This window comes from Melanerpes formicivorus, unplaced genomic scaffold (assembly GCF_026170545.1).
Source record: "Melanerpes formicivorus ecotype bairdi unplaced genomic scaffold, bMelFor1.0.p_v2 SCAF_89, whole genome shotgun sequence".
NCBI classification, from domain to species: Eukaryota; Metazoa; Chordata; class Aves; order Piciformes; family Picidae; genus Melanerpes; species Melanerpes formicivorus.
This window is the reverse complement of record NW_027142441.1, coordinates 900,008-1,038,690: the sequence shown is the minus strand read 5'-3', so window position 1 is coordinate 1,038,690 and position 138,683 is coordinate 900,008. Positions and strand designations below refer to the sequence as shown.

Here is a 138,683-nt window from a genome sequence, read left to right as displayed (position 1 = left end):
ACTGTGAGACTGTGAGACTGTGATACTGTGATCTCAGCCCTCCCACTGCCACTGCAGTTAAAGAAGGAGGCTGTAGCTGTGTGTGAGCTCTTGATCACAGCAGCAGCTCCTTGGAAGCCATGGAGGGCTTCATTCTCAACACTTAACCTCCCACAGCCTTACCACAGCCACTGCTACAAGAAGCAAGCAACGACCACAGGGTTTCTCAGGCAGTGATCATGGAATCAAAACTCTTTGGGTTGGAAAAGCCCTCAGTGAGCACCCAGTCCAACCAGCAACCCATGGCCACCAAACCCTGGCCCCAAGAGCCATGGCCACAGCTCTCTGGAACACCTCCAGGGCTGGGGACTCCACCACCTCCCTGGGCAGCCTCTGCCAAGCCCTGACCACTACTGCAGTACACAGAAACCTGGGAGGAGAAGTTGGCTTCCAGTGGGAGACAGAGCAGAGGTCTGACTGCAGGGAGCAGACCTTTGGGTTTTAACAGGCAGTAAATGGAATTGATCTCCTTTGCATTCTCTCTTTGTTGTCAAAGGAGCAGATGCTCACAGGCTGTCCTGTCCTAAAATCACATCACACAGAGTCACAGAATGCCAGGTTGGAAGGGACCAGAACTGGACACAAGATTGCAGCTGTGGCCTCAGCAGGGCAGGGTAGAGGGGCAGGAGAACCTCTCTGACCTACTGCACACAGCCCTTCTAATCCAGCCCAGGATGACCTTGGCCTTATTGGCCACCACAGTACATTGCTGGCTCATGGTCAAACTTCCATCTCCCAGGTTCAGAGCTCCTGGTCCTCAGACTCTGAGCAGCAGCACCTGCTTGTGTCAATTGTATGCAGAAATGGTTTTTATCCAACTGATGTCTCTCAGCTCAACAGGAATGTCACAGAGTCACAGAGTGCAGCTTGGAAGCGACCCCAGGGAGCACCTGCTCCAACCTCTGCAGCTCACAGCAGAGCTGAAAGGAGCTGGCCCAGCACCCTGCCAAGCTGAGCCTTCCAACTGCCCCATGGAGGGGACTCCCCTGCTGCCCTTGGGAGATGATTCCACTCTCTGACTGCTCTCAGGGGCAAACATTTTCTCCTGTAGCCCCATGGGAATGTCCCCAGCAGTGCCTTGTCCCCATCCCCCCTTGTCTTTCCCATGGGGCTCCTTGGACACAGGGAGTCTCCATCCTCCTGGCAGCCTCCCTTTAGCTGCTGCTCCATGCTCCAAGGCTCTGCCCTGAGCCTTCTCTTCTGCAGGCTGAACACACTCAGCTCTCAGCCTTGCCTCACACAGCAGGGCTGCCAGGCCTCTCAGCACTCTCCTGGCCCTTCTCTGGACACTTTCCAGCCTGCCCACATCTATTCTGTACAGCAGGGACCAAACCTGCGAAGGTCTGCCCTGAGCCTTCAAACTGTCCCACGGAGGAGACTCCTTTGCTGCCCTCGGGAGATGACAGGTTGCCCAGGGAGGAGGTGGAAGCCCCATCCCTGGACTTTTTTTAAGACCAGGCTGGATGTGGCTCTGAGCAACCTGATAGAATAGAATAGAATAGAATAGAATAGAATAGAATAGAATAGAATAGAATAGAATAGAATAGAATAGACCAGGTTGGAAGAGACCTTCAAGATCATCGTGTCCAACCTATCATCCAACACCACCTAATCAACTAACCCATGGCAGCAAGCACCCCATCAAGTCTCCTCCTGAACACCTCCAGCGATGGTGACTCCACCACCTCCCTGGGCAGCACATCCCAATGGGCAATCACTCTCTCTGTGTAAAACTTCCTCCTGACCTCCAGCCTGAACCTCCCCTGGCGCAGCTTGAGACTGTGTCCTCTTGTTCTGGTGCTGCTTGCCTGGCAGAAGAGACCAACCCCCACCTGGCTACAAACTCCCTTCAGGGAGTTGGAGAGAGCAAGAAGGTCTCCCCTGAGCCTCATCTTCTCCAGGCTAAGCAACCCCAGCTCCCTCAGCCTCTCCTCACAGGGCTGTGTTCCAAACCCCTCACCAACTTTGTTGCCCTTCTCTGGACACCTTCCAGCATCTCAACCTCCTTCCTGAGGGGCCCAGAACTGGACACAGGACTCAAGGTGTGGCCTAACCAGTGCAGTGTACAGGGGCAGAATGACCTCCCTGCTCCTGCTGGCCACACTCTTCCTGATGCAGGCCAGGATGCCATTGGCCTTCTTGGCTGCCTGGGCACACTGCTGGCTCATGTTCAGCCTACCATCGACCAGGACCGCCAGGTCCCTCTCTGCCTGGCTGCTCTCAGCCACTCTGCCCCCAGCCTGTAGCACTGCCTGGGGTTGTTGTGGCCAATGTGCAGAACCTGGCACTTGGATGTGTTCAGTCTCCTGCCCTTGGATTCTGGGTGTCCCTGCCCATGCCAGGGGGGTGGAACTAGATGATCCTTGGGGTCCCTTCCTACCCTGACAATTCTGTGATTCTGTGAATCCAATCCCTGACTGCTCTGAGGGGCAAACATTTCCTCCTGCAGCCCAATTGCCTGGAGAAAGAAAAGACCTCCAGGCTCACCCAGCCCGACAGGGAGAACTTAGGTGGCAGCAGGTGGCAGAGAGGGACCTGGGGGTACTGGTCGATGGTAGGCTGAACATGAGCCAGCAGTGTGCCCAGGGGGCCAAGAGGGCCAGTGGCATCCTGGCCTGCATCAGGAAGAGTGTGGCCAGCAGGAGCAGGGAGGTCATTCTGCCCCTGTACACTGCACTGGTTAGGCCACACCTCGAGTACTGTGTCCAGTTCTGGGCCCCTCAGTTTAGGAAGGAGGTTGACTTGCTGGAACGAGTTCAGAGAAGGGCAACAAAGCTGGGGAGGGGTCTGGAGCACAGCCCTGTGAGGAGAGGCTGAGGGAGCTGGGGTTGCTCAGCCTGGAGAAGAGGAGACTCAGGGGTGACCTTATCACTCTCTACAACTACCTGAAGGGAGGTTGTAGACAGGCAGAGGTTGGTCTCTTCTCCCAGGCACCCAGTACCAGAACAAGAGGACACAGTCTCAGGCTGCGCCAGGGGAGGTTGAGGTTGGATGGTAGGAAGAAGTTCTATACAGAAAGAGTGATTGCCCATTGGAATGGGCTGCCTGGGGAGGTGGTGGAGTCACCATCACTGGAGGTGTTCAGGAAGAGACTTGATGGGGTGCTTGGTGCCATGGGTTAGCTGTTTGGGTGGGTTGGATTGGTTGATGGGTTGGACACGATGATCTTGAAGGTCTCTTCCAACCTGGTTTGGTTTATTCTAATAAAGGTCATAGTATCATAGTATCATATCATAGTATCAGTCAGGGTTGGAAGGGACCACAAGGATCAGCTAGTTCCAACCCCCCTGCCATGGGCAGGGACACCCCACACTAGATCAGCCTGGCCACAGCCTCATCCAGCCTGGGCTTAAACACCTCCAGGGACAGGGCCCCAACCACCTCCCTGGACAACCCATTCCAGGGCTTCACCACTCTCATGGGGAAGAACTTCCTCCTCCCCTCCAGCCTCAATCTCCCCACCTCCAGCTTCATTCCATTCCCCCTAGTCCTAGCACTGCCTGAGATCCTGAGCAGTCCCTCCCCAGCCTTCTTGGAGCCCCCTGCAGATCCTGGAAGGCCACAATGAGGTCACCTGGGAGCCTTCTCTTCTCCAGCCTGAACAGCCCCAACTTCTTCAGTCTGTCCTCACAGGAGAGGTGCTCCAGCCCTCTGCTCATCCTCCTGGCCCTTCTCTGGACACATTCCAGCACCTCCACATCCCTCCTCTAATAGGGGCTCCAGAACTGGACACAGTACTCCAGGCAAGAGAGGGAGCAGGACAGGTGCGCGCAGCCTCAGCCCGGCAGCACTGTGCCGCCCCAGCTCCGCTGCCCCAGCCGCAACCCCGGGAGGAAGCGGCGCACAAACGGAGGAAGCAGGATTGGGGCTGAGCGGGGCTGAGCCGCTGCGCTCCCCCCGCCGATGCCTGCCGCAGATAAAAACCTGGGAAAAGGCCTGGGGCTCCTACCCTGCATTGTTGCTGCCCGGGGATGGAGGTTGTCTGTCTGAACCGGGTCCATATTTCACCGCTCCGGGCCGGGCGCCGCCAGCGCCTTCGGGGGACGCAGCCGGGGCCGGGGCCGCTGCTGTTTACACGAACAGGTTCGGGAGGCTTTGCCAAAGCATTCTTCGCTCGCAAAGCCGTGGGGCCGGCCCGGCCCTCCCTGCCTTTTTCCCCCCTGCCATTGCTATTGTGTCTGCTGCGTTTACGGAAGGAGGAAATGGTAAATTACCAGGGGGAAAAAAAAGGACAAAATAGGATTTCTCTTGCCAGGACCTGGAGCTTTGAACTTGGATGCATCTGGGTGGAGGCAATGCCAGGCACAAATGCAGGCTGGGCAGGGACTGGCTGGAAAGCAGCCCTGAGGAGAGAGCCTTGGGGGTGCTGGGGGAGGAGAAGCTCACCAGGAGCTCTCAGTGTGCACTTGCAGCCCAGAAAGCCAACCAGAGCCTGGGCTGCAGCAGGAGAAGTGTGGCCAGCAGGGCAAGGGAGGTGATTCTCCCCCTCTGCTCAGCTCTGGGGAGACCCCACCTGGAGTCCTGCTTCCAGGTCTGGAGCCCCTATGGCAAGAGGGATCTGGAGGTGCTGGAAGGTGTCCAGAGCAGGGCCAGGAGGATGAGCAGAGGGCTGGAGCACCTCTCCTGTGAGGACAGACTGAAGGAGTTGGGGCTGTTCAGGCTGGAGAAGAGAAGGCTCCCAGGTGACCTCATTGTGGCCTTCCAGGATCTGAAGAGGGCTCCAAGAAGGCTGGGGAGGGACTGCTCAGGATCTCAGGCAGTGCTAGGACTAGGGGGAATGGAATGAAGCTGGAGGTGGGGAGATTGAGGCTGGAGGGGAGGAGGAAGTTCTTCCCCATGAGAGTGGTGAAGCCCTGGAATGGGTTGTGCAGGGAGGTGGTTGGGGCCCTGTCCCTGGAGGTGTTTAAGCCCAGGCTGGATGAGGCTGTGGCCAGGCTGATCTAGTGTGGGGTGTCCCTGCCCATGGCAGGGGGGTTGGAACTGGCTGATCCTTGTGGTCCCTTCCAACCCTGACTGATACTAGGATACTATGACACTATGATGTTAACAGAGCAGGCAGGAGCAGGGCTGCTGTGTCGAGTAGGGTTGCTCCTGCTGGAGGGCTCACTGGAGCTGGGAGTTGGGGCATGGCTTTCCAGGCACACTGGGCAGGGAGCTGAGCTGCACCAGGATGAAGCACTGACACTGAGCGCAGGGTGCTGGGGATGTGCTCTTAGCTGCTCTGCCCCAGGATGTGTCACTGCATGGAAGGGGCTGGAGCAGGGCCAGAGAAGGGCAGCCAAGCTGGGGAAGGGTCTGGAGAAGAGGGCTGGGGAGGAGCAGCTGAGGGAGCTGGGGATGTTGAGTGTGGAGAAGAGGAGGCTGAGGGAGACCTCATTGCTCTCTGCAGCTCCCTGAGAGGATGTTGAAGCCAGGTGGGGCTTGGGCTCTTTTCCCAAGTAACTATCAATAAGACAGGAGGAATTGGCCTGGAGTTGTGCCAGGGGAGGCTTAGGTTGGAGAGGAGGCAAAATGTCTTTGCTGCCAGAGTGGTCAGGGCTTGGCAGAGGCTGCCCAGGGAGGTGGTGGAGTCCTCAGCCCTGGAGGTGTTCCAGAGAGCTGCAGCCATGGCTCTTGGGGCCAGGGTTTGGTGGCCATGGTGGGGCCGGGTTGCTGGTTGGACTGGGTGATCTTAAAGGTCTCTTCCAACCAGAACAATTCTGTGACTCTGTGTCTGTACAGTGGTGTGTGGCAGGCTGCTTTGAAAGGTGACTCCAGCTCAGCCCTCTTCAAATCCCCATCCAGCTCAGTGCTGCCATCTGAAACACTTCAGTAACCATCCCTTGTTGCCCCAAAGGAAGCAATGAAGTGGAATTAAGCTGTCCCCAGCCTGAGAAGTGGTTGTGACATAATGAATAGTCCATCACCAGGAAGTGGTGGTGTGGAGCAGGCAAATCTCTGAAGCCTCAACAAGCTGTGGGGTTGGCATCTGTATCAAAAGGAGGTTAATGCTTCCTTTCTAAAGCCACTTCCCAACTAATTGTCCAGGCTCTGCATGGGAACTGGAAATGGCAGTCCAAAAGACTTCCTCTTGCAAGACTCTTCACAACAGAGTGCTTGTAGCCTGTCACTGCAGGCCCTGTTCTGCACTTCCCTCCTGCAAGAATATGCAGCCACAGTCTCTGTTCTGTGTTGGAACAGCTTCATCTGGGCAGGTTTTCAGCCTGGGCTAAGTTGTGGGACTAGGCTTGGTTTGGGGTCAGAGGAAGAGAGACAACAGAAGCAGTGCTTGTGCTCAGGGCCAGTGCTACAGACAGCCATAGAATGGTTTGGGGTGGAAAACCTTCTGAGAACCTCCACTCCAACCATCAACCCAGCACCACCATGGCCATCAAACCACATCCCCAAGTGCCATGGCCACAGGTCTCTTCAACACCTTCAGGGATGGGGACTCCACCATCTCCCTGGACAGCCTCTTCCAGTCCCTGACCAACCCGGAGAGGAGAGGAGAGGAGAGGAGAGGAGAGGAGAGGAGAGGAGAGGAGAGGAGAGGAGAGGAGAGGAGAGGAGAGGAGAGGAGAGGAGAGGAGAGGAGAGGAGAGGAGAGGAGAGGAGAGGAGAGGAGAGGAGAGGAGAGGAGAGGAGAGGAGAGGAGAGGAGAGGAGAGGAGAGGAGAGGAGAGGAGAGGAGAGGAGAGGAGAGGAGAGGAGAGGAGAGGAGAGGAGAGGAGAGGAGAGGAGAGGAGAGGAGAGGAGAGGAGAGGAGAGGAGAGGAGAGGAGAGGAGAGGAGAGGAGAGGAGAGGAGAGGAGAGGAGAGGAGAGGAGAGGAGAGGAGAGGAGAGGAGAGGAGAGGAGAGGATTAACCAGGTTGGAAGAGACCTTTGAGATCATCAATCCAACCTATCAGCCAACAGCATGTGATCAACTAAACCATGGCACCAAGTGCCTCATCCTGGCCCTTCCTAAACACCTCCAGGGATGATGACTCCACCACCTCTCTGGGCAGCACATCCCAAGGGCCAATCTCTCTTGCTGGGAAGAATTTCTTCCTCACCTCCAGCCTAAACCTCCCCTGGCACAGCTTCAGACTGTGTCCTCTTGTTCTGCTGCTGCTTGCCTGGGAGAAGAGACCAACCCCCACCTGGCTACAACCTCCCTTCAGGGAGTTGCAGAGAGCAATGAGGTCTCCCCTGAGCCTCCTCCTCTCCAGGCTAAGCAACCCCAGCTCCCTCAGCCTCTCCTCACAGGGCTGTGCTCCAGACCCCTCCCCAGCTTTCTTGCCCTTCTCTGGACACCTTCCAGCAGCTCAACGTCTTTCCTAACCTGAGGAGCCCAGAGCTGGACACAGGACTCAAGGTGTGGCCTCAGCAGTGCTGAGCACAGGGCACAAGGACTTCCCTGCTCCTGCTGGCCACAGTCTTCCTGATGCAGGCCAGGATACCATTGGCCTTCTTGGCCCCCTGGGCACACTGCTGGCTCATGTTCAGCTGCTGTCACGCACTACCCCCAGGTCCCTCTCTGCCTGGCTGCTCTCAGCCACTCTGACCCCAGCCTGTAGCTCTGCCTGGGGTTGCTGTGGCCAAAGTGCAGCCCCTGGCACTTGGACTTGTTGAATGCTATCCTGTTGGCCTCTGCCCATCTGTCCAGCCTGGCAAGGTCCCTCTGCAGAGCTCTCCTAGCCTCTAACAGATCAACTGTTGCCCCCAGCTTGGTGTCATCTGCAAGCTTACTGCTGATGGACTCAATGCCCTCCTCCAGATCACCAATAAAGATTTGTTGCAGTTTAAATTCCTTGTGGACCTATTGCCTACAAGGAATCTGAAACAGGGAAGAGAGAGAATAAACCAAGGAATTCCCACAGGTAGTAGCTTGAAAATGTCTTCCCCTGTTCCTTCTTGACTCCTGTAGGATGTAAACCTGAGAGCAAAATGAAGGAGCACAGACAATGTTTCACCTCCCTGGTTTCTGCTTTCAAAATGGCATTTCTCTTCCCATAGGTAAACCAACAATGAGAACAGCTCACAGAATGCAGCATGGTGGGAATTTGAAGGGACCTGTGGAGGTTATCAGGAGGGAGGGGACAGGCTCTGGTCACTTGGACCCTGGGATAGGACAAGGAGCGATGGATGTAAGCTGCAGCACAGGAGGTTCCACCTCAACACAAGAGGGAGGTGGTTGGGGCCCTGTCCCTGGAGGTGTTTAAGCCCAGGCTGGATGAGGCTCTGGGCAGCCTGATCTAGTGTGGGGTGTCCCTGCCCATGGCAGGGGGGTTGGAACTGGATGATCCTTGTGGTCCCTTCCAACCCTGACTGATTCTATGAATTGCTTTACTGTAAGGGTCCCAGAGCCCTGGAGCAGGCTGCCCAGAGAGGTTGTGGAGTCTCCTTCTCTGGAGCCTTTCCAGCCCCATCTGGATGTGTTCCTCTGTGACCTGAGCTAGATTGTATGGTCCTGCTCTGGCAGGGGGGTTGGACTCAATGATCTCTTTGGGTCTCTTCCAACCCCTGACACCCTGTGAGCTGTGAATGCTCAATACCCCAGAGATCTGCTTTTCCCCTGTGCCCCCCAGGCATGCCTCTGAGCCAACATCATTGCAGGGCAGCAGTGGCATTGCCCCTCCTGCCCTGCTCTCTGCCAGCTCACTCCAAGAGGGGAAGGAATTCCAGTATGAACTTGTTGTGGATGAGGCCTCAGAGACCTTCCATGCCAGGACCATGATGTATGATGATGGAATCACAGAAAGGCCTGGGCTGGGAGAGCTTTAGAGATCATCTGATGCAACCTCCCTGCCAGGAGGAAAACTACTTGGAAAAGTGCTTACTGATTGACTCTCAACACAGTGAAACTCTGCAGTCAGCAGCAGACAGACTCCAAAGACACATTTTTAGTGCTAGAGTGGTTTGGGTTGGAAGGGAACTTAAAGACCATCCTGTTCCACCCCCCTGCCATGGGCAGGGGACACCTCCCACCAGCACAGCTTGCTCAAGGCCTCATCCAGCCTGGCCCTGAACACCTCCAGGGAGGAGGCAGCCACAGCCTCCCTGGACAATCCACTCCAGAGTCTTGCCACCTTCTTAGTGAAGAATTTCTACCTATGATTTACCTACTGAAACTATCCTTTAGTGTATGCTTGGAAAATCAAAGGCATCTGATGAGTTTAAAGATGTATTTGATTCCTTTCAAGGTTTGGGTAGCCCAGGTGGATCAAGCAGGTGTTGGAGCAGCTCTGCTATGAGGCCAGGCTGAGGGAGCTGGGGGTGTTCAGCCTGGAGAGGAAAAGGCTCCAGGGAGACCTAATTGTGACCTCCCAGGATATGAAGGGGGCTACAAGAAAGCTGGGGAGAGACTGGGGAAGCCTGGGGAAGAGGAGGCTCCAGGGAGACCTAATAGCAGCCTGCCAGCACCTGAAGGGGCTACAGGAGGGCTGCAGAGGGTCTGTTCCCAAAGGCCTGCAGGGACAGGCCCAGGGGCAATGGCTTCAAAGCAGAGCAGAGCAGGTTGAGATTGGCTGTGAGGAGCAAGCTCTGCACCAGGAGGCTGCTGGAACACTGCAGCAGGTTGCCCAGGGAGGTGGTTGAGGCTCCATCCCTGGAGATCTTCAAGGTGAGGCTGGACAGGGCTCTGGGAACCTGATCCAGTGGAGGATGTCCCTGCTGAGTGCAGGGCTTGGACTGGATTTGCTTTGGAGCTCCCTTCCAACCTAGAGCATTCTGTGGTTCTGTGATTCTGTTTCATCTGCTGAGACAAACCTTCACAGGGGGAGGGATTAAAGAAACCTGTGAGAATACCTCTTTGCCACCAGAGCTTCCACAGAGGACTGAGCCCAGCAGATTCTGTCTGTGTTCCCCAGCAAAAGCCACTGGAGGCCATGCACATCGTAGCTGTGGTTTACCTCAGCCCCTAAACCAAATTGTCCTTCACATCTCCCTCTACATTCCTCCCTAAGGAGGCCATTTCTGCATGCCCATGGCATGGGGGCAGGAGTTGATCTGTTAGAGGGCTGGAGAGCTCTGCACAGGGACCTTGCCAGGCTGGACAGATGGGCAGAGGCCAAGGGCAGGAGATTGAACACATCTAAGTGCCAGGGGCTGCACTTTGGCCACAGCAATCCCAGGCAGAGCTACAGGCTGGGGCAGAGTGGCTGAGAGCTGCCAAACAGAGAGGGACCTGGGGGTGCTGATTGACAGCTGCCTAAACATGAGGCAGCAGTGTGCCCAGGGGGCCAAGAAGGCCAAGGGCATCCTGGCCTGCATCAAGAAGAGTGTGGCCAGCAGGAGCAGGGAAGTCCTTGTGCCCTGTGCTCAGCACTGCTGAGGCCACACCTGGAGTCCTGTGTCCAGTTCTGGGCTCCTCAGTTCAAGAAGGACATTGAGAGACTTGAAGGTGTCCAGAGAAGGGCAACAAAACTGGGGAGGGGTCTGGAGCACAGCCCTGTGAGGAGAGGCTGAGGGAGCTGGGGTTGCTTAGCCTGGAGAAGAGGAGGCTCAGGGGAGACCTCATTGCTCTCTACAACTACCTGAAGGGAGGCTGGAGCCAGCTGGGGGCTGGTCTCTTCTCCCAGGCAACCAGCACCAGGACAAGAGGACACAGTCTCAAGCTGTGCCAGGGGAGGTTCAGGCTGGAGGTGAGGAGAAAGTTCTTCCCAGAAAGAGAGATTGGCCATTGGGATGTGCTGCCCAGGGAGGAGGTGGAGTCCCCATCCCTGGAGGTGTTTAGGAAGAACCTGGATGAGGCACTTGGTGCCATGGTGCAGTTGATCAGATGGTGCTGGCTGATAGGTTGGGCTTGATGATCTTCGAGTTCTTTTCCAACCAGGTTATTTCTGTTCTATTCTATTCTATCTAGCTCAGAGGGATGTATCTGACAGCCCTTAAGATGAACCCCTAAGTCACAATTTTCTTGCCCAGGAATGCAGAAGCAGCCCAGCAGAAGCTAAAAGCTCCAGGCCCCAACTCAGCTCTGTGGAGAGGATTTTCCTGTCCAGCTTTCTTTGAGAAGGGATTCAATGAGTTAAGGAAGGTCTGCCAGGGCAAGTCTGCAATCCAGAGTGCCAAAGCTGGACTCTCTTCCTGGGTATGAGAACTATTTGCATGCAGGCATGCAAACTGTCTCCCCAAGGAGTCTCAGGTGGCACTTGGGGCATCCAGGAACCTCTAAAGAACGTCTGCTATGGCATTTGATCCCCTCTGAGATAACCTCTGCTACCTCCAGCAGGGAAGACCACAGGGGGTATTTAAATACCACCCACTTAAGCCTGCTTGGCTCCACTGGCCCAGAGAGGTCCTGAATGAAACATGAAATCTTTCACATAGTTGCTGCTGAGGTGCTGGGAAGGAGCCCCTGAGGGCCTCTGCTTTTCATGTGCTGTCTGCAAACCACCAGCAAGCTCCATGCCAATCCCCACAGGCTCTGATGGCTCTCATCTGACTGGACACCCCTCTCCCCCTGCTTGATCCTCCTGCACTCCCCCAGACCTCGAGAGGCATCAGTCTAGCACACAATTTTCCACCTAATTTCCCTGAGATTTTAATTAGCAGCCAGCCCAACCAGCAGAGGGTTGGGGCAGCACCCAACCCACTTGGGGATTCACCACCTGCCCTGCCCAAAATCCCTGAGCAAAGCCACAATGGTCCACAGGGCTGGGGAGGTTCTGCTCCCCCTCTGCTCTGCCCTGCTCAGACCACACCTGCAGCACTGTGTCCCCTTGTATAGCTTGTTCATAATAAACTGTGGAGGTTGGTTGCCAGTGAACTGCACAGGTTATTTACTGACTAATGGGACAGCAATGTGCCCTGGGGGCCAAGAGAGCCAATGGGGTCCTGGGGCGCAGCAAGCAAAGTGTGGCCAGCAGGGCTGGGGAGGTTCTGCTCCCCCTCTGCTCTGCCCTGCTCAGACCACACCTGCAGCACTGTGTCCAGTGCTGGGCTCCCCAGCTCCAGACAGACAGAGACCTGCTGCAGAGAGGCCAAGGGAGAGCCAGGAGGATGCTTAGGGGACTTGAGCATCTCCCCTGGGAAGAGAGACTGAGAGCCCTGGGGCTGTTGAGTCTGGAGAGGAGAAGGCTGAGAGGGATCTGATCAATGTCTCTCAATAGCTGAGGGGGTGGGGGGCAAGGGGAGGGGGCCAAGCTCTTGTGAGTGGTGCACAGCAGTAAGCTAAGGAGCAGTGGAGACAAACTTGAAGAGAGAAGGTTTCAGCTGAAGAGGAGAAGAAAGTTCTGTCCAGTGCCAGAGCCCTGGAGCAGGCTGCCCAGAGAGGTTGTGGAGTCTCCTTCTGTGGAGCCTTTCCAAAGCCACCTGGATGCCTTCCTGTGCAGCCTGCCCTGGGTGATGCTGCTCTGGCAGGGGGCTTGGACTGGATGATCCCTTCCAAGCTCTGACATTCTGTGATAGGCTTCACAAAGAGAAGGGGGAGGGCAGCAGCAAGCATGGGATTGCTCTCACCTCTAGCATGCAGGGATGCCTGCTGCAGCCAGCTCCAAACAGAACTGCTGCAGCAAACTGCAGCCTCTCAGAGGCTCAGCCTGTAGCTTGGGCTCCATCCCCTGCATTTTCCCAGAGATGAGCCTGACAGCAGCTTGATTTGTTAAGCTCTCTGTGGGAAAAAATCATGTAAATGTCATGGCCACAGGAGGAAGAGACAAATGAATGCACCCCAGACAACTTGTTTCTGGCATTATTTTGCTCTGTGGGGCTTGCCTTGCAAGCTCCATAGTGCAGCTTTCACAGGCAGTGCCATTAAAGACAAAAACCCAGGGAGAGAGTGCTGGAAAGCTTCATGAGCAGTCATCAGGTCCCAACAGCTTAGATCCACAGCACAGCCTTCGGTTGTCCTAATCTGCCTGAGCACTTGGTGACACAGCAGAAAGCCATTGTCCATGCCCAGCCACGGGAGGGAGGGGAGACAAATCTTTACTGAGCCCATTTCAAAGCTATTTGTTAGACAGCAAATGAAAGATGAAAGTTGGGAAAGCACAGATCAATCACAGAAGAAAAATGCCTTTTATTCTTGGAGGACTCCACTGCTCTTGTTCTCCTTGGCTCCCCTCTCCAGCCCCACATCTGGTCCTACTTACTCTGCTCCCATTTTCTCCCTGGGAAGCATCAGGCAGTCCTGACTGCAGGCACAAGTAGCTGTTCCAAGTGTCTTCGAGGGAATACATTCTTGGTCATGCCTGAGCTCTGCTGGTGTCCTTGCTTTCCATGCAAGGCCAAGCCCACACGTGTCCCAGGCCCCAGCTCGGCAAAAGGCTTCAGCAGAGACCTCCCTGCGCAGAGAGGCTCAAACCCCCAGACCTCTGCCCTGCAGTTCATGTGGAGAACTCCTTCCACTGAAGCTGGGAGTGCAGTGATTGCCACTGTCCTCCCCTTTACTGGCTGCTGGAGAGGCCCAAAGAGTGCTGGGGAATGGAGTTAAACCCAGCTGGGGGCCAGGCACAAGTGGTGTGCCCCAGGGCTCAGTGCTGGGGGCAGTTCTCTCTATCAATGATGTGGGTGAGGGGAGTGAGGCTCCCTCAGTCAGTCTGCAGCTGACACCAAGCTGGGAGGCAGTGTGGAGCTGCTGGAGGGCAGGAAGGCTCTGCAGAGGGAGCTGGCCAGGCTGGCTCCAGGGCTGAGCTCAGCTGTGTGAGGTTCAACAAGGCCAAGTGCTGAGTCCTGCACCTGGGTCACAACAGCCCCAGGAGTGCTCCAGGCTTGGGGCAGAGTGGCTGCAAACTGCCCAGCAGAGAAGGAGCTGGGGGTGCTGGTTGGCAGCAGCTGAAGAGGAGCCAGGGGGTGCCCAGGTGGGCAAGAAGGCCACCAGCAGCCTGGGCTGGAGCAGCAATGGTGTGGGCAGCAGGAGCAGGGCAGGGATTATCCTCCTGTGCTGGGCACTGGGGAGGCCACAGCTTGAGTGCTGGGTTCAGCTTTGGGCCTCTCACTCCAAGGAGGACATTGAGAGGCTGGAGCAGGGCCAGAGAAGGGCAACCAAGGTGGGGAAGAGTCTGGAGAAGAGGGCTGGGGAGGAGCAGCTGAGGGAGCTGGGGGTGTTGAGTGTGGAGAAGAGGAGGCTGAGGGAGACCTCATTGCTCTCTGCAGCTCCTGAGAGGAGGCTGCAGGGAGGTGGGGGTTGGGCTCTGCTCCCTGGTCTCAGGTGATAGAAGGAGAGGAAATGGCCTGGAGTTGTGCCAGGGGAGGGTTGGGTTGGAGAGGAGGAAGACTTTCATTTGCTGCAAGAGTGGTCAGGGCTTGGCAGAGGCTGCCCAGGGAGGTGGTGGAGTCCCCATCCCTGGAGGTGTTGCAGAGAGCTGTGGCCATGGCCCCTGGGGCCAGGGTTTGGTGGCCATGGTGGGGCTGGGTGGATGTTGGACTGGGTGAGCTTGGAGAGCCTTTCCAACCCAAACAATTCTGTGATTCTATCTCCTGCCAGGACTCTGTGTATCCCTTGAGACCCAGTGAGCCCCTGGGGCACTCATGTGGGACAGGAAAACCTCTTTCTTACTCCTTCACTGGGCTGTCCCCGGGGCAGGCTTCTGCCCCTCAATTTTCTTGGTGGCTCAGATGTCCTTTACAGACAAAGCTCAGAACAGCCACTCTGGTGGAGGGTAAAAACCACCCCAAAACACTGCAATGACAGTGTTTGCCTTCTGCTTGTGGGTAAGGGGCTGTGACCCAGAGGAAGAGCAGAGAACTGGCATGGGTGGAGGAACAGCAGGAGCTAACGGCCATGCTGCTTGACAGCTGGATGCAACAGCCTTGGAGGTCTTCTATGACTCCATGACCATAGGAGCAGCAGTTTGCTACCCAAAATAATGACTTAATGGGCAGTGTCTGTCCTAATGAATTGCAATCAACCTCTGCCGGCTACTGGGCAGGTTTGCACTCTGCCAGCAGTGGCTTGGGCTCAGTGTGCAGTGCAGCAGCTGCAGGTAGGAAACCAACACTCAGAAAGCCAAAGCTGTGCATCATTTTCCTCCAGTCCTGGCTCACAGGTGAGGACACAGTCTCAAGCTGTGCCAGGGGAGGTTTAGGCTGGAGGTGAGGAGAAAGTGCTTCCCAGAGAGAGTTGTTAGCCATTGGGATGTGCTGCCCAGGGAGGTGGTGGAGTCCCCATCCCTGGAGGTGTTCAGGAGGGGATTGGATGTGGCACTTGGTGCCATGGTTTAGTCATGAGGTCTGTGGTGCCAGGTTGGACTGGGTGATCTTTGAGGTCTCTTCCAACCTTGGTGGTTCTGTGATACTGTGATAAGGTGTCAATCATCTCACTGGGCTGATAACTCACATCAAGTTAGTTGTATGAATTGCCTCTTCCTGGCTTCTTCACTGCTCCTACCTGACTGCTTTTGCTTGGCTGCCTCTGACCTTGGCTGTGTTCCTCTTGTGGCTAAGTCCTAACAAACTACTCTCTGCCTTTCTCTTTCTCTTTTCCCTTGTACAGGGGGAGGGAAGGAGGTGGAGGGGGGGAAGCTATTGGTAGCTCCTGGTTTTCTCCAGGGAGGGTCTTGTGTTGTTTATAAATTGTGAACATTGTACCTTTTGTACATATTCCTTGCATTCATACTCCTGGGTTGAAGTTTTGATTGTAAATAGAGCTTCATGGGATCCCAGGATGTTGGGGGCTGGAAGGGACATCTGGAGATCACTGAGTCCACCGCCCCCGCCAGAGCAGGACCATAGAACCCAGCACAGGTCACACAGGAACACATCCAGACAGGGCTGGGAAGGCTCCAGAGAAGGAGACTCCACAACCTCTCTGGGCAGCCTGCTCCAGGGCTCTGGGACCCTCACAGTCAAGAAGTTCCTCCTCATGGTGAGGTGGAACCTCCTGTGCTGCAGTTTCCATCCATTGCCTCTTTTTCCATCCCAGGGAGCAACTGAGCAGAGCCTGTCCCTGTCCCCTCCCTCTCGACCCCCAGCCCTAAGCTATTGACAAGCATTGATCAGATCCCTCTCAGTCTTCTCCTCTCCACACTAACCACCCCCAGGTCCCTCAGCCTCTCCTCCCCAGGCAGTGCTGCAGTCCCTTCAGCATCCTTGCAGCCCTCCCTTGGACTCTCCCCAGCAGATCCCTGTCCCTCCTGAGCTGGGGAGCCCCGAACTTCATTTGCTTCTATCTGAGCTAGAGTGGCAATTTTATTATGTGTGTGGGGGTTAATTCTCTCAGATTAGCTGGGGGTAATCTCAACCCACCACAAGATCAGAGAACAGGATATTTCCCACTCACAAAACACACTCACACAAGCTGCAGGACTGCTCAAGGCAGGCAGCTCTGGGGTCAGAGTGGCTGAGAGCAGCCAGGCAGAAAGGGACCTGGGGGTCTTGGGTTACAGCAGCCTGAACATGAGCCAGCAGTGTGCCCAGAGGGGCAAGAAAGCCAAGGGTATCCTGGCCTGCATCAGGAAGAGTGTGGCCAGCAGGAGCAGGGAAGTCCTTGTGCCCTGTGCTCAGCACTGCTGAGGCCACACCTTGAGTCCTGTGTCCAGTTCTGGGCTCCTCAGGTTAGGAAAGATGTTGAGCTGCTGGAAGGTGTCCAGAGAAGGGCAACAAAGCTGGGGAGGGGTCTGGAGCACAGCCCTGTGAGGAGAGGCTGAGGGAGCTGGGGTTGCTTAGCCTGGAGAAGAGGAGGCTCAGGGGAGACCTTCTTGCTCTCTCCAACTCCCTGAAGGGAGGTTGTAGCCAGGTGGGGGTTGGGCTCTTCTCCCAGGCACCCAGCACCAGAACAAGAGGACACAGTCTCAAGCTGTGCCAGGGGAGGTTTAGGCTGGAGGTGAGGAGAAAGTCCTCCCCAGCAAGAGAGATTGGCCATTGGGATGTGCTGCCCAGGGAGGTGGTGGAGTCCCCATCCCTGGAGGTGTTCCAGAGGGGATTGGATGTGGCCCTAGGTGCCATGGTTGAGTTGTTCAGATGGTGCTGGCTGATAGGTTGGACTTGCTGATCTCTGAGGCCTTTTCCAACCTGGTTAATTCTATTCTCTTCTGATTCTTGATTTAGTGTCACTTGAACTTTCTATGTTGCTTTTTATCTAATCAATACATGACAGTGCTTTGCACTCAGAGCTAACACCAGTTGGGTTCTTCACACAGGGCAGCCCAGTGTGCAAGCTGCCAGCCCCTCTCCTCTCCCTGCTGCTTTGATCTTCAGTTGCTTTAACATTTTTCCCCTGTGATGAACACCAGAGGTTGCCAGGAAGTATTTGCAAGCTCAGCAGCAAAGCAGAGGGGATGGAGGATGTGCTGCTCAGAATGGACCCTGGCAAATGATCTGGTCTGCAGCCACTCCCTCCTGCTGGCTTCACTGACACAGGGGAAAAGGAAGCAAACCAAGTGTGAGGGCAGCAGCTGTCAGCCACCCCTGTCTGCAGGACTTCTGCTGCAGGCTTGCAAGGCTGCAAAGCATCACCTTGGAAGGGATTCTGCAGAACTCAGAGTTAGTGCTGAGGGAGCTGGCTGCTGGAGCTGCCAGGCCTCCCTCCATGGCCTCTGGGAAGTCCTGGCAGGCAGCAGTGCCTGGTGACTGGGAAAGGGAAACACTGCAGCCATTGGTGAAAAGGGTAGAGAGGAGCCTGGGGTCACTGACCTGGCAGCCTCACCTCTGTGCCTGGGAAGAGCATGGCACAGATCCTCCTAGCAGCTCTGAGAGGGCTCTTGCAGGACAGGGAGGGGATTGGAGGCAGCCAGCATGGCCTCACCAAGGGCAAGTCCTGCCAGGCCTGCCTGGGGGCTGCTGTGATGGAGTGACTGTGGCAGTGGACAAGGGGAGAGCTCTGGGTGTCCTCTGCCTGGAGGCCTCTGACACTGTTCCCCACAGCCTCCTGCTCCCTAAATCACAGAGATGTGGGTTGGATGTGTTGGGTGGTGACATCCAGAGGGAAGTGGTCAGTGGCTCAGTGTCCAGGCTGAGGCTGGTGATGAGCAGTGTCCCTCAGGGGTCCATGCTGGGACCAGTGCTGCTCAAGAATGGTTGGACTCAATGACCTTAGAGGTCTTGTCCACCCAAAGCTGTTCTCTGATTTTATGATTCTAAGATCTTCATCAATGACTCTGAAAGTGGGATGGAGAGATCCTCAGCAAGTCTGAGGGTGACACCAAGGTGAGTGGTGTGGTTGACATGCCTGAGGGACGGGATCCATCCAGAGGCACCTGGGCAAGCTGGAGGAGGGGATCTGTATGAGCGGATCTGTATGAGCCTCATGAAGTTCAACAAGGCCAAAGCAAGGTGCTGCACAGGGGTCAGGGCAATGGCAAGCAGAGATCCAGGCTGGGGGATGAAGGACTGGAAGGGCTTGGGGGTGCTGGTGGGTGAAAAGCTGGACGTGAGCTGGCACTGCGCACCCACAGCCCTGGGCTGATCCCCAGCAGTGTGGGCAGCAGGGGCAGGGAGGGGCTTCTGCCCCTCTGCTCTGCTGAGACCTCCCCTGCAGTGCTGGGGCCAGCTCTGGAGTCCTCAGCACAAGCAGGACCTGGACCTATTGGAGTGGGTCCAGAGGAGGCCACAGCAATGACCTGAGGCAGGGAGCACCTTTCCCACAAGACAGGCCACAAGCCAGGGCTGTTCAGCCTGGAGAAAAGGAGGTCCCAGGGAGACTTCCTGGTGGCCTTTCAGTCCTTAAAGGGGCTGAGAAGAAAGCTGGGGACAGAGTCTTGAGCAGGACCTGCAGTGACAGGCCCAGGGGTGAGTGGTTTAAACAAGGAGGGACATTTAGACTAGAGACAAGGAACACATGTTTTTTATGCTGAGGGCGGTGAGAGCCTGGCCCAGCTTGCCCAGAGAGGTGGAAGCTGCCCCATGCCTGGCAGCATTCCAGGGCAGGTTGTCTGGGGCTCTGAGCACCCTGCTCTAGCTGCAGATGTCTCTGATGACTGCAGGGGGCACGGACTGATGGACCTTTCAGAGTCCCCTCCGACCCAAGCCACCTGTGCTTCCCTGGTTTGCTGGCAGCTCACCTCATTAACTGGCATCATGGACTTACAAAATTCACCACTGCCAGAATTACCACAAGAACAGCCAGAGGGGCACCCAAACCTGAGGCTGGGATGCTCTGGGGGGAGTGCAAGGGTCAGAGGAGGCTGAGGAGACACCCCCTGGCTCTCTGCAGCTCCCTGAGAGGAGGCTGTGCAGAGGTTGGTGCTGGTCTCTTCTCACAGGCAATTAGCCCCAGAACAAGAGGGAAGGGCCTCAAGCTGTGACTTGGGAGGGTCACACTGGACATAGGAAACATTTTTCCCATCAAAAGTGGTCAGACACTGGAGCTGCTGCCCAGGGAGGTGGTGGAGTCACAGCCCTGGAGGTGTTTAAGGGTGGTTTGGATGTGATGCTTGGGGCTATGGTTCAGGGGTGACCCTTGCAGAGTAGGGTTCAGGGTTGGACTTGGTGATCCTGAGACGCTTTTCTTCCTGGGATTCTGTGATTCATAGATTCATGGAATCACAGAATGGTTTGGGTTGAAAGGGACCTCAAAGCTCATCCAGTTCCAACCCCCTGCCATGGGCAGGGACACCTCCCACCAGCCCAGCTTGCTCAAGGCCTCATCCAGCCTGGCCTTGAACACCTCCAGGGAAGGGAACATCCACAGCCTCCCTGGGCAGCCTGTGCCAGTGTCTCACCACCCTCACTGTGAGGAGTTTCTTCCTCATCTCCAGTCTCAATCTCCCCTACTGGTTACAGGACCACCTGTCCTGTGTCCTACAGGCAGACAAACAGCTCACAGGTTGCACATGCTGGGGACAGGCAACTCCTGCACACCTCAGACACACTGGGCGCCCTCCTGCAAAGGGAAGAAGACTCAAAACCCTCCTGGCTGCACTGCTGTGTGCCCTGCTCTGGGTGCCCCTGCACCAGCAGTGGGGCTGGGCAGGCTGCTGGCCGGAGATCCCTTGCCAGCCCTCACAGGCAGCGTCTCCGCGATGCCCCCCGGCCACAGAGGCAGGCAGTGGACATGGTGGAGGGCTGGCAAGGGACCCCCAGCCAGCAGCCTGCCCAGTTCTGGGCTCCTCAGGTTAGGAAAGATGTTGAGATGCTGGAAGGTGTCCAGAGAAGGGCAAGAAAGCTGGGGAGGGGTCTGGAGCACAGTCCTGTGAGGAGAGGCTGAGGGAGCTGGGGTTGCTTAGCCTGGAGAAGAGGAGGCTCAGGGGAGACCTCATTGCTCTCTGCAACTCCCTGAAGGGAGGCTGTAGCCAGGTGGGGGTTGGTCTGTTCTGCCAGGCAAGCAGCAGCAGAACAAGAGGACACAGTCTGAAGCTGTGCCAGGGGAGGTTTAGGCTGGAGGTTAGGAAGAAATTCTACACAGAGAGAGAGACTGGCCATTGGGATGTGCTGCCCAGGGAGGTGGTGGAGTCACCATTATTGGAAGTGTTCAGGAGGAGACTTGATGGGGTGCTTGGTGCCATGGGTTAGTTGCTTAGGTGGTGTTGGATGATAGGTTGGACTTGATGATCTTGAAGGTCTCTTCCAACCTGGTCTGATCTATTCTATTCTATTCTATTCTATTCTATTCTATTCTATTCCATTCCATTCCATTCCATTCCATTCCATTCCATTCCATTCCATTCCATTCCATTCCATTCCATTCCATTCCATTCCATTCCATTCCATTCCATTCTTCTATTCTGGGGCTCGGCACTAGGTGGCAGTGGAAGCCCTGCGGTTTTGCAGGCTCCGTTAGGGTTTTTCCCGTGCTCTCGGCGCCATCTGCTGGCAGCGCGGAGCCGGCGGCGGAACCCTGGCACCAGCCCCGCCCGGCGCAGGCTTTGCGGCGAGCGCCGGATCGCAGCGCACGGCGCCGCCGGAGATCAAGTGCAGGGTCCTGCAGCTGGGTGGAGGCAACCCCAGGCACAAATGCAGGCTGGGCAGGGACTGGCTGGAAAGCAGCCCTGAGGAGAGAGCCTTGGGGGTGCTGGGGGAGGAGAAGCTCACCAGGAGCTCTCAGTGTGCACTTGCAGCCCAGAAAGCCAACCAGAGCCTGGGCTGCAGCAGGAGAAGTGTGGCCAGCAGGGCAAGGGAGGTGATTCTCCCCCTCTGCTCAGCTCTGGGGAGACCCCACCTGGAGTCCTGCCTCCAGGTCTGGAGCCCCTATGACAAGAGGGATGTGGAGGGGCTGGAAGGTGTCCAGAGCAGGGCCAGGAGGATGATCAGAGGGCTGGAGCACCTCTCCTGTGAGGACAGACTGAAGGAGTTGGGGCTGTTCAGTCTGGAGAAGAGAAGGCTGCCAGGTGACCTCATTGTGGCCTTCCAGGATCTGAAGGGGGCTCCAAGAAATGGGCAGATTGGATATTAAGAACAAGATCTAAGCTGGTGACACAGAGTGAGAAGGGACTGGTAGGGAGAGGAGTTCTCACTGCCTGTCTGTTGTGGTTGCAGTCTCCCTTCTCAGGACAAACACTGCCACTTTGCTCAGCATCATCAAGAGTTGCAAAGAAACAATGGACAGGAGAGGGCTGGAAATCCCAAGTCTGCTCTTAGGATGGGGACTCTCTTGTGGAGTGGAAATAGCCCTTGAGGCTGTTCAGTCTGGAGAGGAGAAGGCTCCCAGGAGACCTCATTGTGGCCTTCCAGGATCTGCAGGGGGCTCCAAGAAAGCTGGGGAGGGGACTTCTGAGGGTGTCAGGGAGGGATAGCACTGGGAGGGATGGAGCAAAACTAGAAGTGGGGAGATTGAGATTGGCTGTGAGGAAGAAGTTGTTGCCCATGAGGGTGGTGAGAGCCTGGCCCAGGCTGCCCAGGGAGGTGGTGGAAGCCTCCTGCCTGGAGGTGTTTGCAGCCAGGCTGGATGTGGCTGTGAGCAGCCTGCTGTGGTGTGAGGTGTCCCTGCCCATGGCAGGGGGTTGGAACTAGCTGAGCCTTGGGGTCTCTTCCAGCCCTGACAGTTCTGTGATGCTATGAAACTTGCTGCTCAGAGGAGCAGAGGATTCAGCCACAAAGCACCTGGGGAAGCTGAGCAGCTGCACCTCTGTGTGCTTCATCCTGCCCAGTCCTGATGTCTGCAGGGGCTGCTCCTGGGCAGGGCACTGCCCTGTGCCAGGATGGTTTCAGTTGCTTTTTGTTCACCAGAAGCTGCAGACCCCTACAGTGCTGTAGGAATAAGAAGAGTTTGAAGTAGCCAAGGACAAGCCAAGGGGTTTAAAGTCTCACTCTGAGTTAAGAAAATAAACATGGCTTTATCATTCTGGTGTTCAGAGTGATGCTGGGGATCCATTTCTGTCCTTCTGTGAGCAGGAGGAGCAGCTTTGGCTCTGGGAGCCGGTGGGTTGAAAATTCCACACCCCCCCACACACCCCAACATTAACTTTGCCAAGCCAGCTCAGCTGGGAGCAAAGGGAGCTGCATTTACAAGCACAACTACAGCCTACAGGGGAATGGAAGCAGTATGTACAAAACAGACAGCAGTTATAACATTCACTGGTGTTTGCAAGTCATGAACAGCACAAGAACCCCCCTGGACAAACCAGGGGAGCCAGTAACAACTTCCACCCCCTGCTCCCTGCCCTGTGGTACAGATAGCATCAGAGAATCAATAAGGCTGGAAAGACTTCAAGGATCATCAAGTCCAACCTATCACCCAACACCTCCTGACAACCAAACCATGGCACCAAGTGCCACATCCAATCTCCTCTTGAACACCTCCAGGGATGGGGACTCCACCACCTCCCTGGGCAGCACATCCCAATGGCCAATCTCTCTTGCTGGGAAGAACTTTCTCCTCACCTCCAGCCTAAACCTCCCCTGGCACAGCTTGAGACTGTGTCCTCTTGTTCTGGTGCTGGCTGCCTGGGAGAAGAGCCCAACCCCCACCTGGCTACAACCTCCCTTCAGGGAGTTGCAGAGAGCAAGAAGGTCTCCCCTGAGCCTCTTCTCCAGGCTAAGCAACCCCAGCTCCCTCAGCCTCTCCTCACAGGGCTGTGCTCCAGACCCCTCCCCAGCTTTCTTGCCCTTCTCTGGACACCTTCAAGTCTCTCAATGTCCTTCTGAAACTGAGGAGCCCAGAACTGGACACAGGACTCAAGGTGTGGCCTCAGCAGTGCTGAGCACAGGGCACAATGACCTCCCTGCTCCTGCTGGCCACACTCTTCCTGATGCAGGCCAGGATGCCCTTGGCCTTCTTGGCCACCTGGGCACACTGCAGGCTCATGTTCAGGCAGCTGTCAATCAGCACCCCCAGGTCCCTCTCTGTTTGGCTGCTCTCAGCCACTCTGCCCCCAGCCTGTAGCTCTGCCTGGGGTTGCTGTGGCCAAAGTGCAGCCCCTGGCACTGGGATTTGTTGAATGCCATCCTGAATTGCTGCACAGGATGCCTCAAGGTGAAACAGGTCACAGGTCTCTCTGGTTCCCCCCAGCCCAAAGCATTGGAGGATTCTCTTTTTGATTTGATCCCTCCTGCTGACTATTTTGCCTGGAGAAGCTGCCCCCCACCCCCCCCAGGATCCTACCGAGCAGGACCTAGGCAGGGCAGCTCTGCAGGCTGCCAGCCCGAGCAGGCCAGCCAGGGGATTTCAGCAAGGAGGGCAAAGCTGTTGCCCTACCTAACCATGACTCCTCTGGCACACGGCAGGCAGGCAGGATTTGCATTGGAAATCCATACAGCTGTTTGGAAAGGGGAACGTTGCCCTCAGGGCCACATCCACTCCCTAACACCCAGGCTTAGCGTCTCCCTCATGCCTGGCCAAGATCCTCCTCCTCATGAGGAAGAATCCTCCCCCTGAGGCACCTAAGCAGCAGTGGAGCAATCCAAGGAGGCTGCTTCATTAAATTAAATGTCCCCGTGGGAGGAGACAGTTCAGGGGGGTAATTGCCCTCTCTCTTTCTTTGTTTTAAGTTCTTTTGGTTTTCCTCTCCAAGTGAAGCTCTCTTCTCAGAGCAGAGCTGCTGCTTTCCATGGGGCACAGTTCCCCTGAGCCCTGGCTCTGTGCTTCCTTTTTGAGTCAAGCAGGCACAAACAAAACCCCCAACAGACCTCCAAAGTCTCTCCCTTCAGGTCTGGTTACTCCAAGGTCATCAGCAGGACCCTGCAAGGTGGATCTGTGTTCCAAGCAGGGCTCCCCTGGGGAGGGACTTGTGAGGGTGTCAGGGAGGGATAGGACTGAGGGGGATGGAGCAAAACTAGAAGTGGGGAGATTGAGATTGGTGTTAGCAGCTACAAAGCCCAGCCAGCTCCAGGTGGGTGACAGCCCTGAGGGTCACTGACACCCTGGGGAGGGCACTGAGCTGGCAGAGTCAGACCAAAGTGCACACTACATGGTCTAGATCTTGAAGGTTCTGCCCCAATCTGCACCCAGTTCTGGTGCAGTTCTTCTGGAGAGAAGAACTAAAAGGTAAATCAAGGCAAAGCAGATTCAGCTGGGCCAGCTGTGGGAGTCTTTGCCTTGAAGTGAATAGATAGGAATTTGGGCTTGTTCTGCTGGAAGAGAAATTCATTTCAGAAGCAAATCTGAAATGTTTGGTGTCTGAGCAGCCAGGGCTGCCTCCCTAAAATGCAGAGGAGGCTTCTTTGCCACTGGAGCCTCAGCTTTTCCAGACAAAATATTCAGCAGGAACTGAATCAGATCAAAGACAGAATCACAGAATTGTACAGTGGTTTGGCTTCCTAAGGACCTTAAACATCATCTAGGTCCAACCCCTCCACCATGACAAACTCCCCAGGAGCCAGCACTGGTCCCTGGCAGCCCAGAGCCAGCTGAGTGCTGAGCTGCAGCCAGAGCAGGGAGAGCAGCAGCACAGGGAGGGGATTCTGCCCCTCTGCTCTGCTCTGCTCAGCCCCCACCTGCAGCACTGCCTCCAGCTCTGGGGCCCCCAGCACAAGAAGGACCTGGAGCTGCTGGAGAGGCTCCAGAGGAGGCCATGAAATGATCAGAGCTCTCAGTGTGCACTTGCAGACCGCAAAGCCAACCAGATCCTGGGCTGCAGCAGGAGAAGTGTGGCCAGCAGGGCAAGGGAGGTGATTCTCCCCCTCTGCTCAGCTCTGGGGAGACCCCACCTGGAGTCCTGCCTCCAGTTCTGGAGCCCCTATGACAAGAGGGATCTGGAGGTGCTGGAAGGTGTCCAGAGCAGGGCCAGGAGGATGAGCAGAGGGCTGGAGCACCTCTCCTGTGAGGACAGACTGAAGGAGTTGGGGCTGTTCAGGCTGCAGAAGAGAAGGCTCCCAGGTGACCTCATTGTGGCCTTCCAGGATCTGAAGGGGGCTACAGGAAGGCTGGGGAGGGACTGCTGAGGATCTCAGGCAGTGATAGGACTAGGGGGAATGGAATGAAGCTGGAGGTGGGGAGATTGAGGCTGGAGGGGAGGAGGAAGTTCTTCCCCATGAGAGTGGTGAAGCCCTGGAATGGGTTGTCCAGGGAGGTGGTTGGGGCCCTGTCCCTGGAGGTGTTTAAGCCCAGGCTGGATGAGGCTCTGGGCAGGCTGATCTAGTGTGGGGTGTCCCTGCCCATGGCAGGGGGGTTGGAACTGGATGATCCTTGTGGTCCCTTCCCACCCTGACTGATACTGTGATACTATGATACTATGATCTTTAAGGTCCTTTCCAACCCAAACCACTCTACGATTTGATGATGCCTTCCACCAGCCCAGCTTGCTCAGGGCCTCAGCCAACCTGGCTTCCAACACTTCCAGCCTGGGAGCCTCCCAGCTGCTGTGGCAACCTCTTCAGAGAAGTTTTCTTTGGGTTTTATAGCCAGCATTTCTCTACTGCAGTCAGCTGCAGCCTCCCCTTGCCTGTACCATTCCTTCCATGCTGACCAGAGGACCACACATCCAAACCACCCTTGGGGAAGCTCCACTGAAGTCTGCATCTTTGCAGGGTGAGAGCTTAACTTGGTGGATCTGCCAAGGACTCCAACTTTGTCCTGTTCTCTGGCCAGCTGCAAATGGTATAAAGCACTCATGGTCTGAGAAAGGACTTTCAAAGCAGTGACATGGGGCTGGGTGCTTAACACCACTTAGAGACAGCACCATAAACATTCTTGGGTCATGGAATCACAGGATCACAGTAGATTAGAGGTTGGAAAGGACCCCCAGAGGTCACCCAGTCCAAGCCCCCTGCCAGAGCAGCATCACCCAGGGCAGGCTGCACAGGAAGGCATCCAGGTGGCTTTGGAAAGGCTCCAGAGAAGGAGACTCCACAACCTCTCTGGGCAGCCTGCTCCAGGGCTCTGGCACTGGACAGAACTTTCTCCTCCTCTTCAGCTGAAACCTTCTCTCTTCAAGTTTGTCTCCACTGCTCCTTGGCTTATTGCTGTGCACCACCCACAAGAGCTTGGCCCCCTCCCCTTGCCCCCCAGCCCTCAGCTATTGAGAGACATTGATCAGATCCCTCTCAGCCTTCTCCTCCCCAGACTCAACAGCCCCAGGGCTCTCAGTCTCTCTTCCCAGGGGAGATGTTCAAGTCCCCTAAGCATCCTCCTGGCTCTCCCTTGGCCTCTCTCCAGCAGGTCTCTGTCTGTCTGGAGCTGGGGAGCCCAGCACTGGACACAGTGCTGCAGGTGTGGTCTGAGCAGGGCAGAGCAGAGGGGGAGCAGAACCTCCCCAGCCCTGCTGGCCACACTTTGCTTGCTGCACCCCAGGACCCCATTGGCTCTCTTGGCCCCCAGGGCACACTGCTGTCCCATGCAGACCTTGCTGCCCACCAGCACTCCAAGGTCTTTCTCCATGGAGCTGCTCTCCAGCAGGGCAGCCTCTAACCTGTCCTGGTGCCTGCTGCTGCTCCTCCCCAGCTGCAGGACCTTTAAAAACTGTTCTGCTAACCTCCTAGAAGAAAAATTCAAGGGAATTTGAGACATTCAAGGTCAAACTTGACAAGGCCCTGAGCAGCCTGATCTAGCTGGAGGTGTCTGTGCTTACTGCAGGGGTGTTGGGCAGGATGAGCCTCGAAGGTCCCTTCCAACTTGATGCATTCTGTAACTCTGAAATTCAGTGTAGGAACTCAAGGCCAAGCTGTGTCAACCTTCTTGCTCTCTCCAACTCCCTCAAGGGAGGTTGTAGCCAGGTGGGGGTTGGTCTCTTCTCCCAGGGGTCTGGGGAAGAGGGCTGGGGAGGAGCAGCTGAGGGAGCTGGGGGTGTTGAGTGTGGAGAAGAGGAGGCTGAGGGAGACCTCATTGCTCTCTGCAGCTCCCTGAGAGGAGGCTGCAGGGAGGTGGGGGTTGGGCTCTGCTCCCTAGGCTCAGGGGATAGAAGGAGAGGAAATGGCCTGGAGTTGTGCCAGGGGAGGCTTAGGTTGGAGAGAAGGCAAAATGTCTTTGGTGCAAGAGTGGTCAGGGCTTGGCAGAGGCTGCCCAGGGAGGTGGTGGAGTCCCCATCCCTGAGGTGTTGCAGAGAGCTGTGGCCATGGCCCTTGGGGCCAGGGTTTGGTGGCCATGGTGGGGCTGGGTTGATGTTGGACTGGGTGAGCTTGGAGAGCTTTCCCAACCCAAACCATTCTATGATTCTATAAGAAGAAAACCACACTGCTGAGCTGAGATCGATTTTCATTGCTCCAGATGAAATTCCCATCACTCTGCTTCCACAAAGGCATCTGCTGGAGCAGAGGCTTGAGAAGGCTGAGGAGAGATCTTGTCAGTGTTTGTAGGTTTAGCCTGGAGAGGAGGAGGCTCAGGGGAGACCTCATTGCTCTCTGCAGCTACCTGAAGGGAGGTTGTAGCCAGGTGGGGGTTGGGCTCTTCTCCCAGGCAAGCAGCAGCAGAACAAGAGGACACAGTCTCAAGCTGTGCCAGGGCAGGTTTAGGCTGGAGGGGAGGAGAAAGTTCTTCCCAGCAAGAGAGCTTGGCCATTGGGATGTGCTGCCCAGGGAGGTGGTGGAGTCCCCATCCCTGGAGGTGTTTAAGAGGAGATTGGATGTGGCACTTGGAGCCATGGTTTGGCTGTCAGGAGGTGTTGGGTGAGAGGTTGGACTTGATGATCTCTGAGGTTATTTCCAACCTCACTGATTCTATGATTATGATTTTATAATTCTATGATCCCAGGCTTTTACTGGTGATGCCAGCAGCAAAGAGAAGCAGGAGGTCACATCATGATACCCCTTCCTGGCCTCAGCAATGGGACTTGGGTCTCTGATCACCATGGGTATGGACACCACCAGGGTCACTGCTTGCACTTCAGGCTCAGCTCCCAGCTCATGCTTCAGCTCCCCCTTGGTTTGTAAATAATTTGAATCAGAGGATTGTCAGGGTTGGAAGGGACCTCGAGGATCATCCTGGAAGAAGGAAGGGGCAGGGTAGAGGTCAGAGCTCTGTTTGGAGGCTGCAGCAACCTCCCCTGCTCGCCCTGCACAGAGCAGCTGCTAGTGTGGGGTAAGGTCACTGGTGTGCAGCAGGCTGTGAAGTACTGGCTGAGGAGAGAATTAACCCCAGAGAAGTAAACACAATGATGAAGTCCTTGGCTCCCCAGCTGGGCTGAGGCCAAGCAGCCTCACTCCATGCCCTCTTCCACACACAGAAGCCCCTTCAACCTCCTTGGCCACACAGATTCTCCTCTGTGGGAGACTCAGTATCACAGTCTCACAGGATAACTAAGGTTGGAAAGGACCTCGAGGATCATTGAGTCCAACCTGGCACCACAGACCCCATGACTAAACCATGGCACCAAGTGCCACATCCAATCCCCTCTTGAACACCTCCAGGGATGGGGACTCCACCACCTCCCTGGGCAGCACATTCCAATGGCTAACAACTCTCTCAGGGAAGAACTTTCTCCTCACCTCCAGCCTAAACCTCCCCTGGCACAGCTTCAGACTGTGTCCTCTTGTTCTGGTGCTGCTTGCCTGGGAGAAGAGACCAACCCCCACCTGGCTACAACCTCCCTTCAGGGAGATGCAGAGAGCAAGAAGGTCTCCCCTGAGCCTCCTCTTCTCCAGGCTAAGCAACCCCAGCTCCCTCAGCCTCTCCTCACAGGGCTGTGCTCCAGACCCCTCCCCAGCTTTCTTGCCCTTCTCTGGACACCTTCAAGTCTCTCAATGTCCTTCTTAAACTGAGGAGCCCAGAACTGGACACAGGACTCAAGGTGTGGCCTCAGCAGTGCTGAGCACAGGGCACAAGGACTTCCCTGCTCCTGCTGGCCACACTCTTCCTGCTGCAGGCCAGGATGCCCTTGGCCTTCTTGGCCCCCTGGGCACACTGCTGGCTCCTGTTCAGGCAGCTGTCAATCAGCACCCCCAGGTCCCTCTCTGTTTGGCAGCTCTCAGCCACTCTGACCCCAGCCTGTAGCTCTGCCTGGGGTTGCTGTGGCCGAAGTGCAGCCCCTGGCACTTGGACTTGTTGAATGCCATCCTGTTGGCCTCTGCCCATCTGTCCAGCCTGGCAAGGTCCCTCTGCAGAGCCCTGCTGCCCTCTAACTGACCAACATCTGCTCCCAGCTTGGTGTCATCTGCAAATGTGCTGATGACTGACTCAATGCCCTCATCCAGATCATCAATGAAGATGTTAAAGAGCACAGGGCCCAGCACTGATCCCTGGGGCACACCACTGGTGCCTGGCTGCCAGCTGGCTGTGGCACCATTCACCACCACTCTCTGGGCTCAGCCTCCAGCCAGTTCCTAACCCAGCTCAGAGAGCTGCTGTCCCAGCCAGGGGCTGACAGCTTGGCCAGGAGTTTGCTGGGGGGGATGGTGTCAAAGGCCTTGCTGCAGTCCAGCAGCTTTGGCCTCTCCAGGACAGGAAAACCTCTCCTTAGAAGGAGAAGAAGTTCATCTTCTCAAAAGCCTTCCCAACCCTGCTGATGAGGACTCCCAGGCTGCTGCAGTGTGATGACTGCAGGAGATAGGTCTGCAGTGCTGAGGAATGCAGCCCCAGCCCCTGCCAGCACAGACATGTCACTGATGCTACTAAAACAAAACTGGAGCTGAAATCTGTTTCAAGTCTTTACTTGCAGGCAATGGAAAGTTTGCTGGCAGCTGTTGTCATCATTAGCCTCGTGGCCATGCATTTTTTTTTCCCCCCCCTTTCCCCTCCAGTGTCTTGTGTCTTAATGCTTGTTAAGCTGGGAGGGGACCTGGGGTGATGTGCCAGCAGCCAGACAATAAAGTGTTCTCTCCTCCTGTTGGAACAGAGTGGGGAGTGTGGGGTTATGGATCGTGGCAGCCACACACAGCACAATGAAACACACAGCAGGAAGAGGCAAATGGAGGCTCCACTCAGCACACTGCAGGCTGCCCAAGGCTTGGAAATGCAGCTGGCAAAGTCCCCTCAGGTCTCACCAGTAACTGTTTTGTGCTCCTGGGCATTGTGATAGACTCACAGAGTTGTCAGAGCTGCAATGATAGCGCCATGTTTATTTTCTTAACTCAGAGTGAGACATTAAACCCCTTGGATTGCCCTTGGCTACTTCAAACTCTTCTTATTCCTACAGCACTGTAGGGGTCTGCAGCTTCTGGTGGAGTTGGGGCTGTTCAGTCTGCAGAAGAGGAGGCTCCCAGGTGACCTCATTGTGGCCTTCCAGGATCTGAAGGGGGCTCCAAGAAGGCTGGGGAGGGACTGCTCAGGATCTCAGGCAGTGCTAGGACTAGGGGGAATGGAATGAAGCTGGAGGTGGGGATATTGAAGCTGGAGTTGGGGGATATTGAGGCTGGAGGTGGGGAGGAAGTTCTTCCCCATGAGAGTGGGTGAAGCCCTGGAATGGGTTGTGCAGGGAGGTGGCTGGGGCCCTGTCCCTGGAGGTGTTTAAGCCCAGGCTGGATGAGGCTCTGGCCAGGCTGATCTAGTGTGGGGGTGTCCCTGCCCATGGCAGGGGGGTTGGAACTGGCTGATCCTTGTGGTCCCTTCCAACCCTGAATGATACTATGATACTATGAACAAAAAGCAACTGAAAACCATCCTGGCACAGGGCAGTGCCCTGCCCAGGAGCAGCCCCTGCAGACATCAGGGACTGGGCAGGATGGAGCACACAGAGGTGCAGCTGCTCAGCTTCCCCAGGTGCTTTGTGGCTGAATCCTCTGCTCCTCTGAGCAGCAAGTTTCATAGAATCACAGAACTGTCAGGGCTGGAAGGGACCTCAAGGCTCAGCCAGTCCCAACCCCCCCTGCCATGGGCAGGGACACCTCACACCACAGCAGGTTGCTCACAGCCACATCCAGCCTGGCTGCAAACACCTCCAGGCAGGAGGCTTCCACCACCTCCCTGGGCAACCTGTGCCAGGCTCTCACCACCCTCCTGGGCAAACAACTTCTTCCTCACAGCCAATGTCACTTCTTCTCCCCACTTCTAGTTTTGCTCCATCCCCCCCAGTCCTATCCCTCCCTGACACCCTCACAAGTCCCTCCCCAGCTTTCTTGGAGCCCCCTGCAGATCCTGCAAGGCCACAATGAGGTCTCCTGGGAGCCTTCTCCTCTCCAGCCTGCACAACCCCAACTCTCTCAGGCTGTCTCCAGAGCAGAGCAGCTCCAGCCCTCTGCTCCTCCTCCTGGCCCTTCTCTGGACACCTTCCAGCCCCCTCCAGATCCTTCCTGGCACAGAGGCTCCAGAACTGGCCCCAGAGCTGCAGCTGTGGTCTCAGCAGAGTGGAGCAGAGGGGCAGAATCCCCTCCCTGGCCCTGCTGGCCACACTTCTCTTGCTGCAGCCCAGGCTCTGCTTGGCTCTCTGGGCTGCAAGTGCTCCCTGCTGGCTCCTGCTGAGCTTCTCCTCCCCCAGCACCCCCAAGGCCTTTTCTCCAGGGCTGCTCTCCAGCCAGTCCCTGCCCAGCCTATAGCAGTGCTTGGGATTGCCCTGCCCCAGCTGCAGGACCTTGCCCTTGGTCTTGTTGAACCTCCTGAGGTTGTCCTGTGCCCAGCTCTGCAGCCTGTCCAGGTCCCTCTGGATGGATCCCTTCCCTCCAGCAGTCAGCAGCACCACACAGCTTGGTGTCAGCAGCAAACCCTGCTGGGTTTGGTTACTGTGCTTGAGGTCGGCCTCATGAGGTTAGCAGCATCCCCCTCCAGGGTCTCCATCTTCACAGGCTTTGAGCTGGATTCCTAACACTGCACTTGAGCAGCAGGGGACAGCTGGGCTCTGGAGAACAGCCTCTGCTCCCTGCCTGGCTCTGGGTGAAAGCAGGGAAATTCATCACCTGCTTGGATGCTGTCTTATGGCTGTGCCTGGTCCCTGTGCAGTGCTGGGATGGGTGGTGGTGTAGCCACTGAAGGTGGATCAGAGACATCACCTTTGTCCTGTGAATGCACAGACAGCTGTGTCTCAAAGCATGCCAGGAAGCCCAGGAAAGCTCAGAACCCTTGAACAGTCTGGGTTGGAACGGACCTCAAAGCTCATCCAGTTCTGCCCCCCCCGCCATGGGCAGGGACACCTCCCACCAGCACAGCTTGCTCAAGGCCTCATCCAGCCTGGCCTGGAACACCTCCAGGCAGGAGGCAGCCACAGCCTCCCTGGGCAACCTGTGCCAGAGTCTCACCACCCTCATTGCAAAGAATTCCTCCCCTCATCCCCACTCCCAGTCTCCCCCTCTTCTGGCTTTAATCCACTGACCCTCACCCAAGCCCTTGTCCAAAGTCCCTCCCCAGCTCTCTTTAGCTCCCCTTCAAGTACTGGAAGGCTGCACTGAGGTCTCCCTGGAGCCTTCTCTTCTCCACCACCATCATACACCAGGTCCAGCACAGGCTAATCAGTTTAAGGTAATTAGCAAAGCAAGCAGGCACCCTCAGCAGGGAGCAGAGGAGGAGAAGCCTCAGCAAGGAGCAGCTTGTCCTGCCCTTTGATTGTGGTTTTCCTGCTTCACTCCAGCTGCCAGAGCCCTTGAAGTTCCACGGGGCAAGCATGGCATGGGCCTGGCATTGCCTGAGCAGCAGGAGGAAATTCAGCTCGCAAAGAAGCCTCTTTAAGTTGCTTTGTTTTTCAATTGCTTTGTAACAAAAGAAAATCCATCATCCCAAGGAGCAAACTTTCTCTCCTGAGTGCTGTGGGAGCTTGGCTGCACTCTGGAAGGCTTTGCCACTCTCTTCTTGCCTTCACAGCACAGGCAGTTCCCACCCCCCCTCTCTCCTCTTAGCAAACCTGTGACAGCATTGTACATCCAGCCTCAGCGGAATGGAATGGAATGGAATGGAATGGAATGGAATGGAATGGAATGGAATGGAATGGAATGGAATGGAATGGAATGGGATAGACTAGGATAGGATAGACTAGACTAGACTAGACTAGACTAGACTAGACTAGACTAGAATAGAATAGAATAGAATAGAATAGAATAGAATAGAATAGTATAGGTTGGAAGTGAGAAAACTAAAGGAACAGCCAGAACCCAAATGTCCTTTGCTGTCCTTTCATAGAATCAGAGAATTGTCAGAGCTGGAAGGGACCTCAAGGCTCAGCCAGCTCCAACCCCCCTGCCATGGGCAGGGACACCTCACACTCCAGCAGGTTGCTCACAGCCACCTCCAGCCTGGCTGCAAACACCTCCAGGCAGGAGGCTTCCACCACCTCCCTGGGCAACCTGTGCCAGGCTCTCACCACCCTCATGGGCAACAACTTCTTCCTAAGGTCATAGAATCATAGAATCAGTAAAGTTGGAAGAGACCTCAAAGATCATCAAGTCCAAGCTGTCACCCAGCACCTCCTGACAACTAAACCAGGGCTCCAAGTGCCACGTCCAATCCCCTCTGGAACACCTCCAGGGATGGGGACTCCACCACCTCCCTGGGCAGCACATCCCAATGGCCAATTACTCTTTCTGGGAAGAGCTTTCTCCTCCCCTCCAGCCTAAACCTCCCCTGGCACAGCTTGAGACTGTGTCCTCTTGTTCTGCTGCTGCTTGCCTGGCAGAAGAGACCAACCCCCACCTGGCTACAACCTCCCTTCAGGGAGTTGCAGAGAGCAAGAAGGTCTCCCCTGAGCCTCCTCTTCTCCAGGCTAAGCAACCCCAGCTCCCTCAGCCTCTCCTCACAGGGCTGTGCTCCAGACCCCTCCCCAGCCTTGTTGCCCTTCTCTGGACACCTTCAAGTCTCTCAATGTCCTTCTTAAACTGAGAGGCCCAGAACTGGACACAGGACTCAAGGTGTGGCCTCAGCAGTGCTGAGCACAGGGCACAAGGACTTCCCTGCTCCTGCTGGCCACACTCTTCCTGATGCAGGTAAAGGCTGCTCAGAATGCTGCCACATTCTCAGGGGCAAAACCTCACAGAAAGCCCAGCCCCAAGGGCTGTCCCATCACTGATATTATGTCCTTTTGCTATTGAAGTGGCCCTAAAGCTCAGGCTGGTTTGCTCTGATTCTAGAGCACCAGAGAAGAGAAGACTGAGAGGGATCTGATCAATGTCTATCAATATCTGAGGGCTGGGGGTCAGGAGGGAGGGGTCAGGGACAGGCTCTGCTCAGTTGCACCATGGGATGGGAAAAGAGGCAATGGATGGAAACTGCAGCACAGGAGGTTCCATGTCACCATGAGGAGGAACTTCTTGACTGTGAGGGTCACAGAGCCCTGGAGCAGGCTGCCCAGAGAGCCACAAGGATGATGAAGGCAGTGGAGCATCTTCTGTACAGGGAGAAACTGAGGGAGCTGAGGGCTCTGGAGCTTGGAGAAGAGGTGACTGAGAGGTGACCTCATCAGGGTGATGCCCAGAGGCTGGAGCCAGGCTCTGCTGGGGGATGCCCAATGCCAGCACAAGGGGCAGTGGTGGAAGCTGAGGCAGAGGAAGTGCCATGGAAACAGGAGGAAGGATTTTTCCCCTGTGAGGTGCCAGAGCCCTGGAGCAGTCTGCCCAGGGGGGTTGTGGAGTCTCCCTCTCTGGAGATATTCAACCCCCACCTGGCTGTGTTCCTGTGTGAGCTGCCCTGGGTGATGCTGCTCTGGCTGGGGGTTGGGCTGGGTGAGCTCTGGAGATCCCTTCCAGCCTCTCACACTCTGTGATCCTGTGAGAGGTTGTGGAGTCTCCTTCCCTGGAGACCTTCAAGCCCCATCTGGATGTGTTCCTGTGCCACCTGTGCTGGGTTCTCTGCTCCTGCTGTGGCAGGGGGGTTGGACTCCATGATCTCCAGAGGTCCCTTCCAAGCCCTGCCATCCTGTGAGCTGTGATCCCGTAGGCAGCAGCAGCAGTAGCAGCAGCAGATGGATTTCAAGCATAAATCACTGCTGAAAGACAATGAACAAAGGGCCATGCAGAAGGGAGGAAGGAACTGGGAGCCAAATCCTCTCAGGTCCCATGCCAGGGGAGATGACACCAGCTGAGGCTGTTCACTTGTCCCAACAAGGCCCTGCAGCCATCTGCCCACATACTTCTGTCTTTCAGGTGCTGCCACAGCAAGTCCTTCATTCTTTGGACAAACACCCACCTGAGCCACTGTGTGTGGGGGGGGGGATGGGATTGGGTTGGTTGGCTGCCTGTGTAATTCAGAGCATCATTCATCTGATACAGAGAGCACAGCTTGAAAGGCTTCGGCTGAGCACAAGATCGAGTGTCAGCCTCAGCCTGGGGGCACAGAGAGTGCAGAGAGCACAGACAAAAGGGCCACATTCACCCTGCTTTACCTCTCCCAGCCTCCTCCACAGTGGCCACAAGGGCATGGCTCTGGAGGGCACTCAGAGGAAAAGCTGAACCAGAGCACAGATGTGGACAAAGCTGCTCAGGTGAAATCCTCCTCCTGATTTCCTGAGCAGGCTGCTGGTGTGACCTTGTCCTGTGCTGGTGTGCCCTTGTCCTGTCCAGGTGTGAGGAACAGATTGGGACCCTGGGCTCAGCCCTGGGGAGGCCACAGCTTGAGTGCTGGGTTCAGTTTCAGCCTCTCACTCCCAGAAGGACACTGAGAGGCTGGAGCAGGTCCAGAGAAGGGCAACCAAGCTGGGGAAGGGTCTGGAGAAGAGGGCTGGGGAGGAGCAGCTGAGGGAGCTGGGGGTGTTGAGTGTGGAGAAGAGGAGGCTGAGGGAGACCTCATTGCTCTCTGCAGCTCCCTGAGAGGAGGCTGCAGGGAGGTGGGGGTTGGGCTCTGCTCCCTAGGCTCAGGTGATAGAAGGAGAGGAAATGGCCTGGAGTTGTGCCAGGGGAAGGTTAGGTTGGAGAGAAGGCAAAATGTCTTTGCTGCAAGAGTGGTCAGGGCTTGGCAGAGGCTGCCCAGGGAGGTGGTGGAGTCCCCATCCCTGGAGGTGTTGCAGAGAGCTCTGGCCATGGCCCTTGGGGCCAGGGTTTGGTGGCCATGGTGGGGTTGGGTTGATGTTGGACTGGGTGAGCTTGGAGAGCCTTTCCAACCCAAACCATTCTATGAGTCTATAAGAAGAAAACCACACTGCTGAGCTGAGATCGATTTTCATTGCTCCAGATGAAATTCCCATCACTCTGCTTCCACAAAGGCATCTGCTGGAGCAGGGGCTTGAGAAGGCTGAGGAGAGATCTTGTCAGTGTTTGTAGGTTTAGCCTGGAGAGGAGGAGGCTCAGGGGAGACCTTCTTGCTCTCTGCAACTCCCTGAAGGGAGGTTGTAGCCAGGTGGGGGTTGGGCTCTTCTGCCAGGCAAGCAGCACCAGAACAAGAGGACACAGTCTCAAGCTGTGCCAGGGGAGGTTTAGGCTGGAGGGGAGGAGAAAGTTCTTCCCAGCAAGAGAGATTGGCCATTGGGATGTGCTGCCCAGGGAGGTGGTGGAGTCCCCATCCCTGGAGGTGTTCAAGAGTAGCTTGGATGTGGCACTTGGAGCCATGGTTTGGATGTCAGGAGGTGTTAGGGATTGGATCATAGGTTGGACTTGATCTCTGAGGACTTTTCCAACCTGCTTGATTCTGTGATTCTGTGATGTCTGGGGGGTGAAGGCCAAGAGGAAGGGGCCAGGCTCCTTTCTGTGGTGTCCTGTGGTGGGACAAGGGCCAAGGGGTATAAGCTGGAACCCAGGAAGTTCCACCTCAACATGAGCAAACACTTCCTTACTGTGAGGTGCCAGAGCCCTGGAGCAGGCTGCCCAGGGGGGTTGTGGAGTCTCCCTCTCTGGAGATATTCAAGCCCCACCTGGATCAGTTCCTGTGTGCCCTGCCCTGGGTGATGCTGCTCTGGCAGGGGGCTTGGCCTGGATGCTCTCCAGAGGTCCCTTCCAACCCTTCCCATCCTGTGACTCTGTGATTCCAGAGTACCCATGACAGAAAAAGCCACAGCTTCTTTCTGTCACTGCCCCTGGGTGACAGGGAGCAGAGCTCCTGGAGCTCAGCCACTGCTGAGTGCTTTGTATTTCCTCCCAGGGAAGCTCCCCACACCCCAGCAGGGCTCAGCCCATGCCAGGCTGCCTGCAACACCTGACAATGGTTCCCTGTGAGTGGCACATTCCAGTGGGCACATCCCCTCTGCATTCATCCCTCCACTGCTTGCTTACAGACAGGAGGCAGGGAGGATGGGGAGAAAACCCCAAGCTGTCACTGGGCAGTAAGTCTGGAAGTCTGAAACCAGCACCACTGCCACTGGGCTGTCCCAGGGCTGCCCAGCAGGGGAGGAAGGTTGGATCTTGGCAGCCTGAAACAGAGGGTAAAGTAAGTCACATGTGCTGACAGGACTGCAGAGCCCAGGCTTTAACCCCTGCTGCTGCAGCAAAGGAAGTGGAAATGAGGACTGTTCCTGCAAGGAGGGTGGAATCCTCCCTCCCCTCAGCTCTCACCTCTAAAGAACCACAGAATTATTACTGTTGAGGCTGGGACAGACCTCTGAGATCATCAGGCCCAGCCTATGACCCCACATCACCACCCTGACCACTGAGTGCCCCATCCAACCTTGCCTTGAACGCCTCCAGGGACCCCACCACCTCCCTGGGCAGTCCATCCCAGTGTCCTACTCCCCTTTCCCTGGGGAATTGCTTCCTAACCCCCAACCTCACCCTCCCCTGGCACTTCTCAGGCCATGCCCTTTGCTCTTGTCACAAGTTGCCTGGGAGCAGAGCCTGGCCCCCACCTTGCTACAGGTAGTTGCAGAGTGTGGTAAGGACCCCCCTGAGCCTCCTCTCCTCCAGGCTGAACACCCCCAGCTCCCTCAGCCTCTCCCCATCAGACTTTCCCCCCAGTCCCTTTCCCAGCCTCATTGCCCTCCTCTGCTCCAGCACCTCGAGGTCTGTCTTGCAGGGAGGGTTCCTGGGCTGCACACAGTGCTGGGGTGAGGCCTCCCCAGTGCCAAGCACAGGGGCAGAATTCCACCCCTGGTGCTGCTGGCCACACTGTTGCTGATACAGGCCAGGATGCCACTGGCCTTCCATGCCAGCTGGGCACCCTGCTGGCTCCAGCCACCTCTTTTCTTGGACTTCTACTGAGGAGAAGCCACATTATGACCTGAAATTGTGCCAGGGGAGGGTTAGGCTGGAGAGGAGGCAAAATGTCTTTCCTGCAAGAGTGGTCAGGGCTTGGCAGAGGCTGCCCAGGGAGGTGGTGGAGTCCCCAGCCCTGGAGGTGTTCAGCAAATGTATGATCCTGGCACTTGGGGCCATGGTTTGGTGGCCATGGTGGGGTTGGGTTGCTGGTTGGACTCCATAGAATCACACTGCTGTCAGGGTTGGAAGGGACCTCAAGGATCATCCAGTCCCAACCCCCCTGCCCTGGGCATCTTGAGGGCTTTGCCAACCCAAACCCTTCTGTGATTCTGTAAGAAGGAAACCACCACAGTGCTGATTTGAGATCCATTTGCATGGCTCCAGGTCAAACCCCAACCATTCTACTTTCAAACAGCACCTGCTAAAGTGGGATGTATCTCCTACAGAGGAAAGCACTGGGAGAGCCTGCACCAGGGGTGGTAGGAGAGTCATGGAATCATGGAGTGCTCTGGGCTGGAAGAGACCTCCACAGCCCACCCAGTCCAAGCCCCTGCACTCAGCAGGGACATTCTCCACTGGATCAGGTTGCCCAGAGCCCTGTCCAGCCTCACCTGGAATAGCTCCAGGGATGGAGCCTCAACCACCTCCCTGGGCCACTTGCTGCAGTGTTCCAGCAGCCTCCTGCTGCAGAACTTGCTCCTCACAGCCAATCTCAATCTGCTCTGCTCTCATTTCAAACCATTGCTCCTTGTCCTGTCCAGAGAAGGGCAGGACCACCTCTCCACCACCTCTCTTGGCAGCCTGCTCCAGGGCTCTGCCTCCCTCACAGTAGAGAAGTTCCTCCTCATGTTAGATGGAGCTTCCTATGGTCAAGTTTACAGCCATTCCCTCCTGCTCTGTCAGTGGGCAGCACTGAGGAGAGTCTGGCCTCATCCTCCTGACCCCCACCCCTCAGATCTTTGTAAGCATTGATCAGATCCCCCTCAGCCTCCTCTTCTCCAGGCTAACCACTCCCAGCTCTCAGCCTCTCCTCCCATGTGAGAGCTGTTCCAGTGCCCTCAGCATCTCAGTGGCCCTGAGCTGGACTCTCTCCAGTAGCTCTTTGTCCTTCTTGAGCAGAGGTATCCAGAACTGCCCTCCAGGTGAGGCCTCAGCAGTGCAGTGTGGAGGGAGAGGAAAACTCTCTTGACCTCGTGGCCCTTCTCTGGACACCTTCCAGCCCCTCCAGATCCTTCCTGGCACAGAGGCTCCAGAGCTGGCCCCAGAGCTGCAGCTGTGGTCTCAGCAGAGTGGAGCAGAGGGGCAGAATCCCCTCCCTTGCCCTGCTGGCCACACTTCTCTTGCTGCAGCCCAGGCTCTGCTTGGCTCTCTGGGCTGCAAGAGCTCCCTGCTGGCTCCTGCTGAGCTTCTCCTCCCCCAGCACCCCCAAGGCCTTTTCCTCAGGGCTGCTCTCCAGCCAGTCCCTGCCCAGCCTGGATCAGAGCCTGGGATTGCCCTGCCCCAGCTGCAGGACCCTGCCCTTGGTCTCGTTGACCCTCCTGAGGTTGTCCTGGGCCCAGCTCTGCAGCCTGTCCAGCTCCCTCTGGATGGATCCCTTCCCTCCAGCAGTCAGCAGCACCACACAGCTTGGTGTCAGCAGCAAACCTGCTGGGTTTGGTTACTGTGCATGTCCCAAAGCTTGATCCCTTTCCTGTGCTGGCAAGCTCTGAGCATGCATCCCCTCAGCTATGCTACCACTGATGGCTTTCACAGGATCACAGGATGGAGGAGGTTGGAAATGACCTCTAAAGATCATTGAGTCCAAGCCCCTGCTAAATAAGGGTGACACAGAGCAAATCACACAGGAACACATCCAGACAGGGCTGGAAAGGCTGCAGAGAAGGAGACTTCACAACCTCTCTGGGTAGCCTGCTCCAGGGCTCTGGGACCCTCACAGTCAAGAGGCTCTGAGGAGACTTGATGGGGTGCTTGGTGCCATGGGTTACCATGGTGGTGTTGGATTGGTTGATAGGTTGGATTTGATGATCTTGAAGGTCTCTTCCAACCTGGTCTTTTCTATCCTATTCTATTCTATTCTATCCTATTCTATTCTATTCTATTCTATTCTATTCTATTCTATTCTATTCTATTCCATTCCATTCCATTCCATTCCATCCCATCCCATTCTATCTTCTTCTCCTAACCCTCTCCAAGGGGATCAGCTGCAGTGCTTCATGATAGAGGCAGCAGCCAAGATGACAATCCAGTGACCAGGGACATCAACACTTGAGTCTCTGCTAGTCTTCCCAGAAATGAGCAGCACCCAGGCAGTGCCTGGATCAGAGAGTGCTGCAAAGGCCTACTGGTAAGCAGGACTTCCTTGCACCTGCCAGACAGGAGGCTTCTGGCCATTTCTGCAGCCTCCCCCCAGGGCACCCACTGCACTCTGATGCTCTCAGGAGCTTCTGCTGCTTTCTGTTTGTGTTTCCTCTCCTTGGCCCCTCCTCTCTGAGAGAGATGTTGGCCTTTCCTGAGAAGTCATTCTTCTCTTACACTTCCTCATGACATTCTTACAGCATCATAGCACACAGGGAAAGTTCTCCACACCCAGGAGGCCACAAAGCTGACCTCCCTCCTTGGGGTGCTGGGGGAGGAGCAGCTCGACATGAGCCAGCACCCAGTGCTGCCAGCCCTGTCCTGGGCTGATCCCCAGCAGTGTGGGCAGCAGGGGCAGGGAGGGGATTCTGCCCCTCTGCTCTGCTCTGCTCTGAGACCCCCCCTGCAGTGCTGGGGCCAGCTCTGGAGCCACCAGCATGAGAAGGATGTGGAACTGTTAGAAGAGGTCTAAAGGAGGCCACAGAGATGATCAGAGGGCTGAAGCACCTCTGCTATGAAGACAGCTTGAGAGAGTTGGGGCTGCTCAGCCTGGAGAAGAGAAGGCTCCAAGGAGACCTCAGAGCAGCCTGCCAGTACCTGAGGGGAGCAACAGGAGAGCTGGAGAAGGACAAAGGCTGGGAGTGACAGGATGGGAGCTGATGTCTTCAAACTGGAAGAAGCTGGATTTAGATGAGACATTAGGCAGCAACTCCTGCTCATGAGGGTGGTGAGGCACTGGCACAGGTTGCCCAGGGCAGCTGTAGAGGCTCCAAGCCTGGAAGTGTTGAAAGCCAGGTCTTGAGCAAGCTGGGCTGGTGGGAGGTGTCCCTGCCCATGGCAGGGGGTTGGGACTGGGTGACCTTTAAGGTCCTTTCCATCCAAACCCAGTCTATGATTATGTGATAGATATCTGTACACAAACTAGTGAGATGCCTACCTGCTGACATGGGAGTGCACAGGGATGGTCAGGGAGCTCACAGCCTCCTCCACCTCAGATCTGCACTGGGCTAAGTACATTGCTTAGCTCCCCATTGCCAGCTTCCCTTAATGAACTTCACACTGACAATAAGGACATCAAAGCAGCTTGACTTCAGCTGCAGCAAATAAGAGCAAGTGGCACAGCTCAGCTGCTGCTTGAAGTGGACTTACCTCAGAAAGGGGCAGTCCCTGAGTGGTTTGATGCCAGCTGAGAGGGTCCACAGAGCACAGCCCTGGTGGGAGGTGTCCCTGCCCATGGCAGGGGGTTGGAACTGGTTAGCCTTGAAGGTCCCTTCCAACTCAGCCCATTCTCTGACCTGGACCACCTGTGGACAACAGCCTGGAGACCTGAGGAGAGAGGCAGTCTGACACCAAGGCCCCAGGGCACTTTGCCCTCCCAGCAGCAGAGGCAGGCTCCCCCATCAGCCTCGCTGCAGCACTGAGCACAGAGATAGCTCTCTTGCAATCTTCTTTGACACCTTGCCAGGGCCCAGCCCTGCTGTCTCAGCTGAGCTAAATGAGAAATTGTTGTCATCAGCAAATTAGTTGCAACAAATTCTGCTCTTGCTCAGAAAAGCTTCCAAAAAATCCTCCTGCTTCAGGTTACCTCCTTTGGCTCACTGGGAGGCTTCCTTCTCCAGCTTGCCTCAAGGTCAGGAATTAACTGCTGCTACCTCCTGGGCCTATCCAGGGCAGCATTTGGTCTATTTTCCAGCAGAGCCTTCCTGACCCAGCAGCTGCTGTGTGCTCAGAGTGCTGCCCAGCCAGGCAGGAGCACAGAGCCAGCTGGCCCTGGCAGGGGGCTGGGGGGCTCAGGGCTTATCTGGAGGTGCTGGGGAGAGCACCGAGCAGCTCGGGGTAGCTGTGGGGAGGTATGTTGTAAACTCTCTCTAATGAACACTTGTAGACATGAATGTTTGTGCATACCTGCACCAGGAGGGCAAGTCAAAGCCTGCACCAGGGGGGTTGTCTCACTCTTGAGAAGTGCACCTCCCCAGGCCTCTTCTGGAGAAGATTTTCTGTGATCACAGAAGGGTGGAAGAGACCTCAAAGATCATTGAGTCCAAGCTGTCACCACAGACCTCATGACTAAACCATGGCACCAAGTGCCACATTCAATCCCCTCTTGAACACCTCCAGGGATGGGGACTCCACCACCTCCCTGGGCAGCACATCCCAATGGCTAACAACTCTCTCTGGGAAGAACTTTCTCCTCACCTCCAGCCTAAACCTCCCCTGGCACAGCTTGAGACTGTGTCCTCTTGTTCTGCTGCTGGGTGCCTGGGAGAAGAGCCCAACCCCCACCTGGCTACAACCTCCCTTCAGGGAGTTGGAGAGAGCAAGAAGGTCTCCCCTGAGCCTCCTCTTCTCCAGGCTAAGCAACCCCAGCTCCCTCAGCCTCTCCTCACAGGGCTGTGCTCCAGACCCCTCCCCAGCTTTCTTGCCCTTCTCTGGACACCTTCCAGCAGCTCAACCTCTTTCCTAACCTGAGGAGCCCAGAACTGGACACAGATCCTTGCATGAATTGGAAGAGGTCACTGATGTGACTGCTCCTGACTGGAGCTGCAGGTGACAAACAACTTGTGACTTCTTAACTCACAGAGTCACAGAACTGTCAGGCTTGGAAGGGACCTCAAGGATCATCCAGTTCCAACCCCCCTGCCATAGGCAGGGACACCTTGGGGAAGCATTTAGTAGCAAGCTTGGTTTGAAAGAGCACTGATCTGTAGGGTCCCTTTATTGCTAATGAGACCTGAAACCTGAGGGGATGCAGCACTCCATCCAACCATCCTGCCCTCTCTAGGAGGAAAAGCAAAGGCAAGCTGAGAGGGCAGAAATGGCTTCTGTGCTATAGGTGTTCTAAAAGATGACAAGGATCAGAGAATCACAGAATTGCTTGGGTTGGAAAAGTCCTCCAGGATCATCCAGTCCAACCAGCAACCCAACCCCACCATGGCCACCAAACCATGACCCCAAGTGCCATGGCCATAGGTTTCTGGAATAGATCTGCTTGGAGCAGACCTCCCAGCTCATCCAGTCCAACCTCCACCCAGCCCTGCAGGCTCAGCACCAAACCATGTCCCTGAGCCCCAGGGCCACAGCTGCTGGAACACCCCCAGGGATGGGGACTGCAGCCCTGCCCTGGGCAGCCTCTGCCATAGAATCATAGAATCAATAAAGTTGGAAAAGAGCTCACAGATCATCAAGTCCAAGCTGTCACCCAACACCTCCTGACAACCAAGCCATGGCACCAAGTGCCACATCCAATCCCCTCTGGAACACCTCCAGGGATGGGGACTCCACCACCTCCCTGGGCAGCCTTTGCCAGTCCCTGACCACTCTTGCAGCAAAGACATTTTGCCTCCTCTCCAACCTAAGCCTCCCCTGGCACAACTCCAGGCCATTTCTTCTCCTTCTATCCCCTGAGCCTAGGGAGCAGAGCCCAACCCCCACCTCCCTGCAGCCTCCTCTCAGGGAGCTGCAGAGAGCAATGAGGTCTCCCTCAGCCTCCTCTTCTCCACACTCAACACCCCCAGCTCCCTCAGCTGCTCCTCCCCAGCCCTCTTCTCCAGACCCTTCCCCACCTTTGCTGCCTTTCTCTGGACCTGCTCCAGCCTCTCAATGTCCTTCTGGGAGTGAGGGACCCAAAACTGAACCCAGCACTCAAGCTGTGGCCTCCCCAGGGCAGAGCCCAGGGTTGCCCTCCTGAGGTCCAAGGCTGAGCCCACTGAAGGGATGTTTCCCCAATCCATGCTATCAGTTCCCTGTTCTGTAACCTTGCTTTTTCACTTCTAAAATTTACATTCCTGTAACTTGTGGACATGAATATAAAACATTAAGTTCTCAGCCCTGCCAGTGACCTTGTACAAGAAGTCCCTGCCAGTGAGAAGCCCCTGCTGGCTCTGTAAGGTGTGCACATGGTGAGTTTCCTTTGGAGGAGCAAGAGGCTGAAGAAGTGTTCAAAGTCTTCGTTGAGCTATCAAGTCCAAGGGAGGAGGCAGTGAAGATCTCTTCCATCCCCACACTTTCCAGACTCCATTAAACAGTCAGTGGCAGCCCAGTGCCTGCTAAGAGCCCCCCAGCAGGTTCACCAGACAGCTCCCTGCTGGCTCTGGGGATGAGGTGTCCAGAGAGCCAGCACTTATTCTGTCCATGTAAGAGTGCTCAAAGCTCACTCCTCAGCCCTGCCAGTGGCACAAGGAGCTCAGGATGCAGGATGTAAAGTCTCAGGCAGTCTCATGAGGAGGTGTCAGGGAAGTGTTGGTCTTCTCTCAGTGGAGTCCTGTCACAGGACAAGAGGCAGTGGACACAAACTGGATGCCAAGCTCCACCTCAACATAAGGGAAAACTTTCTTGCTGTGGGGGTGCTGGAGGCCTGGAGTAGGCTGCCCAGGGAGGCTGTGGAGTCTCCTTCCCTGGAGGCTTCCAAAACCCACCTGGATGTGATCCTGGGCAATGTGATGCAGGTGACCCTGCTTTAACAGAGAGGTTGGCTTAGGTAGAGGTTGGTTGGACTGGATGACCTCTGGAGGTCCCTTCCAACCCCTACCATTCTATGATCCTATGACCTTTCATGAGAGCAGCTGCCATGGCTGGAAGGAGCAGAGCATGTCTGAAGTGCTCCAGTCCTCCTGGAGTTAGGAACCGGCTGGAGGCTGAGCCCAGAGAGTGGTGGTGAATGGTGCCACAGCCAGCTGGCAGCCAGGCACCAGTGGTGTGCCCCAGGGAGCAGTGCTGGGCCCTGTGCTCTTTAACATCTTCATTGATGATCTGGATGAGGGCATTGAGTCCATCAGCAGTGAATTTGCAGATGACACCAAGTTAGGAGCAGATGTTGGTCAGTTAGAGGGCTGAAGGGCTCTGCAGAGGGACCTTGACCAACTGGGCAGATGGGCAGAGGCCAACAGGATGGCATTCAACAAGTCCAAGTGCCAGGAGCTGCACTTTGGCCACAGCAACCCCAGGCAGAGCTACAGGCTGGGGTCAGAGTGGCTGAGAGCTGCCAAACAGAGAGGGACCTGGGGGTGCTGATTGACAGCTGCCTGAACATGAGCCAGCAGTGTGCCCAGGGGGCCAAGAAGGCCAAGGGCATCCTGGCCTGCAGCAGGAAGAGTGTGGCCAGCAGGAGCAGGGAAGTCCTTGTGCCCTGTGCTCAGCACTGCTGAGGCCACACCTTGAGTCCTGTGTCCAGTTCTGGGCTCCTCAGGTTAGAAAGGACATTGAGAGACTTGAAGGTGTCCAGAGAAGGGCAAGAAAGCTGGGGAGGGGTCTGGAGCACAGCCCTGTGAGGAGAGGCTGAGGGAGCTGGGCTTGCTTAGCCTGGAGAAGAGGAGGCTCAGGGGAGACCTTCTTGCTCTCTGCAACTCCCTGAAGGGAGGTTGTAGCCAGGTGGGGGTTGGTCTCTTCTCCCAGGCAAGCAGCAGCAGAACAAGAGGACACAGTCTCAAGCTGTGCCAGGGGAGGTTTAGGCTGGAGGTGAGGAGAAAGTTCTTCCCAGAGAGAGTTGTTAGCCACTGGGATGTGCTGCCCAGGGAGGTGGTGGAGTCCCCATCCCTGGAGGTGTTCAAGAGGGGATTGGATGTGGCACTTAGTGCCATGGTTTAGTCATGAGGTCTCTGGTGCCAAGTTGGACCTGGTGATCTTTGAGGTCTCTTCCAACCTTGGTGATCCTGTGAGACTGATCCTGTGGTACTGTGAGTCAGTTGTGCCCACAGCAGCTCTGCCACGCCACAGCCCAGCAGCTATTTTGGGTGGCAGTTTACCTCTGTCAGGCAGCTCTGTGATACTCACACAAATAAATTGGAGGCAGGCAGCACATTCCTTGGCCAGAGATTTACTTTGGGGCTGCAGTGCTTTTGGAAAAGGCTTTGGAGTCTTCAGTAACTTCAGTTTTCCATGGCACCAAGTGGGTGGCACATCCAGAGCCCAGTGCCTCCATCCCCTTTGGCACTGGTGCCCAACTATTCAGTCTAAGCTCCTGACTCACCAAACCCACTTCCTGCAGTGGGCTGTTTGCAAATCCCTTATCCAGGTACTGACCAAGCCCAGCCCTGCTGAGCTGGGTGAAATCATAGCCCAAGGTGATGTGACTGCAAGCACAAACAGCGTGCAGCTGTCACTTCAGCTGGAGCAGGAATCCAGCTGCCTTGCTCTGAAAGCAGCCTTCCTCCTGGGGCTGTCAGGAGATGCAGTCGTACAGGGAGGGGTCACAGGCCTGCAGCAAAACAAGCTGAGAGGACTCAGATCTCATCATTTCTCCTTTTACTTATATGAGTGACAAAAAAGCTCCCAGGGTTGGACACCAGCAGTCAGAGCTGATGGCAGCTTGCTGCTCTGGCCACCAGCTGTTCAGCAGCTCTGGTGAAAAGGTCTTTTTAGCTCTTCTTGAGAAAGGAGGTCTTCAGAAACCACAGAACCACAGAATAGATCTGGGTGGAAGAGAGCTCCAAGCTCAGCCAGTCCAACCTCCACCCAGCCCTGCAGGCTCAGCACCAAACCATGTCCCTAAGCCCCAGGGCCACAGGTGGCTTTGGAAAGGCTCCAGAGAAGGAGACTCCACAACCTCTCTGGGCAGCCTGCTCCAGGGCTCTGGCACTGGACAGAACTTTCTCCTCCTCTTCAGCTGAAACCTTCTCTCTTCAAGTTTGTCTCCACTGCTCCTTGGCTTATTGCTGTGCACCACCCACAAGAGCTTGGCCCCCTCCCCTTGCCCCCCACCCCTCAGCTATTGATAGACATTGATCAGATCCCTCTCAGCCTTCTCCTCTCCAGACTCAACAGCCCCACGGCTCTCAGTCTCTCTTCCCAGGGGAGATGCTCAAGTCCCCTAAGCATCCTCCTGGCTCTCCCTTGGCCTCTCTGCAGCAGGTCTCTGTCTGTCTGGAGCTGGGGAGCCCAGCACTGGACACAGTGCTGCAGGTGTGGTCTGAGCAGGGCAGAGCAGAGGGGGAGCAGAACCTCCCCAGCCCTGCTGGCCACACTTTGCTTGCTGCGCCCCAGGACCCCATTGGCTGTCTTGGCCCCCAGGGCACATTGCTGTCCCATTAATTAGCAAACAACCTGTACAGTTCATTGGTAAATAATCTATACAGTTTATTAATGATCTATACAATTCATTAGGTAGCAAATCATCTGTCCAGTTTATTAATAAATAATCTCTACAATTTATTAGTTAGCAAATTGTCTGTCCAGGTTGTTAGTAAATCATCTATACAGTTGATTAGTAAATCATCTGTGCAGTTTATTAGCTACTAAATGATCTGTACTGAAGAATAGAATAGAATAGAATAGAATAGAATAGAATAGAATAGAATAGAATAGAATAGAATAGAATAGAATAGAATGGACCAAGTTGGAAGAGACCTTCAAGATCATCAAGTCCAACCCATCAACCAATCCAACACCACCTAAACAACTAACCCATGGCACCAAGCACCCCATCAAGTCTCCTCCTGAACACCTCCAGGGATGGTGACTCCACCACCTCCCTGGGCAGCACATTCCAATGGGCAATCACTCTCTCTGTATAGAACTTCCTCCTCACCTCCAGCCTAAACCTCCCCTGGTGCAGCCTGAGACTGTGTCCTCCTGTTCTGCTGCTGCTTGCCTGGGAGAAGAGACCAACCCCCACCTGGCTACAACCTCCCTTCAGGGAGTTGGAGAGAGCAAGAAGGTCTCCCCTGAGCCTCCTCTTCTGCAGGCTAAGCAACCCCAGCTCCCTCAGCCTCTCCTCACAGGGCTGTGCTCCAGACCCCTCCCCAGCTTTCTTGCCCTTCTCTGGACACCTTCGAGCAGCTCAACCTCCTTCCTAAACTGAGGAGCCCAGAACTGGACACAGGACTCAAGGTGTGGCCTCAGCAGTGCTGAGCACAGGGCACAAGGACTTCCCTGCTCCTGCTGGCCACACTCTTCCTGCTGCAGGCCAGGATGCCCTTGGCCTTCTTGGCCCCCTGGGCACACTGCAGGCTCATGTTCAGCCTACCATCAACCAGCACCCCCAGGTCCCTCTCTGGCAGCTCTCAGCCACTCTGCCCCCAGCCTGTAGCACTGCCTGGGGTTGCTGTGGCCAATGTTTACTAGTAAATAATCTTGACTGTTAATTAGTTAGTAAATAATCTGTGCAGTTAATCAGGAAATCATCTGTCCAGTTTATTAATTAGTAAACAGTCTGTACAGGTTATTAGTAAATAATCTGTCCAGTTTATTAGCTAATAAATAATCTCTAGTGTTTACTTGTAAATAAGGTCTACAGATTATTAGCTAGGAAATAATCTGTGCAGTTAATTAGGAAGTCATCTGTGCAGTTTATTAGTTAGTAAATAATTTGTTCAGGTTATTAGTAAATAATCTGTACAGTTAATTAGGAAATCATCTCTGCAGCTTATTAGTTAGTAAATAATCTGTGCAGTTAATTAGTAAATCATCTGTATAGTTTATTAGTAAATAATCTGTTCAGGTTATTAGGAAATCATCTGTGCAGTTTATTAATAAATAATCTGTTCAGGTTATTAGGAAATCATCTGTGCAGTTTATTAGTTAGTAAATAATCTGTACATTTAATTAGGAAATCATCTGTGCAGTTTATTAGCTAGCAAATCATCTGCACAGGTCATTTTCAAAAGGTGTTTCCTCCCCTGCTTCTCCTTGTCCCCAGGCCGGGCAGGACCTCCGGCCCAGGGCATCTGCAGGCAGGAGGAGAGCAAATTCAGGAGCTGTTGCTCCACCTCAGCAGGATGTCTCATCCCCCCCACCCCGCAGTGAATTGTTTGGCTGGAGGCTACATCATTCTCCGGGAGCAGCAGGCTGGGAGCGGAGCGAGGCGTGGATCCCTGCCGGTGCAGGAAGCCTCCCCGCGCCCGGCTGAGCCGCAGCATGTTGGGCTGGCCTTTGATGCCGACTGGTTGGGCAGGTTCCTGGGCGCCCCGGGAACCGGTCTGACGAGCCTGTTAATGCCAACAAATTCTGGTATGATTCCATGCTCTCCAGAATGCAGAAACCTGCCCAGCCAGTTAAATGAAAGGCATATTAGGTTATCCATTGCACATTGTATATATCTTAGGTGCAGCAGATCTCCTCTCGGCACTCTCTGCTTGTGGTCCACGGTGGCTTCCTCATCCTACTTACACTTGAGGTTTATAGCTGGAGGGGAAGTCAATAGTAAATATTTATCACCCCGAGCCGGGACAGAGCTTTGCACAATTCAAACAGAAGGGTGAGTGTGGAAAGTCTTTCTTTAACGTTAATTTAAGATAAAGCTTAAGCAAAAGGGGACAAAAAAAAGAGGGGGGGGGGGGGGGGGGGGAGGGGGGAGAAGATCTCTTGATGCTTCATGGCTCTCTCCTTGACGTGGCTGAGTGCTGCCAGGCTCCGTGGCACCTGGGCACAGGATTGTTGTGAGTGCAGCTCAACATCCTCTGTGTCTGCAGGAGCACTGACTGGAAAGACAGCTCCGTGAGCTAAGCACGGGAGGGAGAGAGAGAAACTGCACTGCCACTGGCTTGGTGTTTGGAGCAGGTCACTGCAGCATAGCCTGGTGGGCTTGCACTGCAGCATTGCCTGGTGGGCTTGCACTGCAGCATAGCCTGGTGGGCTTGCACTGCAGCATTGCCTGGTGGGCTTGCACTGCAGCATTGCCTGGTGGGCTTGCACTGCAGCATAGCCTAGGGATCTTCACTGCAGCATTGCCTGGTGGGCTTGCACTGCAGCATTGCCTGGTGGGCTTGCACTGCAGCATTGCCTGGTGGGCTTGCACTGCAGCATTGCCTGGTGGGCTTGCACTGCAGCACAGCCTGGTGGGCTTGCACTGAAACATTGCCTGGTGGGCTTGCACTGCAACACTGCCTGGTGGGCTTGCACTGCAGCATAGCCTGGTGGGCTTGCACTGCAACACTGCCTGGTGGGCTTGCACTGCAGCATAGCCTGGTGGGCTTGCACTGCAGCATTGCCTGGTGGGCTTGCACTGCAGCATAGCCTGGGGATCTTCACTGCAGCATTGCCTGGTGGGCTTGCACTGCAGCATAGCCTGGGGATCTTCACTGCAGCATTGCCTGGTGGTCTTGCACTGAAACATTGCCTGGAGGTCTCCACTGCAGTATTGCCTTTTGGTCTTCACTGCAGCATTGCCTGGGGATCTTCATTGCACTATTGCCTTTTGGTCTTCACTGCAGTATAGATTGGTGGTCTTTCACTGCAGCACTGCCTGGTAGTCTTTCACTGCATTATTGCCTGGTGGTCTTCACTTCAGTATAGCCTGGTAGTGTTCTCTGCAGTACTGCCTGGTGGTCTTTCCCTACATCATTGTCAGGTGGTCTTCACTGCAGCATTGCCTTTTGGTCTTCATTCCAGTATTGCCTTTTGGTCTTCACTGCAGCATTGCCTGGTGCTCTTCACTTCAGTATAGCCTGGTAGTGTTCTCTGCAATATTGCCTGGTGGTCTTTCACTGCAGCATTGTCTTTTGGTCTTTCAGTGCAGTATAGCCTGGTGGTCTTGCACTGCAGCACTGCCTGGTGGTCTTCTCTTTTCTAGAGTGTTTTTGTAAGCCCTGGCTCACAGCAGCAGTGCTGGGAGCACACAGCAGCGGTGCTGGAAGCACACAGCAGCGGTGCTGGGAGCACACAGCAGCGGTGCTGGGAGCACACAGCAGCGGTGCTGGGAGCAGGGCACGGTGCCATCCCAGTGAGATGTGTGCTGTCTGATTCTTGCCAGACTAACTTGTTTTGTTGTTCACTTTTATGGAGTGAGTTAAGTAAACCTAGATTTACAAACTCAGAACTGGCTTCACGGTGAGACAGGAAATGCACTTGTCATTCTTGCCGCTTGCTTCCTAAATGCTACTTAGAAGGCTGCCTGGGTAGGCTGAGTAACGGGGTGGTGGCACCGGCAACAGCTTTCAGGTCCTAAGGATAAGCAGCAGGAAGCCCTCAAAGCTGTGCCTCGCGCCTGCGACTGAATCCATTCAGAAGGTTCTGTGTCAAAGCAGTAAATTAAACAGTGTGAAAACAAAAGCTGTGGAATCTGGTAACTGATTAACCACCGCAGCACAGAAGTACTCGCTGAGCTGAATAGAAAGGAATGAAGACAGGTTTTGTCATGCCTGTTAGGACAAAATAACTCTTTTAACTGAGGCAAATGTGACTCTTCTCACCACCTGTCTTTAACTGCCTGGCTGAAAACTGTCACCCAGCTGCTTGCACCTCCCTGCAAACCAGCAATGTGTCTGTCCTGAAGAGAAATTAGTACATGAAGTGAAAAAATAAACGAGGATGATGATGATGATAATGAATTAATCAGAGACTGCAGTGGATTTCAACCACTAGACGCAGAGATACCTTGAGAGGATTCTCTAAGGCTTTGCAGCAGACACAGCGCAGGAAGCTGCAGCGATTGCAAATGTTCACTGCCAGCTGCTTCCAGGCTGCTGCAAACTACCTGAGCGTTGGTGCCCTCCTGTAGAGTGCCACTGAGCGGCTTAACACTGCTTCTGAGCGGCTTAACAGCTTCAAGGCACAGCAGGTTGAAGTGACCTAATCAGCAAGAGTGTATCTGGGGGGGTAAAAATTTTTTCTCCTTCAAAGTTTTTCTCCCTCAAAGTTTTCCTTCCTCAAAGTTTTTCTTCCTCAGAGTTTTCCTTCCTCACAGTTTTCCTTCCTCAAAGTTTTTCTTCCTCAGAGTTTTTCTTCCTCAGAGTTTTCCTTCCTCAAAGTGTTTCTCCTTCAAAGTTTTTTCTCCCTCAAAGTTTTTCTCCTTCAAAGTTTTCCTTCCTCAAAGTTTTCCTTCCTCAAAGTGTTTCTCCTTCAAAGTTTTTCTTCCTCAAATTTTTCCTTCCTCAAAGTTTTTCTCCTTCAAAGTTTTTCTCCTTCAAAGTTTTTCTTCCTCAAATTTTTCCTTCCTCAACATTTTTCTCCTTCAAGGTTTTTTTTCCTCAAAGTTTTTGTCCTTCAAAGTTTTTCCTCCTTCAAAGGTTTCCTTCCTCAAAGTTATTCTTCCTCAAAGTTATTCTTCCTCAAAGTTTCTCCTTCAAAGTTTTTCTCCTTCCTCAGTTTTCCTTCCTCAGTTTTCCTTCCTCAAAGTTTTTCTTCCTCAAAGTTTTTCTCCTTCAAAGTTTTATTTCCTCAAACTTTTCCTTCCTCAAAGATTTTCTTCCTCAACATTTTTCTCCTTCAAAATTTTTCCTCCTTCAAAGTTTCTCTTCTCTAAAATTTTTCTCCTTCAAAGTTTTCTTCCCTCAAAGTTTTTCTTTCTCCAAGTTTTCCTCCTTCAAAGTTTTTCTCCTTCAAAGTTTTTATTCCTCAAAGTTTTTCTTCCTCAACATTTTTCTCCTTCAAAGTTTTTCCTCCTTCAACGTTTCTCTTCCCCAAAGTTTTTCTCCTTCAAAGTTTTCCTCCCTCAAAGTTTTCCTTCCTCAAAGTTTTTCTCCTTCAAAGTTTTTCCTCCTTCAAAGTTTTCTTTCCTCAAAGTTTTCCTTCCTCAAAGTTTTCCTTCCTCAAAGTTTTCCTTCCTCAAAGTTTTCCTTCCTCAAAGTTTTTCTCCTTCAAAGTTTTCCTTCCTCAAAGATTTTCTTCCTCCAAGTTTTCCTCCTTCAAAGTTTTTCCTCCTTCAGAGTTTTTCTTCCTCAAAGTTTTTCTCCTTCAAAGTTTTATTTCTTCAAAGTTTTTCTCCTTCAAAGTTTTCCTTCCTCAAAGTTTTCCTTCCTCAAAGTTTTTCTCCTTCAAAGTTTTCCTCCCTCAAAGTTTGTCTTCCTCAAAGTTTTTCCTTCAAAGTTTTTCTTCCTCAAAGTTTTTCTTCCTCAAAGTTTTTCTCCTTCAAAGTTTTTCCTCCCTCAAAGTTTGTCTTCCTCAAAGTTTTTCTTCCTCAAAGTTTTCCTTCCTCAAAGTTTTCCCTCCTCAAAGTTATTCCTCTTCTTCAAAGACAGCAAAGAAAGAAGGGAAAGTTTTGTACTTCGCAGGAGGTAATAATATTAATCAGGAAAAAAAAAGATGGGGGAAAGGGTTAATTTTTCTCATCTCTGTTGACTTTGCTATCAAATATGGGAGGAAAAGGAATAAATCATTTTTAAAAGTAGCTAAAAAAAAAACAAAATAAATAAAATAATAATAAATAATAATAGTAATAGCCTACAGGAAGGCTGGGGAGGGACTGCTCAGGATCTCAGGCAGTGATAGGACTAGGGGGAATGGAATGAAGCTGGAGGTGGGGAGATTCAGGCTGGAGGGGAGGAGGAAGTTCTTCCCCATGAGAGTGGTGAAGCCCTGGAATGGGTTGTGCAGGGAGGTGGTTGGGGCCCTGTCCCTGGAGGTGTTTAAGCCCAGGCTGGATGAGGCTCTGGCCAGGCTGATCTAGTGTGGGGTGTCCCTGCCCATGGCAGGGGGGTTGGAACTGGATGATCCTTGTGGTCCCTTCCAACCCTGACTGATACTGTGATACTATGAATAATAATAATAACAATAATAATCAAAGATAAATGAATAAATAAATTAAAATAAATAGCTTTAAAATTAAATAGCTATAAAAAAAGCTTTAAAAAGGAATATATCATTAAAATTAGCTAAAAAAAAAAAAGGCTTTAAAAAAGTTATAAATGGCTTTAAAGTAGCTGAGAAAAAATGGCTTAAAAAAGGAATAAATCATTTTAAATGGTTTTAAAATGGCTTTGAAAAGGAATAAATCATTAAAATACAATTAGCTAAAAAAATAGCTTAAAAAAGGAATAAATCATTGAAAAGTAAATAGCTAGAGAATAGCTTGAAAAAGGAATAAATTGTTTAAAAACCTAAAATAAATATATAGCTCTTAGAAAGAATAAATCATTAAAACTAGCTCAAAAGAGGAATAAATCATTTTTTAAACAGCTAAAAAATAGTTTAAGAGGAATAAATCATTTCAAAACCTAAAATAAAGAGATGAAAGAAGAATAAATCGTTAAAAATAGCTTTAAAATAGCTTTTAAAAGGGAATAAATAGTTAAAAATAGCTTTAAAATAGCTTTTAAAAGGGAATAAATAGTTAAAGATAGCTTTAAAATAGCTTTTAAAAGGGAATAAATCATTTAAAGTAGCTTTAAAACAGCTTGAAATAGGAATAAATCATTTTAAAAGTCTAAAAGAAGGAAGTAGCTTAAAAAAAGTAATAAATCATTAAAAATAGCTTCAAAATAGCTTAAAGGGGGGAATAAACCTTTAAAAATGGCTTTAAAATATCTTTTAAAATGCATAAATCATTTTTTAAAGCTAAAAAAACAGTTTTAAAGGGAATAAGTTTTCAAAACTAAAGAAATGGCTTTAAAAATATCACTAAAACTGGGTTTTAAAAGGAATAAGTCATTTAAAATAGCTAAAAGTAGCTTTTAGAGGAAGAAATCATTGAAAAGCTAAAAGAAACAGGTAGCTTAAAAAAGAAGAAATCATTAAAATAGCTTCAAAATAGCTTAAAAATGGAATAAATCATTAAAAAGAGCTTAAAAAGAGCTTAAAAATAGCTTAAAAATAGAATAAATCATTAAAAATAGTTTAAAATTAGCTTAAAAAGGAATAAATAACTAAGAAACTAAAATAAAATAACAGCTAAAAAAAAGAAGAAATCATTAAAATAGCTTCAAAATGGCTTTAAAAAAGGAATAAAAGATTAAAAATAGCTTAAAAATAGCTTTAAAAGGAAGAAATCATTAAGAAACTAAAATAAATAAGCAGCTAAAAAGAAGAAATCATTAAAATAGCTTCAAAATAGCTTTAAAAAAGGAAGAAATCATAAAAATAGCTTCAAAATAGCTTTAAAAAAGGAAGAAATCATTAAAAAACTAAAATAAAGCAATAGCTTAAAAAAGAAGAAATCATTAAAATAGCTTAAAAAAGGAAGAAATATTTTTAAATAGCTAAAAAATAGCTTAAAAAGGAATAAATCATTAACAATCTAAAATAAGTAAATGGCTAAGAAAGAATAAATCATTGAAATAGCTTCAAAGTAGCTTAAAAAAGGGAATAAATTGTTAAAAACAGCTTCAAAATAGCTTCAAAAAAGGAAGAAATCATTAAAATAGCTTCAAAATCGCTTAAAAGGAATAAATCATTAAGAAACTAAAATAGATAAACAGCTAAAAAAAAGAAATCATTAAAATAGCTTCAAAATAGTTTTAAAAAAAGGAATAAATCATTACAAATAGCTAAAAAGTTAGCTTAAAAAGGACTAAATCATTAAAAATAGCTTAAAAATAGCTTTAAAAGGAGTAAATAATTAAGAAACTAAAATAAATAAGCAGCTAAAAAAAAGAAGAAATCATTAAAATAGCTTTAAAATACCTTTTAAAAAGGACAAAATCATTCAAAATAGCTTAATTAAAAAGGAATCAATTATTAAAATAGCTTCAAAATAGCTTTAAAAGGAGGAAATCATTAAGAAACTAAAATAAATAAACAGCTAAAAAAGAGAAATCATTAAAAATAGTTAAAAAATAGCTTTAAAAGGAGCAAATCATTAACAATCTAAAATAAGCAAATGGCTAAAACAAAAGAATAAATCATTAAAATAGCTTCAAAGTAGCTGCAAAAGGGAATGAATCATTAAGAAACTACAATAAATAAACAGCTAAAAATAAAAGAAGCCATTAAAATAGCTTAAAATAGCTTTAAAAAAGGAATAAATCACTGGAAATAGCTTTAAAAAAGGAATAAATCATTAAAAATAGCTTCAAAATAGCTTTAAAAGGAATAAATCATCAAGAAACTAAAATAAACAGCTAAAAAAAGAAGAAATCATTAGAATAGAATAGAATAGAATAGAATAGAATAGAATAGAATAGAATAGAATAGAATAGAATAGACCAGACCAGGTTGGAAGAGACCTTCAAGATCATCAAGTCCAACCCTTCAACCAATCCAACACCACCTAAACAACTAACCCATGGCACCAAGCACCCCAGCAAGCCTCCTCCTGAACACCTCCAGGGATGGGGACTCCACCACCTCCCTGGGCAGCACATCCCAATGGCCAATCACTCTCTCTGTGTAGAACTTCTTCCTGACATCCAACCTAAACCTCCCCTGATGCAGCCTGAGACTGTGTGCTCTTGTTCTGGTATTGACTGCTTGGGAGAAGAGACCAACATCCACCTGGCTACAACCTCCTTCAGGGAGTTGGAGAGAGCAAGAAGGTCTCCCCTGAGCCTCCTCTTCTCCAGGCTAAGCAACCCCAGCTCCCTCAGCCTCTCCTCACAGGGCTGTGCTCCAGACCCCTCCCCAGCTTTCTTGCCCTTCTCTGGACACCTTCCAGCAAGTCAACCTCCTTCCTAACCTGAGGGGCCCAGAACTGGACACAGGACTCGAGGTGAAAGCAAACTTAAAAACAGCTTAAAAACAGCTTTAAAAGAAAGAATAAATCATTAAAAATAGCTTTAAAATAGCTTAAAAAGGGTTAAATCATTACAAATCTAAATTAAGTTAATGGCTAAAAAGAGAATAAATCATTAAAATAGCTTCAAAGTAGCTTAAAAGAGCTACTTTAAAATAGCTTAAAAATCGCTTTTAAAGGAATAAATCCTTAAAAATAGCTTTAAAATGGCTTTTAAAAAGGAAGAAATCCTTAAAAATAGCTAAAAAATAGCTTACAAAAGAAGAAATCATTAAAAATCTAGAATAAGTAAATGGCTAAAAAAGGAATAAATCATTCAAATAGCTTCAAAGTAGCTTAAAAAAAGGAATAAATCCTTAAAAATAGCTTTAAAATAGCTTTAAAAAAGGAATAAATGCTTTAAAATAGCTTTAAAATAGCTTTAAAAAAGGAATAAATCATTAAAAATAGCTTAAAAATCACTTTTAAAGGAATAAATCCTTAAAAATGGCTTTAAAATTCCTTTAAAAAAGGAATAAATCCTTTAAAATAGCTAAAAAATAGCTTAAAAAGGAAGAAATCATTAAAAATCTAGAATAAGTTAATGGCTAAAAAAGGAATAAATCATTCAAATAGCTTCAAAGTACTTTAAAAAAAGGAATAAAGCATTAAAAAGAGCTTTAAAATAGCTTTAAAAAGGAATAAATCATTAAAAATAGCATCAAAATAGCTTTAAAAAGGAATAAATCGTTAAAAATAGCTTTAAAATAGCTTTAAAAAAGGAATAAATCATTAAAAATAGCTAAAAATAGCTTTAAAAGGAATAAATCCTGTCCTCATAGGAGAGGTGCTCCAGCCCTCTGATCATCCTCGTGGCCCTGGAATATTGCATCCAGTTCTGGGCCTCTCAATTCAAGAAGGACCTCAGGGAACTGCCTGAAAGAGTCCAGTGCAGACCCCCAAAGATACTGAAAGGAGTGGAACATCTCCTTTGTGAGGAAAGGCTGAGGGACCTGGGGCTCTTTAGCTTGGAGAAGAGACCAAGAAGTGGCCTCATTAATCTTTATGAACATGTGAAGGAGTAAAGGGCAAGTGTCAGAAGGACAGAGTCAGGCTCTGCTCAGTGATATCCAATGACAGGGCCCCTCAGTTTAAGAAGGACATCGAAACACTTGAAGGTGTCCAGAGAAGGGCAAGAAAGCTGGGGAGGGGTCTGGGGCACAGCCCTGTGAGGAGAGGCTGAGGGAGCTGGGGTTGCTTAGCCTGGAGAAGAGGAGGCTCAGGGGAGACCTTCTTGCTCTCTGCAACTCCCTGAAGGGAGGTTGTAGCCAGGTGGGGGTTGGGCTCTTCTCCCAGGCAAGCAGCACCAGAACAACAGGGCACAGTCTCAAGCTGTGCCAGGGAAGGTTTAGGCTGGAGGTGAGGAGAAAGTTCTTCCCAGAGAGAGTTGTTAGCCATTGGGATGTGCTGCCCAGGGAGGTGGTGGAGTCCCCATCCCTGGAGGTGTTCAAGAGGGGATTGGATGTGGCACTTGGTGCCATGGTCTAGTCATGGGTCTGTGTTGATAGGTTGGACTTGATGATCCTCGAGGTCCTTTCCAACCCTAGTTATACTGGGGGGGAAAAAAAATCATTTTAAAATGGCTTTTAAAATAGCCTTAAAAAAGGGAAAGCATCCTTAAAAATAGCTCAAAGGCCATAAATAGCTTTTCAAAAGGACTAAATCCTTTACAAGTGGCCAAAATAAATAAGCTTTAAATGAGATGAAGAAAGGTTTAAGATTAAAATAAAAGCTTTAACAATAAAAAAAGAAGAATCCATCCCCAGAAACAAAGAGGGAGGTAGGTGGCCCAGATGCAGGCTGTGCAAAGGGGCTGCCTGGAGAGCCTCTGCCCTGCCAGGCAGGAGCTTGGTTTTCCACAGGAGAAGAGGAGGCTCAGGGGAGACCTTCTTGCTCTCTCCAACTCCCTGAAGGGAGGTTGTAGCCAGCTGGGGGTTGGTCTCTTCTCTCCATCACAGGTTTGAAAGCCATGTGAAAGGCCTCAGCCTTCCCAGACTGTGCCTGGCACCTGTCTCCTGACTCTGTGCCTGGTTTGGTTTCTAGGGGGCAGGAAGGGCAGGGGCAAGCCTTTGGGCACTTTTCCTCTCTGAAGGTAAGTAAAACACCATCCCCCCATGTTTTGTTGTGTTTCTCTTTTGCTTGTTCCCCTGTCCCAGGACCTTCTCATTCACTATGGCACAAGGCAGGTGGCCTTGGTAGAGAGACCACTAAACTTTTCCTTCAGCCCTCTAAAGCTGATAGAAGTATGCACAGCTACTCAGACACTGGAATCCTCTCCCAGGGGCAGCAGGGGAGTCCCCTCCATGGGGCAGTTGGAAGGCTCAGCTTGGCAGGGTGCTGGGCCAGCTCCTTTCAGCTCTGCTGTCAGCTGCAGAGGTTGGAGCAGGTGCTCCCTGGGGTCCCTTCCAAGCTGCACTCTGTGACTCTGTGACATTCCTGTTGAGCTGAGAGACATCAGTTGGATAAAAAACATTTCTGCATACAATTGACACAAGCAGGTGCTGCTGCTCAGAGTCTGAGCACCAGGAGCTCTGAGCTTTGGGTCCTGGTGGATGGCAGGCTGAACATGAGCCAGCAATGTGCTCCTGTGGATAAGAAGGCTAAGGGCATCCTGGGCTGGATTAGAAGGGCTGTGGGCAGTAGGTCAGAGAGGTTCTCCTGCCCCTCTACCCTGCCCTGCTGAGGCCACAGCTGGAATCTTGTGTCCAGCTCTGGGCCACTCAGGTTAAGAAGGACCTTAGGGAACTGCTTGAGAGAGTCCAGCACAGAGCCACAAAAATCATTAAGGGAGTAGAACATCTTCCTTAGGAGGAGAGCCTGAGGGAGCTGAGGGCTCTGCAGCTTGGAGAGGAGGAGCCTGAGGGTGAGCTCCTTGCTGTTGCTAAAGCTGTGCAGGGTGATGCCCAGAGGCTGGAGCCAGGCTCTGCTGGGGGATGCCCAATGCCAGCACAAGGGGCAGTGGTGGAAGCTGAGGCAGAGGAAGTGCCATGGAAACAGGAGGAAGGATTTTTCCCCTGTGAGGTGCCAGAGCCCTGGAGCAGGCTGCCCAGGGGGGTTGTGGAGTCTCTCTCTCTGGAGGTATTCAAGCCCCACCTGGATGTGTTCCTGTGTGAGCTGCCCTGGGTGATGCTGCTCTGGCAGGGGGTTGGACTGGGTGAGCTTTCGAGATCCCTTCCAGCCCCTCACATCCTGTGACTCTGTGACCTGTGCAACAGCATCCCTCAGGTTGCCTTTTTTTCCCCCTCTTCATCAAGGCTCTCTTAAAAGACCTGATGGTTTCAGTTGAATAATTCCTGGCTGTTTCTGACTACAGATGAGGAGCAGTGAAAGCACTTCAAAGAAGAGGGTTTCTTAAAGTGAACAGTGTTCCTGGCAGCAGGGAATTTGATCTTGGCTCCATTTCAACAGGGGCTATGCAAGCAGCTGGAGAGAAAGCCAGTTCAGCTGGTTTGGCTCATGGAGAGCCTCATGGAGGGGCTGATGGAGGGGCTGATGGGGGCCTGATGGAGAGCCTCATAGAGGGGCTGATGGAAGGCTGATGGACGCTCATGGAGAAGCTGATGGAGAGCCTCATGGAGAGCCTCATGGAGGGGTTGATGGAGGTGCTCCTCAGTTTTCCCAGAGAAAGAACCTCCCTGTGCCAGGCAGCAGGGCTGTGCTCTGTGTTCAGGCTGGAGGTGAGGAGGAAGTTCTTCCCCATGAGAGTGGTGAAGCCCTGGAATGGGTTGTCCAGGGAGGTGGTTGGGGCCCTGTCCCTGGAGGTGTTTAAGGCCAGGCTGGATGAGGCTCTGGGCAGCCTGATCTAGTGTGGGGTGTCCCTGCCCATGGCAGGGGGGTTGGAACTAGATGATCCTTGTGGTCCCTTCCAACCCTGACTGATACTATGATACCCTCTCAGCTGGCATCAAACCACTCAGGGACTGCCCCTTTCTGAGGTCAAGGCCTCTTCAAGTAGCGGCTGTGCTGTGCCACTTGCTCTTATTTGCTGCAGCTGAAGTCGAGCTCCTTTGATGTCCTTATTGTCAGTGTGAAGTTCATTAAGGGAAGCTGGCAATGGGGAGCTAAGCAATGTACTTAGCCCAGTGCAGATCTGAGGTGGAGGAGGCTGTGAGCTCCCTGACCATCCCTGTGCACTCCCATGTCAGCAGGTAGGCATCTCACTAGTTTGTGTACAGATATCTCTCACATAATCATAGACTGGGTTTGGATGGAAAGGACCTTAAAGGTCACCCAGTCCCAACCCCCTGCCATGGGCAGGGACACCTCCCACCAGCCCAGCTTGCTCAAGCCCCCAGCCAGCCTGGCTTTCCACACCTCCAGGCTTGGAGGGTCCACAACTTTTCTGGGCAATGTGTTCCAGTGCCTCATCACCCTCATGGGGAAGAATTGCATCCTAATGGCCAAGCTCAATCCAGCTTCTTCCAGTGTGAAGGCATCATCTCTCGTGCTGTCACTCCCAGCTGCTTGCTTTTGGTTACCCTTCAGTGGCAATGGTTTCCTTCTTACTGACTGGGCCACTGGCCAGCAAGCCAGCCAGGGACTGGATTTCTACTGTCACAGTACTGCAGTGCTGCACTACTGAGCAAATAAAAGATAGCCTTTAACTCACACACCCCACACAGCCCTTTCTGGGGTGCATCACTGTTTCTACCATTCTGCTGTGGAAAGCAGCTCTGGGGAAAAGGACCTGGAAGTCCTGGTGCACAACAGGATGACCATGAGCCAGCAATGTGCCCTTGTGGCCAAGGTCAATGGCATCCTGGGGTGCATCAAGAGGAGTGTGGCCAGCAGGTCAAGAGAGGTTCTCCTGTCCCTCTACTGTGCCCTGCTGAGGCCTCACCTGGGGTGCTGGTTCCAGTTTTAGACTCCTCAGCTCAGGAAGGACAAAGAGCTACTGGAGAGAGTCCAGCTCAGGAGAGTGGCCAGCAGGGCCAGGGAGGGGATTCTGCCCCTCTGCTCCACTCTGCTGAGACCACAGCTGCAGCTCTGGGGCCAGTTCTGGAGCCTCTGTGCCAGGAAGGATCTGGAGGGGCTGGAAGGTGTCCAGAGAAGGGCTACGAGGTCAAGAGAGTTTTCCTCTCCCTCTACACTGCCCTGCTGAGGCCTCACCTGGAGTGCAGTTCTGGATACCTCTGCTCAAGAAGGACAAAGAGCTACTGGAGGGAGTCCAGCTCAGGGCCACTGAGATGCTGGGGGCACTGGAACAGCTCTCATGGGAGGAGAGGCTGAGAGCTGGGGGTGGTTAGCCTGGAGAAGAGGAGGCTGAGGGGGATCTGATCAATGCTTACAAGTATCTGAGGGGTGGGGTTCAGGAGGATGAGGCCAGACTCTCCTCAGTGGTGCCCAGTGACAGAGCAGGAGGGAATGGGTGTAAACTTGACCATAGGAAGCTCCATCTAAACGGGAGGAGGAACTTCTCTACTGTGAGGGAGGCAGAGCCCTGGAGCAGGCTGCCCAGAGAGGTGGTGGAGTCCCCACCTCTGGAGCCTTTCAAGACTCACCTGGATGCCTGCTTTAGGTGATGCTGCTCTGGCAGGCAGGTTGGACTGGATGATCTCCAGAGGGCCCTTCCAAGCCCTACTGTGCTGTGCATTCTGTGATTCTGTATTTTTCTGCTATGTTTAATGAGCCAGGGGTCACTTCAGCAGCTGGTGGCCAAGCATGTGAGGAGAGAACCCATAAAACCAAATCAATCTGCAAGGGAGATCAAGGTGAAGTTCAGCTGCTGCTCTTGATCCTTTATCACAGAGGGTTGAGCAGGTAGCACTGCAGCAGTCACTGGACTCACATTGCTGCACAGTTCCATAGCAGAAGTTACTGTCCCAGTTTATTGGGAAATAAAAGGTGTGACATGATTGTTTGCTAGCCTGTAAAGAGAAAGAAAGGTCCAGCTTAGGGTGAGGTCCAACTGGCAAGAGGGCTCTTTTACTGCTGCCTGTCAGATCTCTGTATATATTTAAGACATCTGAAGTTTCTCTTCACTCTAAGCAAAGTAGAATCATAGGATCAACCAGGTTGGAAATGACCTCACAGATCATCAAGTCCAACCTACTACCCAATCCCTAACACCTCCTGACAACTAAACCAGGGCTCCAAGTGCCACATCCAATCCCCTCTGGAACACCTCCAGGGATGGGGACTCCACCACCTCCCTGGGCAGCACATCCCAATGGCTAACAACTCTCTCTGGGAAGAACTTTCTCCTCACCTCCAGCATAAACCTCCCCTGGCACAGCTTGAGACTGTGTCCTCTTGTTCTGCTGCTGCTTGCCTGGGAGAAGAGACCAACCCCCACCTGGCTACAACCTCCCTTAAGGGAGTTGCAGAGAGCAAGAAGGTCTCCCCTGAGCCTCCTCTTCTCCAGGCTAAGCAACCCCAGCTCCCTCAGCCTCTCCTCACAGGGCTGTGCTCCAGACCCCTCCCCAGCTTTGTTGCCCTTCTCTGGACACCTTCAAGTCTCTCAATGTCCTTCGTGAACTGAGGAGCCCAGAGCTGGACACAGGACTCAAGGTGTGGCCTCAGCAGTGCTGAGCACAGGGCACAAGGACTTCCCTGCTCCTGCTGGCCACACTATTATTTCTTTCCTACATCACAAACTTTTAAAGGCTTCAAAAGCAGAAGCAAAAGCTGCCAGCCAGTAATAATTAGGAAGTCTGGCGTGTCTGTCACAACCTTTTATGACTGCATCTCCCATAGCTAATTTGACTTGTACCATGTCTGCAGTGATACCACAGTGGATCAGACTTCTAACCCAACTGATATGCTGGTGAGCTGCAGAGCACTGGGTTTGTTGAATTGAAAACCAAGTGGGCAAACAAGGACATTGCAAAACACTTCAAAATTCAAGGTGCACCAAGAGGTGAAGAAGAGATTTAAAGCCTGCTTAATTCACAGAGCCACAGATTGCGTTGGGTTGGAGGAGATCCTCCAAGGGCATCTTGCCCAACCCCCCTGCACTCAGCAGGGACAGCTCCAGCCAGAGCAGGCTGCCCAGGGCCACAGCAAGTCTGAACTTGAATGTCTCCAGGGATGGAGCCTCAACCACATCCCTGGGCAGCCTGTGCCAGTGTCACCACCCTCAGGTTGTGGAGTCCCCATCAGTGGAGGTGTTTAAGAGGAGCCTGGATGAGGCACTTGGTGCCATGGTTTAGTTGATCAGATGGTGTTGGGTGATAGGTTGGGCTGGATGATCTTGAAGGTCTTTCCCAACCTGGTTCATTCCATTCCATTCCATTCCATTCCATTCCATTCCATTCCATTCCATTCCATTCCATTCCATTCCATTCAAATTCTATTCCATTCCACTCTAATTCTATTCTACTCCAATTCCATTCTACTCCATTCTATTCTATTCTATTCTATTCTATTCTATTCTATTCTATTCTATTCTATTCTATTCTATTCTATTCATGGTGCAGAACTTCCCCCTGATGTCCAACCTAACTCTGCCCTGCTCCAGTTTCACACCATTGCCCTCATCCTATCCCCACAGCCCCTTCTGAACAGCTCCATCCCAGCTCTCCTGGAGCCCCTTCAGGTCCTGGCAGGCTGCTCTGAGGTCTCCCTGGAGCCTTCTCTTCTCCAGGCTGAACACCCCCAGCTCCCTCAGCCTGGCCTTGTAGCAGAGGTGTTCCAGCCCCCTGCTCAGTTTTGTGGCACTCCTCTCCATGGCTCCTCTTCGTGGCTCCATCAGGTCCATGTCTCTCTTGTGCTGAGGGCTTCAGAGCTGGACAGAGTACTCCAGGTGAGGTCTTACCAGAGCAGATAAATACCTGCACACCTGATTTATTTGCATACCACCACTGCTAAACTAGACAGCACGTGTTGGCAGCACTGTGCCTGACAAACTGATCACCTTTGTGGCCTCTGACTGTGCCACCAAGTTGTCTCTGCAAGCACTTCACGTGGAATCATGTAAAGACTGAACAGTAACATCAAACAGCTTGGGTTTATTTTCACAGGATCACAGGATGCTAGGGATTGGAAAAGACCTCTGGAGATCTTCATGCCCAGACCCCCAGGACCACAGAATCCAGCACAGGTCACACAGGAACACATCCAGACAGGGCTGGGAAGGCTCCAGAGGAGACTCCACAACCTCTCTGGGCAGCCTGCTCCAGGGCTCTGGGACCCTCACAGTGAAGAAGTTCCTCCTGGTGCTGAGGTGGAACCTCCTGTGCTGGAGTTTCCATTCATTGCCCTTGTCCTGTCACGGGGTGCAGCTGAGTAGAGCCTGTCTCTGTCCCCTCCCTCTTGACCCCTCAGATATTTCTAAGCATTTATTAAATCCCCTCTCACTCTTCTCCAGACCAAGCAGCTCCAGGTCTCTCAGCCTCTCCTCAAAGAGTTCATTACAAAGGAGAGCTACAGACTGAAAACCAAGGGGGTTACCTCATGGCAGACAGCAGGGCTGGGCTCAATGAATGAAAGCCCCTACTACAAAGAGGGATCTGGAGGTGCTGGAAGGTGTCCAGAGCAGGGCCAGGAGGATGAGCAGAGGGCTGGAGCACCTCTCCTGTGAGGACAGACTGAAGGAGTTGGGGCTGTTCAGGCTGGAGAAGAGAAGGCTCCCAGGTGACCTCATTGTGGCCTTCCAGGATCTGAAGGGAGCTACAGGAAGGCTGGGGAGGGACTGCTCAGGATCTCAGCCAGTGATAGGACTAGGGGGAATGGAATGAAGCTGGAGGTGGGGAGATTGAGGCTGGAGGGGAGGAGGAAGTTCTTCCCCATGAGAGTGGTGAAGCCCTGGAATGGGTTGTCCAGGGAGGTGGTTGAGGCCCTGTCCCTGGAGGTGTTTAAGCCCAGGCTGGATGAGGCTCTGGCCAGGCTGATCTAGTGTGGGGTGTCCCTGCCCATGGCAGGGGGGTTGGAACTGGATGATCCTTGTGGTCCCTTCCAACCCTGACTGATTCTATGGTATTATGATACTAAAGAATATTGACCTGCCCTCTGGGCAGAAAGATTACACTGGTGACAATCTCCAAAGTGCTACTGAAGCTCAGCTGCCTTATGCTGTGCTAACCACATGGATTTCATGGGTTTCACACTCACACAAAACTCTGCTCCAGGCTGTTCTGCTAAGATGATGAAGCCATGAATCTCTTAAGATCAAGGGGGAGGGGGAAGCACTGCAAATGTATCTTCAGGGTGCAAACATTTGGCAGCATGGCCTGAATACTAGCAAGGCCACTTCTGCCACAAGTATATCCTAGAGATCTTCTTTACACCTAAACCAGCAAGAATGTCTTTCAAGTGGGCTCCCCCTGTATGGGCTACATTTGCTCTCACACAGGCTCTCACACCCTGCCTTGCCTTCTGGTCTGTGCTCTGCTTAGCCATGGCACCCACCAAGCCCTGGCTCATCCCCTTGGCCACCTTCAGGATGCTCCAGGGCAGGGATTGTCTCCTGCAGTCAACACTGGGGAGGCCACACCTTGAGTAGTGCAGACAGTTTTGGGCCCCTTACTGCAAGAAGAACCTTTAGATGCTGGAGCAGGGCCAGAGAAGGGCAACCAAGCTGGGGAAGGGTCTGGGGAAGAGGGCTGGGGAGGAGCAGCTGAGGGAGCTGGGGGTGTTGAGTGTGGAGAAGAGGAGGCTGAGGGAGACCTCATTGCTCTCTGCAGCTCCCTGAGAGAAGGCTGCAGGGAGGTGAGCATCAGTCTTTTCTCCCTAGAAACAACCAATTAGGACCACAGAATTTTTTGTCCTCAAGTCACAGAATCATAGGATTGTGTTGGGAAAGCTCTCCAAGAGCCTCCAGTCCAGCATCAGCCCAGCCCCACCATGGCCACCAAACCCTGGCCCCAAGGGCCATGGCCACAGCTCTCTGCAACACCTCCAGGGATGGGGACTCCACCACCTCCCTGGGCAGCCTCTGCCAAGCCCTGACCACGCTGGCAGCAGAGACATTTTGCCTCCTCTCCAACCTGAGCCTCCCCTGGCACAACTCCAGGCCATTTCCTCTCCTTCTGTCACCTGAGACTAGGGAGCAGAGCCCAGACCCCACCTCCCTGCAGCCTCCTCTCAGGGAGCTGCAGAGAGCAATGAGGTCTCCCTCAGCCTCCTCTTCTCCACACTCAACACCCCCAGCTCCCTCAGCTGCTCCTCCCCAGCCCTCTTCTCCAGGCCCTTCCCCAGCTTGGTTGCCCTTCTCTGGCCCTGCTCCGTTAGGATCCTGACAGAGCTGTCGAGCCCTGGCACAGGCTGCCCGGGGCGCTGCTCGAAGCCCCATCCCCGCAGGTCTGCGGGAGCAGCGCAGACGCGGAGCGGAGCGCACAGCCTAGCAGCGGACACGGCAGCGCTGGGCTCACGGCGGGACTCGGACTCGACCGCACTCAGCTGGTCCCTTCCAACCACAGCGAGTCTATGAAAAGCCAAAGGCCAGGCCAGAGGCGAGCGGCGGGGCGGCCTGGCAGCCCGCACACAGGACGCGGCCGGCAGCCCCCGGCCATGGCTCTGCCCCCGGCCACAACTCTGCCCGCGGCAGCCAAACGCCGGCCGCCGGCTCCCGCCCGGCCTGCCCCAGAGCCCACCCCCAGCGCCCTCACACCCTCACGGCCCCGCTCTCGCGATGGGGGCCCTGAACTCTCGCGATAGCTGCGCGGACACCCCCTCACACGCACACGCCTGCCCCCGCGGGGAGGATGCCGGGCGCCGCCTTTGCCTTTTCCCGCCGTTTCGCGTGGAGCTGCCGGGAGCCAACCAGGTAACGGCGCGCGCGCTCCTTCCTGCCGCCGCCTGGTGACGGCCGCTCGCGGGACGCTGCCGCGCGGGACGCTGCCGCCCGGCGCCGGGGACGGGACCGACCCGACCCCCCCCCGGCCCCGCTGGGCTGCGGCGGGGCGCGCTGCAAGCACCCGCCCTCCTCACACCGGGACGCCCCGGGCCGGCGGGGCGGCCCGCGCCGAGCTCTCTCGCTCCCTCCGTTTCGGAGGATCCGGGCGACCTCGGTGCCGCTCGGGGGGACGGAGCGCGGGGGACATGCCCGAGCCCTCCCTTGCCGTCCCGGCTCCTGGGCGCGAGGGCAGCCCGGCGGGGAGCCGCAGCGGCTGAGGCTGCCGCAGGCGCCGGTCATGGCGGGACTGCTCCCGGCGCCCCGGCCAGCGTCAGCAGTGAGTGGTGTGTGTGCTGAGTGTGCAGGGGAAAGGGAAGCGAAAGGGAAAGGGAAAGGGCAAGCGCCGCGGGGCGGCACGGGAGCAGGCCTGCGCCGGGCTGTGCGCTCCGGGACGGGCTGTGCGCTGCGGGACGGGCAGCACCCTGCGGGGAGAGCCTGCGGAGCGCGGGGAGGCTGCAGTGTGCCCAGGGGAGCAAGGGCATCCTGGCCTGCATCAGAGCAGTGTGGCCAGCAGGAGCAGGGAGCTCATCCTGCCCTGTGCTCAGCACTGCTGAGGCCACACCTGGAGTCCTGTGTCCAGCTCTGGGCTCCTCAGGTTAGGAAAGATGTTGAGATGCTGGAAGGTGTCCAGAGAAGGGCAAGAAAGCTGGGGAGGGGTCTGGAGCACAGCCCTGTGAGGAGAGGCTGAGGGAGCTGGGGTTGCTTAGCCTGGAGAAGAGGAGGCTCAGGGGAGACCTTCTTGCTCTCTCCAACTCCCTGAAGGGAGGTTGTAGCCAGGTGGGGGTTGGTCTCTTCTCCCAGGCAAGCAGCAGCAGAACAAGAGGACACAGTCTCAAGCTGTGCCAGGGGAGGTTTAGGCTGGAGGTGAGGAAGAAATTCTTCCCAGCAAGAGAGATTGGCCATTGGGATGTGCTGCCCAGGGAGGTGGTGGAGTCACCATCCCTGGAGGTATTTAGGAGGGGACTGGATGTGGCACTTGGTGCCATGGTTTAGTTGATCAGGTGGTGCTGGGTGATAGGTTGGACATAATGATCTCAAAGGTCTTTTCCAACCTGGTCTATTCTATTCTATTCTATTCTGTTCTATTCTATTCTATTCGTGCTGCTGGGGGTGTGTGGAGGAAGGCAGTTCATGGAAAACAGGAATGTTTAGGTTCTGGGGAAGGGTTAATAAGGAGCAGAGCCCCAGCTGAGAGTGGCCTGGTTCCTGGCTTGCCTACAGCTGTTGGCCGGATAGCGCCTCAAGGGGCAGGCATTCATACAGTCACAGGATGGGTTGGGTTGGAAGGGACTGCAAGGATCATCCAGTTCCAACCCCCAACACCTTCCACCAGCCCAGGCTGCTCAAGGCCTCATCCAGCCTGGCCTTGAGCACCTCCAGGGAGGGGACAGCCACAGCCTCCCTGGGCAGCCTGTGCCAGGGGCTCACCACTCTGAAGAATTTCTTCCTAATCTCCAGACTCAGTCTCCTCTCTCCCAGCTCAAAGCTGTTGTCCCTCTTCCCATCAGTGCAAGCCCTTGTAAAAGGTCCTTCCCCTGCTTCCTTGGAGTCCCCTTCTGGTAGTGGAAATAATAAATAAATAAAACCCTTTATTTATTTATTTAGAATAAACCAAAGCAGGTTGGAAGAGACCTTCAAGATCATGGTGTCCAACCTATCATCCAACACCACCTAAACAACTAACCCATGGCACCAAGCACCCCATCATGGGGCATTAAGCTTAAAAGAGGGCAGGGTCCTGTGAACAGAGGAGCTGGCATGTGGGCTGCTGGAACATTCCCCTTTCCTCTTCCTGGTTGCAGTGATGAGCAGAGGGCTGGAGCACCTCTCCTGTGAGGACAGACTGAAGGAGTTGGAGCTGTTCAGTCTGCAGAAGAGAAGGCTCCCAGGTGACCTCATTGTGGCCTTCCAGGATCTGAAGGGGGCTCCAGGAAGGCTGGGGAGGGACTGCTCAGGATCTCAGGCAGTGCTAGGACTAGGGGGAATGGAATGAAGCTGGAGGTGGGGAGATTGAGGCTGGAGGGGAGGAGGAAGTTCTTCCCCATGAGAGTGGTGAAGCCCTGGAATGGGTTGTGCAGGGAGGTGGTTGGGGCCCTGTCCCTGGAGGTGTTTAAGCCCAGGCTGGATGAGGCTCTGGGCAGACTGATCTAGTGTGGGGTGTCCCTGCCCATGGCAGGGGGTTGGAACTAGCTGATCCTTGTGGTCCCTTCCAACCCTCACTGATACTATGATACCCCAGCCTGAGGACTGACCCAAGCTATTGTCAAGAGGAAAGGGACTAAGAAAGGTTTTAGGGAGGTGGTATCCCCCCTGGGTGAGCAGCAGTCATCCCAGAAGAAGCATGGAGCTAAAGGAGCAGTGGCTTTCTCTCTTTGTGTCTAGAGCTGGGAGTGGGAAAGTGACCTCCTTGCCATGTAGCTCTTTGGTTTGTGTTTTGTATACAGCTTGTGTGCTGGAAAGTGTGTTAGCCTCTGGGCATCACCCTGCTAGCAGTCAGTCCTGCACAGGACCCTAATAAACCTGCCTGCTCTGTGTGTGAATTGGGCTTGGCACACTGGCTGAAGGAATCCAGCTTGGGGACAGAGCAGGGAGAGGGGCTGGCATTCTGCTTCCTCCCAGCATATGGCTCTCTCCCTTCTTGCAATTGTCTGGACACCCATCCCAGGCATTATGTTCCCTAAGGACTAGAAAACCTTTGGTGGGACAAGAGAGTAAGCTAAGAGCACCTTTTACACCTGTGCAACTGCCCAGACCTGTCAAAAGTTGTCCTTGAGCACCTGCAGTGACCTTTAGAGGTCCCTTCCAAGCCAGACCATTCTGTGATTCAAAGCACCACATCGTTGTGGGACCCTGATGCAGGTGAAGCCTGGGGAAATGCCTTGCTGGTTTTGCCCCTGTTTGTGTTGTGCTGGTGTGCTAACCATTTGCAGGAGCTCTGAGCAGCTTTAGTGCTTTTATTTAGGTGTCTGTTATAAACTGGAACCCAGGAGGTTCCACCCCAGCATGAGGAAAAACTTCTGTACTGAGAGGGTGCTGGAGCCCTGGAGCAGGCTGCCCAGAGAGGTTGTGGAGTCTCCTGCTCTGGAGACCTTCAAGACGTATCTGGACATGTTCCTGTGTGAGCTGCCCTAGCTGACCCTGCTCTGGCAGCGGGGTTGGACTGGATGAGCTTCAGAAGTCCCTTCCAACCCCTCACATTCTGTGACTTTGATACTGGACACCCAGTGCCAGTGGAATTGCATGGCTCCCTGGCAGGTCTGAGCACCATGCTTCCCCTGTAGTTTACCTGAGGGCATCATCTGTGCTAAGAAAGCCTCCAAAACAAGGCAGGGTGATGGGTGGGGTTGAGCAGAGCTGTGTGGGCAGGCTGGATGTGGGGACAAAGCTCTCCCATGTTGGTAGTTCTTCTCCTGAAGTTACTCTCCTTTTCCATCAGGGAGTCAGAATCATCCCAGTGTAGCAGCATGAAGAGTAGAACAGAATTAACCAGGATGGAACCTTTGAGATCATCCAGTCCAACCTGTCACCCAGCACCATCTGATCAACTCAACCATGGCACCAAGTGCCTCAGCCAGGCTCTTCCTAAACACCTCCAGGGATGGGGACTCCACCACCTCCCTGGGCAGCACATCCCAGTGGCCAATCTCTCTTGCTGAGAAGAACTTTCTCCTTACCTCCAGCCTAAACCTCCCCTGGCACAGCTTGAGACTGTGTCCTCTTGTTCTGGTGCTGGGTGCCTGGCAGAAGAGCCCAACCCCCACCTGGCTACAACCTCCCTTCAGGGAGTTGGAGAGAGCAATGAGGTCTCCCCTGAGCCTCCCCTTCTGCAGGCTAAGCAACCCCAGCTCCCTCAGCCTCTCCTCCCCTGGGGCAACCTAAAGCCATTTCCTGTCCCTTGTTCCTAGGGAAAAGAGATCAACTCCCACCTGGCTCCAGCCTCCTTTCAGGGAGTTGTAGAGTGGCAGAAGGATTCCCCTCAGCCTCCTTTGAGCTACTCCCAGGTGAAAGTGGCAGGGAGAGCCATGAGCAGCCTGTTAGCTGCCTTACCCTCCACTTCCTCTGTTCAGATGTAGTTTGAGGTGTGGGCTTTGGTTAAATTCAGCTTTGCCAGCAGTGTTCTGGCTGCCTCACTTCCTGTTGTTATTCCAAGTGATCAACACTTGCAGGAACTCCCCCACGCTGAAGTTGCTCACAGCTCTTCAGAGTCTGGTGAAAATCTAGCAGTTAGAACACCCCTGAGGTTCCTTTTTGATGGCATGTGGCATCAGTGCTGGGCCCTGTCCTCTTTAACATCTTCATTGATGATCTGGATGAGGGCATTGAGTCAGTCATCAGCAAGTTTGCAGATGACACCAAGCTGGGAGCAGATGTTGGTCAGTTAGAGGGCAGAAGGGCTCTGCAGAGGGACCTTGCCAGGCTGGACAGATGGGCAGAGGCCAACAGGATGGCATTCAACAAGTCCAAGTGCCAGGGGCTGCACTTTGGCCACAGCAACCCCAGGCAGAGCTACAGGCTGGGGGCAGAGTGGCTGAGAGCTGCCAAGCAGAGAGGGCCCTGGGGGTGCTGATTGACAGCTGCCTGAACATGAGCCAGCAGTGTGCCCAGGGGGCCAAGAAGGCCAAGGGCATCCTGGCCTGCATCAGGAAGAGTGTGGCCAGCAGGAGCAGGGAAGTCCTTGTGCCCTGTGCTCAGCACTGCTGAGGCCACACCTTGAGTCCTGTGTCCAGTTCTGGGCTCCTCAGTTCAAGAAGGACATTGAGGGACTTGAAGGTGTCCAGAGAAGGGCAATGAAGCTGGGGAGGGGTCTGGAGCACAGCCCTGTGAGGAGAGGCTGAGGGAGCTGGGGTTGCTTAGCCTGGAGAAGAGGAGGCTCAGGGGAGACCTTCTTGCTCTCTGCAACTCCCTGAAGGGAGGTTGTAGCCAGGTGGGGGTTGGTCTCTTCTGCCAGGCAAGCAGCAGCAGAACAAGAGGACACAGTCTCAAGCTGTGCCAGGGGAGGTTTAGGCTGGAGGTGAGGAGAAAGTTCTTCCCTGAGAGAGTTGTTAGCCATTGGGATGTGCTGCCCAGGGAGGTGGTGGAGTCCCCATCCCTGGAGGTGTTCCAGAGGGGATTGGATGTGGCACTTGGTGCCATGGTTTAGTCATGAGGTCTGTGGTGCCAGGTTGGACTGGATGATCTTTGAGATCTCTTCCAGCCTTGGTGACTCTGTGAGACTGTAATTCCTGTTGGGTTGATATGTAAGGAAGTTTTGTCTGAGCATGATTTAGAGCAGGAGTGGCCAGCATGGCTGTGGGCAGACTCCAGACTTCCAGGGGGGGTGAGCTTTCCTTTGCAGAGGGGTGTCCTTTGGATCCCTGTTTATGTAAGGGATGTATATAAACAAATTCATCTGTGACAAAGCCTTTGACAGATGCTTTTGCTGCCAGCCAGAGCTTTGCAAGCATGGGGTCCCTTTGAAAGACAGGAATTCTGTTCAACTGTAGCTTTACACAGGGAAAGAATAAAGGCTTCTAAACATCTTCATCTGATTTGAGGTTGCTAGCTGGTGAAGGAGAAGGGAGAAATGATGTTAGTTTGAAATTACTTAGAGCCAACACTCAGCATCTCCAAACTACTTCACATCTCTGCTCTGCCCTGGTGAGACCACACCTGGAGTACTGTGTCCTCACTTCAAGAGAGACTGGGGTCTGCTGGAGACAGGATGGCTGTGGGGCTTGAACATCTTTCCTGTGAAGAAAGACTGAGAGACCTGGGGCTGTGCAGTCTGGAGAGGAGAAGGCTGAGAGGGATCTGATCAACATCTGTAAATACCTGAAGGGTGGGTGTCAAGAAGGGGCCAGGCTATGGTGTCCTCTGATAGGACAAGGAACAACAGGTACAAGCTGGAACCCAGGAGTTTCCACCTCAACATAAGACACTTTCCTGTGAGGGTGCTGGAGCCCTGGAGCAGCCTGCCCAGAGAGGTTGTGGAGTCTCCTCTGGAGACTTTCCAGCCCCATCTGGTTGTGTTCCTGTGTGACCTGCCCTGGGTGATGCTGCTTTGGCAGTGGGGTTGGCCTCTGTGATCTCTAGAGCTGCCTTCCAACCCCTACCATTCTGTGCTGCTGGGTGATCCATCAGAGTCTAGTAAGAGGTGTCCCTGCCCGTGGCACAGATGATCTTTAAGCTCCCTTTCAACCCAAACCCTTCTGTGGCTCCATGATGCCACACTTTCAGGATGGCTGTTGGTATCCAAGTTCAAGCTGCCCAGGACAGGCAGCAGGCCCTGTGGCTGCCAGTTCCCCTCTGAGCTGTTGCTGGTTTGTCATTGCAGGCACACACCTGTCTCCAGGAACTGCTCCATCATGATGTAATTTAAAACCCAAGTGTGAGAGCTGAGCCACTTCTGCCAAGAAGAAGTTGGGAGCAGAGGCAAGGCAAGATGAATGCCTCTGGGGCAAGCTGTGGGAGCCCTGGCTCTGCAGAGCCTGCAGGAGATTTCTTCAAGGAGCTGTGGGCCAAGCTGAAGGAGTGTCACGATAAAGAAGTACAAGGTAAGGTGCCCCAGAGGGCTGGCTGCTCCCACAGGGGAGCTTGGAAGCAGAGGGCTGCTGGTTCTGTGTGGAATGGGATAGGGTTTGCATGCCTTGTGTGGAAAGTTGAGCTGGCTGATTCCAGCTGTAGATTGACCACCTGAGCCTGTTGAGCCTGGCTTAGATTTACACTGCCAACAAGCACAAATGGTTCAGGGAAGAAAAAGTCACCTGGGGGCTCTGTTAGCTTGGGAAATGTTTCAGTGTTACTGCCCATGGATTCTGGCTCAAAAAGTTTCCAAACCAGGCAATTCAATGACATTTTTGGGGAGACCTTCTCCTCTCCCTAAACTCTGCCCTGCTGAGGCCACATCTGGGCTATTGTGTCCAGGACTGGACCCCCCAGTTCAAGAAGGACCTCAGGTTGCTGCTTAAAGGAGTCCAGCACAGAGCCACTAAGATGCTGAAGGCAGTGCAACACCTCCCTGCTGAGGGGAGCTGGGGCTCTTCAGCTTGGACCAGAGGAGCCTGAGGGCTGCTCTGCTCAGTGATGCCCAATAGTGGGATGAAGGGCATGGGGGGCAAGCTGGAGCAGAGGAGGTGCCATGTGAACACAAGGAAAAGCTTTGACACTGTGAGGGTGCTGAGCCCTGGAGCAGGCTGCCCAGAGAGGTTGTGGAGTCTCCTCTGGAGACATTCAGGACCCACCTGGATGTGTTCCTGTGTGACCTGCCCTGGGTGATCCTGCTGTGGCAGAGGGGTTGCACTGGATGACCTTTTGAGGTCCCCTCCAGCCCCTAATGTGATTCTGTGACTCTTTTGCCCTTGTCTTAAGTCACTTCAGACACTTGGAAATGTTTATTTCCACTAACCAGATCCTGTGCTTCTGTGATCTAACTTCTCTGTTTGCTAACCCCTCTGCTCAGCTCTGGGGAGACCCCACCTGGAGTCCTGCCCCCAATTCTGGAGCCCCTATGACAAGAGGGAGCTGGAGGGGCTGGAAGGTGTCCAGAGCAGGGCCAGGAGGATGAGCAGAGGGCTGGAGCACCTCTCCTGTGAGGACAGACTGAAGGAGTTGGGGCTGTTCAGGCTGGAGAAGAGAAGGCTCCCAGGTGACCTCATTGTGGCCTTCCAGGATCTGAAGGGGGCTCCAGGAAGGCTGGGGAGGGACTGCTCAGGATCTCAGGCAGTGCTAGGACTAGGGGGAATGGAGTGAAGCTGGAGGTGGGGAGATTGAGGCTGGAGGGGAGGAGGAAGTTCCTCACCATGAGAGTGGTGAAGCCCTGGAATGGGTTGTCCAGGGAGGTGGTTGAGGCCCTGTCCCTGGAGGTGTTTAAGCCCAGGCTGGCTGAGGCTCTGGGCAGGCTGATCTAGTGTGGGGTGTCCCTGCCCATGGCAGGGGGGTTGGAACTAGCTGATCCTTGTGGTCCCTTCCAAGCCTGACTGATACTGTGATACTAACTTCTCCATCTGCAGTTTGGCAGCTGGGAGGAAGATGCAGCAGTGAGCAGGGGTTTGTTCCATGCCAGGAAGGATCAGTGACCCTTTCACAGAGTTTCCCAGGGAGACCCTTCCACAGTGTGTCCCAAACCACAGCCCCCTGCTTTTCCCTTTCTTTTTCCTGATGAAATCCCTGCTGGGTCTGTTCTGAGTGGGTGTGCTGTCAGCTGCAGAAGCCCTGACAGGATGGGATCTGGCAATCTGTGGCAAGTCTGAACAACAAAAGCAGAGCAAACAAAAACCTCTGGTGCAGGGGTGGGGGGGGGGGGGGTGGGGGAGTGTTAAGTGACTCTTCCTCTACTTTCTTGGGGGTGTGAGGCACGTGATGTTCAGGTCTGGGTTTTCTTGCTGCCAGTGCAGATCCTCTTTAGCATCCCTGCTGGGTGTGGCCAGAGAATTTTGCCACCAGGCAGCTTTTTTTTCATGCCTGGCCCTTTGTCAGTGTGTCCCACACTGAGTTAGGTAAAATTAGGTCTTCAGTGATAACATCAAAGGCATGCCTGCAGGAGAGTTAATTTTTTCAGGAGGTGGGGATCCTCTTGTAGAAAATGGCACTGGAAGATGCTTCAGCAACATCAAACACAGGCTTGCCTGGGCTCTGCTTCTTGCTGAAGTCTATAAATAAGAATTAAAATTGACTCATGAGTTTCCAATCTGCATGTCAGCAAAAAAAAAATACCCACCCCACTGCATTCAAGGTGGCAGGAGGTGGATTAAGGGAAAGGTAATAGCTGGAGAAGAAGCTTTCTGCATGTGTCATAGCAGCACAGAATGGTGGGGGATGGAAGGGACCTGAAGTCATCTAGTTCCAGCCCCCCTGCCATGGGAAGGGACATAGAGTCATGGAATGGTTAGGGTTGGAAGGGATCTTAAGGCTCAGCCAGTCCCAACCCCCCTGTAATGGGCAGGGACATGGAGTCATAGAATGGTTAAGGTTGGAAGGGATCTTAAGGCTCAGCCAGTTCCAACCCCCCTGCCATGGGCAGGGACACCCCACACTAGATCAGGCTGCCCAGAGCCTCAGCCAGCCTGGGCTTAAACACCTCCAGGGACAGGGCCCCAACCACCTCCCTGCACAACCCATTCCAGGGCTTCACCACTCTCATGGGGAAGAACTTCCTCCTCACCTCCAGCCTGAATCAAGCCCATCTGGAGATCATCAAGCCCAACTCCCCCTGACAGAGCAGGATCACCAGAACACATCCAGGAGGGCCTTCAAAGAGACTCCAGCACCTCCCTGGGCAGCCTGCTCCAGGGCTCTGCCAGCCTCACAGTAAAGAACCCTCCTAACATCTCTACACTGAAATAGGATTTGAGTCTAGAGCTTTAGACCTGAATTGGAGTCATAGAATGGTTAGGGTTGGAAGACACCTCAAGGCTCAGCCAGTTCCAACCCCCCTGTAATGGGCAGGGACACTTCACACCACAGCAGGTTGCTCACAGCCACATCCAGCCTGGCTGCAAACACCTCCAGGCAGGAGGCTTCCACCACCTCCCTGGGCAACCTGCGCCAGGCTCTCACCACCCTCCTGGGCAACAACTTCTTCCTCACATCCAATCTCAATCTTCCACTTCTAGTTTTGCTCCATCCCCCCCCCAGTCCAGTCCTATCCCTCCCTGGCACCCTCAAAAGTCCCTCCCCAGCTTTCTTGCAGGCCCCTTACATCTGCTAGACCAGCATGCTCAAGGCTCCAGCCAGCTTGGCTTTCAACACTGCCAGGCTTGGAGCTTCCACAGCTTCTCTGGGCAACTTTTTCCAATGCCTCACCCCCTTCCTGAGGAAGAATTTCTTCCCAAGGGCCAATCTAGACCCAGCTGCTTCATGGGCAATGCTATAATGAGCTTCTACATCTACCATGCACTGAGCACTGGCATGGGGCAATTAGTATTTATCATAGCTCCAGGAGAAGGAGGATTTAGGGCACCCATGTAGGTGTATCTGAGGAAGATGGAGTAGAGGATAGATCAAACTTTGACAGCTTGAAATGGCTTTGGTTGACTTTGCAGATTGTCATCTTGTGAGGAGTGTATTTTCCCCCCCATGGGAGCTACCCAACCCCAGCTGCTGCTGCTTCCTTTAGACAGCTCACTTGCACAAGAACCTCCCCAGCTGTGGCCCTCTAGCAGCCAGTTCTCAAGAGAACACCATTTTCTCTCAGTCACTCAAAGAGCTTTCCCTCTCTCTCTGGATTTCTCCCTCTCTCTAGACCTTTCTCTATCATTTAGAGAGCAAACAGCTGCCATTTCTTTGTCAAATCCCCTGTGTGGCAGTGGGTAGGGGGCTCCTACAGCCATCTCCAAGAGATGTTGGGCATGACCAGTGCCAGCTGACTGTTCATGGGATTCAGAAGTGATCAACAGCTCAGAATGATGATGATGAAAACTATATCTTGACTTTTATTTCCTGCCTGCAGGCCTTGTGGGGCACTTACAGAGTGCTCCCAAGCCAGAGAGGGCTTTAGGAATGCTGTTTATGAAGTGCCTAATCTCTGCAGCTGTTGATCCTTGCATGTAGCTCAAAATGATTACCTGGATGTGGGGCTCACCAGCTTGTTTCCTGACTCAATTCAGGTCTAAAGCTCTAGGCTCAAATCCTATTGCAGTGTAGAGATGTTAGGAGAGCTCTTTACTGTGAGGCTGGCAGAGCCCTGGAGCAGGTTGCCCAGGGAGGTGCTGGAGTCTCCTCTTTGAAGGCCCTCCTGGGTGTGTTCTGGTGATCCTGCTCTGTCAGGGGGAGCTGGGCTTGGTGGCCCTCAGCTGGGCTTGGTGCTCTTCAAGTGGGCTTGATGCTTGCATGCAGCTCAAAATGATTACAAGGATGTGGGGCTCACCAGCTTGTTTCCTGACTCAATTCAGGTCTAAAGCTCTAGGCTCAAATCCTATTTCAGTGTAGAGATGTTAGGAGAGCTCTTTACTGTGAGGCTGGCAGAGCCCTGGAGCAGGCTGCCCAGGGAGGTGGTGGAGTCTCCTCTTTGAAGGCCCTCCTGGATGTGTTCCTGTGTCAGCTGCTTTAGGTGATCCTGCTCTGTCAGGGGGGGTTGGGCTTGATGATCTTCAGAGGTCCTTCCAACTCCCCCCATTCTGTGATTCTTTGATTCCTTCCCTCTGAAAAGCAGAAAACAGAGCTAGGGAAACAGTCAGAAACACAGAGAGAATTGAGGAAGGCAGTTGGGTGGATTGCTTCAGGAAAGGAAGTGACTGGAAGCTCCTCAGAAGTAACTAATTAGAGAAAGCAGGGCTGGAGGGGATCTGGGAAGGTCATCCAGTCCATCTCTGCACCCTTGAGGCAGGATTAGGCCTGTGTCAGTGCTGACAGAAGCTGCTCCAACCTGTTCTGAGAGCTCCAGCAGCAAAGGCTCTGCAGGCATCCAGGCACTGGAGAATCCCTGGGCAGGGAAGTTGTCATAGCCTTTAATTGCAGCATTCCAGGCACAGAGGCTGAGCAAGTGGCAGGCCTTAGAGAGCAGTGTGGGGAGTTTCATTAATCTGCCTAATGACCATTGCCAGACAGCCTCCCTCACCTTCATGGCAGCAGCAGGGCATTTCCCAAAGCACTGCTGAGCTTCAGGTGGGTCAAGATTTACAGCATTAGAGACTTGTGTGGCTTGGGAAAGACCTAAACTTGAGTCCAACATCAGCCCAGCCCCACCATGGCCACCAAACCCTGGCCCCAGGTGCCATGGCCACACAGTTCTGGAACACCTCCAGGGGTAGAGACTCCACCACCTCCCTGGGCAGTCTCTGCCAAGCCCTGACCACTCTGGCAGCAAAGACATTTTGCCTCCTCTCCAACCTAAGCCTCCCCTGGCACAATTTCAGGACACTTCCTCCGCTTCTGTCACCTGAGACTGGGGAGCAGAGCCCAGCCCCCACCTCCCTGCAGCCTCCTCTCAGGGAGCTGCAGAGAGCAATGAGGTCTCCCTCAGCCTCCTCTTCTCCAACCCAAGCCCAACCATCCTCTACCCAGGCTGGGGCTAAACCATAGCACTCAGCACCACATCTCTGCCTCTTGGAAACACCTCCAGGGATGGACATTCAACCACCTGCCTGGACAGACTGTGCCAGGCTTGGAGAACCCTTGCAGGGAAGAAGTTTCTTCTGATCTCCAACCTAAGCCTCCCCTGGCACAACTCCAGGCCATTTCCTCTTGTCCTATCACTTGTCACTAGGGAGCAGAGCCCAACCCCCACCTCCCTGCAGCCTCTTCTCAGGGAGCTGCAGAGAGCAATGAGGTCTCCCTCAGCCTCCTCTTCTCCACACTCAACACCCCCAGTTTGTGTGTACCACAGAAGCACTGAGCTCAGGCTAGCCCTGGGGCAGGAATGCTCACACTGCAGTTCCACACCAGCTTCTGCACTCCCTGTGGTGTCAGACAAGGAGATCTGCAAAAGCAAAGCTCTTTGACTGAGGATGCTTAAAGCCTCCCAGTGCTCAGGACAAGGAAAGGAAGAGATTACACTGGAGGCAGTCATTCAATGCTCTTGGATCAATGTAACAAACTGGTTTCCTGCCTCCTCATTGCAGTCCTTTGAAGGAGGGCAAAATGCAACCTTTAAGTAGCTGGTGTGGCTGCTCCTGAGCTCAGGTGAGAGGGGAGATTGGGTTACCTGCAGCACAGAGCTGAGCCTTTGGAGTGCTGCCCCTGCCACCTGGGGCTCAGGTTGCCAGTGTTACAATCCTGAAGACCTGCAGAACAGACAACCTGTTCATACAGGAGGTGCATTGTTGTGCAGCTTCATTCCTTCTGCTGGGTGTGGAGCAGCATTAAAGCACACTTTATAGGGGTTCTAATTGCAGATGCCTAATTGCCTTGATGAATAGCAGCTGCTTGAAAGAAAATAAACCTCCTTTATGTGCTGCTCTGCATGATGGAACACAGCATCTCCCAGGTGTTGGCCGCTTGGAGGTGAAACAAAGCTTGCTGTATTTCCTAAGGACATGGGTTTTTCAAGTGGTCTCTGGGCATTTTTGCCCCACTGTCTCACTGGCAGCTTGCAGCAGCCTGTGCCATGGCTTCCCTGAGACTCTGGCTGGCCTCACTTCAGGTGCAGGTGGCCTGGAGAGGGACATTCCCCAGCCAGCAGTTTTCTCCTTTCAGACAGTCACAGAGCTCTTTTGGCTGGAAAAGACCTCTCAGCTCATCCAGCCCAACCATGCTCTAACTCCCCCAAGCCTGGTGCTAAACCAGGTCTCTCAGCACCACAGTTCTGCCTCTTTAAAACACCTCCAGGGACTGAGATTCAACCACCCCCCTGGGCAGCCTGTGCCAGGCTTGGAGAACCCTTTAGGAGAAGAAGTTGAATAGGATAGGGTAGGATAGGATAGGATAGAATAGAATTAACCAGGTTGGAAGAGACCTCAGAGATCATCAAGTCCAACCTATCACCCAGCACCATCTGATCAACTAAACCATGGCACCAAGTGCCTCATCCAGGCTCTTCCTAAACACCTCCAGGGATGGGGACTCCACCACCTCCCTGGGCAGCACATCCCAATGGCCAATCTCTCTTGCTGGGAAGGATTTCTTCCTCACCTCCAGCCTAAACCTCCCCTGGCACAGTTTGAGACTGTGTCCTCTTGTTCTGCTGCTGCTTGCCTGGGAGAAGAGACCAACCCCCAGCTGGCTACAACCTCCCTTCAGGGAGCTGGAGAGAGCAAGAAGGTCTCCCCTGAGCCTCCTCTTCTGCAGGCTAAGCAACCCCAGCTCCCTCAGCCTCTCCTCACAGGGCTGTGCTCCAGACCCCTCCCCAGCTTTCTTGACCTTCTCTGGACACCTTCAAGTCTCTCAATGTCCTTCTTGAACTGAGGAGCCCAGAACTGGACACAGGACTCAAGGTGTGGCCTCAGCAGTGCTGAGCACAGGGCACAAGGACTTCCCTGCTCCTGCTGGCCACACTCTTCCTGCTGCAGGCCAGGATGCCCTTGGCCTTCTTGGCCCCCTGAGCACACTGCTGGCTCATATTCAGGCAGCTGTCAATCAGCACCCCCAGGTCCCTCTCTGTTTGGCAGCTCTCAGCCACTCTGCCCCCAGCCTGTAGCTCTGCCTGGGGTTGCTGTGGCCAAAGTGCAGCCCCTGGCACTTGGACTTGTTGAATGCCATCCTGTTGGCCTCTGCCCATCTGTCCAGCCTGTCCAGGTCCCTCTGCAGAGCCCTTCTGCCCTCTAAATCAGAACAGCTATTGTTTGTTTCCAGGAGCCTGTGGAACCTCCTCCAGCAGCCCAGAGCAAACCCTTTCTCCCCAGAGCTGTGACCTTCCCTCTCCCTTTTGCAGCTGCCCCTGACACAAGCAGAGTTGTTTTCTTGTCTCACTCATTCTTTTGAAGCAGAATTCTATAACCTGTGTTTTTCTTCTTTCCACTTTTCAGGCTTACAGCTGAAAATATCTAAGCTGAAAAAGGAAAGATGCTTGTAAGTACTCATCCTAACCCCCTGAGAGACTAAAGGAGTCTCTGACCCCTTTAATGAGCCTTGACTCTTCTCCCATCAGCTGAGGATTCATGGCTGTGTAACCTGAGCACTGCCTTCCTGCAGCAGGTGACTGTTCTGCTCTGCAGGATCTCTGCAAGGCCTAGCAAGATGCTGACATTTGAATGTGAAAGAGAATGAGGGAGCCTCTGGAAACTGGAAGTAAAATCTGTGAAAGAGAAGGGAGTGGCAGGGCAGCAGGGCAGCTAGTGTCAGAACTGCAAGTTGTCTTTATGACATGTTTGCCTGCAGTTTCAGGAGCTGTGCCTTAAGTCAGCTGTCATGGAATCCCAGAACTGTCAGGGCTGGAAGGGAGCTCAAGGCTCAGCCAGTCCCAACCCCCTGCCATGGGCAGGGACACCTCACACTACAGCAGGTTGCTCACAGCCACATCCAGCCTGGCTGCAAACACCTCCAGGCAGGAGGCTTCCACCACCTCCCTGGGCAACCTGTGCCAGGCTCTCACCACCCTCCTGGGCAACAACTTCTTCCTCACAGCCAATCTCAATCTCCCCACTTCTAGTTTTGCTCCATCCCCCCCAGTCCTATCCCTCCCTGACACCCTCAAAAGTCCCTCCCCAGCTTTCTTGGAGCCCCCTGCAGCTCCTGGAAGGCCACAATGAGGTCTTCTGGGAGCCTTCTCCTCTCCAGCCTGCACAACCCCAACTGTCTCAGGCTCTCTCCATAGCACAGTCTCACAGTATCACTAAGGTTAGAAGAGACCTCGAGGATTATCGAGTCCAACCTACCAACACAGACCCCATGACTAGACCAGGGCACCAAGTGCCACATCCAATCCCCTCTTGAACACCTCCAGAGATGGGGACTCCACCACCTCCCTGGGCAGCACATCCCAATGATGAATGACTCTCTGGGAAGAACTTTCTCCTCATCTCGAGTCTAAACCTCCCCTGGCACAGCTTGAGACTGTGTCCTCTTGTTCTGGTGCTGGTAGCAGAGCAGCTCCAGCCCTCTGCTCCTCCTCCTGGCCCTTCTCTGGACACCTTCCAGCCCCTCCAGATCCTTCCTGGCACAGAGGCTCCAGCACTGGCCCCAGAGCTCCAGCTGTGATCTCAGCAGAGTGGGGCAGAGGGGCAGAATCCCCTCCCTGGCCCTGCTGGCCACACTTCTCTTGCTGCAGCCCAGGCTCTGCTTGGCTCTCTGGGCTGCAAGTGCTCCCTGCTGGCTCCTGCTGAGCTTCTCCTCCCCCAACACCCCCAAGGCCTTTTCTCCAGGGCTGCTCTCCAGCCAGTCCCTGCCCAGCCTGGATCAGTGCCTGGATTGCTCATTCAGTAAGGATTCTGGAAATAACCTTGCTAATTCTTCCTTTTTAATGCATATTTGATTTGCTGCTGATTCTTAGTTCTGTTCATTAGAAGCTCTGCAGTAAAGGACTTGGGGCTGCTGGTGGCTGAGAAGCTGGGCAGGAGCCAGCAGTGGACAGCTGCAGCCCAGAAGGCCAATGGCAGTGTGGGCAGCAGATGGAGAGAGGGGATTCTGCTCCTCTGCTGAGACTTCACCTGCAATGCTGTGTCCAGCTTTGGGGACCCCAACATAGGAGAGACATAGACCTGATGGAGCAGGTCCAGAGGAGGCCACAAATATGATCAGAGGCTGCAGAACCTCCCCTGTGGGGACAGGCTGAGAGAGTTGGGGCTGTTCAGCCTGGAGAAGAGAAGGCTGCAGGGAGACCTCAGAGCAGCCTCCCAGTACCTGAAGGGGCTCCAGGAGAGCTGGGGCTGTTCAGAAGGGCTGTGGGGATAGGATGAGGGCAGTGAATAGAATAGAATAGAATAGAATAGAATAGACCAGACCAGGTTGGAAGAGACCTTCAAGATCATCAAGTCCAACCTACCATCCAACACCACCTAATCAACTAAACCATGGCACCAAGCATCCCATCAAGTCTCCTCCTGAACACCCCCAGGGATGGTGACTCCACCACCTCCCTGGGCAGCACATCCCAATGGCTAACAACTCTCTCTGGGAAGAACTTCTTCCTAACCTCCAGCCTAAACCTCCCCTGGCACAGCTTGAGACTGTGTCCTCTTGTTCTGGGGCTGGGTGCCTGGGAGAAGAGACCAACCCCCACCTGGCTACAACCTCCCTTCAGGGAGTTGCAGAGAGCAAGAAGGTCTCCCCTGAGCCTCCTCTTTTCCAGGCTAAGCAACCCCAGCTCCCTCAGCCTCTCCTCACAGGGCTGTGCTCCAGACCCCTCCCCAGCTTTCTTGCCCTTCTCTGGAGGTGTTTAGGAAGAGCCTGGCTGAGGCACTTGGTGCCATGGTTTAGTTGATCAGATGGTGCTGGGTGATAGGTTGGGCTTGATGATCTCAAAGGTTTTTTCCAGCCTGGTTAATTCTTTTCTATTCCAGCAGCCTTAGCCTGCAATTGCAGCCACAGTTTCTGCTTTTTCAGGATTAACTTTTAATGGTTTGAAGCTGGAAGAGGAGAGATTGAGACTGGAGATTAGGAAGGAATTCTTTCCAGTGTGGGTGGGGAGACACTGGCACAGGCTGCCCAGGGAGGCTGTGGCTGTTCCCTCCCTGGGAGGTGTCCAAGGCCAGGCTGGATGAGGCCTTGAGCAGCCTGGGCTGGTGGGAGGTGTCCCTGCCCATGGCAGGGGGATGAAGCTGGATGAGCTTTAAGGTCCCTTCCAACCCAAACCAATCTGAATTCTTCTCCTCATGCTGCCACTTTTCTTCCTCCTTAACTGCCGGAAGAATTGTTGGACGTCTCTCTTAGTTTCATTTTTCATACTGAGAAACATCTCAGCACCACCTCTCATCTCAGCATCAGCTCATCAAGTGCTGGTCTGTACAGCAGCAGCTCAAGCCACTCTCAGGTCTCTGTCACAGCTGCTCTCAGAGCTCCCTGGTGTGCTGATACTTCTTGTTGGGAGGGAGACAAAGGTGGTCTGTCCATAGGAGTCAGTTCCACCTGCTGGACTCCACCTTTCCTTCTCCTGTAGCACCATCTCCTGTGGTGACCCTGCCTAGCCTGCTGTAACTGGATTGTGCTCTGCTGCACCACAGCACACTGCCTGTCACTGTCCCCCACAGCATCCTCCTGCAGCAACTGGCAGCTCCTGGCTCACACAGGTGGACACTTGGCTGGGTTAAACACTGGCTGAGAGCCAGGCCCAAAGAGTGGTGAGGAATGGAGACAAAGCCAGCTGGGGGCCAGGCACAAGTGGTGTTCCTCAGGGCTCAGTACTGGGGGCAGTTCTCTTTGATTCCTTTATCAATGATCTGGATGCAGGGATTGAGGCTCCCTCTAGTCAGTTTGCAGGTGACACAGAGCTGGGTGGCAGTGTGGAGCTGCTGGAGGGTTGGAAGGCTCTGCAGAGGGACCTGGCCAGGCTGGCTCCAGGGCTGAGCTCAGCTGTGTGAGGTTCAACAAGGCCAAGTGCTGAATCCTGCACTGGGCTCACAACAGCCCCAGGAGTGCTCCAGGCTTGGGGCAGAGTGGCTGCAAACTGCCCAGCAGGGAAGGAGCTGGGGGTGCTGGTTGGCAGCAGCTGAAGAGGAGCCAGGGAGTGCCCAGGTGGGCAAGAAGGCCACCAGCAGCCTGGCCTGGAGCAGCAATGGTGTGGGCAGCAGGAGCAGGGCAGGGATTGTCCTCCTGTGCTGGGCACTGGGGAGGCCACAGCTTGAGTGCTGGGTTCAGCTTTGGGCCTCTCACTCCCAGAAGGACATTGAGAGGCTGGAGCAGGTCCAGAGAAGGGCAACCAAGGTGGGGAAGGGTCTGGAGAAGAGGGCTGGGGAGGAGCAGCTGAGGGAGCTGGGGATATTGAGTGTGGAGAAGAGGAGGCTGAGGGAGACCTCATTGCTCTCTGCAGCTCCCTGAGAGGAGGCTGCAGCAAGGTGGGGGTTGGGCTCTTCACACTAGTGACAAGTGATAGGACAAGAGGAAATGGCCTGGAGTTGTGCCAGGGGAGGCTTAGGTTGGAGATCAGAAGAAACTTCTTCTCTGCAAGGGTTCTCCAAGCCTGGCAGAGGCTGCCCAGGGAGGTGGCTGAATGCCCATCCCTGGAGGTGTTTCAGAGAGGCAGAGCTGTGGTGCTGAGGGCTATGGTTTAGCCCCAGCCTGGGTAGAGAATGGCTGGGCTTGAGCTTAGAGGTCTTTTCCAGCTGCAGTGATTTCATCACCCTGTGATTACCTTGCTGTCTGCTTTTATAGACCTCCTGGTCTGTAATTATGCCTATGTCTCACTTCCAGGAAAATTGTTTCTCCTCCCTGAGCTGTTGCTAGAAGCTGTCTCTGGTTGTCTCCTGCCTGTGGTGCTGCTTCCCTGGATAACTTGTTGGATTTTATGTCTTCTTTTTAGGGCTTAAGCCTCCTCTGAGTTTTTTGCTTTGCTTGTCTCAGTTAAAGATGGACATTGGATAATCCACAGCAGCACTCTCAGCCTGGGCAGTGCTGTCTGTCTTCATACAGCCCTCCCCTCTGAAGGCTAGAAGGAACTCATAGCATCATAGAAAGGTTTGGTTGGAAGGGACCTTAAAGATCATCCAGTTCCAACAGGTCACAGCTTTCTGGAACACCTCCAGGGATGGGGACTCCACCACCTCCCTGGGCAGTCTCTGCCAAGCCCTGACCACTCTTGCCTCTGTATCACAGACATTTTGCCTCTGTATCACAGTATCAGCAAGGTTGGAAGAGACCTCGAGGATCATCAAGTCCAACCTGGCACCACAGACCTCATGACTAAACCATGGCACCAAGTGCCACATCCAATCCCCTCTTGAACACCTCCAGGGATGGGGACTCCACCACCTCCCTGGGCAGCACATCCCAATGGCTAACAACTCTCTCTGGGAAGAACTTTCTCCTCACCCCCAGCCTAAACCTCCCCTGGCACAGCTTGAGACTGTGTCCTCTTGTTCTGCTGCTGCTTGCCTGGGAGAAGAGACCAACCCCCACCTGGCTACAGCCTCCCTTCAGGGAGTTGCAGAGAGCAAGAAGGTCTCCCCTGAGCCTCCTCTTCTCCAGGCTAAGCAACCCCAGCTCCCTCAGCCTCTCCTCACAGGGCTGTGCTCCAGACCCCTCCCCAGCTTTCTTGCCCTTCTCTGGACACCTTCCAGCACCTCAACCTCTTTCTTAAACTGAGGAGCCCAGAACTGGACACAGGACTCAAGGTGTGGCCTCAGCAGTGCTGAGCACAGGGCACAAGGACTTCCCTGCTCCTGCTGGCCACACTCTTCCTGCTGCAGGCCAGGATGCCCTTGGCCTTCTTGGCCCCCTGGGCACACTGCTGGCTCCTGTTCAGGCAGCTGTCAGTCAGCACCCCCAGGTCCCTCTCTGTTTGGCAGCTCTCAGCCACTTTGACCACAGCCTCCTCTTCAACCTAACCCTCCCCTGGCACAACTCCAGGCCATTTCCTCTCCTTCTATCCCCTGAGCCTAGGGAGCAGAGCCCAACCCCCACCTCACTGCAGCCTCCTCTCAGGGAGCTGCAGAGAGCAATGAGGTCTCCCTCAGCCTCCTCTTCTCCGCAGTTCCCTCAGCTGCTCCTCAGGGCTGCTGTGCTGGGAGTTTTACCTTCCCCACTCTTCCCTTTGCCTTCTCATTTCCCCTTTCTCCCCAAGCTGGACACAGTGCTGTGCTGTGAGTTTCCTTGCTGGGCTCCTGTGTTGTCAGCTCTCCCCCAGGATCCCCTGAGGTCTCAGCAGTAACTCTTTTATTTTCCTGGGCATTTTGATAGAATCACAGAACTCTCAGGGCTGGAAGGATCAAGGATCAAGGGCTCAAGGCTCAGCCAGTCCCAACCCCCCTGCCATGGGCAGGGACACCTCACACCACAGCAGGTTGCTCACAGCCACATCCAGCCCTGCTGCAAACACTTCAGGAATGAGGCATCCACAATTTCTCTGGGATACCCATTCCAGTGCCTCACCACTCTGATAGTACAGAACTAATACCTAATGTCCAATTTACATCTCCCCTGCTCTAGCTTAAAACCATTGCCCCTTGCCCTGTCACCACAGGCCCTTGTGAAGTCCTTCTCCATCTTTCCTGTAAGCCCTCAGTGATGCAGGTGATCTGCTCCATCACCTTCCCTGGCACCAAGGTCAGACTGGCAGCTCTGCAGTTCCCTTTTAACCCTTGAGCAAGCTGTGCTGGTGGGAGGTGTCCCTGCCCATGGCAGGGGGCTGGAACTGAATGAGCTTTGAGGTCCCTTCCAACCCATTCCAGGATTCTAAGATTCTCAGACTGATTCTAAAAGATTCTTTCTGCTGTTCTGAAGGCAACCTGGACTGTTAAGAGTTGCTTCCACCTCCTGAAAGCTGACAGGGAGGAGTTAATCTTTCAGATGATAAATCTTGTGTCAGTGATGTGGCTGAGCAGATGCTGAGTGGTTTGATTATTGGTTGTTGGACTCTGTAGCTGCAGTACTCTGACACAGGAGGTCTTGTTCTCCTTGGGGCATCTGCATGCCTGAGGTTTAGTGTTTCAGCCTTGGTAATCAGCTGACAATGAGAGCCTTATTTTGTAGCCCCCCACCCCAGAGCTAATGACTTTTAAATGCCAGGTCAGAGGCTCCTCATTATGCAAAGCTACCTCATAGCCAGAAGTGTCTGTTGTGTTTATCAGGTGTGCTGGAGCTCCACCAACAAAGCACCTAGTTCCTGCTGTCATGTTGCTCCCTAGTGTGACATGCTGCAGGCTCTGCTGGAAGCCAGGCAGGACTGGTGTCTGGCAATGGCCTTATTTTTGACTCTGAGATGCCACCTGCAGTCCTGTGTTCAGCTCTGCAGACCCCAACACAAGAAGGACATGGAAGGAAGGGGGTGGAGAAGAGGCCACCAGCATCACCCAAGGGCTGGAGCACCTCCCCTATGGGGACAGTTGGGGCTGTTCAGCCTGGAGAAGAGAAGGCTCAAGGGAGACCTTAGAGCAGCCTACCAGTACCTGGTGTCCCCCAGGGATCAGTGCTGGGCCCCATTCTCTTTAACATCTTCATTGATGATCTGGTTGAGGGCGTTGAGTCAGTCATCAGCAAGTTTGCAGATGACACCAAGTTAGGAGCAGATGTTGGTCAGTTAGAGGGCAGAAGGGCTCTGCAGAGGGACCTTGCCAGGCTGCAAAGATGGGCAGAGGCCTACAGGATGGCATTCAACAAAGTGCCAGGGGCTGCACTTTGGCTATGGCAACCCCAGGCAGAGCTACAGGCTGGGGGCAGAGTGGCTGAGAGCTGCCAGGCAGAGAGGGACCTGGGGGTGCTGATTGACAGCTGCCTGAACATGAGCCAGCAGTGTGCCCAGGGGGCCAAGAAGGCCAAGGGCATCCTGGCCTGCAGCAGGAAGAGTGTGGCCAGCAGGAGCAGGGAAGTCCTTGTGCCCTGTGCTCAGCACTGCTCAGGCCACACCTTGAGTCCTGTGTCCAGTTCTGGGCTCCTCAGTTTAGGAAGGACATTGAGAGACTTGAAGGTGTCCAGAGAAGGGCAAGAAAGCTGGGGAGGGGTCTGGAGCACAGCCCTGTGAGGAGAGGCTGAGGGAGCTGGGGTTGCTTAGCCTGCAGAAGAGGAGGCTCAGGGGAGACCTTCTTGCTCTCTGCAACTCCCTGAAGGGAGGTTGTAGCCAGGTGGGGGTTGGTCTCTTCTCCCAGGCAAGCAGCAGCAGAACAAGAGGACACAGTCTCAAGCTGTGCCAGGGGAGGTATAGGCTGGAGGTGAGGAGAAAGTTCTTCCCAGAGAGAGTTGTTAGCCATTGGGATGTGCTGGCCAGGGAGGTGGTGGAGTCCCCATGCCTGGAGGTGTTCCAGAGGGGATTGGATGTGGCACTTGGTGCCATGGTTTAGTCATGAGGTCTGTGGTGCCAGGTTGGACTTGGTGATCTTTGAGGTCTCTTCCAACTTTGGCTATACTGTGAGACTCTGAAGGGGCTCCAGGAGAGCTGGGGAGTGACTTGTGACAAAGGCCTGGCATGACAGGATGAGGGGTGATGGCCTCAGCCTTCAAGAAGCTGCATTTAGATGAGACTTTAAGCAGCAATTCTTCCCCATGAGGGTGGTGAGGCACTGGAGCAGTTTGCCCAGGGAGGCTGTGGAGCCTCCAAGCCTGGAACTGTTGAAAGCCAGGCTGGGTGGGGGCTTGAGCAAGCTGGGCCAGCAGGAGGTGTCCTTGCCCATGGCAGGAGGTTGGAACTAGATAATCTTTGAGGTCAGGTCCCTTCCAACCCTCACCACGCTGGGCTTCTGTGCTTTAGGAGCTCCCCTTCACCAGAACCACTTCCTTCATTTGTCTTCACCTGAATTCTTGTGCTGAAGGTCCTCAGAGCTTCCAGGAGCACCACAGAACGATGCTAGGGAGCATTCTCTGCTGACAGTCTAACAGGTTGCATTTCAAGCTGCCACTCATTGGTTTTCTCTCTTTGATTCTAGGGATGCAGAGAGGCTTGAAGAGTTTTATACCAAGAACCAACAGCTCAGAGAACAGCAAAAAGCACTGCATGACACTATCAAGGTTTTAGAAGACAGGTGAGGTGGTGTCTTCTAGCTTGAGTGACCTCTGCTTCTCCCCAGTGCTCATTTGACACTGTTTTGGTGAGAGACCTCCCAAAGGCTTTCAGTGGCAGGGTGTGAGCTGCTCCCCTCTCTTTGGTCAATGAAAGTGTAGTGCCTGGTTCTGTAGTGCCCAGCTCTGCAGGCATCTGTGTCAGTGTCACCACTGCAGGAGTGGCTTGGTCAGGAGTCACAAACTGGTCCTGTTGCAGCGTGGAAACCCACAGTGCTTGGTGGTGTTCTGCAGAGCTCTTGGAAGTAGCAGCAGTTAGCTGTTGGAGAGAGTCCAGTGGAGGCTGTGAGAGTGATGAAGGGACTTGAACATCTCTCCTGTGAACAAACACTGAGAGCCCTGGGGCTCTTTAGTCTGGAGAAGACTGAGAGTGGATCTTAGGAATGTCTATAAATATCTGAAGGAGGGGTGTCAAGAAGGAGGGGCCAGGCTCTTCTTGGTGATGTCCTGTGGCAGGACAAGGGGCAGTGCACTCAAACTGGAACCCAGGAAGTTCCACCTCAACATGAGGAAAAACTTCTTTGCTGTGAGGGTGCTTGGAGCCCTGGAGCAGGCTGCCCAGAGAGGTTGTGGAGTCTCCTTCTCTGGAGGCTTTCCAAACCCACCTGGATGTGTTCCTGTGTGACCTGCTGGTGGCTAACAAGTTCTGCATGGGACAGCAATGTGCCCTGGGGGCCAAGAAGGCCAGTGGGGTCCTGGGGTGCAGCAGGGGAGTGTGGCCAGCAGAGGCAGGGAGGTTCTCCTCCCCCTCTGCTCTGCCCTGGGGAGACCTCACCTGGAATATTGCATCCAGCTCTGGGCTCCCCAGCTCAGGAGGGACAGGGATCTGCTGGAGAGAGTCCAGTGGAGAGCTACCAGGATGCTGAAGGGACTGAGCACTGCCTGGGGAGGAGAGGCTGAGAGCCCTGGGGCTGATTAGTCTGGAGAGGAGAAGACAGAGAGGGGATTTAATCAATGTCTATCAATATCTGAGGGCTGGGGGTCAGGAGGGAGGGGACAGGGACAGGCTCTGCTCAGTTGCTCCTTGGGATAGGACAAGGAGCAATGGATGTAAGCTGCAGTACAGGAGGTTCCACCCCAACATGAGGAGGAACTTCTTGACTGTGAGGGTCCCAGAGCCCTGGAGCAGGCTGCCCAGAGAGGTTGTGGAGTCTCCTTCTCTGGAGACTTCAAGGCCTGTCTGGATGTGTTCCTGTGTGCTCTGAGCTGGATCCTATGCTCCTGCTCTGGCAGGGGGTTGGACTGGATGATCTCTTTGGGTCCCTTCCAACCCTTAACATCCTGTGAGCCTGTGACCTGCCCTGGGTGATGCTGCTCTGGCAGGGGGGTTGGACTGGGTGCTCTCCAGCGGTCCCTTCCAACCCCTCCCATTCCATGATGGTATGGAAAGTGGTGCTGTCGATGTTCAACAGCCCAGCTGAGTGTGGAGCAGTGCTGCCTGTGTGGCAGGCTTTTGTCAGCAGGCTGTTCTGTGCTCCTGTCTGGCTGCAGGCTGAGGGCAGGGCTGTGCGACCGCTGCGCCGTGACTGAGGAGCACATGAGGAAGAAACAGCAGGAGTTCGAAAGCATCCGGCAGCAGAACCTGAAACTCATCACTGAGCTGAGTGAGTTCCAGCCATGGCTCTGCAGGCAGAGCACCCTCTTTTGTGAGCTAGCTCTTCAGCACTTCCTGGAGCCTGCTGTCATTTGGTGTGGTGTGGGCAGTAAGCACAAGAAGTCCATTCACAGTATCACGGAATCACAGAGCTGTCAGGGCTGGAAGGGACCCCAAGGCTCAGCCAATCCCAACCTCCCCTGCCATGGGCAGGGACACCTCACACCACAGCAGGTTGCTCATAGCCACCTCCAGCCTGGCTGCAAACACCTCCAGGCAGGAGGCTTCCACCACCTCCCTGGGCTACCTGTGCCAGGCTCTCACCACCCTCCTGGGGAACAACTTCTTCCTCACAGCCAATCTCAATCTCCCCACTTCTACTTTTGCTCCATCCCCCCCAGTCCTATCACTCCCTGACACCCTCAAAAGTCCCTCCCCAGCTTTCTTGGAGCCCCCTGCAGATCCTGGGAGGCCACAATGAGGTCTCCTGGGAGCCTTCTCCTCTCCAGCCTGCACAACCCCAACTCTCTCAGGCTGTCTCCAGAGCAGAGCAGCTCCAGCCCTCTGCTCCTCCTCCTGGCCCTTCTCTGGACACCTTCCAGCCCCTCCAGATCCTTCCTGGCACAGAGGCTCCAGAACTGGCCCCAGAGCTGCAGCTGTGGTCTCAGCAGAGTGGAGCAGAGGGGCAGAATCCCCTCCCTGGCCCTGCTGGCCACACTTCTCTTGCTGCAGCCCAGGCTCTGCTTGGCTCTCTGGGCAATGGTGCAAGAGTGGTTTGTGGGTGCTCTACAAAACCTCCCACCCTCCAAAGTGCCTCCCCAGCAATTCCTTCATCTTTCTGGATGGAGATGGCCAGAGGTGATGAGTGCCTGTGCAGAAGTAATGTCATGCTCCAGTCATGGTGACACTTTGGTCTTCTCCAACACCTCATTTTTTAACCTTTTTAATGTCTAGCTTGAGAATTCATTGTGCTGAGCCCCAGAGAGGGGGTGTGGGGGCTGATTGCTCCCTTCAGGGACCTGCCAGGGTGAGATAGACTTTGGTGCTGACATCTCTACAGTGATTTCCTTTTCCTCTCCTGACTCTTTATTTTTTCCCCTATAAATTGCAGTGAATGAAAAAACCAACCTGCAGGATGAAAACAAGAAAATAACTGAGCAGTTCCAGCAGTTACAGAAGGAGTTGGAGTAAGTCTTGATGGGTTTTGTTTTTCTGGCCCTCCTACCCCCATCTCTCAAGAGCTTTAATGGCACTGAGGATGCCTAAGCACTGGAACAGGCTGGGGCCTGGAGGAGTTCATTGGTTTGCTGTTTCTTTTGATTTCATAGAGTCAGAGAAATCCAGGATGGTTTAGGTCTCAAGGGACCTCCAAAACCACCCAGTCCTAACCCCCTGCCGTGGGCAGGGACACCTCCCTCTAGAGCAGGTGCTCAAGGCCTCATCCAGCCTGGCCTTGAACACCTCCAGGGAGGAGGCAGCCACAGCCTCCCTGGGCAGCCTGTGCCAGTGTCTCCCCACCCTCATCTCAAGCACTTCTTCCTAATCTCCATTCTCAGTCTCCCCTCTCCCAGCTCAAAGCCATTCCCCCTCCTCCTGTCACTCCCAGCCCTTATCACCAGTCCCTCCCCAGCTCTCTTGGAGCCCTTCAGGCACTGGAAGGCTACTTTAAATTCCCCACGAAGCCTTCCCTTCTCTTCTCCGGGCTGAACAGCCCTAATTCTCTGAGCCTGTCCTCACAGCAGAGGGGTTGCAGCCCCCTGATCATCTTTGTGGCCCTCCTCTGGACCCACTCCCTGAGGTGCACGTCCTCGCACCGGGGGCCGCAGGGCTGGCTGCGGTGCTGCCGCTGAGGTCTCAGCGGCGCAGAGCGGCAGAGTCTCCTCTCTCCACCGGCCGCTTTCGACGCCACGGGGCCGCCCTGCCTGCTGCCCCCAGAGCTCTTCATCCTGCTGCTGGGGGCTGACCCTCTGCTTTGGTGTCCAGGGAGCGGAAGCGGCAGGCGGCGGAGGCGGAGGCCGACGTCATCCCGGATTCGCCGGTGCTGAGCTGCTCGGCGGCCGGCCGCATGCGGAGGCGGAAGGAGAGCAGGCACATCCGCTACGCCGAGCACAGCCCCCCGCGCCCGGCGCTGCGCCACCGCCCCGCTGGTGAGGCCACTGCCGGGGGGGCTCTGCTTCTCCTGTCTCTGGGTAAATGGCACGGCAGCCAGCAGGCAGTCAGGAAGGGCAGCTCCTGCCAGGCCAGCCTGACCTCCTTCCGTGCCCAGGTGACTGCCTGGTGGATGCGGGGCAGGCTGTGGGTGTGACCTGTGCACAGCCTATGCTCTTGCTCTGCAAACAAAGCCACAGGGGCTGAGGAGGGAATGAATTTGGGTCAGAATCAGAGAATCGGGGAATCACAGACTCAGAGAATGAGAGAGTCATAGAATCAGAGAATCAGAGAGTCACAGAATCAGAGAATCAGAATCAGAGAATCACAGAATCAGAGGATCACAGAATCAGAATCACAGAATCATGGAATCAGAACCACAGAATCACAGAACCACAGAATGCTCTGGGTTGGAAGGAACCCCCAAAGACCATCCAGTCCCAACCCCCAACTTCTACTTCTCTTCAGGCAAGGTTATGGAACAGTCATCCTGAGTGCAATCACACAGCACCTACAGGATGGCCAAGGGCTCAGGCCCAGCCAGCATGGATTTAGGAAGGGCAGCTCCTGCCTGACCAACCTGACCTCCTTCCATGCCCAGGTGACTGCCTGGTGGATGTGGGGCAGGCTGGGGATGGAGTCTGCCTGGACTGCAGCAAGGCCTTTGACACCATCCCCCCCAGCAAACTGCTGGCCAAGCTGTCAGCCCCTGGCTGGGACAGCAGCTCTCTGAGCTGGGTTAGGAACTGGCTGGAGGCTGAGCCCAGAGAGTGGTGGTGAATGGTGCCACAGCCAGCTGGCAGCCAGGCACCAGTGGTGTGCCCCAGGGAGCAGTGCTGGGCCCTGTGCTCTTTAACATCTTCATTGATGACCTGGATGAGGGCATTGAGTCCATCAGCAGTAAGTTTGCAGAGGACACCAAGCTGGGGGCAGTTGTTAGAGAGTAGGAGAGCTCTGCAGAGGGACCTTGCCAGGCTGGGCAGATGGGCAGAGGCCAAGGGCAGGAGATTGAACACATCCAAGTGCCAGGTGCTGCACATTGGCCACAACAACCCCAGGCAGAGCTACAGGCTGGGGTCAGAGTGGCTGAGAGCAGCCAGGCAGAGAGGGACCTGGGGGTAGTGGGTGACAGCAGCTGAACAGGAGAACTGCTCCAGCCTTTGGATCATCCTTGTGGGCCTCTGAGGACTATGAGTCAGGGGAGAAACACCTTTACCAATAACTAGTTTATCAGCATGCTCAGAGCTTATCTCAGCTGACTCTTCTTGCTCCACATCCAGATGCAAATACAACAGTTTCTAGCCCCTGTCTCTCCTCTAGCTGCAACCAAATTGAAATAAACCCAAAGAGTTAGGGCTTGACTTGTGCATAACAGCTCTGGCACACAGCTTTGTCACCACCTTGTGGAGAGGGACACAAAGGTTCTGCCACCCTCAGCAATGATTCTGTAGTTGATCTACCTGAAGTGGGAGATACTTAATCCTAGCAGCTACACAAGCTGTCTTTTTCTGCTGCTGGTACTTTTGGGTTGTGTCTAAGCCCAGAAGTGTTGTCTGCATTTTGGTCTCCAGGCTTTGTTCTGTCAGGTCAGACCAATGCATGCAGGCCTGGTTCATAGAGCCATGGAACTGTGTTGGTTGGAAGAGACATCCAAGATCATGAACTCCAGCCACCAGCTAAAGACCAACATGGCCATTGAAGCATGTCCTGAAGTGCCCTCTCCACACAACCATGGCCTGAGATTGTGCCAGGGGAGGGTTAGGTTGGAGATGAGGGAAAATGTCTTTGGTGCAAGAGTGGTCAGGGCTTGGCAGAGGCTGCCCAGGGAGGTGGTGGAGTCCCCAGCCCTGGAGGTGTTCCAGAGAGCTGTGGCCATGGCACTTGGGGATGTGGTTTGGTGGCCATGGTGGGGTTGGGTTGCTGTTGGACTGGAGGCTCTTGGAGAGCTTTTCCCACCCAAACAACTCTGTGCTTCTATAATAATTTGTCATAGTGATACCTTGGAATAACACAATCAGATGTGCTCAGATCCCTGGGTCTGGAGGCACATCAAAACTCACATTCAGGTGCTTCAAGGTCATGGCTTGTATCTACACAAAGCTACCACAACAATCTGCTTCACCTCACCTTATGGAAATGTTTCTCCATCTTCTCCTAGAGTTTGGGAAACTTCCTCTGTTCTCCACACAAGTGAGCAGCCAGCATGGAGAAGAGATCCTGGTGGCAGACACCTGTGACCCACAGCTGTCCCCTGTACCAAGTAAGTGTGTGGATGCATTTAGCTCTGATCCCATTCAGAATAAGGCAAGAATCTGAGGGTTCCTCAGCAGCTGAGCTCAGCTCTTTCACCAGAGGAGCCAGAGAAAGGATCTGCTCTTCAAGCACAGAACTGCTGCTGCAGTGCTGCCTTGTACTGCCTGGCTGTGTGCCTTACCTAGTGGCACAGCCTCAGGGCTTGGAGTCAAGAAATGGATGGGAGCTCAGTGCAGCTCCCACTGCAGATACCTTCTTCTTCAGGCTGCTTATTCAAGTGTCCTAAGTCTGATGTTCCAAGTGTACAGGAGAGAAAATGTTCTGAGAATTGCTCTCTGCCAGGAGTGTGTAACATGGAGAATGAAACACAACCTTTCAGCTCACCCAGCCCAACCATTCTCTAACTCCACCAAGGCTGGGGCTAAACTCTGCCACTCAGCACCACAGCTCTGCCTCTTGGAAACACCTCCAGGGATGGGCAGATGGGCATTCAACCACCCCCCTGGGCAGCCTGTGCCAGGCTTGGAGAACCCTTTCAGGGAAGAAGTTTCTTCTGATATCCAACCTAAGCCTCCCCTGGCACAACTCCAGGACATTTCCTCTCCTTCCATCACCTGAAACCAGGGAGCAGAGCCCAACCCCCACCTCCCTGCAGCCTCCTCTCAGGGAGCTGCAGAGAGCAATGAGGTCTCCCTCAGCCTCCTCTTCTCCACACTCAACACCCCCAGCTCCCTCAGCTGCTCCTCCTCAGCCCTCTTCTCCAGACCCTTCCCCAGCTTGGTTGCCCTTCTCTGGACCTGCTCCAGGCTCTCAATGTCCTTCTGGGAGTGAGGAGCCCAAAGCTGAACCCAGCACTCAAGCTGTGGCCTCCCCAGTGCCCAGCACAGGAGGACAATCCCTGCCCTGCTCCTGCTGCCCACACCATTGCTGCTCCAGGCCAGGCTGCTGGTGGCCTTCTTGCCCACCTGGGCACCCCCTGGCTCCTCTTCAGCTGCTGCCAACCAGCACCCCCAGCTCCTTCTCTGCTGGGCAGTTTGCAGCCACTCTGCTCCAAGCCTGGAGCACTCCTGGGGCTGTTGTGAGCCCAGTGCAGGACTCAGCACTTGGCCTTGTTGAACCTCACACAGCTGAGCTCAGCCCTGGAGCCAGCCTAGCCAGCTCCCTCTGCAGAGCCTTCCTACCCTCCAGCAGCTCCACCCTGTCACCCAGGTTGGTGTCAGCTGCAGACTGACTGAGGGAGCCTCAATCAGCTCATGCAAATCTTTCATCTTCCCATTAAAGAGAACTCACCCCAGTGCTGACCTCTGGAGAGCACCACTTGTGAGTGGAAGTCCTGCTGTTATTCATTGCCTTTTCTGCAGCTGTGAGTTGGTGCAGGTCTTAGACTCTGAAGTGCTTCTCCAGAAACACTTCTTTGAGGAGAAGCCTCCTGTGTTCCTGATCTGTTTCTGTGAGGCAGTTGACTGAATGACTGCAAGAATCAGCCTCATGCAAGTCAGAGTTGTGGTGTTTGTAGCTCTTGTGCTTCCCAATCATGCTGCCTTGTCCTAGTTTCATGAACTGAGGAGTGTCAAAGCCCTGGCAGAAGAGAAGCTCATCTGTTCCTGTGGCTTGTGAGAGCACAGGAAGAGTAATTACAGGTGTCCCCCAGGAAACACTCAGCACAAGCATTTGACACATTCCCAGGGCTCTGTCTGCTTCTCTCAGACTCTTCGTGCCCTGCACTGGGGGTTTGAGAAGCAGTGACTCATCTTTGCATTTGGATTTTGGGGAGCTGTGTACAAGGTGGAAGTGTGTTTCTGTGGGGTGATCCAGCACTTGGCTCTTCATCAGCAGTTCCTCTTTAGCCTCCCTGCTCCACTTACCTCTTCCAGAGACAGTTTTTGTCATTGTGCATGGCTGCAACTCACTCCATAGTTATCAAGTGTCTTTTATGATCTTCATAGAGTCACAGAGTGATTAGGGTTGGGAGAGACCTCTGGAGATCATCAAGTCCCAGCCCCCCTGCCAGAGCAGCATCACCCAGGGCAAGTCACAGAGGAACACATCCAGATGGGGCTGGAAAGGCTCCAGAGAAGGAGACTCCACAACCTCTCTGGACAGCCTGCTCCAGGGCTCCAGCACCCTCAAAGCAAAGAAGTTTTTCCTCATGTTGAGGTGGAACTTCCTGGCATCCAGTTCATATCCTTTGCCCCTTGTGCTATCACAGCACACCACTGAAGAGAAGCTTCTTGACACCCAACCTTCAGATATTTATGAGCATTGATCAGATCCCTCTCAGCCTTCTCTTCCCCAGACTAAGCAGCCCCAGGGCTCTCAGCCTTTCCTCATCAGACAGATGTTCCAGCCCCTTCAGCATCTTCATAGTGTCCCTTGGAGGTGTTCAGGAGGAGACTTGATAGGGTGCTTGGTGCCATGGTTTAGTTGGTTAGGTGGTGTTGGGTGATGGATTGGACTTAATGATCTTGAAGGTCTCTCCTCTCCCTTCTCCTCTCCTCTCCCTTCTCCTCTCCTCTCCCTTCTCCTCTCCTCTCCCTTCTCCTCTCCTCTCCCTTCTCCTCTCCTCTCCCTTCTCCTCTCCTCTCCCTTCTCCTCTCCTCTCCCTTCTCCTCTCCTCTCCCTTCTCCTCTCCTCTCCCTTCTCCTCTCCTCTCCCTTCTCCTCTCCTCTCCCTTCTCCTCTCCTCTCCCTTCTCCTCTCCTCTCCCTTCTCCTCTCCTCTCCCTTCTCCTCTCCTCTCCCTTCTCCTCTCCTCTCCCTTCTCCTCTCCTCTCCCTTCTCCTCTCCTCTCCCTTCTCCTCTCCTCTCCCTTCTCCTCTCCTCTCCCTTCTCCTCTCCTCTCCCTTCTCCTCTCCTCTCCCTTCTCCTCTCCTCTCCCTTCTCCTCTCCTCTCCCTTCTCCTCTCCTCTCCCTTCTCCTCTGTTATATCCCTGTCCCTCTTGACCTAGGGAGCCCAGAACTGGACACAATACTCCAGTTGTAGCCTCACCAGGGCAGAGTAGGACAAGAACCTCCCCTTGACCTGCTGACCACACTTCCCAGTTCTGTGTTTGTGCCCCCTGTGTGAGTGCAGTGAGATGCCCTACTGTGCATGCAACTGATGGTGAGCTTCTTTCTCCTCCTAAAGGTAAACCCCAGGTGGGAGGCTATCCTCTTCCAAAGCCAGCATTTAACCTGGCTGCAGTTGTGGCAGAAACAATTGGACTTGGTGTTCAAGAGGAATCTGTAAGTACCAGCCCCAGATTTCTGGCACAGTTTGGTGCCAGCTCTTCTGGAGGAGAGGACTTTGCTTCTTTGCATTCATACTGTGCAGAAGTCACCCAAGCTGCAGGCAGCTCCCCTGGGTTTGCTTTTGCTTGCTCAGTACAGAATTGCTGTAGCAAGAAGAGAGGCAACTGTGCTGACCTGCCTGGGCTTGGGGAGGGGGCAGGGGCACAGTCCCTGCAGTGTGAACTGCTCTCAGCTGTGACTCAGACAGCAGCCTGAATCCTTGGCTCTGCCAGGTGCAGAAGTTGGTGCGGTAATCAAGTCTGAGATCCCAAAAGAGATGATGTGGTGATGAGATTGGTGCCCCAGGTGAGAGGGGTTTGGTTGGTCACTGCAGTGAGACTGAGTGCATGCAAGCACTGCTCTGTGTGCGTTGCAGTGATGAGCACTTCCCACTCCCAGAAGATTTCTTCACAGCTGCTGGCCAGGATGTCATCTGCCTTTTCACTCCTGGTGTTTTTCAGTGGTCTGAATGGGTTGGTTGGAATGGCTCTTCAGAGTACTGATCTGCAAGCCCAGCCTGTTTCTGATTTGCAATGCTAATGGCTTCTCACTCTTCCTTTCTTGGTTTTCCTTTACCACTTCCAAGGAGTCCCAAAATGTGCTGAGCCCTCCTCACACCAGTACTGCCCTGAGCCAGGCCCCAGAGAGCATGCAGGCTGAAGACTCAAGAAAGCATCCAGCTTCTGACTCAAATGATGACAACAGCGTAGGGTGTGTGCTTCCACTTGGTGGTAATGATGCTCTTCTAAGCAAACTTAGCTGCAGCTGTGCTTTTAGGAGAGGTTCAAACCTTGCAGCACTTTGCTTTGAAGGCACAGGCATGAGAATAAAGATGTTCATGTCACAGTCTCACAGCATAACTAAGGTTGGAAAGGACCTCGAGGATCATCGAGTCCAACCTATCAACACAGACCTCATGGCTAAACCATGGCACCAAGTGCCACATCCAATCCCCTCTTGAACACCTCCAGGGATGGGGACTCCACCACCTCCCTGGGCAGCACATCCCAATGATGAATGACTCGCTCGGTGAAGAACTTTCTCCTCACCTCCAGCCTAAACCTCCCCTGGCACAGCTTGAGACTGTGTCCTCTTGTTCTGCTGCTGGTTGCTAGAGAGAAGAGACCAACCCCCAGCTGGCTACAACCTCCCTTCAGGGAGTTGTAGAGAGCAATGAGGTCTCCCCTGAGCCTCCTCTTCTCCAGGCTAAGCAACCCCAGCTCCCTCAGCCTCTCCTCACAGGCCTGTGCTCCAGACCCCTCCCCAGCTTTCTTGCCCTTCTCTGGACACCTTCAAGTCTCTCAATGTCCTTCTTAAACTGAGGAGCCCAGAACTGGACACAGGACTCAAGGGGTGGCCTCAGCAGTGCTGAGCACAGGGCACAAGGACTTCCCTACTCCTGCTGGCCACACTCTTCCTGCTGCAGGCCAGGATGCCATTGGCCCTCTTGGCCCCCTGGGCACACTGCTGGCTCATGTTTAGGCAGCTGTCAATCAGCACCCCCAGGTCCCTCTCTGCCTGGCAGCTCTCAGCCACTCTGCCCCCAGCCTGTAGCTCTGCCTGGGGTTGTTGTGGCCAAAGTGCAGCCCCTGGCACTTGGACTTGTTGAATGCCATCCTGTTGGCCTCTGCCCATCTGTGCAGCCTGGCAAGGTCCTCTGCAGAGCCCTTCTACCCTCTAACTAACATCTGCTCCTCCAGGTCTCAGTCATAGAATCACAGAGTGGTGTAGGGGTTGGAAGGTACCTCCAGAGACCAGGGAGTCCAACCCTCCTGCCAAAGCAGGCCCCACAGGAGCACAGCCAGGCAGCTTTGGAAAGTCTCCAGAGGAGGAGACTCCACAACCCCTCTGGGCAGCCTGCTCCAGGACCCTCCCAGTAGAGAGGCTTCTCCTCATGTTGAGGTGGAACCTTCTGGGTTCCATCCATTGATCCTTGCCCTATCACTGGGCACCACTGAAGAGAGCCTGGCCCCTTCATCTTGCTCCCCAACCCCTCAGCTATTGATAGCCATTGATCAGCTCCCCTCTCAGCCTTCTCCTCTCCAGGTTCAACAGCCCCAGGGCTCTCAGCCTTGTCTCCACAGCAGCCTCTGTTGGACTCTCCCCTGTAGAGTAAACAGCAATGGGAGCAAGCAAAGTGATAAGAGCACAAAAGTGGGGGGCTCACACTTCTGGTTTGGGCTTTCTGTGTAGACAGTCCCTCCTTCACTGCCTTCTTGTTATGGTGAGGCATCTTCTGAGGCCCACAGACCACCTTGGTGGTCTGTGGGCCTCAGAAGATGCCTCATCATAACAAGAGCCTGGAGCTGGGGTAGGCAAACAGTCACAAAGCTTTTCTGCTGACCAGATGTCTGACCAATGTGACCCTTCCCACCCTCCTCAGGATGTTCTGGTCTCAACCTGACATTGGTTGTTTTAGCCCCTGCTTGTCATCTCAGATGTGTATCAAATACAACAGCCAGAGCACCTGAAAGAAGTTTGCACCTTCAGCCTTCACCCACAGAAGGGCTCTGGTGGCTTGATGGCTGCACCCACAGAGTGGCTGTCCATGGCTCCATGGCCCAGGGGAGGCCAGGGACAAGCAGAGTCCCTCAGGGATCACTCCTGGCACCAGGCTTGTTCAACATCCCTGTGGGTGCCATGGACAGTGGCATTGAGTGCACCCTCAGCAGGTTTGCTGCTGACACCAAGCTGTGTGGTGCAGCAGACAGCTGGAGGGAAGGGATCCATCCAGAGGGACCTGGACAGGCTGCAGAGCTGGGCACAAGCCAACCTCAGGAGGTTCAACAAGACCAAGGGCAGGGTCCTGCAGCTGGGTGGAGGCAACCCCAGGCACAAATGCAGGCTGGGCAGGGACTGGCTGGAAAGCAGCCCTGAGGAGAGAGCCTTGGGGGTGCTGGGGGAGGAGAAGCTCCCCAGGAGCTCTCAGTGTGCACTTGCAGCCCAGAAAGCCAACCAGATCCTGGGCTGCAGCAGGAGAAGTGTGGCCAGCAGGGCAAGGGAGGTGATTCTCCCCCTCTGCTCAGCTCTAGGGAGACCCCACCTGGAGTCCTGCCTCCAGTTCTGGAGCCCCTATGACAAGAGGGATGTGGAGGGGCTGGAAGGTGTCCAGAGCAGGGCCAGGAGGATGAGCAGAGAGCTGGAGCACCTCTCCTGTGAGGACAGACTGAAGGAGTTGGGGCTGTTCAGGCTGGAGAAGAGAAGGCTCCCAGGTGACCTCATTGTGGCCTTCCAGGATCTGAAGGGGGCTCCAAGAAGGCTGGGGAGGGACTGCTGAGGATCTCAGGCAGTGATAGGACTAGGGGGAATGGAATGAAGCTGGAGGTGGGGAGATTGAGGCTGGAGGGGAGGAGGAAGTTCTTCCCCATGAGAGTGGTGAAGCCCTGGAATGGGTTGTGCAGGGAGGTGGTTGGGGCCCTGTCCCTGGAGGTGTTTAAGGCCAGGCTGGATGAGGCTGTGGCCAGGCTGATCTAGTGTGGGGTGTCCCTGCCCATGGCAGGGGGGTTGGAACTGGCTGATCCTTGTGGTCCCTTCCAACCCTGACTGATACTGTGACACTATGATACTTGGTGCCATGGTTCAGTTGTCAGGAGGTGTTGGGTGCCAGGTTGGACTTGATGATCTCTGAGGTCCTTTCCAACCTCACTGACTGTGTGTGTGTGATTGTGTGGTGGTGCTGAGGCCTGTGCAAGACTGCAAAGGGAGTCCTTTGGTAGAAGGGATTCCAGGGTAGGCTTCATTCTGTGCTTGGCTCTCAGGTGGGTGTGGAAGGGAATTTCACAGCACACTCCCAGGAAGGCTCAGGTCTGTGTGCTGTTTGCCTTTGGCAGCTCAAAGTGCAGCAGCCCCCAGGCTTCCCTTCTCTGCCCTCTGCTTTCAGCTGATAGCAGCAGCCAGCTTTCCAGCAGGTTGCTGATAGCAAACTGATCCTTTCTGTGCATCACTTCCTCTCCTCCCTGCTCCTTGTGTAAACATCTCCCCTCTCCTTGTCTCCAGCCTTCCAGATGCAGCTCAGAGCCCCCCACCACATGCTGACTGGGATCCCCAGGTAGCCTCTCCTGTCTTCGGAGCGCCTAGCAGCGTGAAGACCAGTGCCAGTACCAGCCGTGCCCCTTGTGTTGGAGATTCAGGACTGAAGCCTAACCTCAAACCCAGCCTTTTCAACAATCCTTCCTCTTCCAGAGCTCTTAAAAGTAGACCAAAATCTGAAGATGTTGCTTTTGTTGCACCCCTGCACCTGGGAGCAGAAATCAACTCCGTTATGGGCCAGGCCGCTCTCTGCAGGCAAATGCTCGCGGGCAGCTCTTGTGCAGCCAAACCCGAGGTGAGCAAGAGCCCTTTCCTGCTTGGGCAGCAGAAGCAGCTAGAAGGCAGGTGTGCTAAGAGAAAGCAAGCTGAAGAAGAGCCTGCAGGGAGCTGTGAGCAGGCGTCCTTCAACAAGGAGAAGCGGGGGCCCTGCGGCGAGCACGCGGCCGAGAAGCCTCTGGACCTCTCCGATCGCTTCTCCGGAGCTCGCTGTCACGAGAGGAGGCAGGGAGCTGAGGAGGCCTGTAAGAACAGACTGAAGCAGGTGACTCTGCATGACATTTTTTCACAGCTAGGGAAGCCTGTCCCCGGAGGTCCTTCGCCCAATGCCAACAGTGAGAGCTGTTTGTTTGGCAGAGGCTTGCAAGAGGAGCCCTACCCGCGGGAGGCCACGCGGGGAAAGGCCTTCCCAGAGAAGAAAAGCCAGGGCCAGATGAAAGAAGAAGTTCTCCCTTTCAAAGTCAGCCCACTGCCAAGTTCTGCAGAGACAGAGCATCTCTTTGATGACTTGAAGGTGTGCTCTCCTGACCTGTTTGCTCCCCTTCTCCTTTGGATTGTTCTCCTTCGGTTTGGGGCTGTGCGGTCCAGAGAACAGAAGGCTCCGAGGTGACCTCACTGTGGCCTTCCAGGATCTGAAGGGGGCTACAAGAAGGCTGGGGAGGGACTGCTCAGGATCTCAGGCAGTGATAGGAAAGCCAATCAGCTCCTGGGCTGCAGGAGAAGTGTGGCCAGCAGGGCAAGGGAGGTGATTCTCCCCCTCTGCTCAGCTCTGGGGAGACCCCACCTGGAGTCCTGCCTCCAGTTCTGGAGCCCCTATGCCAAGAGGGATCTGGAGGGGCTGGAAGGTGTCCAGAGCAGGGCCAGGAGGATGAGCAGAGGGCTGGAGCACCTCTCCTGTGAGGACAGACTGAAGGAGTTGGGGCTGTTCAGGCTGGAGAAGAGAAGGCTCCCAGGTGACCTCATTGTGGCCTTCCAGGATCTGAAGGGGGCTCCAGGAAGGCTGGGGAGGGACTGCTCAGGATCTCAGGCAGTGCTAGGACTAGGGGGAATGGAATGAAGCTGGAGGTGGGGAGATTGAGGCTGGAGGGGAGGAGGAAGTTCTTCCCCATGAGAGTGGTGAAGCCCTGGAATGGGTTGTCCAGGGAGGTGGTCGAGGCCCTGTCCCTGGAGGTGTTTAAGGCCAGGCTGGCTGAGGCTCTGGGCAGGCTGATCTAGTGTGGGGTGTCCCTGCCCATGGCAGGGGGGTTGGAACTGGATGATCCTTGTGGTCCCTTCCAGCCCTGACTGATACTATGCTACTATGAACATTAAACTTGCAATGTGTTGTTAGGTTGCCAGTGGCCATGCACCACACAGAAAGAAAGCAAGGCCAGGACATGGAGAGTCTGAACCAGCATCTGTACTTCAACCAAACCCCTGTAGACTATCCAAAAATAAAGCCCTGCAGAGTGACCAAGGTAACCTGAGGAAAATGATCCTTTTCTTGCACCCCTGCTCCCCCAGCCTGTGCCATGATTCCACAGAGCTCTTCACACCTCCTTTTCCCCACTTCAGTCACTTCCTCTGCTCTGCTGCCCACTCATTCCCTGTACACTCAGAACTTCTCTACCCAGAGCCTGTTCTTGGTGACCCTCTTTTGGACTGGGTGATCTCCAGAGGTCCCCACTGCCCCCTTACCACTCTGGGATGCTCAGGGTCACCCACTGTCTTTGCCCTCTTCTCTTCCTGGCAGTCCTTTGCCATATTCAATAAACCTGTGCCTGGCATCCAGCTGTGAACTGCCCAGGCTGGGAGTCTGCTGCTCCTTTGTGTGGCATTGCTGTTTCCTGCATGTGAGTAACACACTGAACAGCTCAGGAGGTTTGAGTCTGGCTCTGTCAACAGCTTGAAAGCTGTGCTTCAGTCTCAGGGTAACCACTCCTGGGAGTCATTCATGATTCCTGAGGACCTCTGAAGGAAAGTTGTGCCTTTGCTTGTAATGAACAGGTGCTGCCAAATGCTCTGCCTCAAGCTGTATCTTATCAGAGAACCACACACTTATTTTGCTTGGAAAAGCCTTCTAAGATCATTGACTCCAACCATCAGCCCAACCCCACCATGGCCACCAAACCCTGGCCCCAGGGGCCATGGCCACAGCTCTCTGCAACACCTCCAGGGATGGGGACTCCACCACCTCCCTGGGCAGCCTCTGCCAGGCCCTGACCACTCTGGCAGCAAAGAGATTTTTCCTCATCTCCAACCTGGTTAATCCTATTCCTATCCTATCCTATCCTATCCTATCCTATCCTATCCTATCCTATCCTATCCTATCCTATCCTATCCTGTCCTATCCTATCCTATCCTACTCTACTCTACTCTACTCTACTCTATTCTACTCTACTCTATTCTATTCCTCCCCTGGCACAACTCCAGGCCATTTCCTCTCCTTCTATCACCTGAGACCAGGGAGCAGAGCCCAACCCCCACCTCCCTGCAGCCTCCTCTCAGGGAGCTGCAGAGAGCAATGAGGTCTCCCTCAGCCTCCTCTTCTCCACACTCAACACCCCCAGCTCCCTCAGCTGCTCCTCCCCAGCCCTCTTCTGCAGACCCTTCCCCACCTTTGTTGCCCTTCTCTGGCCCTGCTCCAGCCTCTCAATGTCCTTCTTGTAGTGAGGGCCTCAAAACTGACCCCAGCACTCCAGCTGTGGCCTCCCCAGCCTCCTCATAAAATCATTGACTGGTCTGGGTTGGGACCTCTGAAGGTCTCCTAGTCCAACCCTATCTTCTGCCCATTTAAGTTGTCCAAGTCTGAAAACTGCCTTTTGAAGCTGGGGTTGCAGCATCACTGCTTCCCTAGCCCTCAGCTGAGCTGCCACACTGCATGCTTCACTTAGAAATGCTTGCCTTAGAAGCTGAAGCAGAAAAAACCTCTGTTTGGTGTGGCCATGTAGCTTGGAATCTCCACCTCAACACCACAGATCCATCAGGAGCCACCTCTGCAGCAATGGACAGACACTTTTGTGCTCCTTTCTATCCTGCCACCTGGTGTGTGTGTTCCTCCCCACCTAAAGTCTCCAATAGGATTTGGGTTGCAGTACAGGCAGTTTGCCTGCACAGAGTATTTTGCCTCTTGCCTACACCAACCATACCACAAGGAGCAGCTTGCTGCCAGGGGGTGACAAACACTTGGAGACCTCTTTCTGGCTCTTCAGGCAAGATGTGATCCACACCAGCTCAGCCTGTGGCTTGAGAATAATCAGCCCTGCCCCCAAAGATAAACTGGGGGAGGGAAAGCTGCCTCAAACTTGAGACAGTTGGCTGAATTTGATTCTGATTGTCTTGTCCTTCCCAGATTCTCTGCACTCAGAGCTGAAAGAGAAGCCTATAGAGAACTTCCAGTGGAGCATAGACCCAGGAGCTGACTTCTCACAGTACAAAATGGATGTGACAGTAATTGACACAAAGGTAAAGGTGGAGAGCAATGCTGCATGGCCTGTGGGGCTGACAGAAGCCTCCAAAAGCACTCTCAGGAGCTTGATTCTGGGCAGACCAAAGCCACTCTCTAACACAAATACAAATTCAGCTCATCTGAGCACAGCCTGAAACCCTCCCCTGCCCAGCCTGAAACCCTTCCCTGCCCAGCCTGAAACCCTCCCCTGCCCAGCCTGAAACCTTCCCCCTGCCCAGCCTGAAACCCTCCCCCTGCCCAGCCTGAAACCTTCCCCCTCCCCAGCCTCAAACCTTGCCCTGCCCAGCCTCAAAGCTTCCCCTGCCCAACCTGAAATCTTCCCCTGCCCAGCCTCAAACCTCCCCCTGCCCAGCCTCAAACCTTCCCCTGCCCAACCTGAAACCTCCCCCTGCCCAGCCTGAAACCCTCCCCTGCCCAGCCTCAAACCTTCCCCTGCCCAGCCTCAAACCTTCCCCTGCCCAGCCTCAAACCTTCCCCTGCCCAGCCTCAAACCTTCCCCTGCCCAGCCTGAAACCCTCCCCCTGCCCAACCTGAAACCTCCCCCTGCCCAGCCTGAAACCTTCCCCTGCCCAGCCTCAAACCTTCCCCTGCCCAACCTGAAACCTTCCCCTGCCCAGCCTCAAACCTTCCCCTGCCCAACCTGAAACTTTCCCCTGCCCAGCCTGAAACCTTCCCCTGCCCAGCCTGAAACCCTTCCCCTGCCCAACCTGAAACCTTCCCCTGCCCAGCCTCAAACCCTCCCCTGCCCAACCTGAAACCCTCCCCTGCCCAGCCTGAAACCTTCCCCTGCCCAGCCTGAAACCCTCCCCTGCCCAACCTGAAATCTTCCCCTGCCCAGCCTCAAACCTTGCCCTGCCCAGCCTCAAACCTCCCCCTGCCCAACCTGAAACCTCCCCCTGCCCAACCTGAAACCTCCCCCTGCCCCACCTGAAACCTCCCCCTGCCCAGCCTGAAACCCTCCCCTGCCCAACCTGAAACCTTCCCCTGCCCAGCCTGAAACCCTCCCCTGCCCAGCCTCAAACCTCCCCCTGCCCAACCTGAAACCCTCCCCTGCCCAGCCTGAAACCCTCCCCTGCCCAACCTGAAACCCTACCCCTGCCCAACCTGAAACCTTCCCCTGCCCAGCCTCAAACCTTCCCCTGCCCAGCCTGAAACCCTCCCCCTGCTCAGCCTCAAACCTTCCCCTGCCCAGCCTGAAAGCTTCCCCTGCCCAGCCTCAAACCCTCCCCCTGCCCAACCTGAAACCTCCCCCTGCCCAACCTGAAACCTTCCCCTGCCCAGCCTGAAACCCTCCCCTGTCCAGCCTGAAACCTTCCCCTGCCCAACCTGAAACCTTCCCCTGCCCAATCTGAAACCCTCCCCTGTCCAGCCTGAAACCTTCCCCTGCCCAACCTGAAACCTCCCCCTGTCCAGCCTGAAACCTTCCCCTGCCCAGCCTCAAACCTCCCCCTGTCCAGCCTGAAACCTTCCCCTGCCCAACCTGAAACCTCCCCCTGTCCAGCCTGAAACCTTCCCCTGCCCAGCCTGAAACCTTCCCCTGCCCAAACTGAAACCTCCCCCTGCCCAGCCTGAAACCTTCCCCTGCCCAGCCTGAAACCTTCCCCTGCCCAGCCTGAAACCTTCCCCTGCCCAGCCTCAAACCCTCCCCTGCCCAGCCTGAAACCTTCCCCTGCCCAAACTGAAACCTCCCCCTGCCCAGCCTGAAACCTTCCCCTGCCCAGCCTGAAACCCTCCCCTGCCCAGCCTCAAACCTTCCCCTGCCCAGCCTGAAACCCTCCCCTCCCCAGCCTGAAACCCTCCCCTGCCCAGCCTGAAATCTTCCCCTGCCCAGCCTCAAACCCTCCCCTGCCCAGCCTGAAACCCTCCCCCTGCCCAACCTGAAACCCTCCCCTGCCCAGCCTGAAACCCTCCCCTGCCCAGCCTGAAACCCTCCCCTGCCCAGCCTGAAACCCTCCCCTGCCCAGCCTGAAACCTTCCCCTGCCCAGCCTCAAACCCTCCCCTGCCCAGCCTGAAACCCTCCCCCTGCCCAACCTGAAACCCTCCCCTGCCCAGCCTGAAACCTTCCCCTGCCCAATCTGAAACCCTCCCCTGTCCAGCCTGAAACCTTCCCCTGCCCAACCTGAAACCTCCCCCTGTCCAGCCTGAAACCTTCCCCTGCCCAGCCTCAAACCTCCCCCTGTCCAGCCTGAAACCTTCCCCTGCCCAACCTGAAACCTCCCCCTGTCCAGCCTGAAACCTTCCCCTGCCCAGCCTGAAACCTTCCCCTGCCCAAACTGAAACCTCCCCCTGCCCAGCCTGAAACCTTCCCCTGCCCAGCCTGAAACCTTCCCCTGCCCAGCCTGAAACCTTCCCCTGCCCAGCCTCAAACCCTCCCCTGCCCAGCCTGAAACCTTCCCCTGCCCAAACTGAAACCTCCCCCTGCCCAGCCTGAAACCTTCCCCTGCCCAGCCTGAAACCCTCCCCTGCCCAGCCTCAAACCTTCCCCTGCCCAGCCTGAAACCCTCCCCTGCCCAGCCTGAAACCCTCCCCTGCCCAGCCTCAAACCCTCCCCTGCCCAGCCTGAAACCCTCCCCCTGCCCAACCTGAAACCCTCCCCCTGCCCAACCTGAAACCCTCCCCTGCCCAGCCTGAAACCCTCCCCTGCCCAGCCTGAAACCCTCCCCTGCCCAGCCTGAAACCTTCCCCTGCCCAGCCTCAAACCTTCCCCTGCCCAGCCTCAAACCTCCCCCTGCCCAGCCTGATACCCCCCCCTGCCCACTTACCCTTGAGCACTTCAGGCAGTGTGGCAGTGCCACATCTGGGAGCAGTTTGGTTTTCATTTTAAGACACAGTGTTGCAAATCTGATTTTTCCTCTCCCCGCTGTCTCCTGCTGTTCAGCTCATCACACATGGAGCTCATGGCTGTCTTTATCTGGGAGGGGTCCAGGCTGCTTGTTAGGGTCTTTGGGAATTTGCACAGCTTCACAGATGCCATTGGCTTGGAGGGGACCCTCCAAGGGCATCCTGTCCAGCCCCCCTGCACTCAGCAGGGACAGCTCCAGCCTGAGCAGGCATCTCAGGCAGGGCCACAGCAAATCTGAGCTTGAATGTCTCCAGGGATGGAGCCTCAACCACATCCCTGGGCAGCCTGTGCCAGTGTCTCACATCTCACTGGGAGAGTTCACCATCATAGCTTCCTCCTGGTGTCCAACCTAACTCTGCCCTGCTCCAGTTCCAACCCATTGCCCTCATCCTCTCCCCACAGCCCCTTCTGAGCAGCCCCTCCCCAGCCTGCCTGGAGGTGCCCTCAGGACAGGACAGGCCTTCAGCCATGGCAGTGCAGCTCTAAGGTCTTGCAGTGCAGCTGCACTCTTCCTGCAGCCTGTTTGGTTTGTCACCCTTAGAGGCTGCCTCAGTTCCACCACTCTGCCATTTCTGTGTGGCTTCCTGGGCTTCCTGTCTTTGGCAAGGCAGCTTTTGCTTGTCAGGTGATGGCATGCAGCAGATCAGTGCTGTACATGGAATCCCAGGGCTGGAAGGGCCCTCAAGGGTCAGCCAGCTCCAACCCCCCCTGCCATGGGCAGGGACACTTCAATTTCCTTGCATTTGGATTTCAGAACCTAGATTTGATAGCTTCAGAGAATCACAGAGCAGGTTTGGGTGGCAAAGCCCTTTAAGCAAATCCAGTCCCACCAGATTCTTGCTCTGCCCAGGCTGGGGCTGCACCATGGCCCTCAGCACCACATCTCTGTCACTTTTCATCACCTCCAGGGCTGGGGATTCCAACCACCTCCCTGGGCAGCCTCTGCCAGGCTTGGAGAACCCTTGCAGGGAGGAAGTTTCTTCTCGTCTCCAACCTAAGCCTCCCCTGGCACAATTCCAGGCCAGTTCCTCTTCTAGCACCTGAGCCTAGGGAGCAGAGCCCAACCCCCACCTCCCTGCAGCCTCCTCTCTGGGATCACCCAGTGCAACATCCACCCAGCCCCACCATGGCCACCAAACCCTGGCCCCAAGGGCCATGGCCACAGCTCTCTGCAACACCTCCAGGGATGGGGACTCCACCACCTCCCTGGGCAGCCTCTGCCAAGCCCTGACCACTCTTGCAGTGAACAAATTGTTCCCTATGTCCAACCTAAGCCTCCCCTGGCATAATTTCAGGCCATTTCCTCTCCTTCTAGCACCTGAGCCTAGGGAGCAGAGCCCAACCCCCACCTCCCTGCAGCCTCCTCTCAGGGAGCTGCAGAGAGCAATGAGGTCTCCCTCAGCCTCCTCTTCTCCACACTCAACACCCCCAGCTCCCTCAGCTGCTCCTCCCCAGCCCTCTTCTCCAGACCCTTCCCCAGCTTGGTTGCCCTTCTCTGGACCTGCTCCAGCCTCTCAATGTCCTTCTGGGAGTCATGACTCCATATCATGGCTGAAAAGAGCCACTCACAGCAGATGTCCAAGCAGATGTCAGTGACTGCTGTGAGAGTGTTTGAGATGCCCAGCAGAGGCCCCACAGCAGCTGCTGCTCAGTGCAGTTGTGATGTTTGCTCTTGTTTTGGCTGCAGGGTGGCTCCCAGCCCCGAGGCAGAGGGGAGGTGGATCTGGATTACACCTATGTCCATGAGAGTGTGCTCTGCAAACTGAAACCCCCAGAGCCAAGCCAGGACAGCAGCCCAGGTAAGACTTGGAGCTGGGTTTTTTGTCTCTCCTTTGGTTTGCTATTTCTCTGTGGAGAAGGAGGGAAGAGTAAAGGGTTAATGTTGTATCCCCTCTCTATGAGCAAGCAGGGGGAAATGGTTTGCAGTAAAACAAGGATCAGGTGACTGTCTGATGGATGTTGGGCAGGCTGGGGATGTGGTCTGCCTGGACTGCAGCAAGGCCTTTGACACCATCCCCCACAGCAAACTCCAGGCCAAGCTGTCAGCCCCTGGCTGGGACAGCAGCTCTCTGAGCTTGGTTAGGAACTGGCTGGAGGCTGAGCCCAGAGAGTGGTGGTGAATGGTGCCACAGCCAGCTGGCAGCCAGGCACCAGTGGTGTGCCCCAGGGAGCAGTGCTGGGCCCTGTGCTCTTTAACATCTTCACTGATGACCTGGATGAGGGCATTGAGTCAGTCATCAGCAAATTTGCAGATGACAGCAAGCTGGGAGCAGATGTTGGTCAGGTAGAGGGCAGAAGGGCTCTGCAGAGGGACCTTGCCAGGCTGGACAGATGGGCAGAGGCCAACAGGATGGCATTCAACAAGTCCAAGTGCCAGGGGCTGCACTTTGGCTACAGCAACCCCAGGCAGAGCTACAGGCTGGGGGCAGAGTGGCTGAGAGCAGCCAGGCAGAGAGGGACCTGGGGGTGCTGATTGACAGCTGCCTGAACATGAGCCAGCAGTGTGCCCAGGGGACCAAGAGGGCCAAGGGCATCCTGGCCTGCATCAGGAAGAGTGTGGCCAGCAGGAGCAGGGAAGTCCTTGTGCCCTGTGCTCAGCACTGCTGAGGCCACACCTTGAGTCCTGTGTCCAGTTCTGGGCTCCTCAGTTCAAGAAGGACATTGAGAGACTCGAAGGTGTCCAGAGAAGGACAAGAAAGCTGGGGAGGGGTCTGGAGCACAGCCCTGTGAGGAGAGGCTGAGGGAGCTGGGGTTGCTTAGCCTGGAGAAGAGGAGGCTCAGGGGAGACCTTCTTGCTCTCTCCAACTCCCTGAAGGGAGGTTGGAGCCAGGTGGGGGTTGGTCTCTTCTGTCAGGTAAGCAGCAGCAGAACAAGAGGACACAGTCTCAAGCTGTGCCAGGGGAGGTTTAGGCTGGAGGGGAGGAGAAAGTTCTTCCCTGAGAGAGTTGTTGGCCATTGGGATGTGCTGCCCAGGGAGGTGGTGGAGTCCTCATCCCTGGAGGTGTTCAAGAGGGGATTGGATGTGGCACTTGGTGCCATGGTTTAGCCATGAGGTCTATGGTGACAGCTTGGATTTGGTGATCCCCGAGGTCATTTCCTACCTTGGTGACACTGTGAGACTCTGAAGTGCTGATGCATTTCTCTGGGTTGCAAAGGTCAGGTTGTGCTTCCAAGCAGAAGCAGGGCCTGGTGTGGAGCTTTGCCTAAGCCAGAGCAAGTAAGTGACAGAACTTGTGCTGAGGTGGAGCCAGCAGCTAGCTTGTACACTGCTTAAAGGGTGAAGTGTGTCACAGTTGCCACCTCAGCAGCCTCAAAGCAAGCAAGAAGTTGGCTGTGCAGTCACAGCAGGCTTTCTGCTGGAAGACTGATGGCATTTTCAATGGCAGGGATAGGAACTGTTGAAAATCAATCAACCCAGGTCACAGAATGGGTTGGGAGGGACCTCAGAGCTCATCCAGCTCCAGCCCCTGCCATGGGCAGGGACACCTCCCACCAGCACAGCTTGCTTTGTGCAAGGCTTTGGGGGTGTGGGGTTTGGGTTGTTGCTAGAAGAGCTGCTGGAGGTTTTGCTCTGCCCCAGCTGGCTCTCACTGCTGCATGGCAGCTGGCACTCTGGGGGGGCTCCAGTGGGCTTCATGCAACCACTGAAGGGTTTGGGTTGCAAGGGACCTTAAAGCTCATCCAGTTCCAACCAAGCTGGTGCCAGGGACACCAAGGTGTGAATCATCCTTGTCATGGAATCAGAGACACTGCATGGGGTTGGAAGGGACCTCAAAGCTCATCCAGCTCCAACCCCCTGCCATGGGCAGGGACACCTCCCACCAGCCCAGCTTGCTCAAGGCCTCATCCAGCCTGGCCTTGAACACCTCCAGGCAGGAGGCAGCCACAGCCTCCCTGGGCAGCCTGTGCCAGAGTCTCACCACCCTCACTGCAAAGAATTTCTTCCTCATCTCCAGTCTCAACTTCCTCTCTTCCACATCAAAGCCATTGCCCTTTGTCCTGTCACTCCCAGCCCTTGTCACAAGTCCCTCCCCAGCTCTCCTGGAGCCCCTTCAGGTACTGGAAGGCTGCTCTGAAGTCTCCCCAGAGCCTTCTCTTCTCCAGGCTGAACAGCCCCAACTCTCTCAACTTGTCCCCACAGGGGAGGTTCTGCAGCCTCTGATCATCTCTGTGGCCTCCTCTGGAGCCTGTCCAGCAGCTCCAGGTCCTTCTTGTGCTGGGGGCCCCAGAGCTGGAGGCAGTGCTGCAGGTGGGGGCTGAGCAGAGCAGAGCAGAGGGGCAGAATCCCCTCCTGAGAGGTGCAGATGGTTATCAAGGGCCAGGAGGATGAGCAGAGGGCTGGAGCACCTCTCCTGTGAGGACAGACTGAAGGAGTTGGGGCTGTTCAGGCTGGAGAAGAGAAGGCTCCCAGGTGACCTCATTGTGGCCTTCCAGGATCTGAAGGGGGCTCCAAGAAGGCTGGGGAGGGACTGCTCAGGATCTCAGGCAGTGCTAGGACTAGGGGGAATGGAATGAAGCTGGAGGTGGGGAGATTGAGGCTGGAGGGGAGGAGGAAGTTCTTCCCCATGAGAGTGGTGAAGCCCTGGAATGGGTTGTGCAGGGAGGTGGTTGGGGCCCTGTCCCTGGAGGTGTTTAAGCCCAGGCTGGAGTGGAGAAGGCTCTGAGGTGACCTCATTGTGGCCTTCCAGTATGTGAAGGGGGCTCCAAGAAGGCTCCAAGAAGCCCCCTTCAGGTCCTGGAAGGCTGCTCTACTCTGCAGTCTCTATCTCCTCTCTTCCAGCTTCAGTCCATCCCCCTTTGCCCTCTCACAGCAAGCCTGTCAGAAGCCCCAGGTGTTGCTGCCCCAGTCCCTGTGTGGTGTGTGGTGGCTGCAAGGCAGTGACCTCTCTCAGTGGGGCTTGGCCTTTGTTAAGCTTCTGCAAGCTGCTGGCATTTCTGCAGCTCCCCTCCTACCCCCAGCAAGTGTTCCCTTCTGCTTGGCTAGCTGCAGCACTGCAGGAGCAGAGCTGTCATGCCTCCAGTGCCCAGCTTCAGGGTCATGAGGTGGTAGCAATGGGATCAAGGGTGAAGAATCACCAAGCATTGGCCACCTTGAAGCTGGCAGGGAAGCTGCAGCAGGGGGAGTCAATGCCTGGCTGCTGCTGAGCTCAGCAGCCCTGCAGCAGGCAGGAACTGGTAGTCCTTTGGATACAGATTCAAGCAAAACCCCCTTGGGGGTTGGATTCTTTGCCTGCTTTGGATGCTCATTGTGCTTTCTGTCACAGGAGGAGAGACAAAAATGAATGACAGCCTCACAGAGATGTTTGACAGGACAGCCCATGAGGATTATGAGTCCTGCCTGGCAGGAGAGAGCCCTTCAGGGTGTGAGGAGAAGGCAGCTCTCCCTGATGAAGAGCAGGAGAAGGGAGTCCCAGCAGCAAGCAGGAGACTGAAGAGTGGTATGGCATTTGTTTTGTCAGGGGGTCACAGGGGCACTGAGGGTGGGGGAGACCTTTAAGATCCTGAGGCCAGCCCTAAGCCTGCTGCCATGGCTGCTGGGCACTGGCACTGCCTTGTGAGCCCTGCTCCCACCCACCCTGTTTTGGCACTGCCTTGTCAGCCCTGCTCCCACCCTGGGCTACTTTGGCACTGCCTTGTGAGCCCTGCTCCCACCCTGGGCTGTTTTGGCACTGCCTTGTGAGCCCTGCTCCCACCCTGGGCTGTTTTGGCACTGCCTTGTGAGCCCTGCTCCCACCCTGGGCTGTTTTGGCACTGCCTTGTGAGCCCTGCTCCCACCCTGGGCTGTTTTGGCACTGCCTTGTGAGCCCTGCTCCCACCCTGGGCTGTTTTGGCACTGCCTTGTGAGCCCTGCTCCCACCCTGGGCTGTTTTGGCACTGCCTTGTGAGCCCTGCTCCCACCCTGGGCTACTTTAGCACTGCCTTGTGAGCCCTGCTCCCACCCTGGGCTGTTTTGGCACTGCCTTGTGAGCCCTGCTTCCACCCACCCTGGGCTACTTTTCCTACCTGTCTGACTCTGTTGCTTCAGCCTGAATGTGGAGCTCTGTGTTTCTCCACAGCTGGCTAAGCCCTAGCTTGGGAGCTGTTCCTCCAGGTACTCTGTTCCTCTCCCCTGATGGTGTTTTGTGCTTGGCATGTTTGCTTACAGAGCAGGAGGACAGACAAGACAAAGCCAAGCAGAAAGCTTTTGTGGAGCCCTACTTCAAAAGTGATGAAAGGTAATTCCCTTTGTCCTGCCCAGGCACTTTAGGGCTCTCTGTGCCCTCCCCACAGGGCACTTGTGCTGCACACACTTCAGGTGGCTGAAGAAGCACAGCTAAAGGATTCAGAGATTGCTACTCATGGAATGGGTTGGGTTAGGGACCTTGAGGATCATCCAGCTCCAACCCTAGCCATGGGCAGGGACACCTCACACCAGCCCAGGCTGCTCAGGGCCCCATCCAGCCTGGCCTTGAACACCTCCAGGCAGGAGGCAGCCACAGCCTCCCTGGGCAGCCTGTGCCAGTGTCTCAACACCCTCACTGCAAACAGTTTCTTCCTCATCCCCACTCTCAGTCTCCCCTCTCCCAGCTCAAAGCTTTTATCCCTCACCCTGTCACTCCCAGCCTTTGTCCAAAGTCTCTCCCCAGCTCTCCTGGAGCCCTTCATGTACTGGCAGGCTGCTCTGAGGTCTCCCTGCAGCCTTTCCTTCTCCAGGCTGAACAGCCCCAGCTCCTGCAGACTGAGACTCATCATAATATCAGTCAGGGTTGGAAGGGACCACAAGGATCATCCAGCTCCAACCCCCCTGCCATGGGCAGAGACACCCCACACTAGATCAGGCTGCCCAGAGCCTCATCCAGCCTGGGCTTAAACACCTCCAGGGATGGCACTGGCAGTCTCAGTCATTAAGAACAACACACAGCCCTTCACTGAATGTTTGTTAGCTTATTGTTCACTGCAGCACCTGTCTTGTTTGCAGAGGAAAACTTGTTGAGTGTTTGCTGAGCAGATCAGTTGGAATCAGCCTGCTCTGTTCTGTTCCTGAAGCCCACCTGGGCTTCACCTTGCAGAGGTCAGTGCAGGCACAGCTCTGTCTGGGACAACAGAAAGATCTTGCAGCAGATTTCCATTGGACCCATTTTGATCTGCTCATTACATCCACACAAGGAAAACCCAGAGAGAGAGGCATGGAATTGTTTTGGATTGGGAAAACCTTCTAAGATCTTCAGTTCCAACCATCAGCCCAGCCCCACCATGGCCACCAAACCCTGGCCCCAAGGGCCATGGCCACAGCTCTCTGGAACACCTCCAGGGATGGGGACTCCACCACCTCCCTGGGCAGCCTCTGCCAAGCCCTGACCACTCTTCCAGCACAGAAAATTTCCCTCCTCTCCAACCTAAGCCTCCCCTGGCACAACTCCAGGCCATTTCCTTTCCTTCTAGCACCTGAGACTAGGGAGCAGAGCCCAGCCCCCACCTCCCTGCAGCCTCCTCTCAGGGAGCTGCAGAGAGCAATGAGGTCTCCCTCAGCCTCCTCTTCTCCACACTCACCACCCCCAGCTCCCTCAGCTGCTCCTCCCCAGCCCTCTTCTCCAGACCCTTCCTTAGGGAGGTTAACACTGTGGGCAGTGGTCAATCTCCTTCTTGGAGTGAGGACCCCAAAACTGAACCCAGCACTCAAGCTGTGGCCTCCCCAGGGCCCAGCACAGGAGGACAATCCCTGCCCTGCTCCTGCTGCCCACACCATTGCTGCTCCAGGCCAGGCTGCTGGTGGCCTTCTTGCCCACTGTGGCAGTTCAGGCTGGCTGCCTGCTGTTCCTGCCTCATGAGTTCCATCTCCAGTGCCTGAGTGTCCCATCTGCTCCACATCTCTGCAGCAGTCAGTCCTTCCCTGGCTCTAAAGCTGCCCAGCCTCCCCAGCTCCCTGCTGTGGGAGTGTCCCTGTGCTTGTTCTCCTGCCCCAGCCTCTGCCCCTGCTGGGGACAGCCACAGCCCTTCTCTGGACCTGCTCCAGCACCTCACTGTCCTGCTTGCAGTGAGGCCCCAGCCCTGCCCCCAGCACTCACTGCCAGCTGTGGTTGTGGAGCAGAGCAGGTTGCAGGCAGGCACAGCTGGAGCTGTTGGTTGCCCAGCTGGGCCTTGCCGAGCTCTCAGAGTTCTGCAGGCATGGCCTGGGGTTTTGACTGCCCTGATGCTCTCCTTCATTGCATCCTAAGAAGTGGCCATTGCCCAGCAGGGAGAGGAGGTCAGTGGCAGCACCCTGTGAGGGGCTGTGTGCTTTGCAGGAGGAACCCTGTGCTGGACTTCCCTCACATCGAGGTCGTTCGGAAGAAGGAGGAGAGGAGGAAGCTGCCTGGCCACACCTGCAAGGAGTGTGAGAATGTGAGTACTGCCTGGGCCTCTGCTGGCTCTGCCTCCTAACCCCAGCTCACAGCCTCTGCTGAAATGTACAGCTCCTGGCATCACTCAGTGCTGTGTCCTCTTGTACCTGCACAGAAGTCAGGCTGAGGGAGCTGGGGGTGTTCAGCCTGGAGAGGAGAAGGCTGCAGGCAGACCTCACAGCAGCCTCCCAGTAGAGACTACAGGAAGGCTGCAGAGAGACTGTTTGCAAAGGCCTGCAGGGACAGGAGCAGGGGCAATGGCTTCAAACTAGAGCAGAGCAGATTGAGATGGGCTGTGAGGAACAAGTTCTGCACCAGGGAGGTGGTGGAAGCCTGCAACAGGTTGCCCAGGGAGGTGGTTGAGGCTTCATGCCTGGAGATATTCAAGGTGAGGTCTTGTCACAGTGTCACAGTGTCACCAAGGCTGGAAGAGACCTCAAAGATCACCAAGTCCAACCTGGCACCACAGGCCTCATGACTAGACCATGGCTCCAAGTGCCACATCCAATCCCCTCTTGACCACCTCCAGGGATGGGGACTCCACCACCTCCCTGGGCAGCACATCCCAATGGCTAACAACTCTCTCAGAGGAGAACTTTCTCCTCACCTCCAGCCTAAACCTCCCCTGGCACAGCTTGAGACTGTGTCCTCTTGTTCTGCTGCTGGCTGCCTGGGAGAAGAGACCAACCCCCACCTGGCTCCAACCTCCCTTCAGGGAGTTGCAGAGAGCAAGAAGGTCTCCCCTGAGCCTCCTCTTCTGCAGGCTAAGCAACCCCAGCTCCCTCAGCCTCTCCTCACAGGGCTGTGCTCCAGACCCCTCCCCAGCTTTCTTGCCCTTCTCTGGACACCTTCAAGTCTCTCAATGTCCTTCTTGAACTGAGGAGCCCAGAACTGGACACAGGACTCAAGGTGTGGCCTCAGCAGTGCTGAGCACAGGGCACAAGGACTTCCCTGCTCCTGCTGGCCACACTCTTCCTGCTGCAGGCCAGGATGCCATTGGCCCTCTTGGCCCCCTGGGCACACTGCTGGCTCATGTTCAGCCAGCTGTCAATCAGCACCCCCAGGTCCCTCTCTGTTTGGCAGCTCTCAGTCACTGCCCCCAGAAGGGTCAGAGCCTTCTAACCCAGACCATTCTGTGTTTGTGCTGTGTGAGCAGCTGCTCAGGGTGTCTGTGTTTGCTGACCTGGGTCTGTTTCCCCCCCACTCAGTATTATGCAGACATTCCAGAAGAGGAGAGAGAGAAGAAGCTGGCCTCCTGCTCCCGGCACAGGTTCCGCTACATCCCCCCCAACAGCCCGGACAACTTCTGGGAGGTTGGATTTCCTTCCACCCAGACCTGTGAGGAGAGAGGTTTGTGCACAGGGAGCCTGCTCAGCTCTCTGCAGGGCTGAGTTCTCTGAATGGTTATTTCCTCTTCTCTTTTTATTTTCATCTCTCTTTATTTTTCTCCCTCTCTCCTTTTCTCCCTCCTTTTCTCCCTCCTTTTCTCCCTCCTTTTCTCCCTCCTTTTCTCCCTCCTTTTCTCCCTCCTTTTCTCCCTCCTTTTCTCCCTCCTTTCCTCCCTCCTTTCCTCCCTCCTTTTCTCCCTCCCTCTTTTTCTCCCTCCCTCCTTTTCTCCCTCCCTCCTTTTCTCCCTCCCTCCTTTTCTCCCTCCCTCCTTTTCTCCTCCCTCCTTTTCTCCTCCCTCCTTTTCTCCTCCCTCCTTTTCTCCTCCCTCCTTTTCTCCCTCCCTCCTTTTCTCCCTCCCTCCTTTTCTCCCTCCCTCCTTTTCTCCTCCCTCCTTTTCTCCCTCCCTCCTTTTCTCCCTCCCTCCTTTTCTCCCTCTTTCTCCTCCTCCCTCCTTCTCCTCCTCCCTCCTTCTCCTCCTCCCTCCTTCTCCTCCTCCCTCCTTCTCCTCCTCCCTCCTTCTCCTCCAAACCTCTCCTCTTTCTTTCCTTGGGAATTATTCCCTGAGGCTCACTCCAGGCCATGGAGCAGCATTTCTCACCCTCTCTTCTTGAGGTCTGGTTGCATATCAGCTGCACCTCAAATACTGGGTTCAGTTTTGAGCCTCTCACTCCAGAAAGGACATTGAGAGGCTGGAGCAGGGCCAGAGAAGGGCAACCAAGCTGGGGAAGGGGCTGGAGAAGAGGGCTGGGGAGGAGCAGCTGAGGGAGCTGGGGGTGTTGAGTGTGGAGAAGAGGAGGCTGAGGGAGACCTCATTGCTCTCTGCAGCTCCCTGAGAGGAGGCTGCAGCCAGCTGGGGGTTGGGCTCTGCTCCCTAGGCTCAGGTGATGGAAGGAGAGGAAATGGCCTGGAGTTGTGCCAGGGGAGACTTAGGTTGGAGAGGAGGAAAACTTTCTGTGCTGCAAGAGTGGTCAGGGCTTGGCAGAGGCTGCCCAGGGAGGTGGTGGAGTCCCCAGCCCTGGAGGTGTTCCAGAGAGCTAAGGGCAGAAATGATTGGCATTTTTGCAGTACCTAAGTAAATCCTCAGCTGCCTTTGAGCAAAAGTCAGCATTTTAGGAGGCAAAGGTAGAGACTCTGCTTCTTAATCCTCCAACCTACACCTCCCTGCTGTGTCTTGAAGCCCTGTCCTCTATCACCTGTTACTAGGGAGAGCCCCCACTTGGCTCCAGCCTCCTCTCAGGGAGAGGAGCAGTGAGGTCTCCCTCAGCCTCCTGCACACTGCACACCCCCAGCTCCCTCAGCTGGCTGTGTTCCCATGCAGAGCAACTGCAGCTGCCCCTCTGAAGCAGTGAGATGCAAAGGAGTGTTTGCTGCTCCTTCCTGCTGTCCTGAGCCACTTGTGGTTTGTTGGTTAAGACCTGAGTGGCCCAGGCAGCACTCCCAGCTCTGCAGCAGGGTTTGGCTGCTTGAGCTGCAGCAGGTGTTGGTGCTGAGAAACAGGAAGGGCTTGGCACAGGCCAGCTGCTGCCCCTGCCTGCTGCTGCTCAGCTGCACTTGCAGCACTTGCTTTGGGTCAGGTCTGCAGGAGAAGAGGCAGTGAAAGGACAGTGAATTGGGTTTGGAAGTAGGTGAACAGCCCACAGCTTGCAGCCCTCCCCTCAGCACTGTCTGTACTGCACTGCCCTGCAGCCTCCTCAGGGGTGGGTAGTGGCACTAGTGCTGCTCAACATCTTTGTTGTGCCAAGGACAGTAGGATCAGGGCACCCTCAGCCAGCCTGCCTGGGGCACCCAGCTCTCTGGTGTGGTCAGCATGCTGGAGGGAAGGATCCATCCAGAGGGACCTGGACAGGCTGCTGAGCTGGGCCCAAGCCAACCTCATGCAGTTCAACAAAGCCAAGTGCAAGGTCCTGCAGCTGGGTCAGGGCAGTGCCAAGCACAGATCCAGGCTGGGGGGAGAATGAGCAGAGAGCAGTGCTGAGGAGAAGGGCTTGGGGGTGCTGGGGGAGGAGAAGCTCAACAGGAGCCAGCACCAGGCCCTTGCAGCTATGTCCTGGGCTGCTCCCCAGCAGAGTGGGCAGCAGGGAGGGGATTCTGCCCCTCTGCTCTGCTGAGACCCCACCTGCAGTGCTGTGTCCAGCTCTGGAGCACAAGAAGGACCTGGAGCTGTAGGAGCAGGCCCAGAGGAGGCCATGAAGGTGATCAGAGGCTGCAGAGCCTCCCCTGTGGGGACAGGCTGAGAGAGCTGGGGCTGTTCAGCCTGGAGAAGAGGAGGCTCTGGGGAAGGCCTTAAAGCAGCCTTTGAAGGGGGCACAGGAGAGCTGGAGAGGGACTTCTGACAAAGGCTGGGAGTGCCAGGACAAGGGGGGATGGCTTCAGGCTGGATGCAGCTGGGCTGAGATATTAGGATGAAATCCTTCCCCAGCAGTGTGGTGAGACACTGGTGAGAACAGGTTGCCTAGAGAAGCTGTGGAGACTCCAAGCCTGGAAGTGTGGAAAGCAAGGTTGGATGAGGCCTTGAGCAGCCTGAGCTGGTGGGAGGTGTCCCTGCCCATGGCAGGGGGTAGGAACTGGATGAGCTTTAAGGTCCCTTCCAACCCAAACCATTGTAGGATTCAATACAAGACAGCAGCCAAGTTACTGTACTCTGGCATCTCTCTCTTGGTGTCAAGTGAGAGTCACTTGCCACAGAAGGCAGACAGGAGATCACAGTATCACAGTGTCACAGTGTAACTTAGGCTGGAAAGGACCTCAAGGATCATTGAGTCCAACCTGGCACCACAGACCTCATGACTAAACCATGGCACCAAGTGCCACATCCAATCCCCTCTTGAACACCTCCAGGGATGGGGACTTCACCACCTCCCTGGGCAGCACATCCCAGTGGCCAACAACTCTCTCTGGGAAGAACTTTCTCCTCACATTGAGTCTAAACCTCCTCTGGCACAGCTTGAGACTGTGTCCTCTTGTTCTGCTGCTGGGTGCCTGGGAGAAGAGACCAACCCCCACCTGGCTACAACCTCCCTTCAGGGAGTTGGAGAGAGCAAGAAGGTCTCCCCTGAGCCTCCTCTTCTGCAGGCTAAGCAACCCCAGCTCCCTCAGCCTCTCCTCACAGGGCTGTGCTCCAGACCCCTCCCCAGCCTTGTTGCCCTTCTCTGGACACCTTCAAGTCTCTCAATGTCCTTCTTGAACTGAGGAGCCCAGAACTGGACACAGGACTCAAGGTGTGGCCTCAGCAGTGCTGAGCACAGGGCACAAGGACTTCCCTGCTCCTGCTGGCCACACTCTTCCTGATGCAGGCCAGGATGCCCTTGGCCTTCTTGGCCCCCTGGGCACACTGCTGGCTCATGTTTAGGCAGCTGTCAATCAGCACCCCCAGGTCCCTCTCTGCCTGGCTGCTCTCAGCCACTCTGCCCCCAGCCTGTAGCTCTGCCTGGGGTTGCTGTGGCCAAAGTGCAGCCCCTGGCACTTGGACTTGTTGAATGCCATCCTGTTGGAAGACCCATTGGAGATGGCTAGATGTGTTCTGGGGGTGAGCAGAAAGTGGCAGGGGGGTTTGTGCCTGGCTCCTCACCTCAGCTCTGTCCCTTGCAGGCTACATCAAGGAGGATGTTGGTCCCTGCCAGCGGCCCAAGCGGCGCCAGCCCTACGCCGTCATGTTCTCTCCTAAAGCCAAGGAGCAGAAGACATAAAGGCTGGGCCAGGGGGGCCCAGCAGCCTGAAGAGTCTCTGTCCTGGCCTTAGCTATTTATAGTGAACATCACCTCGGCCTGAGGAGCTGTGTTTTCCACACTGCTGGCTAAAATCCTCCCCATCCAACATGCTCAGTCCTTTGCTGACCTGATGGTCTCCCGGGAGCCGAACTCCACAGCAGGGTTTTGCTTCCTCTGGTGGTGAGAGGATCACCTGGGGCTCACTTTGGCACCTGCCACACAAAGGACTCCTTCTGTTAGTTGGGTTTTTTTTTCCAGCCAGTCCTGGCCAAACTTTGTGCCCCCTGGTTGAGAGTCCCTGGACTGGGTTGTGCTTGCCAGGCCAGAGGGGGCAGAGCTGCAGATTCTGGTAGGTGCTTTCCTTGGGCACTGGAGTTCTTGTAGAGCCTTCCTGCTTGGGCACCAAGGGTTCTGTCTACTTGTGAATAAAGCTCTGTTGGAGAGGGGCCAGCCCTGCCTCTCCTGGGCTGGAGATGTGAAAACCAAGGTTGTCCAAGTGTCCTTCTTGCATCTTGGTGAGAAATGGATGGCAGCTCAGTGGTGCACAGCAGAAGAGGCCATTCCCAGGGGGAGTTCCAGCCTTGATTTGGCTGGGTGGGTGTTTGTGTCTCCTTGATTGATACACAGGTGAGCATTTTTAACTGCTGCACTGGGAGGAGGGGGACTCACTTGAGGCATCCAGAGGGATCTTGACAGGCTTGGGAAGTGGGGCACTGTAGATAGGGGAGGGTAGGGTAGGGTAGGATAGGATAGGATAGGATAGGGTAGGGTAGGATAGGATAGGATAGGGTAGGGTAGGATGGGATAGGATAGGGTAGGGTAGGATGGGATGGGATGGAATGGAATAGAATTGAATTGAATTGAATTGACCAGGTTGGAAAAGACCTTTGAGATCATCAAGTCCAACCCATCACCCAGCACCATCTGATCAACTAACCCGTGGCACCAAGGGCCTCATCCAGGCTCTTCCTAAACACCTCCAGGGATGGGGACTCCACCACCTCCCTGGGCAGCACATCCCAAGGGCCAATCTCTCTTGCTGGGAAGAATTTCTTCCTAACATCCAGCCTGAACCTCCCCTGGCACAGCTTGAGACTGTGTCCTCTTGTTCTGGTGCTGCTTGCCTGGCAGAAGAGACCAACCCCCACCTGGCTACAACCTCCCTTCAGGGAGTTGGAGAGAGCAAGAAGGTCTCCCCTGAGCCTCCTCTTCTCCAGGCTGGTTCAGCAAGTCACAGTGCAAGGGCCTGCATCTGGGTCAGGCCAGTCCCAGGCACAAATCCAGGCTGGGTGCAGAGTGGGTTGGGAGCAGCTCTGAAGAAAGAGCCTTGGGGGTGCTGGGTGCTGAGCATTCCCCAGGAGCCAGCAGTGCCTCCTGCAGCCCTCAGGCAGCTGTGTGCTGGGCTGCAGCCAGAGCAGTGTGGGCAGCAGGGCAGCAGAGGGGATTCTGCCTCTGGGCTCTGCTCTGCTCAGACCTCACCTCCAGTCCTGCCTCCAGCTCTGGTGTCCCCAGCATGGGAAGGACACAGAGCTGCTGGAGTGAGTGCAGAGGAGGCCACAAGGATGCTCCCAGGGCTGGAGCAGCTCTGCTGTGAGCACAGGCTGAGGGAGCTGGGGCTGTGCAGCCTGCAGAGGAGAAGGCTCCAGGGGCACCTCAGAGCTGCCTGCCAGGACCTGAAGGGATCCTGCAGGAAGGCTGCAGAGAGACTTCTCCTGAGGGTGTCTGGAGCCAGGCCAACGGGGAATGGTTTGAAGCTGAGGCAGGGGAGGATCAGACTGGAGCTGTGGAAGAAGTTATTCAGTATGAGGCTGGTGAATGTCCCCTCCCAGGTTGCCCAGGGAGGCTGTGGATGTCCCCTCCCTGGAGGTGTTCCAAACCAGGCTGGATGAGGCCTTGAGCAAGCTGTGCTGGTGGGAGGTGTCCCTGCCCATGGCAGGGGGAGGGACTGGGTGGTCTGTCAGGCTCCTTGCAACCCAAGCCAATGATTCTGTGGATCAGGACAGCCTGAACAGTCTGCACTTTTAAAGGCAACTCATTCTCAGGGCCTCTGGGCCTCTGAAGGTGTCAAAGCCTGACTCTTCTAACAGCTTGCAGCAGAGCCAGCCTGCCAAGGTATCAAAGGAGTCCTCCCCTCGATTATCCCCCTCTGAGTCACAGAAGCCAGCACAGCAGGAGGAGCTGGCTGCATTTCACCAGAGCCTCTTTCCTTCAGCCTGTCCCATGAGTGCTCAGAGAAAGGGTGGAGGGCAAGGTAGAAAGTTGGTTGAAGAGTTCTCTGTGCAGGTGGAACTGAAGCAGAGAAAAGAAGGGGAGAGTTTGAAAGCAGAAGGTAAGCTTCCATCTGAAAAGGAGACAGAGAGGAAGGGGTGAGGGAAATAGCAATAAATCATCCCAGAGTCTGAGCTGAGGCATGCTGATGTGAATGGCTGAGCTTAGTGAAGCTCCCTCCCCAGGAAGCAGAGCTGGGATAATGTGCAGCTCCTTGCCAGCCTGGCCCAGCCAGCTGGGCTCACCCTGTCACCCAGAGCAGCCTCTGCAGAGTGCACCTCTGTGCTCAGCAGCCCAGCCACGGGAGTGCACCCAAAGGGATGCTCTGTGTGCACACACAGCCTGCCCTGCCAAAGTCACATGGAAGGGGGGGCTGAAACATCCCTGCCACTGCACCTGAGCACAAACCTGACTGGGAGAGTCAGAGACAAGAATCACAGATCCCAGAGTGCCAGGCTGGAAGGGACCCCAGGGAGCACCTGCTCCAACCTCTGCAGCTCACAGCAGAGCTGAAAGGAGCTGGCCCAGCCCCCTGCCAAGCTGAGCCTTCCAACTGCCCCATGGAGGGGACTCCCCTGCTGCCCTTGGGAGATGATTCCAGTCTCTGACTGCTCTCAGGGGCAAACATTTTCTCCTGCAGTGCCATGGGAATGTCCCCAGCAGTGCCTTGGCCCCATCCCCCCTTGTCTTTCCCATGGGGCTCCTTGGACACAGGGAGTCTCCATCCTCCTGGCAGCCTCCCTTTAGCTGCTGCTCCATGGTGATGAGGTCTGCCCTGAGCCTTCTCTTCTGCAGGCTGAACACACTCAGCTCTCAGCCTTGCCTCACACAGCAGGGCTGCCAGGCCTCTCAGCACTCTCCTGGCCCTACTCTGGACACTTTCCAGCCTGTCCACAGCTTTTCTGCACAGCAGGGACCAAACCTCCAGGCAGTGCTGCCCAGCACTGGGCAGAGTAGGATGATTTCTTTACCTGTGCTGCTGCAGCTCAGCATCCTGTTGGCTTGCTCTGCTGCTGCAGCACACTCTGCACTCAAGCTGAGCTGCTTGTCCACCGAGACCCCCAGGTCCCTGTGCACAAGGCTGCTCTCCAGCCAAGTGGCTGCCAGCCTGGTGTCATGAGGCACGGAAGCAGTACACCTGAAGGGTCGCCGAGCAGGGAGCAGCAGCTTGAGCTGCGAGCAGGGAGGAGCGGTGGTGGCCGTGAGGATGCTGCTGCTCCACTAGAGGACAGCAAGGAACTGCTGTTGCGCCGGGGGCTGGCTGGGAGCTGCGCTGCCCTTCCCCTCCCCGATGTGTTTCTGGCTTCGGCTCCCTGGGCAGGTTTGGATCTCCCGCCTGGCTGTGCCAGCGCCAGAGAAAACATTGCCGTCTGGAGCAGCAGGCTGCAGCTGCACAAGGCAGAGATCGATTGCAAACCCATCTGGGAGCAAGAGCAGAAAGTCTGCAAGGTCCCTTCCAAACAGGAGGAGTGATTCCTACAGAAGGCAGGGAATCTCTGCTCAGCTCTGGGGAGACCCCACCTGGAGTCCTGCCTCCAGCTCTGGAGCCCCTATGACAAGAGGGATCTGGAGGGGCTGGAAGGTGTCCAGAGCAGGGCCAGGAGGATGAGCAGAGGGCTGGAGCACCTCTCCTGTGAGGACAGACTGAAGGAGTTGGGGCTGTTCAGGCTGGAGAAGAGAAGGCTCCCAGGTGACCTCGTTGTGGCCTTCCAGGATCTGAAGGGGGCTCCAAGAAGGCTGGGGAGGGACTGCTCAGGATCTCAGGCAGTGATAGGACTAGGGGGAATGGAATGAAGCTGGAGGTGGGGAGATTGAGGCTGGAGGGGAGGAGGAAGTTCTTCCCCAGGAGAGTGGTGAAGCCCTGGAATGGGTTGTGCAGGGAGGTGGTTGGGGCCCTGTCCCTGGAGGTGTTTAAGCCCAGGCTGGATGAGGCTCTGGGCAGCCTGATCTAGTGTGGGGTGTCCCTGCCCATGGCAGGGGGGTTGGAACTGGCTGATCCTTGTGCTCCCTTCCAACCCTGACTGATACTGTGATACTATGATAAGCAAGGAGCTGCTGCAGGGGGAAGGGAGCCTTGGGAGCACTGAGTCCAACCTCCAGCCCAAGGCCACCATGGCCATTAAACTGTGTCCCCCAGCGCCATGTCTGCACTGTTCTGGAGCTAGGGCTGGTGACCAGCACCTCCCTGGGCAACCTCCCAGCAAGTCTGAGCCAACAGCAGAAGCCTGAGGCAGTTGTGTACCAAAAGCTGGCTGAGGTTGAGAAGTGTCAGCAGTCCAGTTCCCAGCTTCTGTTTGCAGGGATTCCCAGGTGCAGGCTCTGGCTGCAGCTTGCTGAGGCTTAGAGCAAACCCTTGTGGAAGAGGTTTTGCCCAAAGAATCATAGAATCAGAAGAGGGTTTGGGTTGGGAGGGACTTTAAAGCTCACCCAGTTGCTGCCATGGGCAGGGACACCTCCCACCAGCACAGCTTGCTCAAGGCCTCATCCAGCCTGGCCTGGAACACCTCAGGCAGGAGGCAGCCACAGCCTCCCTGGGCAGCCTGTGCCAGAGTCTCACCACCCTCACTGCAAAGAATTCCTCTCCACTCTCAGTGTCTCCTCTCCCAGCTCAAAGCCACTGTCCCTCCTCCTGGCACTCCCAGCCCTTGTCACAAGTCCCTCCCCAGCTCCTCCTTAGCTCCCTCAGGTACTGGCAGGCTGCTCTAGGATCTGCACACACCACCTGATATGGGAGGGACTTCTGTCCAGGGCTTGCAGTCAGTGGAAGTGTCTGCTCTGCTCAGACCTCAGCTGCAGTGCTGCATCCAGCTCTGGGGCCCTCAGCACAAGAGAGACATGGACCTGATGGAGTGAGTCCAGAGGATGAGCAGAGGCTGCAGAACCTCCCCTGTGGGGACAGGCTGGAAGCGTTGGGGCTGTGCAGCCTGGAGGAGAGAAGGCTGCAGGGAGACCTCAGAGCAGCTTTCCAGAGAGGTGCAGGAGAGCTGGGATGGAGCTGTTCAGAAGGGCTGTGGGGAGAGGATGAGGGCAATGGTTTGGAACTGGAGCAGGGCAGAGTTAGGTTGGACATCAGGGGGAAGTTCTGCACAGTGAGAGGTGAGACACTGGCACAGGCTGCCCAGGGAGGTGGCTGAGCTCCATCCCTGCAGACATTCAAGCTCAGACTTGCTGTGGCCCTGGGCAGCCTGCTCTGGCTGGAGCTGTCCCTGCTGAGTGCAGGGAGTTGGACAAGATGCCCTTGGAGGGTCCCCTCCAAGCCAGTGCCACCTGTGAAGCTGTGAAGCTCTCTGCCTCAGAATTCCTCTTGCTCTTCAGTCCATGCTTTGCTTGCAGGCTTGGAGCACAGTTTGTCAACACATGGCCAAGGGATGTGCTGCAGACGATCAAAGGGTGCTGGCTGCTGTCAGCTCTCCTCCAGCTCAGCAGGGCTTGGGTTGCTGTGCCTTGGGAGAAGGTTTTGCTGCAGAGGAACAGAGTGCAGCAGCCTGGAAATGGTCAGAGCTGTAAGTACCGAGCAGCTCCCTGCCCTGCAGGGCACAGGCAGGTGAGAGGTTTCCTGGCACAGTTCTCTGCTGACTCCCACTCTGTTTAATCTGCTTCTCCACAGCAACCTGAAGGGAGGTTGGAGTGAGGAGGGGACAGCCTCTGCTCCTTGGTGGCAAAGGACAGGAGCAGAGGCAATGGCTCCAAGCTGCCCCAGGGGAGGCTCAGGCTGGAGCTCAGGAAATGTTTCTGCCCTGGAAGGGATCTCAGCCATTGGCAGAGGCTGCCCAGGGCAGTGCTGGAGTCCCCATCCCTGGGGGTGTTCCAGCAGCATGGACCTGGTGCTTAGGGACATGGTTTGGTGCTGAGCCTGCAGGGCTGGGTGGAGGTTGGACTGGCTGAGCTGGGAGCTCTCTTCCAACCTGATCTGTTCTGTGGCTGTGAGTCTTGACAGAATCACAGAATGCTTTTATTTGGCAAAGGCCTTTCAGCTCACCCAGCCCAACCAGTCTCCAGCTCTGCCAAGGCTGGGGCTAAGCCATGGCACTCAGCACCTGAGCTCTGCCTCTCTGAAACACCTCCAGGCATGGGGATTCAGCCACCTCTCTGGGCAGCCTCTGCCAGGCTTGCAGAACCCTTTCAGGGCAGAGATTTCTTCTAACCTTCCACCCTGACCCTCCCCTGGGGCAACCTGAGGCCATTTCCTCTGTGACTTGTTCCTAGGGAGAAGACACCAACCCCCACCTGGCTCCAGCCTCCTTTCAGGACACCTTAAGGATGCACACATGGGTAGACATCGTGATACTGTGTCCTGAGAAGGGCAAGGAGGCTGGGGAGGGGTCTGGAGCAGAGCCCTGTGAGGAGAGGCTGAGGGAGCTGGGGTTGCTTAGCCTGGAGAAGAAGAGGCTGAGGGGAGACCTTCTTGCTCTCTCCAACTCCCTGCAGGGAGGTTGTAGCCAGGTGGGGGTTGGTCTCTTCTCCCAGGCAAGCAGTGCCAGAACAAGAGGACACAGTCTCAAGCTGTGCCAGGGGAGGTTTAGGCTGGAAGTGAGGAGAAAGTTCTTCCCAGAAAGAGAGTTTGGCCATTGGAATGTGCTGCCCAGGGAGGTGGTGGAGTCCCCATCCCTGGAGGTGTTCAAGAGTGGATTGGATGTGGCACTTGGTGCCATGGTTTAGTCATGAGGTGTTGGCTGACAGGTTGGATTGGATGATCTTTGAGGTCTTTTCCAACCTTGGTGATTCTATGGTTCTGTGGTGGTTCTACCCTAGGCACAGTGCTTGAGCCCTGTGCTTGGCCCTCACAGCAGGGCCACAGGGACTGCCAGCTGTGGGAGGAGCTCCTGCCTCATGGACACTGTGAAGGGAGGCTCTGGGAGCCTGCAGACAAGGACAGTGGCTGGACTCAGCCTAGGCCTGGCAGGGGTGAGAGATAACTGCTCAGCAGGAACTGTGAGAAGGACATTTGAGGACTGCTTCTCCTTGGGTGCTCCTTATCCGCATTCCAGCTGCAGCCATGGACAAGGCTAATCAGAGCCACTGATAGCTAAGGCTCCTCTGCAGCATCTTGCTAGGAAAATAGTTGGAGCTTAAGGTCAACACAGAGAAGAGCTTCTCATGACAGCTATGAAAGCTGATGCAAGCTAAAAGCATGTCTGACAGGATGGCTTGGGTTGGGAAAGCTCTCCAAGCTCACCCAGTCCAACATCCACCCAGCCCCACCATGGCCACCAAACCCTGGCCCCAAGGGCCATGGCCACAGCTCTCTGCAACACCTCCAGGCATGGGGACTCCACCACCTCCCTGGGCAGCCTCTGCCAAGCCCTGACCACTCTGGCAGCACAGAAAGTTTCCCTCCTCTCCAACCTAAGTCTCCCCTGGCACAACTCCAGGCCATTCCCTCTCCTTCTATCACCTGAGCCTAGGGAGCAGAGCCCAACCCCCAGCTCCCTGCAGCCTCCTCTCAGGGAGCTGCAGAGAGCAATGAGGTCTCCCTCAGCCTCCTCTTCTCCACACTCAACACCCCCAGCTCCCTCAGCTGCTCCTCCCCAGCCCTCTTCTCCAGACCCTTCCCCACCTTGGTTGCCCTTCTCTGGACCTGCTCCAGCCTCTCAATGTCCTTCTGGGAGTGAGGGACCCAAAGCTGACCCCAGCATTCCAGGCGTGGCCTCCCCAGTGCCCAGCACAGGAGGACAATCCCTGCCCTGCTCCTGCTGCCCACACCATTGCTGCTCCAGCCCAGGCTGCTGGTGGCCTTCTTGCCCACCTGGGCACCCCCTGGCTCCTCTTCAGCTGCTGCCAACCAGCACCCCCAGCTCCTTCTCTGCTGGGCAGTTTGCAGCCACTCTGCCCCAAGCCTGGAGCACTCCTGGGGCACTGGCGCTGTTGTGAGCCCAGTGCAGGACTCAGCACTTGGCCTTGTTGAACCTCACACAGCTGAGCTCAGCCCTGGAGCCAGCCTGGCCAGGTGCCTCTGCAGAGCCTTCCTGCCCTCCAGCAGCTCCACACTGCCTCCCAGCTTGGTGTCAGCTGCTTACAGGCAAGGGAATCTGTGCCTGCACCCAGAGGGACACTGGGGTCCTCAGGGGCTCATATGCCCCCCAGTTGCCCCCAGCCTCTGAGCCCCTGGCTGCTGTCTGCATGGTTTGTGTTTAGCCTGGAGAAGAGAAGTCTGAGGGGAGACCTCATTGCCCTCTACAACTACCTGAAGGGAGGTTGTAGCCAGGTGGGAGTTCGTCTCTTCTCTCAGGCAACCAGCACCAGAACAAGAGGACACAGTCTCAAGCTGTGCCAGGGGAGGTTTAGATTCGAGGTGAGGAGAAAGTTCTTCCCTGAGCGAGTCATTCGTCATTGAGATGTGCTGCCCAGGGAGGTGGTGGAGTCCCCATCCCTGGAGGTGTTCAAGAGGGGATTGGATGTGGCACTTGGTGCCATGGCTTAGTCATGAGGTCTGTGTTTATAGGTTGGACTCGATGATCCTCGAGGTCTCTTCCAATCTTAGTTATACTGTGAGACTGTGATTTCCCTCCCTGGGCAGACAGAGGGCTGGAGCTGTGCTCTGGGGCTGTGCACAGGCTGTGAAGGTCAGTGTGGCCAGCAGGGCAAGGGAGGTGATTCTCCCCCTCTGCTCAGCTCTGGGGAGACCCCACCTGGAGTCCTGCCTCCAGTTCTGGAGCCCCTATGACAAGAGGGATCTGGAGGGGCTGGAAGGTGTCCAGAGCAGGGCCAGGAGGATGAGCAGAGGGCTGGAGCACCTCTCCTGTGAGGACAGACTGAAGGAGTTGGGGCTGTTCAGGCTGGAGAAGAGAAGGCTCCCAGGTGACCTCATTGTGGCCTTCCAGGATCTGCAGGGGGCTCCAGGAAGGCTGGAGAGGGACTGCTCAGGATCTCAGGGAGTGCTAGGACTAGGGGGAATGGAATGAAGCTGGAGGTGGGGAGATTGAGGCTGGAGGGGAGGAGGAAGTTCTTCCCCATGAGAGTGGTGAAGCCCTGGAATGGGTTGTGCAGGGAGGTGGTTGGGGCCCTGTCCCTGGAGGTGTTTAAGGCCAGGCTGGATGAGGCTGTGGCCAGGCTGATCTAGTGTGGGGTGTCCCTGCCCATGGCAGGGGGGTTGGAACTGGATGATCCTTGTGGTCCCTTCCAGCCCTGACTGATACTGTGATACTATGACACTATGATAAGGTCCTGCTCAGCCTGGCTAAGGCTGTGCTCTGCTGCTGGGCTGCTGGCAGTGCCCAACAAAAAGGCTTCATGAAGGCCAGAGCTGAGTGCCCACGGCCAGGCCTGAGGCTGCTCTCAGATGAGCTGTGGGCTCTCAGAGTCTCCAAGGGAAGGGTTCCCTTGGACAAGGAAGGGCTGTGGTCACAGCAGGTCCCCTGGCCTGCTGGGGGCTGCTCAGGGACCTGCCCAGGGGTGGCTGCTGCCCTGGGGCCTCTCTCTCAGCCCCCATGCAAAACAAACACCAGAGGGAGAGACTCTGAGCTGCAGAGGGAGAGACTCTGAGCTGCAGCTGCTGCTGCAGAGGCTGTTGCAGAGGCTGCTGCAGCTTCTGCCCTGGGGTTCCCCCAGAGCAGGACCATGGCTCCAGGGTGGCCCTGCCCCTGGCTGTCCTTGGCCCCTGCTGGGAGGGATCAGCCAGCTTCAAGCACAGGGCCACCAGCAGCATGCCCTGGGGCTGCAGGTCCCTGCCACTATCACTTACCAGGAACTTTCCACTCAGTGAGACACCACAGGAGGTGTCAGTGATAAAAGCCAACCTGAGCAGAACCTTCTCAGCATCAGCCCTGAGCACATTAATAAGTCATTGAGCCCAGCACCTCCTGAAGGGCCCCCCCAGAGCTGCAGCACTCACCTCAGCTCCTCCAGCCCCTGCACTGGTGGCCTCCCACAGCTCATCCCAGGGTGCCAGCGTGGAAGGGACCCCAAGGATCACCTGCTCCAACCTTTTAAAGTGATAGAATCACAGAGCTGTCAGGGCTCAAGGCTCAGCCAGTCCCAACCCCCTGCCATGGGCAGGGACACCTCACACCACAGCAGGTTGCTCACAGCCACATCCAGCCTGGCTGCAAACACCTCCAGGCAGGAGGCTTCCACCACCTCCCTGGGCAACCTGTGCCAGGCTCTCACCACCCTCATGGGGAACAACTTCTTCCTCACAGCCAATCTCAATCTCCCCACTTCTAGTTTTGCTCCATCCCCCCCAGTCCTATCCCTCCCTGACAGCCTCAAAAGTCCCTCCCCAGCTTTCTTGGAGCCCCCTGCAGATCCTGGAAGGCCACAATGAGGTCTCCTGGGAGCCTTCTCCTCTCCAGCCTGCACAACCCCAACTCTCTCAGGCTGTCTCCAGAGCAGAGCAGCTCCAGCCCTCTGCTCCTCCTCCTGGCCCTTCTCTGGACACCTTCCAGCCCCTCCAGATCCTTCCTGGCACAGAGGCTCCAGAGCTGGCCCCAGAGCTCCAGCTGTGATCTCAGCAGAGTGGAGCAGAGGGGCAGAATCCCCTCCCTGGCCCTGCTGGCCACACTTCTGCTGCAGCCCAGGCTCTGCTTGGCTCTCTGGGCTGCAAGTGCTCCCTGCTGGCTCCTGCTGAGCTTCTCCTCCCCCAGCACCCCCAAGGCCTTTTCTCCAGGGCTGCTCTCCAGCCAGTCCCTGCCCAGCCTGTATCAGTGCCTGGGATTGCCCTGCCCCAGCTGCAGGACCTTGCCCTTGGTCTTGTTGAGCCTCATGAGGTTGTCCTGGGCCCAGCTCTGCAGCCTGCCCAGGTCCCTCTGGATGGATCCTTCCCTCCAGCAGTCAGCAGCACCACACAGCTTGGTGCTGAGGTGCCTCAGTGCCACTCTCCATGGCACCAACAAAGATGTTAACCAAGCCTGGTCCCAGTCCTGAGCCCTGAGGGACTCCACTTGTCCCTGGCCTCCCCTTGGCCATGGGCCATTGCCACCACCCTTTGCTGATGAAGCTGGACCCAGCTGATTTGCTCCAGGAACACCTCCTGGAAGTCAAGTCTCTGCTTATTTAGGGAGCATCCCCATGCAAAGGTGAGGTCTGCTCCCAGGAGGGAGGCTTAGAAAACCAAACCCAGCCAGAGGAGCAACATTTGTGCTGGGAAGCTGCTGTCCTCTCCTGGGCCTGCTCAGCCTGTGAGCAAGAGGGGAAGAGGAGGGCAGATGGAAGCAGGCAGAGTGTGCCTGGGTGGCTCTTTTCATGCCTGCACAGCTCTGCAGAGCAGTGAGAATCCCAGTGCTGGGATTTTGGCTGCAGTTCATAGCATAGAGTCATGGAATTGTCAGGGCTGGAAGGGACCCCAAAGCTCAGCCAGTCCCAACCCCTGCCCTGGGCAGGGACACCTCCCACCAGCCCAGCCTGCTCAGGCCCCCCCAGACAACCTGGATGGCAGCACTTCCAGGTTTGGAGCCTTCACAGCTCCCCTGGGCAGCCTGCTCCAGTGCCTCAGGGCCCCCATGGGCAAGAACTGCTTCCTGATGGTCAGTCTCAACCCAGCTTCTGCCACTCTGAAGCCATCACCTCCCATCCTTCCCTCCAGGCCTTTGTCAGAAGTCCCTCCCCAGCTCTCCTGCTGACCACCCTCTCAGCTCTTGGCCATCCCTTGGGCCTCTCTCTGCTCTTCCCTCCATCACCAGATGACCTTTCTAGGTGCTGGGGTTTGCAGCTTTTCTCACAGGGGTGCTGAGCCCTTGGGGCACAGAGAGAGGGCTTCAGGGCTGCTGCTTGCTCATAGCCAAAGCTAGAGGCTGCAGCAGGGCAAAGGAGTTTGGATGAGATCTTCTCTCTCAGGGATGCTCTTTGCTACAGGGCAGAGAGAAGAGTGTTATAATTCACCTCATAATTGCTCTTCCAAATGCAGAGAGCAGCAGAGGAGGCTCCTGCAGAGCCCACAGCCTCCCTGGAGCCTTAACAGGACAGCTGGAGGAGTGCCCAGGTCCCACTCATCTCCCTGTACCCTGCCACCCTCTTTGTCCTGGGAAGGTGTCCCAGGAGCTGTGCTGGTGGGAGCTGGGGCCAGGATCTGTGTGTGTTAGTTATAGCCTCACTGAGAATGCTGATGGCCAGGCCTGCAGCTGCCAGCAAGGAGAGGAAGCATTCATGGAGCTCACATTGCCCCCCTTGAGCCCTAGAACCAGCACTGCTGCTCCTCATGGTCACAGCTGATCATAGGATCACAGTATCACAGTGTCAGTCAGGGTTGGAAGGGACCACAAGGATCATCCAGTTCCAACCCCCCTGCCATGGGCAGGGACACCCCACACTACATCAGCCTGGCCAGAGCCTCATCCAGCCTGGGCTTAAACACCTCCAGGGACAGGGCCCCAACCACCTCCCTGCACAACCCATTCCAGGGCTTCACCACTCTCATGGGGAAGAACTTCCTCCTCCCCTCCAGCCTGAATCTCCCCACCTCCAGCTTCATTCCATTCCCCCTAGTCCTAGCACTGCCTGAGATCCTGAGCAGTCCCTCCCCAGCCTTCTTGGAGCCCCCTTCAGATCCTGGAAGGCCACAATGAGGTCACCTGGGAGCCTTCTCTTCTGCAGACTGAACAGCCCCAACTCCTTCAGTCTGTCCTCACAGGAGAGGTGCTCCAGCCCTCTGCTCATCCTCCTGGCCCTTAACCATCTGCACCTCTCAGGAGGGGATTCTGCCCCTCTGCTCTGCTCTGCTCAGCTCCCACCTGCAGCACTGCCTCCAGCTCTGGGGCCCCCAGCACAAGAAGGACCTGGAGCTGCTGGAGAGGCTCCAGAGGAGGCCACCAAGATGATCAGAGGGTTGGAGAACCTCTCCTGTGGGGACAGGCTGAGAGAGCTGGGGCTGTTCAGCCTGGAGAAGAGAAGGCTGCAGGGAGACCTCAGAGCAGCCTTGCAGTACCTGAAGGGCTCCAGGAGAGCTGGGGAGGGACTTGTGACAAGGGGTGGGAGTGACAGGACAAAGGGCAATGGCTTTGATGTGGAAGAGAGGAGACTGAGACTGCAGATGAGGAAAAAATTCTTTGCAGTGAGGGTGGTGAGACACTGGCACAGGCTGCCCAGGGAGGCTGTGGCTGCCTCCTGCCTGGAGGTGTTCCAGGCCAGGCTGGATGAGGCCTTGAGCAAGCTGTGCTGGTGGGAGGTGTCCCTGCCCATGGCAGGGGGTTGGAACTGGATGAGCTTTGAGGTCCCTTCCAACCCCATGCAGTGTCTCTGATTCCATGACAAGGATGATTCACACCTTGGTGTCCCTGGCACCAGCTTGGTTGGAACTGGATGAGCTTTAAGGTCCCTTGCAATCCAAACCCTTCAGTGGCTGCATGAAGCCCACTGGAGCCCCCCCAGAGTGCCAGCTGCCATGCAGCAGTGAGAGCCAGCTGGGGCAGAGCAAAACCTCCAGCAGCTCTTCTAGCAACAACCCAAACCCCACACCCCCAAAGCCTTGCACAAAGCAGCCCCAGGCCAGCCCAGCCCAGCCCAGGGACACAGCCAAGAGGCAAACCAAACAATGTCCCAGCAGAGCTCAGCTGGCTGAGCAAACAGAGAGCCCAGGGCTGCACAGAGCAGGGCAGCTGGGTTATGAAACCAGATTCCAGCCACAAAAGGAAGCTTACAGACCTCTGCAGTGATCAGAGGCAGAAGGGAAAGGTGGCTCTGGGTGTCAGGCCACGCTCCCTCCCCACACACACAGAGGTTATTCAATCAATATTTGTCCTGGAGTCACACAGGGTGGAAAAGTTTGCAAGTGAGTGGTCAGCAGAATTTGCTGCTCATTCATGGGCACGTGTTTGTGCACCCAGCAGCAGCTCAGCTGCAGGAGCCCAGCAGGGAAACCTTGGGCTTAGGCACTGTGTGGTGGTCAGACAGTGCAGACCTGGGAGAAGACACCACAGGCATTAGACACTGGAGAAGGGGAGGCTCTGGGGAGACCTGAGAGCAGCCTGCCAGGGAGAGGAGAGGAGAGGAGAGGAGAGGAGAGGAGAGGAGAGGAGAGGAGAGGAGAGGAGAGGAGAGGAGAGGAGAGGAGAGGAGAGGAGGAGGAGAGGAGGAGGAGAGGAGAGGAGGAGGAGAGGAGGAGGAGAGGAGAGGAGAGGAGAGGAGAGGAGAGGAGAGGAGAGGAGAGGAGAGGAGAGGAGAGGAGAGGAGAGGAGAGGAGAGGAGAGGAGAGGAGAGGAGAGGAGAGGAGAGGAGAGGAGAGGAGAGGAGAGGAGAGGAGAGGAGAGGAGAGGAGAGGAGAGGAGAGGAGAGGAGAGGAGAGGAGAGGAGAGGAGAGGAGAGGAGAGGAGAGGAGAGGAGAGGAGAGGAGAGACCTTCAAGATCATCAAGTCCAACCTATCAACCAACACCATCTAATCAACTAAACCATGGCACCAAGCACCCTATCAAGTCTCCTCCTGAGCACCTCCAGGGATGGGGACTCCACCACCTCCCTGGGCAGCACATCCCAATG

At 54.9% G+C, this 138,683-nt stretch overlaps 1 protein-coding gene across 7 annotated transcripts; it reads left to right on the top strand.

Moving 5' to 3' along the window:
* Nucleotides 1-49,548: 49,548 nt before the first annotated feature.
* RBBP8 (RB binding protein 8, endonuclease) lies at nt 49,549-124,512 on the top strand. 7 transcript variants are annotated; one of them, XM_068165459.1, is made up of 20 exons: nt 49,549-49,701; nt 69,505-69,591; nt 74,016-74,235; nt 82,081-82,123; nt 90,562-90,657; nt 92,186-92,298; nt 93,400-93,475; nt 94,272-94,477; nt 96,595-96,696; nt 99,815-99,912; nt 100,544-100,668; nt 103,954-104,776; nt 105,593-105,719; nt 107,594-107,706; nt 112,241-112,352; nt 115,818-115,991; nt 116,699-116,768; nt 118,818-118,914; nt 120,122-120,263; nt 123,891-124,512. In XM_068165459.1, exons 3-20 carry the CDS (start codon nt 74,124-74,126, stop codon nt 123,986-123,988), a joined length of 2,727 nt encoding a protein of 908 aa, XP_068021560.1. In that variant the 5' UTR covers nt 49,549-49,701; nt 69,505-69,591; nt 74,016-74,123; the 3' UTR covers nt 123,989-124,512. The 7 variants fall into 7 exon arrangements, with proteins under 7 accessions (XP_068021560.1, XP_068021564.1, XP_068021563.1 ...); XM_068165463.1 differs by lacking the exon at nt 69,505-69,591 and having other exon boundaries at nt 103,954-104,281; nt 104,555-104,776; nt 123,891-124,510; XM_068165462.1 differs by lacking the exon at nt 69,505-69,591 and having other exon boundaries at nt 94,272-94,435.
* The last annotated feature ends 14,171 nt before the right edge of the window (nt 124,513-138,683 follow it).

What these genes read in the sequence shown, in the direction of transcription:
- RBBP8 (XM_068165456.1), top strand. Translation starts at nt 74,124, where the DNA reads ATGAATGCCTCTGGGGCAAGCTGTGGGAGCCCTGGCTCTGCAGAGCCT. An exon ending in TCACGATAAAGAAGTACAAG is followed by an intron (nt 74,236 to 82,080) that starts GTAAGGTGCCCC and finishes TCCACTTTTCAG; the next exon opens with GCTTACAGCTGAAAATATCT. An exon ending in AATGATGACAACAGCGTAGG is followed by an intron (nt 100,669 to 103,953) that starts GTGTGTGCTTCC and finishes CCTTGTCTCCAG; the next exon opens with CCTTCCAGATGCAGCTCAGA.